Below are 144,179 nucleotides of genomic sequence, written 5' to 3'. Positions count from 1 at the left end.
TACAAATATGTGCAGTCATGCAAAACAGATTCCTACATTCCCCATCCTTCCCTGGCCCCTCCCAAAAAAGGCAGAAAAGAAAATATGCTTCAGTCTGCAATCTGAGACTATCAGTTTTCTATTTGGACATGGATAGCCAGTTTCAACGTGAGTCCTTTGATATTGTGGTTGGTCATTGTGAAAGTTACTGAGCCTTTCACAGTTAATTATCTTTTTAATTAATTATTTTATTTTGGTGATATATTATTTTTCCAATTACAATAAAAGATGATTTTCAACATTCATTTGGAATTTGAGTTTCAATTTTTTTCTTCCTCCCTTCCTTACTTCTCCCCTCTCCAAGATATCAACTAAACTGATATAGGTTATAAACGTACAATCGATTTTTAACACTTCCATATGAGTCATATTGAGAAAGAAAAATTAGAACAAAAGGGAAAAACCATGAGAAAAAAAACAACAACAAAAAGGTGAAAATAGTATACTTTGATCTGTATGCAGTCTCCATAGTTCTATCTCTGGATGCAGATGACATTGTCTATCCTAAGTCTATTAGAATTGCCTTGGGTCATAACTAAGCCTATTGTAGTTGATCATCATATAATCTTGCTCTTTCTGTATACACTGTTTTCCTGGTTCTGCTCACTTCACTCAGCAATACTTGATGTAATTTTTTCCAGGCTTTTCTGAAATTAGCCTGCTCATTGTTTCTTATAGAACAATAATATATCTCACTACATTCATATACCATAACTTATTCAACTATTTTCCAATTGATGGGTATCCACTTAATCTCCAATTCCTTGCCACCACAAAAAAAAGGTTGCTACAAATATTCTTGTACATGTGGCTTTTTTCCCCCCCTTTTATGTTCTGTTTGGGATATAGATCCAGCAGTGACATTGATGGATCAAAGTGATGCACAGATTTATAGCCCTTTGGACATAGTTCCAAATTGCTCTCCAGAATGATTGGATCAATTCACAGCTTCACCAACAATATGTTAGTGTCCCAGTTTTCCCACATCCCCTCCAACATTTATCATTGCCTTTTCCTGTCATCTTAGCCAATCTGATATGTGTGAAGTGGTACCCGTCAAAGTTATTTTAATTTATAGTTCTTTTATCAATAATGATTTAGAGCATTTTCTCAGATGACTAAATATGGATTTACTTTCTTCATCTGAAAATTGTCTCATCATATCCTTTGACCATTTATCAATTGGGGAATGACTTGTATTTTTGTGTATTTGACTCAGTTCTCTATATATTTTAGAAATTAGACCTTTATCCGAAACACTGGCAGTAAAAATTGTTTTTCATCTTTCTGCTTCCCTTCTAATCTTGCTGCATTGGTTTTGTTCATACAAAAACGTTTTATTTCATGTAATCAAAGTTATCCATTTTGTATTTCATCATGTTGTTAATTTCTTGTTTAGTCATAAATCCCTCCCTTCTCCAAAGATCTGACAGGTAGACTATCCCTTGTTGTCCTTATTTGCTTACAGTATCATTTTTTATGTCTAATCATGAACCCACTTCGATCTTATCTTGGTATAGGCTGTGAGATGTTGGTCTATGCCTAATTTCTGTTGTCATCTTTTCCAGTTTTCCTAGAAGTTTCTGTCAAATAGCAAATTCTTATCCCAGAAACTAGAGTCATTGGGTTTGTCAAATAGTAGATTACTATAGTCAATGATTATTTTGTTTTATATACCCAATCTATTCCAGTTATTCATCACTCTATTTCTTAGCCAGTACCAAATGGTTTTGATGATTGCCACTTTATAATACAGGTCTTGATGTCTTATAATTGATTATCTTTATAATACTGCTATTACTTAGTAGATTTTTCTTCTGATTTTGCTTATTTAATTTTGTACCAATTAACTTAAGTCTATCCAAGTTTTCATGAAACCATTTTCTTTATTGTTGCTTACAGTACAATAGTATTCCATCACATTTATATGCCATAAATTATTCAGCCATTATTTAATTGATAGCATCCTCTTAGTTTTTAATTTTTTGTGTCAAGAAAATAGCTGCTGTACATATAGCTCTTTTTTCTCTCTTTAAAAATCTTTTTTTTGAGTATGGACCTAGTATTATGCTTTTTTAAAAATTAGGATACAAGAATTTTATACATTCATTACTATTTTAACGAAACCTGTTTTATGCTTAATCACCTATTATTTATGAATCTGAATGGTATTTGGGAAAATAAGGAACTATTGAGAGTTACAAACCAGATTCTGATATTTTCAGGATACATACATTTATCTGTAATAATATTGGGTTTGTTAGAGTTAAACCAGATTCTGATATTTTCATTTGCATGTATATAATCAAATAAATTTTATCAGTTCTTAAGGGAAAGTGATCTAACCTGACTATGGCTTTGAGAGAAATCCATTCTATGTAGTATAAGGAGTAAAGAACTGGACTTGACTTTGTATACCAGCTAAGTGACCATGGGCAAAATCACTTATCTCTTAATTCAATTAAGTTCTACAAGCAACTGTCTAAGAGTAAACATCGTAGATGACTTTCCAGTCTGTAATGATGGTTTTCCATATTTGTTTCCTTCTCTGATGAAATCCCAAAACTGGACAATGCTATTTTATATTCATATGTCTTGTTAGCATGGGTTCTTAGAGGGCCCTTGGATCTTCTTGAGAGCCTATTTAGAAGGACAAAGAAGGGTTTTCCTAAGGGAATTTTTTGTTCTTGTTCCTTTCTGGAATCTTCTTGACCCTATTTGGGGTTTTCTTGGCAAATATATTGATCTTCTCCAAATCAATCGTCAGATGAGGAAATGAAGACAAATAGAATGAATTAATTTGTCCAGGGTCACACAGTATCTAAGGCCAGATTTGAATTCATAAAGATGAATCTTTCTGACTCCTGACTCTACCCTGTGTCTCCTAGCTGCCCCTGTTAGGGGAATATTTGTGAGACATCTCTTAAATTTTGTCCAGGTCAATCAAGCCAGGGACCAGGATCCAAGTGACATCTAGGTTACATTCTATTTTATCTTTAATTTTTTCTTTAAATTAAATTTAAATTTTGTTTTTAAAAAATATTATCTGTATACATATATTTTGTTATTTTTTTTAAAAGCCTCTCCCTGCCTCTCAGGGAGGTAGAGACTTTTAGACTCTACATAATATTATTATTGTTGCCAGGTAAGAAATGCAGTTGTTTCGGTACTTAGGCCAGGATTAAATTTATCTTTATGAACCCAGACTGAGACCTTGACTCTAACCTCTGGCAGATCAGCAGATAGTAAGTACACAGTTCAGTGAGGGCTGGGATGATTGATTTTTCTGCTACTGTCCTGGGCAGCTGTTTTCCAACTGTTGCAACAGATCAGTTTCAAAGGAAGCATTCTAGCGTGGGCAGGCTCAGGGAGACAAAGCCTTGGATGAATTGGGTGAACTTTGGGGATGAAACAAAGATAGTAATTCTTATTCCAAAATACTATCACGGGGCAGATCCCAAACATCTCTAAAGATGCTTGGTCCTGTGTTTTTGACAGCAACTGTTCTCAGAGCAAGCATACATGTAACCTCAACTCTAAAGGATATCTGCGTCCTCCCACTCACAAGTGTCAGCTTTGGATGAAGTGAACTTTGAGTTAAGTTTTAACTATTACTCACTTCCTCAGTGAAATAGGAAAATCAATCTGAGCAATCTGATAAAAAGAGTATAGAGTTCAACATATCAGTGAAAATTCAATTTTGTGATTTACTTATAAGTTTTACCTTCTTCCCATTCCCACTCAAACTTGGGGAGAAGGAGAGGAAAAAAGGAAGAGAGATAGACAGACAGAGGCAAAAACAGAGACAGACACACACACATAGAGAAAGGGAGAGACAGAAACACACATACAGGGAGAGAGATAGGGAAAGGAAGAAAGAAAGAGAGAGAGAGAGAAAAGGAGAATGATACAGAGACAAGAGAGACAGAAACAGAGAGAGACACACAGAGAAACAGAATACAGAGAGAAAGGGAGAGATAGAGATAGAGACACACAGAGACAGATGGAAGAAAGAAGAAGAAGAAGAAGAAGAAGAAGAAGAAGAAGAAGAAGAAGAAGAAGAAGAAGAAGAAGAAGAAGAAGAAGAAGAAGAAGAAGAAGAAGAAGAAGAAGAAGAAGAAGAAGAAGAAGAAGAAGAAGAAGGTGACAAAGAGTTTAGACAAAAAGATGGAGACAGAGAATCACAATTTGACATCATGATTACTGGTACTTACCTCAAAGTCAGGAAGACCTGAATTCAAATTCTATTTCTGACCCAGTGCAGCTTTCAATGTTTTAGGCAACTCTAAGATAAGAGGTCTCAAAAAAGGTGCTACCTTGTCTGAGTATGAGACTTCCCTATAATAGCAAATAACAGGTCCAGTCTCTATCCCCTTAGATGGCACCGTGGATAAAGTGCTGGGTCTGGAGTCAGGCAGACTCATCTTCCTGAGTTCAAATCTGGCCTTAGATATTTAGTAGCTGTGTATGTATCCTTAAGCAAGTCACTTTACACTGTTTGCTACAGTTTCCTCATCTGTAAAATGACCTAGAGAAGGAAATGGCTTTATCTCTACCAAGAATACTTCAAATAGGGTCACAAAGAGTCAGACACCGCTGATTAACAACTCTAACTCTATCTATCCCCAAGATTTTGTCATTGAAGACAACTAACTCCTGGTCTGTCCTCTCACCAATGCAGCTCCCAATTCTAAATATGGCTGTATATCTGTAATTTATAGTCTTAGAGAGTAGCCTAGGTTAACTGAGAAGTTTCCTGGCTTGCTTTGGTCATATGTGTGTGTGACAAAGACAACCCCGGGTTCTTGACTCCAATGTAAATCCTACATGCACTAGCTATGACATATCATTATAAATGATTTGATTAAATGTAGGAAAGATCAATTATGTGTTTCTCTTACCATGAACTCTCTTTTTTTTTTTTTTATGACATTAGCCAATGGACCAGGAGAACAGATGTTTGAACTTGGCTTGCTTTCTATTATTGCTATTTCTCATAGGGTGTAATAACATCACCAAGAGATAAACAAAACTGAATACAACACCCTTCCTTGACCTCATCTCAGATTTATGACTTCTCACTGTGACCTTGGGGTATTTAAAGAGTGAGGTGTCGAAAATATGGTTTGAATTTTAACAGCTTTTTTCATTGGCCACTTTCCTTGTTAAAGCAGATTGGTTTTGTTAAATTGGCAGACTCAATCATAATTATTTTATAAATAAGCAGTCAGAAAACAAGGAAGGCAGGGAGGGAATTACCCTTCTGCAGGCATATTTTGTCAGTCTTCCCTTCCTCTCTATCTCACACACAAGGCCCACAAAAGTAATTGTAAGCTTTAGAATTTCTAAATATTATCATTGCTTAGAGAACTTAGTCTACATTTATTTCTTTTTTCCCTTTTTTTCTTTTTTTTTATTAAAGCTTTTTAGTTACAAGATATATGCATGGGTAATTTTTCAACATTGACCCTTACAAAGCCTTCTGTTCCAAATTATCCCCTCCTTCCCCCTATCCTCTCCCCTAGATGGCAGGTAGTCCAATACATATTAAACTACATTTACTTCTGAATTATGAGTGGTCAGTGAGTTCCCAGCTGGCTTTTCTCCTGTGGCCATTTGATCATATAAAGAAAAGCCATCAGGTTTCCTAAGGGAAAATTATACTCCCCTCCATGAGACCGTTGCTGCTACAGGCTCTTAGGAGCCAGCAACCCCCCAAGAAATCATAGGAACAACTGCTGTGGACCTGAACCAAAGAAAGCAACTATGATATTTAGTTTTAAAATAAAAGGAAATATTATTTGTAAAGTATTTAACATAGTACCTGTCACTCAGGAGGTACAATATATATGCTTATTCTCTTCCTCCCCCACTTCCCCATTTCTTCTCCTAGATGGAAACCAAGGTGAATGCTTGTTTAATGAGATTTGTTGGGAGGTCTGGGGGTCTGGGCTGAGGCTTCATTTTGGCAGAGATATGTCTTGATCATTCAGCATTCTCCCTGCTTTGTCCCCTTTCATTTCTTTGAGACACCTGTGTTTTTTGGCTGTTACCAGAGGGAAAAAAAGCAGAAGTCTTGGCAACCCGCCTCTCATTTAATTCTCATGACTTCATTCCAGCTATTGACAACAATTATGTCCTTGTCATACAAAATCTGAAGAGAGATTTGTGTAGATCTTCCTTTGTTTGGTTCAAAGACTTCTATTTAAATCAGGAAATCCATTCTCTTCCAACAGCCCCTTCCCTCCTTCCTCTCCAACTGCTTTGATTGCATTTGGCTTTGGTGGCCATATCCACAAATAAAGACAGGTTGCCACCTAAAACATAAAAGATCTGACTGAGCAGGTGGCAGAATCTGGGTTTCTTCCCCAGAGACGGTAGGCAATAGTGCTTGGCCCCATTTCACAGATTCCAAAGCACTGGAATACTACTCCTAGAAAGGAACCTCAAAAGATCATTCAGCCAGCTCATCTTCCACAGTTTACAGGTAAGATGTTAAGGTATCTTTCTTAAATGTAGCATATTTTATTTATTTATTTATTTATTATTTATAATTTTTTTCACAGTATATATGCATGAGTATTTTTTTATAATATTATCCCTTGTATTCATTTTTCCAAATTATCCCCCCCTCCCTCCACACTCTCCCCCGGATGACAGACAATCCCATACATTTTACATATGTTACAATATAACCCAGATACAATATATGTGTGTAAATACTTCTTATTGCACATTAAGTATTAGATTCCGAAGGTATAAGTAACCTGGGTAGATAGACATAGTGCTACCAATTTACATTCACTTCCCAGTGTTCCTTCTCTGGGTGTAGTTGTTTCTGTCCATCATTGATCAACTGGAAGTGAGTTGGATCTTCTTTATGTTGAAGATTTCCACTTCCATCAGAATATATCTTCATATAGCATTGAAGTGTACAGAGATCTTCTGGTTCTGCTCATTTCACTCAGCATCAGTTGATGTAAGTCTCTCCAAGCCTCTCTGTATTCCTCCTGCTGGTCATTTCTTACAGAGCAATAATATTCCATAACCTTCATATATCATAATTTACAACCATTCTCCAATTGATGGACATCATTCATCTTCCAGTTTCTAGCCACTATGAAAAGGGCTGCCACAAACATTTTGGCACATACAGATCCCTTTCCGCTCTTTAGTATTTCTTTGGGATATAAGCCCAATAGCAGCAATGCTGGGTCAAAGGGTATGCACAGTTTGATAACTTTTTGGGCATAGTTCCAAATTGCTCTCCAGAATGGCTGGATTCTTTCACAACTCCACCAACAATGTATCAGTGTCCCAGTTTTCCCACATCCCCTCCAACATTCATCGTTATTTGTTCCTGTCATCTTAGCCAATCTGACAGCTGTGTAGTAGTATCTCAGAGTTGTCTTAATTTGCATTTCTCTGATCAGTAGTGATTTGGAACACTTTCATATGAGTGGATACAGTTTTAATTTCATTATCTGAGAATTGTCTGTTCATATCCTTTGACCATTTATCAATTGGAGAATGGTTTGATTTCTTATAAATTAGGGTCAGTTCTCTATATATTTTGGAAATGAGACCTTTATCAGAACCTTTAACTTTAAAAATGTTTTCCCAATTTGTTACTTCCCTTCTAATCTTGTTTGCATTAGTATTGTTTATGCGGAAACTTTTTAGTTTGATGTAATCAAAATCTTCTATTTTGTGATCAATAATGATCTCTAGTTCTCCTCTGGTCATAAATTCCTTCCTCCTCCACAGGTCTGAGAGGTAGACTATTCTCTGTTCCTCTAATCTATTTATGATCTCATTCTTTATGCCTAAGCCATGGACCCATTTTGATCTTATCTTGGTATATGGTGTTAAGTGTGGATCCATATCTAATTTCTGCCATACTAATTTCCAGTTTTCCCAACAGTTTTTTCCAAATAATGAATTTTTATCCCAAATATTGGTATCTTTGGGTTTGTCAAACACTAGATTGCTATAGTTGTATTCTTTTTTTTCCTTTGTATCTAATCTGTTCCACTGATCTACCGGTCTATTTCTTAGCCAATACCCAATGGTTTTGGTGACTGCTGCTATATAATATAGCTTTAGATCAGGTACACTTAGACCACCTTCATCTGACTTTTTTTTCATTAGTTCCCTTGAAATTCTCGACCTTTTATTCTTCCATATGAATTTTGTTGTTATTTTTTCTAGGTCATTAAAATAGTTTCTTGGAGTCTGATTGGTATAGCACTAAATAAAAAGATTAGTTTGGGGAGTATTGTCATCTTTATTATATTCACTCGGCCTATCCAAGAGCACTGAATGTCTTTCCAATTATTTAAATCTGATTTTATTTTTGTGGTAAGTGTTTTGTAATTTTTCTCATATAATTCCTGACTATTCTTTGGTAGATGGATTCCCAAATACTTTATACTCTCAACCTTTGTTTGGAATGGAATTTCTCTTTGTATCTCTTGCTGTTGCATTTTGTTGGTGATATATAAAAATGCTGAGGATGTATGTGGATTTATTTTGTATCCTGCAACTTTGCTAAAATTCTGAATTATTTCTAATAGCTTTTTAGCAGAGTCTTTGGGGTTCTCTAAGTATACCATCATGTCATCTGCAAAGAGTGATAGTTTGATTTCCTCATTTCCTACTCTAATTCCTTGAATCTCTTTCTCTGCTCTTATTGCCGAGGCTAGCGTTTCTAGTACTATATTGAATAGTAATGGTGATAGTGGGCAACCTTGTTTCACTCCTGATCTTACTGGGAAAGGTTGCAGTTTATTTCTATTGCATATTATAGCATATTTTATTTTATCAATAATTTGGGAAAAGGGGATTTGCCTAAGACCACAAAATTCATGTGTTTGCTTTTAACTAGGGGACAATATAGCCTAAAGTTATTCATTGGACTACAAATATTCTATGACACATCATACCTAAGGAGTACAGGGGCCTAAAAAAGTATCTATATTTTCCCCTTCTGAAACCATCTGTTTATATCTCTAACTACTTTCTTTGGGGTCAGACTTTCCAGAGAATGAAGGTATTTATTTATTTTTGTTAAAGCACATGTGCTTGACTTTACAAATAGCCACGGATTAAATATTCTAAATGGGCTGTGAGGCTTAATTTAATTGATTTTACTTCCTATGAAAGGGAAGGAAATAAGCATGTATTAAGCACCTACTACATGTTCTAAGTGTTTTAGCAGTGTTATCTGATTGGATCAATATGTAATGGGTAGTAGTATGGTGGAGGAAGAGCTAGAAAACCTGGACTCAATCTTGCTTTAAATATAATAGTTGCGTGATTCTGGCCAAGACACTTTATGTTTCAATGTCCCAGGCGATTAATCACCTAAGACTATAAACTGCAGAAAAGATGCTAACTTATATAGGCAGAGGGAGTTCCCTCATGTGGTAGTTCTCTATATCCACCAAATCACTGGTCCTATTCCTAACCTGCTTCCTGGGTACATCTTGAGAAAGAAGCCCAGACTAGGGAACACTTGGTAATTTGGTAAATATTGTTTTTGCCATTATAGTTTTTTTCTCACACTGCTACCTTGTTGCATAGATGGTGGAAAGAAAGATAAAACGCATCTGAGTGGTTGGAAGCTGTACAGGCTGTTGCCAGAGTCAGCTTGAACTGACTCATTAGAGCTGATTGTTAAATTTTCAATGTGAGCATTTACGCCTTAGACTTAACTAAACATTTTGTGGATTGTGTAGGCTTAAGAAAGTAATGGAGAAAAGGTTAATATTGCAGGTTGAGTGTTTTTAAAAGTGTGTCATGTGCACTTTTTTTTGGAAAGCTTGTTATTAAACATATACCATATACTGGATGAGGGTTAAATTAATGTTCAGAAAGAAAAGGGTATTGGGACCAGTTGTCCCAACTCAACTACTTGTTTAGTTGACAACTACTTGTCCACTCACCTTGTTCTACTATTACCTACCTAAGGCCAGAAGTGGGAAACCATCCCAGCTAGTGACCAGAGAGTCCAGCTTGAGGAAGCATCAATGCTTTGGCATTCTAATTTATACCATATCCCAAGATCTACAACAAAGTCCATCTGTATCTCAAGTCAATTCCCTACTTGAGAGTCTCAAGTCCACCCCAGAATTTCTGTTTCTTTATCCAGTAAGTGCAGTATCAACTTTTGTTGCTGGAATGGGAACATTTGTGGGTAGTTGAACAAACTAAAATTGTTCATTTCCTAAAACTCCTGATGTCTAAGGGACTTTTGGAGTTTAGAAGGTAAGGATGTTTTGTCATTTTGTTCATGCCTTGTATAATAATTTTATTCCATTTATTTGTTTATTGCCTCTAAGATAAGATTTAAAAATTCCACATGCAGTATCTACACATTTCTGTCTACTTCAGCATGGGTACAATGCCAATATGCCAAGGTCACTTGACTGGTGCTCACTGATACACAAGTGTAAGAGAGGGTGTCATCAAAGGGTGGGGCTCAGAATTAGCTTCCAATTGGGTAGATCCATAAACCCATATGCTTTTTGAAAACAATTTAAAGGGAAAGAAAGAATCAAAACTGAGGGAAAGAAAGTCAATGACTTTCTGGTCCACCATAGAGAGAACAATGCTGACTTGACACATGTACAGAACCCATTATTCACAAACTTGTAGAGTAAGCATGGGACTCCCCAGTGAGAGACCATTGATCTTAAATTTCAGGTTAGTCTTTGTTCTTTGAAGGGGGATAATATTCAGTCCCAGCCATGTTAGGACATGAATCTCTCAGACTGAAAGCTTGTAAGAAAACATGCCTAATTTTATGAAAAGACAAGCAATCATCTCAGAGACACACATCTATTCACCATGTCTAATACAGAACTTATCTTTCCACTTCAGCCTGCCTTTTTTCCAAACATCCCAACTGCTGTTGGGAACACCAAGCTTCTAACCACCCAAGTCTTCTCCTTCCTTCTTCCCTTTCCCTCATCCCCATATCCAATCAATTGCCAAGTCTTGCTAATTCTACCCTCACAATATCTCTCACCTTTCTATTCCCTACATGAAACCAACCCTAGATCAGGTCTGCATTATCTTTCACTTAAACTGTTAAAATGGTTCTCCTGATTCTAGTTTATTGCCTCTCTGCACAGACATTTGCCAAGGTAAATCTTCTCAAGGCACACATCTGACAAAGTTACTCCCTTGTTCAGAAATCTTTTGTAGTTCCTTATGTTTCCAGGATTAAATACAAGTGCCTCATTTTCTACTTATATTTTTAACAATGTCAAATACTAAAACTTATTTGCAATCTGGCTACCACCTACCTTTCCAGATTTATTTCAAGTTACTTCCCTTCATATATTTAGTTTTCCAGCCAAATAAGCCTCCTGACTGTTCCCTAAACTTGACATTTATCTACTTTCATAATACCTTCATAGAATGTGCCCTCTAGACCTGAACTTCTTCTTGGTAACCTGTGCCCCTAACACATAGTAAGTGCTTCATAAGTAATTGTTGACTGGAAGAATTGAATTAAACCCATTCCCCAACTCAGGCCTCTTAGCAGGAGCCATTGACATTAATTATGAATTCTGATTCATATTCCCATCGTTCCTCACAAGAAGAATGTTGTGACTTTGGGTCAGTCATTTGAAAGCTTCTCTTCATCTATAAAAACTTTCACATTCCAAGGAGAATCAATTGAAATGGCACAAGATTATTTATGATTTCAGATAAGACAACTGAAAATATAAATAATGTCAGGAGAGAAAAACAAGAAAGGTAACATATGCTTAAAGCACTTATTTTTAAAGTACTTTAAAACACAGACACATGTACACACACACAAATGTGTAATATTGTCTAAGTTCAAAGAAAATCTAGATTTCTGGATAAGTTAGTAAGGTGAATGATCCTTGTCTCTTCATATACCCCTGCAAAAATATAACAAGGGTACCATATTGAGAAGTTAAATGATGTATATAACTTCTCATGACAGTGAATTGCATAACCCATTTACTTCCATTCTTCTCATGCCAAATCTTTTGCTACACCATACTTCTCTGGCATATTAATTTAGTAAACCTTACAATTGAGCTCTAATCTCTGTTTAATTTTCCTAGATTGTTGAATCTCTTAACCAAAATACAAAATAGGAAACTCCACTACCTAATCAGCTCCAAGGGAGTAGAGAAAAAAAAGGCTAATTTTTTAACTATTGGGCATGGGTTTGCAAAGGGACATCTCTATGAAATTGCAAGTTGCAGCATATGGAAGGAAATGGGACTCCAGATTGGCTGAGAGAATATTGAGCTTACATACCTGCATAAAGGGGAATCAGGAAATTAGCCCATCAGCAATCATTTCTTTTCATATCAAAAGACCAGCTTCACCAATAAGTGTAAGGGGATAAACAGCCATGTTCACACTAAGGCAATGTAGTATAAAAGAAAGGATGCTGAAGTAGGGAGAGACCTGAATACAGCTTCTATCTGACACTCTTTAGCTGGGTGATTATAAGCAAGGAATATTTCTTTGGGCTTCAGTTTCCTCTTTTTTTTTTTGGTCAATGAAGCAAAAAATGTTCATAACATCTACTTTACAGAGCATTCTGAGGATCAAAAGGCATAATATCTGTTAAAAGTTTTGTAAACCTTAAGTATGAAATATTATTATTATAATAATAGAGCTGTTGTTATAATATTATTAAAGTAATATAAGATATCTGTCTGGAAGAGCAAAATTATCATCAATTTCCTGAAATTACATGAGCTTCTTAATTGCTTTCCAAAGATTTTCTGATTTTCCTTTTGTTAGTTTAGTATTAAATTACTTTATTTGCCATTGTCTTTTTCTAGTATCACTAGGAAGTTTACCTATTATGGTATCCTGTGTGCTGATACCCAAATGTGTTAAGATTAGGAGTAAAACTTCTAGATATGTCCATATCTTAATTTGGACAAAATAGTGGTTCTTCTGGAGCAGGTCAGATTATGACTTGAGGGAATTGGTTCTTCTCTCATAAATAGCTTTAAGGATATTAATTCTAATGTTGTACCAGTAAAGTAGTAAAACTGCTTAACTCTTTATTAGAATAATTCAGAATGACATGCTAGCAAGTAATGTCATTTATCACTTTTATACCTCAAGGAGACATTTACATACCTGAGACAAGGTTGGAAAATTGGGTCCTCTGTACAGAAATGTCCCTAGAAGATTGTGAGCTCTACTCTGAATTTTAGGCATATCTGCCAGAAATAATTTTATTTGTCATTATTCTAAATGCAAACATTCTTAGCCTAGAGAGAAAAATATCCAAATAGGTGTAGTCATCCCATGTTTTTGGATTTCTCTACCCTAAGACTAAATGAGGTAGCATTTTACTAAATATCTTGGGCAAGGAAAAGATCATAGTTTGGGGTTCAGAATCTTCAATGCTCAGTTCCTTTCTTTGATTCTCCTCTCAAGGACTAAAACCTCACAGTGATTGATATAAATATCCTTTGTTAGTGGAGAGGGTGGGTCTGGCTATGAGAAAGGAAATATTGTTATTCAAAAGATACTTTTCATGTTTCAGTCAGTCAACAAGCATTTATTTGACACTTTTGATGCACCAGGCACTGTGTTGAGGGCTAAGAAATATAAAAAAAGTCAAAAGACTATATACACACACATACATTCTCTGTCTCTTATCTCTCCCTGTTTCTGTCTTTCTATCTCGCTATCTCTCTCTGTTTCTCTGTCTCTGTCTCTCTCAGCCTTTCTGTCTGTCTGTCTGTCTCTGTCTCTGCATTTATAAAAAGATAATTATATTAGTCTTTTTCATAATTGAATATTTTTGTTTATATTATTTCTTTTGATTGGTATAACAACCTTGTCATTTTATAGATGAAGAAAATGAGGCTCAGAGAGTGCAGTGACTTTATTTGGTCATAAAAGTAGTTTCAGAAACAAAATCCAAACCTAAGAGTTCTGACTCCAAGTCTTTAATTTTAGCCCATTTATACACTGTTTCCTTGAAAAAAATGGTGTTGAGTAAAAAAAAAGTGTTATTGGATCTATAGTTCCTTGGGAACCATGTTCTACACCATATAATAATGCCCCATAACTTTATTATGGATTTTGTAATAGGATATTAATAATGCTATTGGGAAATGGTATTGGTTGAGGTGCTCTAAAATGGACTTTTCTATATTAAAATGGTCCCTCACACTACTTCTTGTTGGATTGTTTGTAGCTGTCTGATTATTACATCTACAATGCTAAGGAGATTTTAAAGATATAGGGTTAAAGATCAACATTTTAAATTTAGCTATAAGGAAGCAGGGAGGATGATTAAATCTTGAAATATTTTTAATAATAGCTTTTCATTTTCAAAATATATACAGAAAATAGTTTTCAACATTCATCCTTTCAAAGCCTTATGTTCCAAATTTTTCTCCCTTCTTTCCCTTACCTCCTCCCCTAGAAAGCAAGTAATTGGAATCGGTTATTGAAGAAGATTGTTAAGTGTTTTGCTCTCAGGAATCTTTGATATAGGACTTAAATGTGACTGTTTTGTGTTTGATTCTACTTGAGAGGTGAGCCTAGATTAGGAATCACCAACTAGTGGATCAATAGAGAACAATAGACCTATCAATAAATTTATCTATCAATTGATCTCAAAGATTTATCTGGTAGATTTCAAATCTAGTAGCTACTACTATACTTTCTTTTCTATAGATTGCCAGAATTTTCAATGGCATTACCAGGATATTAAGTTAAAAATAAAGACTGGTACACATACACACACACACACACACACACACACACACACACACACACACACACACACCCTCATGCATCTATATACCTCTCTTCTGCTCAGAGAATTTAAGAGTGGTCTCCTTGTCTATCCTAGTGATCTATAGGCTCTGAATAAACTGAAAGTATCTTGTCTTCTGATAAAAGATGGAAGTTCTCACACTAAATAACCTCTTAGGCTAATTCCAGATCCATGGGTTTGTTTTTTAATTATAAAGCTTTATACTTACTCACTGAAGAAAAGAATTTTAAAACTTATAGCACTTTTGTACTTAGAATCATAAAAGTTTAGAACTAGAAGATTAGAAATGATCTCGTATAACTGTTCATTTTACAGATAAGAAAACTGAAGTCCAACATGGTCAAAGATATAGAGCTAGTTAGCCGGATCTAGGACTGGGTAACAGGTTGCCTGCTGTCAGTATTAGGTTTCTTATTAAAATGAAATGGCTAGTGTGTTGATTTTTAATTTTATCTTATTTTGGCTTGACTATATTTTCAATACAAGAGAGGATTCTACTATCAGGATAGAGAAGAGGGGAAGTCATGGAAGGGATAGCAATGTCAAAAAAAGTACATCAGTAAAACATTTATTTTACTTTTATTTATTTTATTATTATTTTATTTATTTATTTATATTTATTTTATTATTTTATTATTATTTATTTTAAACATTTATCATAATAGTAAGAAAGTAACTAGGATTTGGGAATTGGGTTAAGTTCTAATATTGATATTAAAAACTGATTTTTCTATGAAATCCTAGCTAGGATATATTTGCATATCTTTTTCATATTTTTCAGATCTGGAAAATATAACTTTTTCTATGAAGCCTAAATAATTTTAAGATGCTTCCATAATAATAATAATAATAATAATCTATAGTAACATAAAATTAAATTCCAAGTCCCGTGAAAACATTTCATAAAATGCCTACTTAACTTTTACTCATTGCAAGATAAGCAGATATCTAATGAAAAGGATACATTCTTTTTAATAAAGATTTCTCTGCCTTTGCCCCTTAATATCTCACAATCTGTTTGGGAAATATCTACATATTCTGTAACAAGAGCAATGAAGATTATGTTGTTACAGAGGTGGAACAACATAATCTTCATTGCTCCTGTGTACATAGCAGTTGCCTAAGATACACAATCACAATAATTCTTAATTACTTGTCTACAAGAAGTGACAAAGTGATTGCATAGTTAAGGTTGGAGGAAATAGGTATCTGTGTAGCCTTTGTACCATACAGCCTTTGCAAGTTTATTTGGTTGAAACTGAAAACAGAAGGGAAGGGGACTCACTTCCTCCTCTGGTTCCCACCCATGAAATGGAAGTTTCTGTCATGATCCAGATACCCCTTTCTCCTCCCCTTGTAGATAATCTATTCTTTAGTCGATGTCCTTTATTCTACCCCTATAGAATTCACTGTGAATGGCTAAGATTAAAGTGGAAGCAAAGGAAAAGAGATGAGTTAAACATCATTATCCAACAACCATCTACTATCAGACAGCAATAGCAACTGATACATTTTGATATAAAGGTAATACCTCTGGATCCAGATTTATATATTTTGAGATGATGGTATCAAAATAATTTTTTTTCATATAAGTCTCAAGCCTTCAGTAAAAATACACATTTACCAATGACCCATTTTATTCCACATATAAAGACTAATCATTGTTTCTGTCTTTTGTAACTTTATTTACAGATAATGAATTAAAAATAAAAATAGTTATGTGAATATTGTGAAATTATAAAGTGTAACATAGACTGTATCTAAGATATAATTTTACATGTTTAACATATATAAGATTGCCTGCCATCTAGGGGAGAGGGTGGAGAGAGGGGAAAAGTTGGAACAGAAGTGAGTGCAAGGGTCAATATTGAAAAATTACCCATGCGTATTTTCTGTCAATAAAAAGCTATAATAATAACAATAAAGAAATTATAAAGTACAATTTTCTTGTTCTTCCAAAGAAGATATAGCTCTTACTTATTTGTAAAAGTCAAGGTCCACCCATGGCTATGGAATAGTACATGAGTTTTCTCAAATTTGTGGATTAGTTTAACTGAATTTTTTCTTTATTCTTTTCAAAAATAATAATTTTTTAATTTTTTTAATTTTTATTTTTTAAAATAGTTTTTATTTACCAGATATATGCATCGGTAATTCTACAACATTGACAATTGCCAAACCTTTTGTTCTAATTTCCCCCCCCCCCCAGATGGAAGGTTGACCAATACATGTTCAATATGTTAAAGCATAAATCAAATACAATATATGTATACATGTCCAAACAGTTGTTTTGCTGTACAAAAAGAATCGGACTTTGAAATAGTGTACAATTAGCCTGTGAAGGAAATCCAAAATGCAAGTAGACAAAATTAGAGGCATTGGAAATTCTATGTAGTGGTTCATAGTCATCTTCCAGAGCTCTTTTGCTGGGTGTAGCTGGTTCAATATATAGTATTGTTGTTGAAGTAGATAATGATCTCCTGGTCCTGCTCATTTCACTCAGCATCAGTTCATGCAAATCTCTCCAGGCCTTTCTGAAATCATCCTGCTGGTCATTTCTTACAGAACAATAATATTCCATAACATTTACATACCACAATTTATTCAACCATTCTCTAATTAATGGGCATCCACTTAATTTTCAGTTTTTGGCCACCAAAGAGGGCTACCACAAACATTTTTGCACATACAGGTCCCTTTCCCTTCTTTAAGATCTCTTTGGGATATAAGCCCAGTAGTAACACTGCTGGGTCAAAGGGTATGCACAGTTCAAAAATAATTCTTTTTCTGTAGCCTTTGCACTGACAGGGTTTAGAAGTTTGTTTGAAACTGAAAATGAAGGGAAAGATACTCACTTCCTCCTCTGACCCCTACTCTTTGAATGTAAATGGGGTCTATATTGCAAAGATGGCTTTCTAGCTGAGTAGAGAGAAAGGACATAGGAGAAAATACAGGTGATGTAAAAAAAAAGATAACAAATCTATTAAAAATAAAATAATTATGATTGTCATATTTTCACCTAGAATAAATCAATGTTAAAGTACTAATTAAACCAAGAATTATGAATAGACTTAAAGAACAGAAAAACTTCAGAGTAAATGTCTGCCACCTTGGGCAGCAAGAAAGGGCAGGAACAGACAATTTCAATATGTTGTACCTAATCTCTCAAGTGGAAAATTAGCAGCTTGGCTACTTCTCTGGCATCTCTCTCATTCTGATTACTGAAAGTGGAATTTGCAGCCATACTTATAACTCTGCCAGAGGGTTCTTAGAATCTATACTGCCTTAAAATTTGGCACAAAAAGGCATACAAAAATGAATGTTGAAAACTATCTTTACTTATACTTGGAAAAATAAAATACGATTGAAAATCAAAAATAAATAAACAAATAAATGAAAACAACACTGCATTAACATCCAAATCCCCATTCTGTAGACTTGTAATTCAAACACCTGATGGAATCTCCACTTCCTAGCGCACTTAAATTATATGTTCATCATCTTCTCCCCTTCCTGTGTGTTCATGCTCATAGAGTCTCTCATGAGACACTTATCTTTCACAGGATGGGAGAGAATATGACAATTATTTGTTTGGGATATGTTCCAGAAATTCTCAGAAACATAGCTAGGCTCTGAGAATTTTCTCTCTGCCTATGGAGGAATCAATTATCTTCCCAAACCTTTACTATATTTGTATTATAAAAAAAAATAAAAATTTCAGCCATCCAGCTGATTTTCACAAACATCAGCAACACTTACTAATTCTTCTCTCTCTTCCTCATCATGGACAACTAGGTGGTAAATTGAGTAGAGTTCCGAACTGAATCAGGAAAACTTGAGTTCAAATTTAGCCTCAGACAGATCTCAGGTGTGTGGCACTGGGCAAGCCATTTTACCTATGTTTGCCTCAGTATTCTCAACTGTAAAATGGGAATAATAACAGCACTTACCTCCCTGGTGGGTTATAAGAATCAAATGAGATAATATTTGCACAGTGTTCAGTACAGTGCCTACCACATATTAGGCACTTAATGAATGTTTCTTTTCTTCCTTATTCCATATAGATTCACTCCCCTTCAATTACTACTTATATCATTAGATTTGGAGGAATTAAGTGTTCATTTCCAAAAAGGAGAGCAGAGTTTGTTTAGTGTCTATTAGGTTAACTTTTTATTTTCTTTAAAACTCCATCAGCATATGTTCATTATCATAATTTTTCTTTAGCAGATTTGTTCTGAAAAGTAATAAGGGAAATGAGAAAGAAAAGCCTCAGACTTGCGGGACCATCAATTTCTGACCTGCTCATACTGAAATTTCTGTCAAGCTTTCAACTAACTCCCAAGTGACTAACGTTGCTTAAATGCAGAAAAGATCTTTCCCATAAATGATGTCGTCAGAATGAAAATCACTTATTCAGACAGTTGATTACAGCCTTAGACACTGACCTTGAGCTGTGTTGCTGGCTTGTAATCCAAAACATCTGTACTTTACATCAATTAAAACAAGCTATGGTGCCTGCTTATTTTTTACAGTGCAGCTCCAGGCAGGAAAAAAAAAAAAAGTCCAAACCCCAAACCTCAAATCAAAAACTCTTCACTTTATGTACCAAGTAATTCCTCAGCTGTAATACAGGCATAAATTTTTTTCTGAGTTTTAAGATTCTACTTTTGTTCAGCAGAGCAAAGAGATGATTTGCTAATACAAATATGGAGTAAAATTTGTTTTTTTTTATTTTAAAATATTTCATAATAAATATGCACAGTCCACAAGACAAATTCCCACGTTGTTCATGTTCAAAGATGTAGATCTTATTCTGTGTTTTGAGATCCTCACTTTTCTAGCAGGAGGTGAGTACTGTGCTTCCTTGGGGCTGTTTTTCAACCAGTTTTTCATTGCAGTGATCTGCATTCTGGCATCTTCTGAAGTTGTTTTTCTTTATAATGTTATTGTCATAGTATACTTAGCTTTTGCTGACAATGCAAGAAAGAGTGAAATTGTAAAGTCAATGAGGTTTGGGGGGTCTATCTACCTCCTCTTTCTGAGGTATCCATTCTCACACATTTACCTCCTTGGCTTTCCCAGACCATGCAAAGAAACCTACTGCATTATCCCAGCCAGTTCTAACTTCCTAAAGACAGCAGTCTCAGATTTCAAAATTAATATTTTCTTCTCCTCCATTTCTTCAGTATGCTTATATTCCTTACTACTTGGATCTCAAAGAATCTTCCTGAGGAATTCTTTCTAATAAACAGCAGAGGAAACAAAATCAATGCTTTTTGAAGATTATAAGACAATTTTCTTAGTGAACTAGAGAGTCAACTAAAATTAAAGTAAGTAAGTAGCAGGTTATAAAATAAATCCACAGAAATTATCAGCATTTTTTGTACATTAACAACAAAACCCAGCAAGATACGATAATAATAATGATAGCTAGCATTTATTTAAGGTACTTTAAGTTTTACAAAGCACATCATAAATATTATGTCATATTGTCCTTCTAATAATCATGGAAGACTTATGGGACCAACAATTTCTGACCTTCTAATAATCATGGTAGGTCAGAAATTGTTGGTCCTATAAGTCTGAGGCTTTTCTTTCTCATTTCCTTTAATACTTTTCACACCAAATCTGCTAAAGAAAATTATGATAATGAGCAAATACTGATGGGGTTTTAAAGAAAATAAAAGGCTGATCTAATAGATACTAAACAATTTTATTTTATAAATGAAGAAACTGAAGCATAGTATTTAAATGACTTGTCAAGGATTAGTTAGGAATGTCTAAGGCCTAATTTAAATTCAGGGCTTTTTGAATGCAGGTCCAGTGTTCATTTAAAACCACTACAGCATGTATAAGATATTTGTGAATTCTTCTATTAAGACATACACAGGAATACAACTAAAAAACCTTATTTATAGAAATAAAAATAGGACCCACATTTAACACCACATACTAAGATTAGATCAAAATGGGTCCAAGATTTAGGCATAAAGAACGAAATCATAAATAAATTGGAGGAACATGGGATGGTTTACCTCTCAGACTTGTGGAGGAGGAAGGAGTTTGTGTCCAAGGGAGAACTAGAGACCATTATTGATCACAAAACAGAAAATTTTGATTACATCAAATTAAAAAGTTTCTGCACAAACAAAACTAATGCAAACAAGATTAGAAGGGAAGTAACAAATTGGGAAAATATTTTTACAGTTAAAGGTTCTGATAAAGGTCTCATTTCCAAAATATATAGAGAATTGATCCTAATTTATAAGAAATCAAGCCATTCTCCAATTGATAAATGGTCAAAGGATATGAACAGACAATTCTCAGATGAAGAAATTGAAACTATTTCCACTCATATGAAAGAGTGTTCCAAATCACTACTGATCAGAGAAATGCAAATTAAGACAACTCTGAGATACCACTACACACCTGTCAGATTGGCTAAGATGACAGGAACAAATAATGATGAATGTAGGAGGGGATGTGGGAAAACTGGGACACTGATACATTGTTGGTGGAGTTGTGAAAGAATCCAGCCATTCTGGAGAGCAATTTGGAACTATGCCCAAAAAGTTATCAAACTGTGCATACCCTTTGACCCAGCAGTGCTACTACTGGGCTTATATCCCAAAGAAATACTGAGGAGGGGAAAGGGACCTGTATGTGCCAAAATGTTTGTGGCAGCCCTTTTCATAGTGGCTAGAAGCTGGAAAATGAATGGATGTCCATCAATTGGAGAATGGTTGGGTAAATTATGGTATATGAATGTTATGGAATATTATTGTTCTGTAAGAAATGACCAACAGGAGAAATACAGAGAGGCTTGGAGAGACTTACATCAACTGATGCTAAGTGAAAAGAGTAGAACCAGAAGATTATTATACACTTCAACAATGATACTGTACGAGGATGTATTCTGATGGAAGTGGATATCTTCAACATAGAGAAGAGCTAATCCAATTCCAATTGATCAATGATGGACAGAATCAGTTACATCCAGAAAAGGAATACTGGGAAATGAGTATAAACTGTTATTTTTACCTTCTGAATCCAATTCTTCCTGTGCAACAAGAAATTCAGTTCTACACACATATATTGTATCTAGAATATATTGTAATATATTTAACATGTATAAGACTGCCTGCCATCTGGGGGAGGGGGTTGGGGGAGGAAGGGAAAAAATCTGAACAGAAGTAAGTGCAAGGGATAATGTTGTAAAAAATTACCCATGCATATGTACTGTCAAAAAAAAAGTTATAATTATAAAATTAAATAAAAATTAAATTAAAAAAAGAAAGAAAAATAGACCTAAATCATTGGTAAGATATTAATTGTACATATATTGTACAGTAGTGAAGATACACTAATTAAATAAAAATTTAATGTTAAGTTAACTTGCTTATTCAGTATAATACCAACCAAATTTCTAGACTTAGAAAAAATTAACAAAATTCATATGGAGAAATAAAAATTACCTCTGAAAAAATGACAAGGAATAGAGCCTAGCAGTTCTAGATCTCAAGCTATACTAAAAAGCTCTAAATATTATAACTATCTGGCAGTAGTTAAAAGAAAAAAAAAAAGTTGATCAATGGAGCAAATTCAGTGAAACACAAGATTCTGAAGTAAATTAACATAGTACCACAATGTCCCATAACCTATATCTCAGCTCCTGTTAAGATTAACTATTTGACAATAATGGCTAGGATAATTGGAAAGCCGTCTGGTTGAAATCAGGTTTATATCAAAATCTCAGAGCATTTATCAGACTAAATGCAAATGGATAAATGACCGGGATTTAAAGGTCACATCATAAACAAATTCGCAGGGAGGAGATACCTTTCAAAGTAAGAATTCTTGGCAAACCACAAACAGAGATGATTACAAAAGATAAAACATAATTTTGAATGCATAAACTTGAAAATATTCTCCACAAACAAACTCAATGAAGATAAAATTAGAAGGGAAACAGTTAAAACTGGGAAAATATTTGTAGAAAGTTTCTCTGATCAAGTTTTTATATCCAAAGTTTATATAGAACTGATTCAAAAAATATTTGAATATAAGAACAAGAACTATTCTTTAACAGATTAATAGTCAAAATATATAAATATGCAGTTCTCATGAGAAGAAATCCAAGCTGTTGATAGCCATATGAAAAAAGTACTCCAAATTACCACTAATAAGAGCAATAAAATCAAAACAACTCTAAGAATCCACCTCAAATCTATCATATTGGCAAAAATTACAAAAAAAAAAAAAAAAAAAAAAAAAGAAGAATTTCACAGGAATTGTAAGAAGTTGCACTAATGCACTTTTGATAAGAGTTGTGAATTGGTCAACAACCAGAACCACTAATAATAATAATAACTAGTACTTACATAGCACTTTATTGTTTAGAAAGCACTTTACAGATATTATCTCATTATATTCCTTAATAATATCCCTGTGAAGTGGGTGCTATAATTATTTCCATTTTAGACATGAATAGATTGAAACTAAAAGACTAGCCTCAGATAGCTAGATAGTATGTAGGACAGGATCCAAAGTTGGTCCTTCCTAACTCCGAGTCCTGTGCTCCTTTCTCTATACCACCCAGCTGTTCACTGGTCATATATTGTAAAGAAATTAAAGGAAGAGGAAAAAGACCCATGTGTACAAAAATATTTATAACTTTTCTTTTTGTGGTGGCTGAGAACTGGAAACTAAGTAAGATGCTTATCTAATGGGGAAAAGCTAAATTATGATATATGACTGCAATAAACAATATTATTTACTATTAGAAAATGACAAAAAGGATGGATCCAAAAAAATCTGGAAAAATTTATATGAAGATTAAGGTTGAACTTGGTTGAATCAGGTGAACAGTTCACTATAACGTAGTTAAGGAAAACATCCGTGAAAGGCTTAAGAATACTAGGACTCCATAAAACCAATGATGAGCATGTTGGCTACCCCTTGACAGAAAGGTGATAGATTGAGGTACAGAATTAGACATCAATTTTCAGGCACAGCCCAATGTGTGTGCTCATTTTGCTTAACTATTTTTATTTGTTGAAAGGGATGGTATTTGTTTTAAATTTAGGGGTGTGGAAATTGGGAGAGGAAGGAATCTAGTGATAGTGATGCTTCCCCCCCCCAAAAGAAAAGATAGTCATCAATATCACTAGTTTCCTTCTCCTCCCAGATCTAACACCCTACATTTTTTTAAATGAATTTAAAATGCATGATAGAAAATTGAAGGAACGTCAAAGAGAAACATGTACAAGTATAGCTTTGAAACTATTTTATTATATTCTTTAATAAAAATAAGCTATACATAATAGAAATTCACAGTTTCATATACGATCTTATTTGTCTGTTCTTTGTAAATGGAAATATTATGTTGGTTGTTAAATCTAGACTAATAAAAACTAAATATTAGTTTAAAATTAATAAACATAATCAAACAACAATTTTCAAAATAAAAAGGTAGGCTTGTATACAGGAAAGCAATGTAAGATTATTAAAAGTGTTATTCAGTTTCCCAAATTCAATCTCACCCACTCTCTTCTTCCTATTCCATTTTGGGCCCAAAATAAAGTCCATCTTTAATGCTTGTTCTAAATATATGTACAGTGGACTAATTTAGTGGACTAGTCATCCAACTGTATATCAGAGTTTGGACAAGCAGCATTTCTAGTCTGTTTGGACTTTCCTATCTGAATTATTAGAATGATCTCTTTAGAGCAATCATGATTGCCAAGGAGGAGTCCCTGAAATGTTCTTTTGTGGTTTGATGCACTAAGTGAAATATTTGTGAACAGGAGCATCTGGAGGACCTCCCTTTTTCATTTAGATCTTGTACAGGCTATTCTTCACAGACAGTGGTGAAAGCCTTTGGCAAAGATATATGTTTTATGCCTCCCTTGATATTAATAATCTGAAACTCAATGAACAGAGTTTTTACTATGATTGTATGTATGCATTAATCTTATTAATAATAATTAATATTAGCTAACATTTATGTTGCTCTTTAAGAGTTTTTAAAATTTTATTTTATTTTTAACTTATGGAATAAAACAGGCATTTCCATAACAGCACAATTAAAAAAAGATGAATGCACATGAAAAATCTACTATGCATAATTTTCTGTTCCTTTCAAATATACAACAAAATTATCTTGTAAATTTTTTTCTTCCTTACCTCCCTCAACAATCTTAGAGATGGCTACCATTAGACATAAATAGGCATATGTAAAATTATTCTACTCGTACTTCTATTTATCAATTCTTTCTCTGAATTTTAGATAGTGTCTTTCTTCATATGTCCTTTGTAGTTGATTGGGGTCTTTATAATAGTCAAAATAACTTATTTGCTCAAACTCATTTTAAAACAATCACTATTATTGTATACGATGTTCTTTTGGTTCTGATCATTTTATTATTTTGTAGAAGTTTTTCTAAGATCATTGAGCTTTAAGATTTGCAAAGCTATTCACCCATCTTCTTTCACTGAATTATCAAAATAACACATTGGAACAGGTGTTATTATTATGCTACAAAGGAGAAAACCAAGGCTGAAAAACTCAAGCTACTTGACTAGAGTCACAGAGGTAGTGAGTGTTAGAGGTAATGTCTTTGATTAATATTCTATTGTTATTATGAATGACTTGATAACTTGATCTCTTATGCCTCTACTCAGAAGCCCTATAGATCTGATCTATAGGCTGCCAAGTGGAGCATTACTCTTTGATCCTTCACACCATCCATGCTAGCCCATCCCTCCTGTGTTCCTATGCCATTCTACTCTTCCATAGTATACTCTGGAACTAATATATGTTGTGGACAAACCATCCCTTATATTATGCCTGTGCTTTCTTTTGGGAAAATAATTTGTATATATTTTACATTTAATTTTCTGTGTACATATTCTTTTCTCCAATAAAATGTAAGCTTCTTTAGGAATGTTTCATTTTTGTATCCCCTATTGGGCAGCTAGCTGGCCCAGTGAATAATAAAGTGCTGGTTCTGGAATCAAGAAGATTCGTCTTCCAAACTTCAAATCTGACTTCAGACTCTTGCTAGCTATGTGACCCTAGGCAAGTCTCTTAACTGTAGCTATCTCAATTTCTTCATCTGTAAAATTAGCTGGAGAAGGAAATGGTAAATCACTCTAGCATTTTTGCTAAGAAAACTTCAATGGGATCACTAAGAATTAGATTGAAACTACTGAACAAAGGAAGAAATTCTGGAAAAAAAGTAGATGCTTAATGAATTATTGTCAAAAGAAATTGCTGGCCAAGGAGTTTTCTGGGTGCTTTTGATGTCTTTATTGTGATTACCTCTTTATACTGACTAAACTCTTTTAAAAGATGGTAATAATCAAGGTTGATAGCTGTATCTTTATTGATTGATAGCTTTTTGTCATTAATGAATTTGAATTTGGTTGGATTTGAATTTGAATTTGGATTGAAGCCCTTATAATTATTCAGTATCCTCTTACTTTAACCTTTTTCTCATTTAACTGATTGATTGCTGGATTGTTGAGAGATAATTAATTCTGGCATGACTCTCATATCAGTAACTTCTCATTTCCTGTCTGGTAAAATACAATCCATTTAAATTTTTGTTTGTTGTTCAGTGCCCATTATCTCCAGTGCTTTTAAACTCTCTTCAGCAAGGAACATAGAATCATAAGGTTTTTGGGTACTCAATCTATAAGCCTTTGGCTACTTTCATTTGCCAAACCTGAGCCATATTTTCTAATATACTTTTCATCAACTTCTATGTCTGCCTTTACACTGTTATCAAGCACCAGAGTATTATGAGTAAAACAGTTTGTGCTAAAACAAATTAGAACCAAAACCAAAACCAAACCCAAATCCAAACTAAAAATTTAGGATCCAATGAGAATCTATTGGACAGTTGGGTGGCACAGTAGATAGAGTGCTGGGACTAGGGTCACACAGCTAATATCTGAGGCCAGAAAAGGAATCTTCTTGATTTCAAGCTCAGTCCTATATCTAATGAGGGAAAGGAAAGAGGGAACCCCATTTCTCGGCACATAGATAATAAGATAATCCCATGAGGTGCAGTGTCCCCTGTAAATGAATTTACAGGCCCAAAAACCTAGAATGAAAAATAAAAGGTTTATTGTAGAAATTTGGAAGTAAAGTTCAATTAGAAAGACTCCAGGGCCAGAGGTGGCCACTGGGTGGGCAGGAATCCTTACATGGCTGGAAGGATACCATATGTTGGCTGGGAGGGCTCCTGTAAAGAGGGCTCCAGCTTGGCCCTTTTTATACGTAGAAGATGATGGGCGGTACCCTTAAGTTCTTGGTGGGTTTTTCAGTTAGCTAAGATCAGGTGAGGGCTGGGGGAAGCTGAGCTGATAGTGGGGCTGGGCCCGGATATTCAAAGGGTGCCTTTGACTAGGATTTGTGAATCAAGGTCAGCCATGGATTGGGCAATTAGAAAGGAATCTTAAAGGGACCTCAACCCCCATCAGTTCCCCCCTTAAACAGTTGAGACTTAAATTCATTTAAGAAAAAAAGAAAATTTGGGGCAGTGTCCTTCATTTAAGGGAAGGTTGAAGATTTTCTCCAAAGATCTTCAGAGTAGCGGGGTCCCCTCATCTTGTTCCCCCCTCAAACCATCACCTCCAGATGCATGTGGGAAAAGGGGCTTCAACTAATTTCTCCTGGGATTAGGATTAAAGGGTGTAGACTCAGAAGTCAGGGGAGGCAAGAAGCCTTGATATCTAGTAGATTTCATGAACCACTGCTCTTTTGTAAGGCTGGGTCTAGGGATGGGTATATCCCCAGTTGTCAGAGCTGCAGATCAAGATAAGAATGCGGTTTAAGCTCTTGGAAATGTTGGAAAAAAACTGTGCTATTCTTGAAGAGAGTTGGTTATTCAATAAGCAAAGATCCTGAATCTTTTCCTTCCTGGTTTCCCCACTCTTTATGGAGGAGGGGTAAAAAGTATCACCATAGCCTACCCAGCTTACCGGCCCCTGAGGTGTTCGGGCTATCCTGAGATAAAAGGGAAACAGGGCCAGACCTCAAATTCCTACCAGGGAGCAGGATGCTGGGGGGCCAGGTCAACCCTTGTGGTGTTTGCTGTGGTGGTGAGAAGGCAGTTCTTCCTGCTTGGAATCAAGGCAGAGACTGGAGTCTTCTAAGGCTTAAGTCTAGAAGAGATTTGCATAAAAAGGGCATCTTTGCTTCTTTCTGAGTGTCTGGAGAAAGGAGTTGCCCTGAGAAGAGAACTGAGAATCTCAGGTTAACTAGATAAACCAACAGGTGTTAGAAGTCAGTTTTGTTCTTACAGATCTCTATTAGTTGTCCATTGTCCAGTAGCAGACAGATGACCAGGCTAAATACTTATTTGGCCAAGCTTTTAGGATACAATGATTACATATAATGAGGCTAGAAATGGCAAGGTATGACATAATTGAATTGCATTAACAATTTCTATTGACTATTGCTCTGATCTTAAAACCAGTTACATGAGGAAAAAATGCAAGAACATAAACAAATATTTATCATAACCTTATATTGATAACAATAAGGAATTTGTCCCCATAGGTTCATATCTAAGTAGATGATATTCATACAAATTATTCATACAAATCAGTTTGTTTTTAAAATACCCAATACAAATACAATCATATACAGAATGTCTAATTCCACATAAGAGAATTCAAGAAGTTAGCAGTTAAACTTTTAGAAATAAATCCTACTGAAGTATGGATGACATTCACAGAAGCCCAGGCTAAGTTTGAATATTGCTCTTTTCCCAACCTTTTTGCTTCAAAGGGGCTAGCTTTGCTGGGTGTCCTAACAGCAGGGAAGCCCTGTCAAGGTGGGTGGAGATAGATTAGTTAATCTGTTCAGTGGAGTTTATTGAGAGGCAGTAACTGGACCCCAACTCTATAGCTTTCATTCCCTTTAGGCGGCCCTAAAAGAGAGAGAGATATACGACAAAAAACTTTTATTTCACCAGAGCTGTGCCATGATGTCTCAATGAGCAATGCTTGGCTTGAGCATAGAGCTCCAGACAGCGTCAATCAAGTCCCGGGAAATTGAGCTGTCCCACCTCGCTGATAGAATGTGGGGTGTTTGTGTTATCTCATGAGCAGTAAATCAGGAAGACTGAAGAGAGCAATATTGGAGTAGGTCTCTAGAGAGATCACATAATCAGTGGAGACAGTATCTTGATAAGAGATTCCCATATCTTGGGATGGGAGAGACATTCTGCTATTCTGAAATATAAGATCTTATCAAGTATTCTGATAAAGAGGCAGGGGGAGGTTTTGCAGAACTAAGAAGCAGGGAAACTGAGGCAAGACTGAGTCAGGATAATTAGGGAAATTGAGTCAGGACAATGATAAACAAACAGACTAAAACTAGAAAATGCAAGGACTTGTGGCAAGGACCAGTTTCTCCCTGATAATCCCAGAATTATTAGCATAGAACAGCACTCCTTATTCAGAGAGGCACAAGTCTCCCTGTTCGAATCTCTGCAGTTGGGGGACATCTCAGCCAGAGATGGACAGTCTTTAGGTCTGTGGTCATTTGTGCATTTAACTCAGCCTCTGCTGTGTAGAAGTGCTCAAGGCAGTCCTAATGCCCTGAGAATGCACCCCAAGTCAGGGGCTCCAAGAGGGAGACAAAAAATGGAGTTTGAGAGCTTCATTTTCTCTCTCTCTCTAGGGAGGACAGATTTCTGAGTAAATTGTGCAATTAGACCAAGATAGGCCACCCCAAACCATTAGAGTCCTGGTGTCGAAATGCTGAAATAATAATTAAGGAATTGGGGTAACAGGGGTGGAGAAACACATCAGAGAGGCTGCCAGTCCTTGGACAGGTATCTGATTTTTTGGTTATTTCTAAAGAATAATCCTAAAGACTGAATAAGGGATTTCAAAGTTAAAACATAACTCGACAAATCATAGTCTAGCAAATTTTAAGCAAAGAGTAAAATAGTTTCCAATTCGGCCTGAACTTAAGAAGTCAGTTTTTCCCAATTTTCTGACCAGCTGAAATCTGTTTCCTTCCTCCCCTGTTTACAGAAATTATCAGATTATACATAACAGACTAGTAAATTTCCTGAAATAGCAATAGTCTTAAAAAAATAGATGGATTAATTTGAAAGCCGGCTTATCTCACTCAGAACCTTCTCTGCGGAAGGTGGGTGTAGAGAACTCCCACGTGGTCCCTCCCTACTCTGTTAGAAGAGGCAGAGGGAGGAGAAGGCAGCTAGCATTTACCTCAGGCTATGAGGTACTTAATGCAGAGAATAGTGGCTTAGTAGAAGACAAAAGATCCTATCCCCACCCATCTTCTAGTGAGTAGGATGTGGGGGCGTTTGGGGCATTTAGAAAGGTCAGACCCTAATTGGAGATAAGCGACTCCTGAAGCAAGTTGGGGGTTAGGCCAGTAGAGAGAGATTGGAACTCTACATAGAATTCAGGTGTTAATTTAGCCATTCTCTAAAAGGCAGCTTGAGGGAGAATCTATTCCTATTCTATATCCCTGGCTTCCTGGACTGAAGCCAGAGAAATTCAGGCAAGAAAGAGACAGTTTAAGGAAACTGAGGCAGTAAAAAAGAACTGTCGCACACCGGAACAGAGAAAGATTCTAGTGAGGCGCCAAATTAAAAGTAGTTAAGGAATGTTTAAATAGTTTCAATTTCTTTTTAATTCACCCCTGCCTGCCTGCAGTCAGGATGGAGGGGGGAAAAAAAGGAGAAATAAAAAGAAACTATTTTCACTCTCTTAACAATTAATTTGCCTGGATTCGGACTTGTTCCCCAATCAAAATTACAAAGATCTCCTTTCTGAAGCTCTAGGCTGGCCAGGACCAGAACTTAGAAAGGGTATCTTTTAATTGTCAGCATATGAGGGGGCATAGGATGCCAATCCTATGATATAGAGAAATAGAGAATGCACTAGGAGCTCCTGAGACAGAGAAAAGCTTGAGCTGTTTAAATTCTCTGTCTAGGCTTTAGAGAGCAGGTAAGTATGCCCTGAGGCTTAGAAAAAAAATGGGCAGTTCCTATATCCTATATCCAGCCTAGAGAGCATGGTCTAATGCAGGATGACTAAATCAGTCCCATTTTAAAAGGTATGGGACAAGCTAGTTCTCTGAGAGGGCTGGAAGCCTTGACTCCTTTAAGAGCCAGGTAGAAGCTATAGGAGGGGCGTTCAAAGTTGCAGTAGAGCACCTTTTAAAAGTGAATAGGAGACTTTTCTAGAGATCTTGAAGAGTCCCCAAATCTCCCCATTGCACCCCAAGAAGGGGACAGGATGGGAGCATTTAAATGGCAGGTGAAGCCACATGGGAGAGGTTGGAAAAGAGAGAGGATGGGGGAAGGGAGAGATGCTATCTTACCCAGTGCTTCTCGGGTGGTGAAGGTGAAGGCTCATGCAGTTGGGTAGAGACACATCTCCAAGTTCTCCCCGATCCATTGACCGTCTCCTCGTGGCTACAGCCTGACCACTACCGTGGAGTGTGAGAAGGGCTCAAACACAGATTTCTCCCCCAGAAGAGATCAAGGAGACTGCCGGCCTGGGACCTGAGAAGGATGGCCACGTGGTGGGGGGAGGGGTGAAGAGACACTCTCCTGTGGGTCGGAGTTGCAGCCTGAGGGCAGGCTTTTCTGGCCAGATAAAGGGATTAGAAATGTCTTAGAAAAGAAGGTCTTTTGTCTCTAGAGACTGATTTAGACAAAAGGAGAGCTTTTTTTTCTTGAAATGCAAGTAGTCTCCACGGGAGACTTTGCTTGCACCCCAAACCTGGTCTGGGTACCCTATGTTTTAGAGATAGAGTGAGACAAGGATAGGAACACAGGTGTTCTTCTTGGAAGCTGCTTGAAACTGCTAAGGATGAAAATTGGTTCTGAGAGACCTGAAAAGGTTAAGGTTAGTTTTCGGGGTAACAATTTTCGGGGTCCCCGTGAGGGCCACCAACTAATGAGGGAAAGGAAAGGGGGAACCCCATTTCTCAGCGCATAGATGATAAGATAATCTCATGAGGTACAGTGTCCCCTGTAAATGAATTTACAGGCCCAAAAACCTAGATTGATAAATAAAAGGTTTATTGTAGAAATTTGGAAGTAAAGTTCAGTTAGAAAGACTCCAGGGCCAGAGGTGGCCACTGGGTGGGCAGGAACCCTTACATGGCTGGAAGGATACCATATGTTGGCTGGGAGGGCTCCTGTGAAGAGAGCTCCAGCTTGGCCCTTTTTATACCTAGAAGATGATGGGCGGTACCTAAGTTCTCGGCAGGCTTTTCAGTTAGCTCAGAAGCTGAGCTGATATTGGGGCTGGGCCCGTATATTCAAAGGGTGCCTTTGACCAAGATTTATGAATCAAGGTCAGCCATGGATTGGGCAATTAGAAAGGAATCTTAAAGGGACCTCAACTCCCATCATATCCAATGGATCACCTATCTGCTTGTCCACAGTATACACTGAATTCATTTGGAAAATCCTGTCAATTATTTTATAGAATGTCTTTACTTATTCATCTTCTGCTAGAGATATTGGCATATATGCTATAAATTTTTTTTTTTGTGGTAGTCCCTCACCAATACTGTTCATGAGCACTGTAAAATGAATTAACTATGTGTCTTGTGAAGTAATGTTTCTTATTGCCTTTGATACCACAATGAAACCTCCTGTGCAAGATCCTGTTGGCCTCTCCAAGGAAAAACTGTGAGCCATCTTTCATTTGGCTGCAATTGCCATTTGTTTTCTAATTTTGTTCATTGAAATAATTACATTTTAACAATATTGATGAGTTCTTCCAATAGCATTAGATTCATTGATCATTGTACTAAGATCTCACAAGCAGAGTATCTATTGTTAAGGTAATTCTATTGAGGAGTCCAAAAAAGCCAGTGTTCTCTTACTGCCTTCTGTCATTGTTTCTGCTCATTAAACCACCATCATGGTGGAAGAAAAAGTGAATCATCCAGGAATGGAGACCACTTTAATACCTTTTCTTTGCATTCCCATTCAGTCAAAGAATTCATAATTGAGGATCCAATAGCAATCATTATATATCCTCCTATCTTAGCAAGATTCCTGGACAAAGCCATTTATAATCAATGCCTCCTTTTCTTTCAGTCACTTCCAAATCTTCTGCAATCCGACTCTGAACTCATGATTCTATAGAAATTGCTATCTCTAAAGTGATCAAAAGCCTTTTCTCAGTCTTCATTTTTCTTAACTATTCTACAATCTTTGGTAGTGCTGACCTTCTGGATATTTTCTTCACTGTAAGTGTTCATGACATTGCTCTCTTAGCCTACTCCTTTTCATCAGTGCAGGATTTCCCTGGAGGTAATGCCTACCTATGTGAGAATCCCCCAAGGGTTTGTCCTGAGTTTTTTTTCTCTACTATCTCAGTGATCTCATCAAGCTCCCATATTCAATTGTCATTTCTAGCCAGATGATTCCCAGATTTACTTATTTAGACTTAATCTCTCTCCTGGACTCCATTTCTGCATGACCAATTACCTTTTGAATATCTTGAATGGATGTCCTATAAACAGTTCAAACTCAACATGTCCAAAATAGAATTCATCATCTTTTCCCATAAACCCTTTCTCTTCTAAAATTCCATATAATTTTCAAAAGCACCACCCCTCTAGTCACTCATACAGGCAATCTCTGAGTCATCATAAATTCCTCACTCTCACTCATCCTACTTATTCAATCTTTTGCCAAATCTTGTTGTTTTAATCTTTACATTTTTCATATATGCTGTCTCCTGTCTACTCATGTAATGATGACTCTGATCTAGGTCTTCATTACCTTTCATCTGGACTACTGCAATAGCCTTCTAATTGGTCTTCCTGTCTTTTCTCACAGCGATTTGCCCTCCACTGAGCTGTTAATGTGATCTTCGTAAAGCACAGGTATGACCATGTCACCCCCATTTAACAAACTCCATTGGTTCCCTATTATTGTACCTCCAGGATCAAGTATAAAATCCTCCCTGTTTGATACTGAAAATCCTTCATAGGCTGACCTTTTCCTACTTTCCTAGTCATCTTACCTTTCAATTATTTCCATAGGGATCCAGATACATGTGCCCACTTGGTGTCCCTTACACACAACTCTCTAGCTCTTACTCTAAGCTTTTATACTGTCTTCTTGCTCGGAATTTTCTCCCTCCCTCTTTTCATATTCCAACTTCTCTGACTTCCTTTAAGAGTCAGTTCAAATCCCATTTTTACAGGAAGCCTTTCCCAGTTTTCCCTGACTTCCCCCTCTTACCTTCCTTCTGAGATTATTTACCATTTCATGATATATGTCTTAAAAGTACATACTTATTTGCATATTAAGTCTCCCTTTAGAACTAAGCCTCTTTGATACAATTAATTAAGAAACATTTGTGTATATTTAAAGAACCAACTGTTTCTTGGAAGCTTGTGTGTTCAAGAATAATTGATCTGCATAATTGTGATTGTAGGTTATCACATTAAAAAAAAAATGAGCTTCTTGAGGGCAGGGATTGTGCTTTTGTATTTCTTTGTATTTCCAGGGCTTAGTGCAGTGTTAGGTGTATTGTGAGAATTTAATAACTGCTTTTTGACTGGCTGGCTGTGCCTTTCTGGACTTACTTAAATTGATCCTCAGAAAATAGACTCAGGCTGTTGCTGGAACTGCATCGAGTTAATAAAATAAGCAAAATGAATCATATGAGCCAACCAAATTTTTAAAAGGGAGAAATACTGAGCATATTACAGAATGATTGAAGAGAATCTCCATATCTTTCATGAAGATGAAAGAGACCTAAGCTATCAGTTAATCCAACTAACCCCTTATTTTACAAATGTGGGAATTGAAAACTGGGACTTATCCAAGGTCTCATAGCAAATTATCCTGAGACCACACTCCAGACCACCAGACTCCAAGCTCAATTCTCTTTTCATTATGCCATCCTGTTTCACATAAGATAAAATCCAACTGTTCTTTTCACATGAGAAAACTGAAGTCTATGTCAGTGCGATCTGATTGTTAAAGACACTCCACAATTAAAAAATGAAGATAGCAATCCTTTAGTTAGAAATTTCACACAGGTCGGTATTGCTTCAACAAGCATGAGCAAGATGAGAAAACATTTTCAAACATGTTATTTTAAACCAACCATGCTTTTTCCATAGAAGAAAGGCTCTTCAAGAGAAGACTATGATGAGCTCTATAATTATGTCTAGCATACTGTGCATACTTGATAAATAGTAAATAATAAAGAACTAGTCACAAAGATGATAAAAGATGGAAAGAGTCAGTGTTGGGGTAATTACAGAGAGATACACACCCCTATACATTTTAAGAGAAGTCAGGAATTTGTTCAGCTATTAAAGAAACCAATTTGGAGATGTAAATTATTCTGTTCTCCATCTATCTTCCTGATATATTGCCAACATCCCTTTTCCTACTTTACTTTCTACCTCTGGCTTTAAGAATATTAATCAAATCAATACTATTCTTCCACTTACATGAACTTATGCTAAATGAAGTGAGTATAACCAAGCAGACATTGTACACAGCAACAAGATTATGTGATGATCAATTGTTATGAACTTGACTCTTTTCGACAATAAGGTGATTCAAGGCAATTCCAATACACGAGATGGAGAGAGTCATCTGCATCCAAAGAAAGAACTATGAAGACTGAATGAGGATCAAAGCATAGTATTTTCACCTTTGTTGTGGTGGTGGTTGTTTGTTGCCTTAATTTTTTTTTCTTTCTTGTGTTTTTTCCCTTTTGATCTGACTTTTCTTGCACAGCATGATGAATATGGAAATATGTTTAGAAGAATTGCACATGCTTAACCTATTTTGAATTTTTTTGCTGTCTAGCTAGGGGAGGAGGGAGAGAGGAGGAAGAGAGAAAAAATTGAAACATAAAGCTTTGCAAAGGTGAATGCTGAAAACTATCTTTGCATGTATTTGAAAAAATAAAAATATTACTCTTCCTAGAATAGGCAAGCCAATGAATTGCCCTGTGTACTCATCATCTCTGGGACGGACAAGTACAAACCATTCTGGACAATAAAGGATATTATTGTCTTCTCTTACTAGATTATAAACTCTCTGAAGATGAGGACTGTCTTTCTTTTTGTATTTGTGTGACTAGTACACTGAAACATCCTCAATGTTTAAAAATTGCTTTTCTAATTCATTTCATTTGTTCAATCGCTTAATATTTTTTCATTCATTTAATCAGCAAGCATTTATTAAATGCCTTCTATGTGCCAGACACTATGTGAGTCACTAAGGATACAAAACCAAACAAAAAAGAAACAATCTTTGATATCTATAGGTTTATATTATATTAGAAGAGGTAGTATGCATATATATATATACATATATATATGCATGTATGTATACACCAAAATACTAAATAAATAAAAAATAAATTAGCCATAATTAAATATTAGCAACAGAGGAGCAGGCAATCCAAAAAATCTTCCTATACTTGAATTGAGTGATTAAAAAAAAAAAAAAAGGTAAGGGATTCTATGAAGTAAAGAGGAGGAGGGAGTACATTCCAAGTAGGGAAATTCCACTGTAAAGGCACAGAGATAAAAGATGAATGGTCAGGTGTAAGAAACAGAGAGAAGCAATTGGGACTTAATGGACAATGGAGTTAATTGAGTAGAGGATTTACACAATTAGCTTTGTACCTGAGGAAAATCACGTTAGCTACAAAATTGAGGATGGACAAGAATAGGTAGAGATTTACGTCAAAGAGACAAGTTAAATAAGCAATACAGTAATCTAAGTGAGGAGGCCTAATCTAATGTGGTGGTAACTTTCTGTGTAGTAAGAAGGCAACAGATGGGAGAAATAATATGGATTAAAGGAGAATGAACACTCAAGGTTAAATGTGAAAGTTACAAATTTGGGAGATTCTTGGTTATCTTAAAAGAAATAAGGAAGTTTAGTAAAGAGCCTAGTTTGGGGGAAAATCTTGAATTTTATTTTAGCTATCTTGAATTTGAAATGTTTATGGAGGACTTCAAATTTAAAGTGTTCAATGGTAATGTGTAACCAGAAAACAGGAGAAAAACGAGCTGGATATATAGATTTGTCTGGCACATGCATGAAAATAGTGGCTGATGAAGCTAATTAAAAATGTTGAGAGAAAGGGAGAAAATTCATTTAACCATTTATACTTTAACCCATTGATTCTACTCTTGGATATATTCACTGTGGAACTCACCTAGACAGTCTCATGGTACAATGCATAAAGTACTGGATTTGGAGTTATACCTAAGTTCAACTCCAGCCTTAGAAGTTAACTAGTTATGTGACCCTGGACTCTGTCTGCCTCAGTTTCTCCAGTTGTAAAATAGGGATAGTAATAGCACTACCTCCCGGGGTTGTTGTAATTATCAACCTGTTGTAAGGATGTCAGATGAGATAATATTTGAAAAGTGCCTAGCACTTTGTCTGGCATATAGTAAGTACTTAATAAATGCTTGTTTCCTTCCTTTCTTCCTCTCTCCAAAGATCAAAAGAAAACTCCATATATATCAAAATGTTCATAGCAGCACTTTCTGATAAAATTAGAAACATGTCACGTGACATGGATGAACAGGATGCAGAAAGATTTTGAATAGCAATTCTCACATTGCTTTTCTCACATCCTTTGTGCAAAGTTTCTAAACTAGATGTGGAATCTCCTTGTGGATGTGGAAAGTATGAAGAAATCATTCAACACTGCTAGACATCAGAGCCTCATTAGGAGGTTTTAACCTCCGTAGGCTAGGAATGTCAACAATATTAATGTTAACTTTAATAATGTACAAGAAAGTACTTTGAGAAGCTTAGAAAATAGGCAGGCAAGAGATAAAGCTATTTCCTCTGAATTATTCAGTTTTTAAATCTAGAAATGTGTTTAATAACTGGCTTACCTCTCAATGATATTGTGAAGATTTATATTTAAGATTTGCATAGTGCTTTGAAGATCAAAGGCTGCAAAGTAGTTATTTGTTAGAGGCCTTAAATTGGATGTGAGTTCAGAATGACTATGCATTTCATAGAAAACTTATGGCACCATCTAAAAATGTGTGATAGCACAAGAGATTGAAAAATCCATGTGGTACAGGAATTGTCAGGAGAATATTGTGCTTCATTCGGTTATTAAAATCCTGATGAAGTGCAAACAGACTCTTATCAGAAAATACTTATAGACCCTTGTCGTTCTAGTGTAAACTAAAGCATAAAATGCTAAATAATATATTCCACTTGGAAAGAATTAGGCTTAATATGTTTCCAGTTGTATTGTAATAGAATGGAGAACTAATGAAGATTTTAAGGACTATGGGCAGACTCACTGTGGAAAATTTAGAAAAAGACATGGGCAAGTGTCTTAGATGATGAGCACAAGACTATGAGTTGGGGGAATTGCAGATCTGTTAGAATAATGTGTATTTGCTGTGATAAATACTCAACTTATGTGTTTAAAAGTCCTTTAGGAAAGGTGATGAGATCTGAGGATTTTTTTTTTTTTTTTTTTTTGTCTTTTAGGGAATTAGACTATGTAAGAAACCTGGACAGGATCTCAATAGTTGTTGGATCTTTCTGTAAAAAAGCCTCATGTACTATAATCATTTGGATCTTTCTGTATTAAAAAAGAACTCATTTATTATAGTCATTTGGGTAGCAAGTAATTTTTATTATGCTATTAAGATTCTATTAACCATGAGCATTAAAACAATTGTGAATTCTGTATGATACTATGACTCTCCTTTGATTGTGTTGATGCTACTTTGGGGATTGATCAAGTTCTAGGATCTTTAGTGAAATACTCTCAGTATTCTGAACAAGCACATGCACTCTATATCCTTTGCCATCCACAGAACCAGAAGGAGTTTCACCCCAAAATGGCCACAGGCTGTTTGATAAATGGATGAGGACATCTTGACACCAGACCCACAACTCTATCCATTCTATCCTGTGTCACCTAGCCACCCTGCCTAGCACATAGAAGATACTTAAATGGTAGTTAACTAATTGAGTGATTGAAGTGCCATCTCCTATGTGAAATCTTCCCTGATCTGTTCACATATTAAATTTCTCCTATAATTACTTTCTATTTACTTTGAATATATTTTGCATTTTCTTTTATGAGCATAAGTTTTTCCCACCATTTATGATGTAAGCTTCTTGAAGGCAGGAATTGTTTCCTTATTTGTTTTGTATTCCCAGGAGCTTCTGGAGTCTGGAATGTTGTATGTCACAGGAACTGAATATAAATGTTCATGGACTGATTCTTTTGTAACTTCCTTAGTCCCAAGGGTAGCAGTATGCACATAGGTCCAGGATATATTAACTATAGTTAATAATTTGTTCTGAGGCAGGAAGAAACATCTGCAGGAGAGGAATGCCAGAGTTAATGCTAAATTAAAGGGTGTCCTCTTCAAACAGGAAGCAGAAGGTTCAGACTGGGAAGTCAAGGTCACCATGCCAAAAAAACAGCCATCAGTGGGGTTCAAGTGTTCAAACTGGGTCATTGTATCCCTGGTGGAGAAGAGGAGATGGCAAAAACAGAAGTGGATTTAAGGTCAGGTGCTAAGCCTATTCAAGCTGAAAGATCAGGGATTAAAAGTATAGCAAACTACCCTGGACAGAATAATTTTCAGACCGACAATTTTCATGGTCATTCTATTGATGAAATGACAATTCTTTTATTGGAGGTCCAAGGGTATCAGCCATATCCTTCTTGTTATGATAAATATTTCTTTTGTTATTGTGGCTTAACAAAAATCAACAAACATTTCCATTTACAAAGGAGAGAAAAAATCATCTATAAGATTATGAATTTCTATTACATAGATTTTGGTTTTGAAAATATCTAAGATTTTAAAAAAGAAAGTATATAAGATGTGATGATCAACTGTGATGAAATGGATTCTTTTCAACAATGAGATGATTATGGCCAATTCCAATAGACTTGTGATGGAGAGTGCCACCTGCACCCAGAGAGAAGATTATGGGGACTGAATTGGATCACAAATAGTATTTTCACCTTTTTGTTGTTTGCTTACTTGTTCTTTTCTTTCTCATTTCTACTCCCCTTTTGATCTGATTTTTCTTGTGTAGCATGATAAATGTGAAAATATGTTTAGAAGAACTGCACATGTTTTACTATATTGGATTACTTGATGTCTAGAGAGGAGGGAAGGTGGAGAGAGGGAGAAAAATTTGGAACACAAGGTTTTGCAGGGTGAATGTTGAGAATTATCTTTGCATGTATTTTGTAAAACAAAAAGCTTTTATAAAAATTACATTAAATTAAAAGCAGAAAAAAGAAAGTATTTAAGAAATTCAACATGATTATTCCAAAGCTGTCCTGTCTGGGTCTCTCCCTCTGAACTTTTTGCTATTTTTTTTATATATTTAAAAAGATGTTTCATAGATGATCCTTTCTTCTTTTTTTGGCATCTTTGTCACAAATTCCATTCTCTTCTGATATTTTCCTTCTACTCTCCATTTCCCCAAAACAAACCCAAATACTTTCTTTTAATAAATAAGCATAATCAAAATAATTGTACTAATATGTTTACATATATTGGATTTAACATATGAATATCCATATATGGATATAATATCTTCATACATAAACATGTATAACATATATTGCATTATCTGCCATCTAGGGGAGAGGATGGGGGGAAGAAGAGGAAAATTTGGAACACAAAGGATCAGTGTTGAAAACTTATCTGTGCATATGTTTTGAAAATAAAAAGCTTTAATAAAAATAAATGAATAAGCAAAACAAATTAAAATCCTGCCCATATCTTGCCCTTAACAAGAGGACCCATAATAACATGAATTTGTAATTTCCAGTGAACCTTGTCCATTTGGTGATATGACCCCTTTCAATGGTCAAGATTAAGAACAGAGAAGTCGGCTAGTAGGATGACAAAGTGTTTAGAATTGACAGGATATGTTTATTAAAAGGGAACTTGGGGCACAGAATCAAGGATAAAGAACACACTAGACATAAACTGAATAAGTTTCTGATGAAGACTATGAAGGGAATAAAGTCAGAGAGCAGGGATAATGACTACAGAGAAGATGCAGAATGGACTTGAGACTATGGTAAGGACAACAAAAGGTGAAGGGGTAGTGAGGCAGTGGGAAAGACAGAAGGAAAGGAGATTTTGATCTGAGAGATGGATATTAGAGTTAAAAATCATGGTGATAACAAAACTGTGGATGATGGTAATATCCCAACTACAGAGACTGAAGAGAAGTACAGATGTGAGTCATGGGAATTTAGAAGTCTGATGAACTTGAAGGTCAGAATGTTTGATAGGACACCAGCCTTTTTATTGAAAACTCCAGATATAAAGACACATATTGGGGTGCAGAGGAAGGTCCTCAAGGAGATATTAATTAATCTCTAACTATATATCAAGAGGAAGAATGACCTAAAAGCTGGTAGATCACAACCAATCTGTAGGCCTATTTTCTTTATTTGCCTTGAGACCACTTAAGGTCATGCTTGTAGAATACCATCTTCAAAATGAGAAAATACAATGCAGTTGGCTCCAACTTGTATGTTACTTTGTAGAAATTCTTGCATTAGACATGAATAAACTAGTACTTTAATGAAGGGAAAATGTTTGTTTACAGAGGAAAGTCAGCCTCCTTAAAGAGAAATCCACCTAATTAGCATTTAGCTCTAAGTACCGCTTTTGAAAATGTTGGATAATTCTAGATCTTTGTCAGTATAATCTTAATGTTAACTCTGCCTTTTTTAAATGGAAATTTGGAATTCTTTGATCTCTTTTGCTGATACAGTTTATATTTTCATATGGATGTATATTCATTCTATTTATTTGTTTATATATGTGTGTGTGTGTGTGTGTGTGTGTGTGTGTGTGTGTGTGTGTGTGTGTGTGTGTGTATGGCAGTTAATTGGCTCAGTGGATAAAAGAATGAGTCTAGAATCAAAAAGACCCGAATTCAAATTTGGCCTCAGAAACTTACTGGCTATCTGGATGATTCACTTAACCCTGTTTGCTTTAATCTGCTTGAGAAGGAAAAGCAAATCACTCTATTATTTTTGCAAAGGAAACCCTATAGACAGAATGTTTAGCAGGGTCACAAACAGCTGGACAGACTAAATGACTCAACAATAACATATATAGTCCTCATTTTAGTTGTGCTTAAATTTTCATGTGGAAACTTCATCATGTGTATTTTTGCCTACAATTGTACTTTTACAATACATTTAGTATAACAGGACATATAAAGGACTACCCTGCCTGCTTCTAGCTAGCTAGCTTGGCACTTGGGCATGAGGAAGCTACCAGCTGCTTCTGGCCAGCCGGGGTGAAGAACTCAGGTATTGTGGAGATTATGAAGCAATTTTCTTATTGATCATTGAGTAGGAAAAGCTGATGACTCAATGGATCTCTAAAAAAGTGTGATTTTTGTCTCTTTTCTTCTTTTTCCTTTAACTTTCCATGTAACTCATGTGCTGTAACGCACCTTAAGTATTCAATCTCCTAGAAGGTTGCTGCTTAAAGCAACATCATTTTAGAGTTTTCAGGATTATTGAAGAGGCATTTTACATTTCCTCTAAGCTAAACTGTCTAAAGAGTTCCCTATCATTTCTAGTTAAACCAGGTCAGAAGCTAACCTTTCTCCTCTATTGGTGATAATCTGTCCAGTGTACCAACTGCTTGCCATTTAACTCAGATTCGGGATGAAATTCTAAATTCAAGATTGATTGGATCCATCCATCTCAAGATCACTGTTCAGTCACCTATTCTCAAACCACAACAAATGCAGCAGAGGCAGCCCCAAATACAGGTTCTTCCAGAGATATCATGTACTTCAGCTGCCATCTACTTATAGCTAGATGGTGCCACAGTGGTTGCCATGCCAGACTCATCTTCCTGAGTTCAAAGCTGGCCTCACACTTACTAGTGATGTGACCTTGGGCAAGTCACTTAATCCCAGGGCAACATTAATTGACATTTCTACTGGGTTGGTGGCCACTCGCCTTATTCCTGAAGGGAACACTACTTGCCATAAAAAGATTCAACATTTAGAAGAGATACAGGGATGGAATCATTCCTTTTTTAAAAGATACCCTCAGGTACATGTGGCCAGCCAGTGGCAGAGGGAAATAAGTGGGAAAGGTGGGATGGGTGGGATGGCAGTAAAGAAACTAAGTATTTATATACTTACTCTGTTCAAAATACATTAAATGTTTTACAAATATTACCTCATTTGATTCTTACATAGCCTTGAAGTTAAATAACAGCAGTTGAGGAAACTGAGGCAAACAGAAATTAAGTAACATTTTACATTTAGGGAAACTGAGGCAAACAGAAATTAAATAACATTTTAAAGTTGGGGAAACTGAGGTAAACAAGTTCAATAACATTTTACAGTTGAGGAAACTGAAGCAAAAAGAAGTTAAATAACTTTTTATAGTTGAGGAAACAAATTAATATTTTACAGTTGAGGAAACTGAGGCAAACAGAAGTTAAATAACATTTTAGAGTTGAGGAAACTGAGGAAACAAATTAACATTTTACAATTGAGGAAACTGAGGCAAACAAGTTAAATAACTTTTGACAGTTGGGGAAACAAATTAACATTTTACAGTTGAGGAAACTGGGGCAAACAGAAGTTCATTTTACAGTTGAAGAAACTGGGGCAAACAGAAGTTGAATAATATTTTAGAGTTGAAGAAACTGAGGAAACAAATTAACATTTTATAGTTGAGGAAACTGAGGCAAACAGAAGTCAAATAGCCCAGGGTCACACAGCTAGTAAGTATTTGAGATTATATTTGAACTCGGGTCTCTTTGGCTCCAGCACCAGACATCTATCCACCTAGCTGCTTTGTGCTTCAGCCTCCCTAAAGTGCCCAAGAACAGAGAAAGCATCTGTGGTTAACCAGAAGGCAAGATGACATATATACCCTATTATATATGAATACAATGACAGTTTTTTTTTAAACATCTGTCCTGTTCCCTTTGTAAAACTATAGGCTATTTAATCTGTATATATGTAACGACACACATAGAATTTTAAATTACTTGTATTGTTTTGCTCATCTTAAATTGATTCCTGTCCTGTAAGCTCCATTGTTGTATTTCTTCTTAGGTTTCCATGAGAAAAGGAATTGTAAAAGATCCATGTGTACTTTGCTAAGCTCACTATCCCTGCTGGTAGTGCTAGGGTAGCCCACTGGCATCTTATTGCTTCCTCTTGCCTTAAGAGAACCAGTTCTGGACCTTGGTCCTTGTTTGATCAAAGCCAGCTTCTCAGGGTACCGGCTCTTTTTCAGAACACAAGAGATTGTGCCTTTGAAGTCATTGCCTTTTTTTTTCTTTCACTCTTTTCTGAAGATAATGAATCTTCTACATTAAGGCAGCAAGCTTCCTGACTTCTCTTGTTCCCAAGCCTGCTTGGCAACCTGGATTCAGAAATCTGTCATATCTATTCCCTTAATTACCTTTCCCTATATATCCAGCCTCTGAGACTGTAACTGGATGCCTCGTTTTGACATCTGCTGCTCCTTCTGGGTTTTTTTGTTTTGTTTTTGTTTTTGTTTTTTTGTTACTGCTTATGTTTTATTTATGTCCTTAGTAGAATCCTTCCTTATCATAAAGGGAAAAAGTTAGGCAAAACAGATACTTTAAATGTGTCCGATAGTATAGACAATATTATAGCCTCTAGAAGGAAAGGAAAATGTCTAATTGGTCACTAGAATCAAGACTGGCTACTGTTTTCATTTGAATTCTGACATCTTTTTTTTTTTTCCTTTCCATTTGTGCAAACACTCATTATATTGTTTTTGCCTTGACCTTAGCTAATTTACTCTTTTTCAGTTTATACAAATCTTCCAAAGCTTTTTTAATTCTTCATGGTAAAATAATATTTCATTATGTTCATGTACCAACAATTTCTAATTTACTTTCCAATTTCTAATTTACTTTTCTATGAGTACCCACTCTACTTCCACTTTTTGTTATTGTTGACAGTAAACAAAAAGTGATACTATGAATATTTTAATATTTATGGGACTTTCATTCTAAAGGGAAAGATTTATGCCTAATAATCAAGTTAGGAAAGTTTTAGTCACATTTTGTATGTCATAATGCTTGGGAACTCCAAAATTCCTTTATCTAATCATATTCCATCATTCTAATTCTCCTGAAGCTTTAGGAATCACATTATTCTTTAATTTAATAATGATCTTTAATCCCATCATCCCTCATTACTTTCCCTGGCCATCAGTCATGCTCTAGCTATGTTCTCTCTCCTCCCTTCCCAGTCTTAAAATTTTGGAAAATCAATTCAATATTACAATATCCACTATTAACTAATCCTGTGTTTCTTTGTTGTATTATCTTGCCTTGGAACCATCCCAGTCCTGGATTATTACTGAATGGTAACTAGGTACACAGTAAGTAATATGGTAAACCCAGATTCAAAATAATAAATTCAAATCTCACCTCAGACTTTTTTTTAATTATAGCTTTTTATTTACAAGATATATACATGGGTAATTTTTCAGCATCGACAATTGCAAAACCTTTTGCTCCAACTTTTCCCCTCATTCCCCTCCACTCCCTCCCCCAGATGGAAGGCTGACCAATACATGTTAAATATGTCAAAGTATAAGTTAAATACAATATATGTATACATGTTCAGACAGTTATTTTGCTGTACAAAAAGAATCGGACTTTGAAATAGTGTACAATTAGCCTGTGAAGAAAATCCAAAATGCAGGCGGACAAAATTAGAGGGACTGGGAATTCTATGTAGTGGTTTATAGTCATCTCCCAGAGTTCTTTGGATGACACCTCAGACTCTTACTAGTTGTGTGACTTAGCTTTGATTTACTTTAGCTTCTTATCTATAAAATGGGGATAATAAGCCAACTCCTAGGGTTATTTCTAGAATAAAATAAGTTAGTATTTATAAAGTGCTTTACAAATCTTAAAGGGCTAAATAGATTTTAGTTCTTATCTCCATTATATCCCACCTTTGTATGTGTGGTGATTGGGCCTATTATACATTAGCTAATCTTAACCCTAATTTCCTTGTGGCTAGGCAATTCTTCTCCTCCCCAAGCAATTCTCTATCTCATTCAACACAATGTCTCCTCCAGACCTTCTCCTCTCTCCTCAAACCTCCCATAGCGCCTTTCATTCTCAACTAAGAATATCACTTCATACTTCACTAAGAAAATGGAGGCCATTTGTTGAGTTGCCTTTATTCTGGAGTCTTGCTCTAATTTCTCTTTGGTGGTGTTATCAGCTTCTAAGGATTAGTAATCATCTTTACACAGATGATTTTTAGATCTGCAAATATGATCCCAGTTTTTCCCTTAAGTGCTCTTATAATCAGCTGCCTGCTAGACATTTTGAATTGGATCCAAATACATCCAAAACAGAACTCATCTTTTTCCCCCAAAATCACTTTTTTTTTTTTTTTTTTTTTTTTTAGAATTTTTTTATTGCTTTTGAAGACACCACAATATTTCCAGTAGCTCAGGTTCACAACCTCTCTGACATCCATCCTCAATCATCAATCTCACTCTATACCCAAACGGATGGTAAATCTTGTCATTTCTATTTCCACATCCCTTGGAAATGTCTCTTCACCACTCACACAACTACTTCAGTGTCATCATTTCTTGCCCAAACTACTGCAATGGTCTCTAATTGGTCTCTCTGCCTCAAATCTCTCCCACTTCAATCTATCTTTCACTTAACAATCAAAGGGATTACCTTAAAGCTCTGATCTGAATTAACCTTCACCTACACAATTAAGACCAGTGGCTCCAAGAAGGATCAAATATAATCTCTCCTATTTGTCATTTAAAGCTTTTCACAATCTGATGTTTCCTAGCTTTCTAGCTTTAAGCTTTTCTAGTACTAACCTACCACACCACCACACTACTATTATTTCTTACAACTACTACTACAATTACTACCACTATTATCCTTTCCTTCCTCCTTTTCTTTTCTTTCCTTCCCTCCCTTCCCTTCTCCTTTCCTTTCTTTTCTCATTCCTTCCTTCACTCCCTTCTTTTTTCCTTCTCACTCTTCCTTCCTTCTTTTTCTCTCTTCCTCCCTCCTCCTCCTCCTCTGCCGCCTCAGCCTTATTGATTTCAATATCCATATTTTTGCATTGTCTATTTCCAGAGCTTGAAATGTTCTTCCTAACTTCTGCCTCATTCCTTTGAGACTATTCAAATACCATCTCTTGTAGGAGACCTTTTGGGGTACTCCCAGCTACTGGTGCCTTTCTACATTATATGTACTGATTTATATATACAGGCTGTCCTTGGTGCAGTTTTAAACTTTAATATCTTAATTATATTTAAGCTTTTAATAGCTTCAAACTGTACTAAAACTTTTGATGCTCCTTACATGCTGTTTTTCAATATTGTAAATTCCTTGAAGGATTTGATTTTGATTTTTCTTTCAATCTACTGCATTTAACACAGTTTCTGCTACACAATAATCACTTAATGGATTTTTGTTGATTAATTTATTGCTATTTGTCTTACCACCACTGGAACTTTCCATCTTCCTTACAGCTGAACCAGCCTATATATAGGGTGTTCCAAAAACGTTACTGCAGCTTTTAAGCTGCAGTTTTAATAGCTTAAAATAGCATCAAGACTTTGGGGATATTCTGAATGCTGTCTGTCTCCAAGGAATGTGAGTTCCATGATAATAAAGACTTGATTTACTTTTCTCAATTCTTAGAATAATATTTTACAACTTTTAAAAACTCATTCATCCATTGTCTAACTCTTTGTTATTTAATCATTTGAATCATGTCTAACTCTTTGTGAACCCCTTTTTGGGGTTTTCTTAGCAGATCCTTCTCCCGATCATTTTACTAATGAAGAAACTGAGGCAAACAAAGTTTAAATGACTTGCTCAGAGTCATGCAACTAGTAGATGAGGCTAGATTAGAATTTGAGAAAATGAATCCTCCTGATTCCAGGCCTGACATTCTATCCTCTGTGCCACCTAGTTGTCCTTGCCACTACATTATACTATTTAATTCTTTTCATTTTATATTTATTTTATATTTACTTATATTTGTATATGCTGTCTCCCTTGATAAGACACTAACATCTTCAAGAATAATTTTCATTTTTTTGTATTTGTTTTCCTAGGGTCTAATACAGTACCTGGCACATAATAGGTTTTTAATAAATTATTGATGTTCAATTAATTTAAAGGACCTAAGGAAAGTATCATACGGGGGAAGAATATTGGGTTTGGAAGACAGATCTAAATTCAAATTCTGAATCTATGGTGTAGTTCCTGTCTTTCACCTTAGGCAAGCCACTTTAATTTCATTGGGTCACTGGGTGCAAAGAGATCAGATTAGATCTCAGTCCCTTTTCTAATACAAAATCCTATGATTTGTCCAACAGTATAATTGAATCTGTGTTTTTAGAAAGCATTTAAAATGATCTAAAATTCACATGTGCATATTTCAATGCAAGTTTTAATACATTCTCTTATATGTACCAGCGGGTGGGCGAGCAGTGTCTATTAAAAAATCCAAAACACTACTGTCTTGTTTTATTGCTTGGAGCTTATAGAAAGAAGTGTGTCCCACTCATCATTCCTATCCTGTGGTTGACAATTACTCCTTTCAAAGCTGAACATGGTTGTATGAGTTTACTGCATTTATTCCACCACCCCAGTTACTGTACTTTGAATCATAAAAAGGTCTTGCTGATTATGTAATATTATATTTCAAATGATTATGTATATAATAACTTCATTAATGATATTAGATAAAAAGCTTTAATCTTGAAACTGTGAAGATTTAGATAGTATATTCTACAATATTAAAAAGTATGTTTTTATGGAACTTTGCTAGGAAAGAATAGCAGAAATAGGATATGTTATGATTTTTCTGGTAGACTTTTAAATCTTCCAATTTTTTGCCTTCCTTCTAAAATATATATATATATATACATATGTGTATATGTATATATATATATTTATGTCTGTGTTTATAAAAAATGAACATGAAAATTTGAATAGACTTCAAAAGTGACAACAGTATTGAACGACTGAACAATACAACAAAAAGAAATGTGTGTGTGTATTATGTATCTATCTACATATGTATATCTATCTATCTATAAATATATATAGAGAGGAAACAAAGAGAAAAAGAAAGGAAAGATGTCCCTAATTCAAAGAACTCTATTCTGCCTTTCTCTTTTAGTTGAAGCTCACTATGTTGACAGATGTAATTCAAGGAAAGGCCCATTTATTTATAGAATCAGATCTTTTAAAATGATTTTTGTTTGCTTAATCTCTTTTGACAAGTTCTCCTTGTCCTCTCCCTCCCCTCAAAAAAAGTATTCAGGATTTGTTTATTTAACAGATTTACTCTGGGTGGAGAAATTTCCTTCTTTTCATCCACAACAACAACAAAAAACCCCTCTAAATTACTATTTTAAAATGAAATGTACATAAAAGAAAGTTTTTAATAAGGATTACATTAATGAAGGAATGTAAAACAAATCTATAGAGGAATAGCTTATTTACTCCATCCTCTCCTTTCCTCTCCATGAAGGTTGAGACAGATTCAAAATAAGAGATTTGTAACTGGAAGAAAAAACAGGTGCTGGGTGGATGGTGGCAGGTTAAAGGTGGCTGGTGGTGGTCCAACCATGAGCAGTGTGGGGCCCTGGAATAGGGGTCACCTATCCCCCAAGTATTCCAGTAATTCCCAATAAAGATTAGAGAAGGTGGTCAGCGGGAGGAACCCAGGAGACAGTAGGCACAGGCCTGCCAAGGATGATGAAGCACAAAGCACACACATACTCCACCCCCCCCACATATATATATATCACCTATACACACATCTCTCTCCAGAGCCCCAACCAGGGCTGTTCTCCTCATCAGTGGAGAACGCTTCAAAATGAACCCAACTTTCTTCCTCCTTGTTTCCTCAAATGATTCCTTCTGAAGCTAATACCAGCTAGATGTTAAGAGGAAAAAAACATCAACATTTAGACACATATAGTCTAACCGAGTCATAGCAGAAATGAGGAAAATTTATTTATTTGTCTCAGGTCCTTCAGGTGTAAATAACTAAAGTCTTCTCTCTTAGGGTTAGGCTAGAAATTTATATCTTAAAAATGAACCTCTAATTATAAAATAAGGAGAGATTTTCTGAGAGCGGAAAGGGAACATTTCTCTCAGGCCTTAAGGTGATCCTGAGTAGACATTTAAAAATACTTTTATTATGACAAATGAGAGTTCAAAATAAATTAAACCTTGGATCTTGTTTTAAAACTGTCTTTCCCACTCTAGCCAAAATTATAGGCCAAGAATAGTAATTGCAATAATAATTTTTTTAGTTAGGAACTGAGCGGGGCCCAAGGCAAAAAAGTATCTTCATTTACACCAAAGAGATCAAAGAAAGAGGAAAAGGACCTGTATGTACAGAAACATAATGGCAAATTTTTATATTGTGAAAAAAACAAACAAACCCTGAAAACTAAGGAGATATCTGTCTTTGGGGAGATATCTCAGTAAATTGTGGAATATGAATGTGATGGGAATACTATGTGCTGTTAAGAAATGATTATAATAGTAGTAATAACTAATATTTACATAGCACCTACTATGTGCTAAGTACTTTAAAGTTGTTTCCTCATTTGATCCTCACAACCTGGGAAAGTAAGTGCTATTATTATTTCCATTTTACAGATGAGAAAAAGGAGACAAACCTCTGTTTTTAAGAGGCTCACAGCTAGTAAATGCTCATTTTGGACTCAAGTGTGCTTGACTATAGGCCCTGTCCTCCATTCACTGCCCCACCTACCTGCCCAAAGGAACAAAGAGGACAGCAGAGAAATATTGGCTTAAGTGAACAAATGCTGATGCATAACTACGTGCAGAGTGTGAATAGAATTGCGGAACACGTTATTTAGTTACAACAGCAAAGACAAACAACTTTGAAAGACTTAAGAGCTTTAATCAACACAGTGACCAGCCATGTTTCCAAAAGGCTCATGAGAATGAATGCTACTCACTCACAGAAAGAGAGGTGCACCAAAGTGCAGATTGAGAAATATTTTTTCTTACTGTGGCAATACAAAAATTTATTTTGCTTGACTATGTATATATGTTATGACTCTTTTTCAAAAAAAAATTCAGAGAGAGAAAGAGAAAAAATTAGAAAAATATTTTCATGGAAATTAAATGTATGTAAGAGATCTTTGGACCCATGTACAATGTATCCACAATAAACATTCTATTTTTTATTTGGGCAAATCTGACCCTAATTAACTGTCCTTATCACTTGTATCTGGGTAGCTTCTTCAAACTACTTATCTATCACCACTTAGATGAGGTAGAAGGTGGTATGGTGGCTAGAATGTTGGGCCTGAATTTGGAGAGAGTGGAGTTCAAATTGGACCACAGACACTAGCCATGTGAGTCTTGGCAAGTCACTTAACCTTTGTCCCAGTTTCTTCAACCTTAAAATGAGAATAATAATGACACTTACCTCCCAGAGATATTGATGAAAAGCACTAAGCACAACTCCTGCCTGGCACCTAGTAGGGGCTTTTTATAGATGCTTATTGCCTTCCCTCTCTTTTTAGAGATGTGACTGAAGAGGGATTGGGACTGAATCTGTGATTTCTTTGGTATAGGGAACTCCACAATGAGAAAACTTCCATAGGTTGGCAGCTCTTTGAAGCTAGTCCTGAGCATCGAGATGGGGCTTGAGGGCCCCTTGTATGTGTGAAAGGTGAACCTCTTGACACCAGTTTTTGCCGGCTTTTACTTCCTAGCTCAGAACTCAATAATACTATTACTAATAACAATAGTAATAATAATAGTGAGAATAGTCACAACTAACATTTGTGTAGGGCGGTACTTTAACTCAATTCTCACAACCACCCAGGGAGGTAAGTGCTATTATTATGTCCTTTTACAGATGAGTACACTGAGGCTGACAAATGTTTGTTAAAGCTACCTGCCTGGGAATCACACAGCTTGTATTTGTTTGAGGTAAACTTCCACTGTGCCAGCTCACAGTGTATTAAAAACAATAATAATTTGATATTTATTTTATTCATTTGATAAGATTCAGAAAAAAACAAATGGACACAAAAGTGAATTTAACAATTTTTTTCCTTGCAGAATCTAGCCTTTTCCCGATGTCACAATTGCTATTAAAAACAAAAACAAAAAAACAGACCATGCAAAACCTTTTGTTTCGATTGGTTTTATTTTATTATTTTAAAGCTTACTTTTGAGGTCCCCCCTCTCCCCTTTGAGCTTGAAGCTCAGATTAAAGGTCTTTTGGGATCTTCCTCTGACGGGGCCCATTCTCCTCCAACTCCTAAATCTCCCACTCCCTTGCCATCCCCGGCTTCAGGTCGGTCCCTTGGCCGAGGGTAAGAGACAGCTGCCTAGGTTCCGGATCTCGGGTGCTGTAGTTCTCACCCCCACCCCCTAAGGCTGGCTTCCAGCCAGTTACTGATGGAAGAGGAGGAAGTTCAGCCTGCAACAGATTCAGAAAGCAGGAAACTCTGGTCAAAGGAGGGGGGATGGGAAAGGGGTCGGGGACGGAATAAGAAAGCTGGAAAGGGGTTCGTAGCCTCGCTTCTGCAGAGAAGTTGAGGTTCGTTTCAAATCTCTCTAACAAGGGTTATCGACCTGGAATGCATGCCTTTAAAAATATTTTCATGACTATTTCACTACCTGGCTTTATACTAATAAATGTAAATAAGGAATAGCAACTAAACTGTTTTGCTAACTAGTCTCCATGGTTTACGCATTTTAAAAATGCATTTAGAGTAATAATTCCGAGAAATCACTGTTCATAGCCATCCCCAGTCTATCAAGACATAAGGAAAAGTTTAAAATTCCTATGATTTGAGACAAAAAGTTGTAGAATCTGCAGGTTTGCAATAGTAAAGGACGCCCCACACTAACAGTTACGGAAATAAGCATTTATTAAGCGCCTTCTGTAAGCTAATCGTTGTGGATACATCTAAAGCACTCTGATTTCCAGGAGCTCACAACCACACAGGGGAGACCACAGACAATTAAGTACAAAAATACAGACGGAATACTTTCGCGCGCATCCACGGGGGGAGGGAGTGTGCGGGGGCTCCCACTTTCCCCGTCCCGTGGAAGCCCATGGACTTGTGTGTTTGTGTCTAAAACGCCTGCAGGACCCTTCCCACGTGCAGCCCGTGGGGCTGTTCTCGAGCGGCTTCTGCTCCTAGGGTCGGGTTCGGGATTCTGCAGCACAGAGAGGGCCGGAGGGGCCGGGGGGGTGAGGGGGGAGCCGGCGCAGAGCCACCGGGAGACCGGACAGGTTATCCCCCGGTTTGCTCCGGGGAGTGGCCGGCCCAAATTCCCGAAGTGGCAGCAGAGAGACGGAGGAGGGAGGGCGGAAGGAGGGGGGAGGCCGCCTCGCTGGGGGCCGGGGCGGGGAGCCGGGGGAAAGGGGTGTGGCGAAGGGGCTCGGAAGAGCGTGGGGGAGGAGTGCAAGGAGGAAGGAGGGAGGGCGGGGAGGACTCTGCCGGACCGGGCTGGGAGGGAGGATGGGCTAGACTGGGAAGGGAGGGCGGGAGGCCAGCAGTGGCAGGAAGCCGGAGCGGGCCGGGGGCCAGCCGCGGGGAGGCGAGCGCGGGATCGAGCCCGGCCGGGGAGCTGCGCGGGGCGGGAGGCGGAGCCGGGGCTGCCTCCGCTGCTGTGCCGCCCCGTGTCGGGGTGAGCCGTGGCTATAGGGCGGCCGCCCCGGGTCTCCCTGCACTGCACCCCTGGGGCTGCGGCGGGCGAGGCTCCCTGCTCCCCGGCCGCGGCCGCCGGGTAGATGACGTGGACCAGCAGCATGAGCAGTGGTTACAGCAGCCTGGAGGAGGACACAGAGGACTTCTTCTTCACCGCCCGCACCTCCTTCTTCCGACGGCCTCCTCAGGGCAAGCTCCGCGCCGGCAAGCAAGTGAGTGGCGCGCGGGAGGGGTGTGGGGAGCGCCCGGGGGGCATCTCCTGCCCGGGCGGCTGCGCCGGGGTCCGTGAACTTGGAGGGGAGAGACACCTCAATTCTCACTAACCTTCCATTCCTCCGTAATGCTCCGCGGCTTTCTGAGGTGGTCCGGAGGCTTCTCCACATCGCCGAGGTTCTCGTGAGCCGCGGTGTGGAATCCCTGACCCAGCCCCCTTTTCTCCATTTTTTACAGCTAAGGAAACGGAGGCCCACCGATGAAAAAAGGGCCACGCTCCCCCTCCCCCCGCATTTCTTAGTAAAACCCCCAGTGCCTGGAGCGCTGTAAGCGAGTAATCCTCGACCAAAAATATCGTGGAACTCTGAAAATCTTAAAAACATATCACCATAAAAATGCGCCCCGGCTGGGAGTGGGGGATGCTTTCCCCCTGAGAGGGGAGGGGGAGGAGAGGGGCTCCGCTGGGACTCCCCGCCGTCCCCTCTTACCATATGGTAACTACCGCTCGTTGCCTGAGGGCAGTGGGCTGGGACTGCGGACGGCGCGGAAGTCCGGGCTAGCTCCCGCGGTGGGAAATGGGGGTGGGGGCGGCGGAGAACCCCTTAGGTCCGGAGGGGAGAGGAGGGCTGGGCGGGGAAGACTCCCTGGAGCTCCGTGAGCCCGGAATATTCAAACCAGTTCGGTTCGCCGGCGCGGAGAGCGCCCGGACTCTTGGGGGCTGAGAAACCTGTTACCTGTCCTTATAGGCAAACGTGCGCGGGCCCCGCCGCTGTGACGGGTCCGTACTGTGATGTCCCCGCTAGTCACAAACCCTGGCCTTAAGGGCCCCCCTGGAGTGTCGGTGACCCTCGTTCCCCGGGCTCCGCGGCAACTAAATGTACAGATCCGCATTCCCAGAAATTAACCCACTAATTAGAGTCACTTTAATTGGGAGGAAAAGTATTACCAGACCGCGCTAGTCTCGCTTCCAGGCAGAGCGTCAGGGGACCCATCACTTCTGTGAGGCAGGCAGAACGCATCCACCACAGATTGCACGGAGCGCCTTTTCCGTAATGAATTTGGGTTCGGTTCCCGAGTCCGGGCTCGGACTCCCGGGCCCTGGGAGGGGCTGGGAAAAGCCCTCGAGCTGAACCGCTCTCACAGCCGTCCCTTTTAAGAAGTTTGTCCAGGAACAAATTGTGGGTCCCCTTGGGAAAAAACAAAACAAAACACAACCCGGCTTAGTCCTGGAGGTTTGTAAGAGGGAGAGAATAAAAATAGTTCTGGGGGCGTGGGCGACGAGATAAAAATCACTTTTTTAGTGGCGGGCAATCTCTCTATCAGGGTTTGGTCTCCAGCGCTGGTTTTCCTCCCGGTGCCGCTTTCTAAACAGTTTCTTGGGAAGCACCCTGGTTTAGAACGGCCCTGTATAATCTATATGTGAGGTAGAGGGGACTTGGCTACTAAAGCTAGGCCCAAATCACTGACACTTTCTCTCTTTAAATTTTAAACTGTTTTTTCCGTCTTTGCATTTCCTCCTCTTTACACTGCACCCGCTACCTGGTGGGTGCTTAATGTTTATCAATGACTTTCCAAAACTTGTGGTCTGGGTGTTCTCAGGCCCTGGAGACATTCGTTATCTAAGTAAAACCTGTATTAATGGAATAAGAAGATTATGAAGATTGGCGTCAAGAATAAACATCTCCTTCACATTTTAATAGTTTCAAAAAAAAAAGCCACACAATAAATGTTTCATCACCTAGAAAGGGGGAAAAAAGCAGGGGTGGATCCCGTTAGTCTGTTTGATTTCTTCTGGGGTCACATGCACTGTTTTCTTGATAATATCTTCAGCTTTAGGGTCCACACTGGCTTGGCTCTTTTAGCCCCCAAAGGACACACTTGTGTCGGGAGGAATTTTTGAGTTTTTTCCCGTCTTGATTTTCTCTTCTCTTCCCCCTCCCCTCATTTTTTTTTTTTTTTACTTGACCAGTTTTTCTCCAGTATCTCTCTCCCTGCCTCTTCTTTCCCTTCTCTCCTACTTTCGGTATTTTTAATATCAGTGTACTACTGCTAAGAGTGGTTTTTGGTGCAATGATTTAAGGATGATTTAATTCCAGAAGTAGTCAGGAAATCCCTAGAGAACAAAGAGAAAGCAAGCATTTATGAAGTGCCTACTGTGTCAGGCCTTGTGCTAAGTGTTTTCCAAATAGCTTATTTGAGCTCACAAAAAACCTGGGTGGCAGGTGGGTGCTATTATGACCCTCACTTTACATTTGAGGAAACTGAGGCATGTGGAAATTAAATGATTTGCACAGGGTGCTGCAAGTAAGTGGACTAGGGTGGATTTGAACAACATTCTTTCTAATGCACCACCTTGATGTAAGGTAGTCTTGGGTCTTTGAGAGGAGAGATCCCCAAGGAGGCTATTGTCTTAGTTTGAACTTGTATGGCCATATCTCCTTCAAGCATTGAAAAGTCTTGTCATGAGAACCATATACCATAATCAGCCGGTAGGTATCTACAGAAGAGTGTCCTAACTGAAAAGCTATGCAATAAGACTAAGGAAGTAAACATGTTTGTTCTGAAATCTAATTGGCAGCTCTCTTTTGTTTGTTTCCCCTTTCAAAATTGAGACTAAAAGGGGAAGTTTCACTTGGTCATGTGTGACTGCTGATAGGGTTTCCCCCTTTTGCTTGGAGAATTACTCAACTCTGACCGGATATCTCAATTTCATCTACTCACAACTATCTGCTCTGTGCAAGGTACTGAATTAGATGCTGAGAATTAAATATACATATACACACACACACATATATATATATATATGTGTGTGTGTATATATATAATTTAATTATAATATTAAATACCAATATTATTTAAATGAGGTTGTTAACCTAAGTAATAATTACAATTTTTACTGAGGAGAGAGGGATATGATAAACCTATATCATTGCAATGACTTGGAATCTGGAAAACCTGGGTACGTAGCCTGCCCTGCCTCAATTTATCTTATTTGTACAATTAGGATTTTGAATTAAATAATCTTTTAAGACCTCTTACATGCTTTAGAGAGATGATACAGAATGATGTGGGTAAAGTGCTTTGGGAAAATTTGAGGGATTTTTTTTTTTTCATATTTAGGGGTAAGAGTAAAGTCTTGAAGGAAGAAGACTTTTATGTGTTGCTTTTGTACTGTTGTAGGAGCAGCTAAGTGATGTAGTGAACAGGATAGATAGATCATCTGAGACAGAAGAGGGGTCTTTCTCCATAAAGTGTTTTAAGTTTATTTCTTTAGGCTAGGTGAGTCATTTTTAAGCATATGGTAGACTGGGTCAAAATCCACTGGACTTGTTTCACACGCTTGGTTAGGTCTTATGAGATCACATGGCATCTTATTCCTTTAACCACATTTCTTGGAGAGAACAGTCACTGATCACATCAATGAATAATGGTTTTTATGTTGCCACTTCTCTTTGCAAATCACTGAATGCAGGAGGTGATGTGGGGTAGTGATGGAGGGCTGACCTTTGATGGAGTGAAATTCTGCTTCCAGTCTTAATCCCTGACAAATATTGGTTGGATGATCCTGGGCAAATCATTTAACCCTTAAGTGCCTAGTAACTCTCAAGGCACTTAGATTGTAAAAAAAAAAAAAAAAAAAAAAAAGTGCTCACTGATAGAGGAAGTCTCCTTACCTGGGCAATCCCAATCCCAGTGAAATCAGAGGTCCCATTTCTGTCTAAATCCAATAAGACTGAGATTTGTTTGGAAAGCAGTGACATGCAGAGCTTACAAAAATAAGAGCTAAAAATAGCATAGTTACTGGGTTTCTTTTTTAGACATTTTTAGTAAGTGTATGCCATACTATAAATATTGTTTTCTGGGAGAAAAAAATATGAAATTAACCAAATGCTTTTAGATTAGCATACCCTCTTGCACCAAGCTCCAACCATCTCCTTGGTTTTTTTTTTCCCCCTTAATATGGAGCATTTGCCTTTTTTTTTTTTTTTTTTTTTTTTTTTTAAAGAATCTCTTTCATTGTTGACTTGGCCAGAGGGCTGTTAGATAGATGCTTCCTCTTTAGAAGAACATGAAACAACAGCATGGATGATGGGAGAGCTATGAAAGCCATCTGCTCATGTATGGAGCATATCATTCACTGGGGTTAGCTTCAGTTTATATTTTCTTCTTATTGAGGGGAAAATATAAATAGCAAAGAACAATATTTTTATTCTTATCCGCTTGTCTAACACCTTAACCTTACATTAAGGCCCAGCTTATCTTTCATCTTCCCTTTTTAAAGCCCTAAACTTCTATATCACTCATGCTACTGATACTGATATTAAACTTAACCAGTAGAATAATTATAGCACAAATAACATACTTAAAGGTTGGGGGAAAATAACATAACATGACTTATCATTTGACTCCCACAAGCAACTTTGTGTGGTTTTATTATACCCATTTTACAGAAAACTGAAGATGGGAGGAGGTAAATAATGATAGCTGTTGTTCCAAAGGTGTTAGTGCAGTTTTAAGATTTGTAATTTTTGTATTTTAAGGATGGAATGTTAAGGAATGGAAATCTGTAGGAAAAAAGAGAACTGGAAAATTCTTAATGAGAAATGAAGTGGTTTGTCCAATCATACAGCTACACCAAATGTATCACTTGATACATTATTAGTTGCCATAGATTATATATATTTATGAGGGATGGAGAGAGAAAGAGAGAGAGAGGGAGAGAGAGAGAGAGAGAGAGAGAGAGAGAGAGAGAGAGAGAGAGAGAGAGAGAGAGAGAGAGAAAGAAAAGGTGGCCCAAAAGTCAGCCTAATTAACTATTGGAGTTCATTTCATTCTAACTCTTAGACTGTAAATCCCTCAAAAGATGGGGACCCCATCTTATATATTTTAATGCCCATTTTACTCTGTATGTTGCCCAGTTTGGAGTAAACATTCAGCAAATGTTTAATGAACCTAAGAAATTGCTTGGGCAAATACACTTTGCAAGCTTCCCTTGTTTTAAGGTAGCCTACCTTTAAAAAAAATTTTTTTTTTCTTTGCTTGCCAAACACAAATAAGGGTGTTACTTCTTACAAAAAGATAGCTTGCTTTTTCACAAAAGGATTCAACATAGGCTTCCTTTAAAGAGCTAGTTCTCATGTGCATTTATTTAAAGGATTTGATTTATCTCTTATTCTTTTATGTGTGCAAAGTGAAGTATCTCTGTGATGGATGTGTTTAATTGGAAAAGATGAGTCTAAGCTGAATTTATGTAAGCTAGATTTCATTTTTTCCCCTAGTGGCTTCCATTCTGAAATAGAGTATCCTAAAAGTTTAACTTCACTAGTACTTTTGTAGTACCTGTAGCAGTTATTCATCTCTTCTGTATGATTTTTTTTTTTTTGTCCAGTGCCTAGCATAGGTAGGTATTGAATATATGCCTGTTGAATTAAATTTAATTAGGAATATGGTGACCTTTTTTTTTTCACATCACAGTATTAAAAGGAAAAAATCTTTGAGATAAAATATCACTAATCCCTGAAGAGTTTGAAATTTCAAACTCCAGCTTGGAAAGTCCCTCATCCTTAGGGAGTTGAGTATAAGAAGCTAAAGGATCTTGACCTTCAAGAGAAAGGTAATAATTTTGAACCTTGATCTTCCTTCCTCCAAGCTCAGCAATCTATCCAATAAATACTATGCTAGCCAGGCTGCCTCAAAAATTCATTTCTCAAACTCAAAAAAAAGTATACACATCTTGCCTACACTTAAAAATTGAAACCAGAAAAGTTTATTCCTCTGGGTCTACATGCTCAGAGAGGAAGATTTCCCAGGTTTTTAAAATTAGGCTGTATCTCTGGCACTATATCAGGTTACACAGGAACCTGAAAATAATGCTGTTTCCCGATCATTACTTGGGAGTTTGTGTTAGAGAATGCAAACTTCTAGTATGTTGGGGATTGAACCCTTCCTCCCCAGTCCTTTTCTCTAGGAGACTTTAATGAAATCTCTTTAAAAATCAGAGCTCTCTCTTTAAAGATTAGAAGTATAGCTGTAGCATCCAAAGGGTTTATCTTGTGGTTTCTCTTAATTGTTTAGCACTTCTGATTAGAGCTGTTCTAGTGACTCTGAATATTTTGTAGTCTTAGTATTTTGTTTTATGACAAAAGTACTCTACACATTTATCCATATCAATTCCTTGAAAATTCAAGTATAGGATCGTTATTGCTGTAAAAATTTATATATCCCTGTGAGATAGGGAAGATATTAGCCCCATTTTACAAATGGAAAACTGAGGCTGGGACCTTGCTTATGGTGAATACTAAGAAGATCTACAGCTGTTGACATCCACTTCCTCCAATCTTAGGGAAATAGATTTAGAGCTGAAGTCATTTAGTTCCAACCCTCTGATTTTACAAATAAGGAAACTGATGATTGATTTAACAAATAAAGAAGTTGAAAGTCAGAATTGAAGTGACTTGAAAAAATCAGGATTTGAATGTGGGTCTCCTGCCTTCAGATCCAGTACTCTTTGCTATATACTTCCTTCTTTGCAGAATTTATTGAAAGAATCTAAGAACAATTGGGAGGTACCAGCACAAGGCATTTCTGAATTCTTTCAGAGTTGACTTCCAGGAAATAAGTCATATCCCCTTGTTTGCCCAGATAGCACTGAGCTGGCACCCAAACATCATCCCCACTGCTAAGGAGAACAAGATTTTTCCTATATTCTCGTGGGGGAGATCAGATAACGTGTAGCTATGGATTTTTCTGGCATTCTGCAGAATCTTCCTTTAGCAATAGGGAAAATCAGAGTTTTCCAATCTGTAACCAGTTTTTAAAAATTGTTCAGAAAGTGGTGAAACGTGGATCCTGGAGAAATTGAGGAGCTTTTGAAGACTTTTTTTTTTTAATTAAAGCTTTTTATTTTCAAAACATATGCATAGATAATTTTTCAACATTGACCCTCGCAAAAACTTTATGTTCCAGATTTTCCCCTCTTCCCCCTACCTCCTCCCCTAGATGTCAAGTAATCCAAGTAATTTTAAAAAATTTTGTGCTAAAAACAAAGATATTGCCTTAGCCTAGTTCCTGGGGAAGAAAAGGGGAGAGAATAAACATTATGCAGTGCCTACCATGTACTTAGGCACTACACTAAATGACTGGCAAATAGTAGGTATTTAATAAATGCTTATTGACTGACCTAGCTGGGATCAGTAAATGTGTGGGGTGCTGGTTGAAGGGGGGGAGGGAAGCTTTTTTTCTTTACTTGTCCAATTCCCTCTACCAGATGAGCCCTTACAATAGAAGGCATCCCTTGAGCCCCACCAACTGTCTCTTAATCCCTGTACTATATGAAAAGAATAAGGCTTATTATTTCTTAGAATATTGTCAAACTAATTCGTCTTTTGTGCACTTTTAACTGTGATCTTTTCCCTCCTGATGCAGTCAGCTAAGGGTCATTTAGTGGTTATTCATGCATCACTTTTGGTCTTTTTCCAGATGTTATGCAAAAGGAAATAATGAGTGGATTTGTGAACCATAGATTCAGAAGAATAGATTTAGCAAGCCAGACCTTAAGGAAATAATTGTGATTAATAATAATGATAGTTTACCATTGAAGTGTTAAAGTGAAAATAATTACTTACAGTTGTTTTTAAATATAGGGTTGTGAAAATCATTTTCTAAATGTATCTCAGTTTTTTATTTCCTGGGCATATGAAAACAAAGCCTCTGCTAAAGTGCTATTTCAGGAGCCTCAGTATAACATGTGAAGGATCTTGGGTAATCCAAACATAAACCTGACTGGTTGTTCACCAAGTAAGGAAGGCCATGAAAGTTAATGGGGGTGGGAGTGGGGGAATGGGGGGTGGGAGAATTTTTGCAGCAATAACAATCCTATACTTAAATTTTCAAGGAATTGATATGGATAACAAGCCAGAACCATTCCCCAGTATATAAATTGTCAAGGGAAATGTTATCTGTCAACAGGCTTTGAAAAGAATATTCGAAATCACCAAGAATAAGAGAAACAAATTAAAATAACTAAGGTTTTACATCTAGCCTTTCAGATTGACTAAGATGATTGAAGATGATAAAAATGTTAACTATTGGAGATCCCATGGCAAAATAGGTAAGCTAGTATGAAGTTGGACCAGTGAATAAATTTGGAGCACTTAAAAAGTTTGGGCAGACATTGAAGATGCTAAGGTCATCCACTGTACCCTGGGCCATCATCCCCAGTCATCCTGACTTTTCTCTTTTCACTGGCTTTCATTGACTGGAAGAGAGAATGAGGCTGACATTTGGGCAACTCTGCCTTTCCTAAATCTTAGTTCTCACAAGTCAAGACATCATCCTGTGATATTATTGGTCTTTGAAAAAGAACATGCAACAATAACAATATTGTACATATATGTAATACATGCATGGGTATACAATGTTTTAAAATATCTATGCCATACATCTAAAATATATTTATATGTATCCATTATAATGCTTTTAATATATAAAACATGCATGTCTCTGTGTACATGTGTCATAATACAATTCACATATTTGTATATCACATATGTAATAAATGCACAGTACATACAGTGCATGTGATATAAAATATACACTTTAATGCTTTAATATATAAAAATGCATGTCTATGTTTACACATCTCATAATACATATGTACCAAATACACCTAATACACATGTACATGTAATGCATTTAATATAAAATATATTTACATGTACATATTATAATGCTTTTAATATATAAATATCATGTCTTCGTGTATACATAATACATATTTGTATATCACCATATATGCATATAATACACACACATGTACTAAAGGCAGTTAATATAAAAATATTTACATGTATACATTATAATGCTTTTAATATATAAAATATGCATATAATACATATTTACATATTTGTATATCATATACACATGTATATAAAATAAAATATATTTATATGTATAGTATATATAATGCCCTTTACATAAACTATATTCATGTATACATGTGTATATAATATTTTTTACAGATAACATATTAGGTATTTAATGAGTGCTTATTCATTATGAAAATTATTGTACCATAAAAATGATAAATAAGAATAATTCAGAAAAACCTTGGGAAAATTTACATGACCAATATGGAACAAAGTAATCAGTCAGGATGAGAGTTTTACCCTGTGGCCATGAAAACAAAGGAGAAACAGCATCAGAAGACTAAAATTCTATGTTCAACATAAGACTTGATGTGAAGTAAGCTTTGAGTGAGTTAGTGCACAACAGATGGGGCATGAAGGATGAAAGGGGAAGTTAGTTATATTGGAGAATATAACTCAGAAGCTCACAGTTGGCAGTGGGAGAAGTATTGGGTTGAGGTTGTGACCCATTTTCCTATCCTTTGATCACATAACCTTGGGGGGGGCTGCTTCAGTGCTGGACCCTTTAAAATCATTCGGCGTCCCTTCCCCCCTGAGGCAATGGCCCCATTTGGGAAACCACTGTTGGATAATGTGTTGCAAGATGACTTTTCACAACTTGAAATGGGAAGACTTGAGTTGTTACCCTTCCAATTATCACATTAGAAATGAATTACTATGAAAAAAAAAAAAAAAAAACACTTTTCTAATTCCTAATAAACAATGAGGTAGGTCAGTAGGAGTGAGTAATTGCATTTTTTCCTCTTCTATGAATTTTGTAAAATTCTAGTCAGTTTTCTAATTAGCCTCCTAAAATTCTACGGGATTAATTCATAATCCCAATGGGGGATCGGTGAAATCAGAGCCTCTCGTACTATACCTACAAAGGTAACTTTCTTCATACAAGATAATGCAACAAAATCAAATTGTCTTTCGTTGAAAATTTGCCATGAGAATCAGATATTGGAATAAGTTGGTACTTCCATCTTAGCCCCTTATTTCAAATCTATTTATATTCTGACATCACAACTTGGTTTGATTTTTCTTTTCTTTTTCAAAAAACTTGCCCAATTTAAAATAAAATGGCATTTGAAGTATTCTCATGGCTTTAGGAAAGATTTTTTTTTTTTTTAAACTTCCTATGGCTTTAACGGGTACAAACACATTTACTGTGAAAATCTTTTTAAGAAGTTAGCCTTGTGATAGTTTCAGGCATGTGTGACATGTTTCCCAAAAACCGTTTAGGGATATGGGGTCTTGTAACTGAAGGAGGTTACAAAATTATGATTTATTATCAGTAAATTCTTGATTTGCATACTTGATTTATATAACTGTACCCCTGAGCACACATAAAAATTTCTTGGGCAAAAAGAATTTGTGAGTGGAAAAAGTTTAAGAAGGCCTGATTTAGGGGTTTAGAAAGTAAAGTGTACATCAGTCAAAGTTTTACTATTTCAGTAGATCTATGATCTCACTAATACAGGTACTTTGATATGATCACAATTCATACAGGTGTACTTAACTTTTCATGGGGAGCTATTCATTGGTCTAGGTTGGGGGTCATTGTTCTAGGGCTGGGGTACACTTCCTACTGCATTGAATCAGATCAAAAGATAAACACAAAACACAGTTGATTGACTTGTCTAGAAGTGGAACAGAACTAAGAGCCATTTTGTGTTTTTCTTTGTTTTATGGGTTGCCTTGGGCAGTAGGAGAGAGTATGAGTCTTAATCTGGTTTTAGGAAAGGAAACCCTAGTTAGTTATTGGGACTATTTGTAAAATCTTTCAAGCATGATAAATGTGCCTAGAAAGCTTTTGGTTCCACTGGTGGATATTCTTTTAGGGTCCAGGCTCATCTCCATGATCCAAAGTAGGAACTTGGCAGAGGGAGTCATACTTCTGACCCAACAAGGTAGTACTGTGGTTGGATTGCATGGGCCTGGATTTTGGAAGACCGGAGATCTCAGAATCTCAAGTCATTTAACCCTCTCTGCCTTAATTTGCCCATTTGCAAAATGAGTTGAAGGAAATGGCAAACCATTCCTGTGTTTTTGCCAAGGAAACCCCAAAAAGAGTCATGAAGAGTTACACATAACTGAAAAGCAACTAAACACTGAGTAACAAAATATACTAATGAAATTTTTTTTAACTTTTTTTTTTTTTTTCTGAAATTTAGGATGAAACAACGTATTTGGAATAATTGTTATTCAACCTTCATTCTCAAAGAGAACCAATAACACCAGGAGAGTGATGTTTTGTACCTGATCTTTTTCACTGATCAACTTTTCTAAATTTTTTTTTAACCAAATACTTTTGATTATTGCTGACACTTAGTAGGTGCCTAATAAACGTGTTCCCTTCTCTCTTCATTTTATAGATGAGAATTGATGGTAACAATACTTTGGAATTATTTGGAATAATAAAGAATGAAAATAAAGTTAAAATCTTTTTAAGGGAATTAGAATTTATATGGTGATAACTATCCTCAACATCCTACCTTGATGCATTCTAAGTTAGATGTAGCGATGTTACTCTTATCATCATTACAATCATTATTTACAATCTTTTTTTTTTTTTTTTTTTTTTTAATACTAGTTGTCTGCTTTATGTAAGGCACTAATAGGTGAGGTGTTCTTAAAGATGAAAATGAGTCAGGATAAAAATTTGACAGATCTGTTCCATTTTAACAGTCTTTATTATCCCTTCACTTTTAACTGCTGATGTGGTTTTGTTTTTCCATAATTGCTTTTAGACAAACTAATCTCCCATTCTTTTTTTCTTACTCCTCCTCTATAAAGTTTCACAAATGAGCTTGTATTCTAAGCCATTGTTGCCTTTGGCTACCATTCCAGTTAGAATGTTAATATTTATTCCTAAAAGGGGTATTTCTTTATGTGGCCACACAGCTGTGTGCCATATTGTTTGTTCCCCTTTTGTTTATTGGGATTTCAAATGGGGAATTGGATGTATTGAAGAAATTTATTAAACGAGAAACACAGTAGTCTCATCAAGTGGACACAATGCTTCTAATCTGGCCATAGTGCATGAAAAATGCCTGAAAATTAGATGTTTCTTCTAAGGCTCTTGTAGAAGGGAGTTAGTGATCCTTCTCCCTCTTCCTGTCATCATTAAATGACATCCCATTGACTGCTATAGCAAAGAAGAGCAAAATAACTGATCAATAGCCCCTGGGAGACTTGTCCTGCTTCTCTCTATGCTGCCATTGTTCTTATCTCAAGAGTTCTACAGAGTTTACCATCAGGTATCTATCACAAGTATTCAACTAACTTTTTAAAAGGAAAAGGGTTTTTTGATTTGGGAAAAAGAATTTGACCTGAGAGTATCCAGTACTTAAATACAAATATTTAGACAAAAGAAATATACTGTGCCATAGAAATTTCTTTTTTTGTTTCATTGCTTTCTTTTTTTCCCCTTTTGACTCAACTCATTGATCTTTCTATTCTTTCCTTAGGGCCTTTTACTCAGATTAAGTTATATGTTAATTATATATTAATGTTTTATATTATAATGTACTACAATAATAATTGTATATTAATATTTTATATTATAATGTATTATAATACTAATATGTAACTCTTATAATAGAACAATAATATAGTTTTATGTATTAATTATAAATTATTCAGATTAATTCCTGAAACTGTAGGCTCCATGTAGACATTCCAGTTGTGTTACTGTTTTCCTTAGAGTCCCCTCCAGAGTTGCTTTTTCCTGAGGGCCTGGCTTATGGGAACTGGCTTGCTCATTAAGAACTTAATGATAGTGATAGTTAATGATAGTCAGAGCCCAAGAGTTTAGAATTTAGGGCTCATCTAATCCAGCTCCTTTAGTTAGTTTAGAGGCGAGAATAAATATTGGGGCTGGAAGAAGTTAAATAGCTTGCTCACAGCCATAGAGGTAGTATAAAAACAATAATAATTTTACTGTTATTGTTGAGTTGTTTTCCGTCCTGTCCAACTCTTCATGACATCTTTTGGAGTTTTCTTGGCAAAGATGCTAGAATCATTTCATTCTCCTTTCTCTTCATTTTATAGATAAGAAACTGGCAAATAGGTTTAAGTGACTTAGTCAGGATCACTTAGTAAGTGCCTGAGGCCAGATTGAATTTATAGATGTCTTCCTCACCCCAGATCCCACACTCAATCCTTTGCACCACTTAACTATTCCTTTTTTCCTTTGTAGCCTGCTCTTTATAGCTTATTGCCATAATCTAATAAGGTGGCACTAAAACCCTTTATTGCCGAGATGTAGCCTAATGCCTAACCTACTACTTGGCACCTAGTAGGTATTTAATAAATGTGTATTGATTTAGCACTGGGAAGAGGGAATGGATTCTAGAGATGATAGAGTCAAATTGACAGGACAATTGGTCCTTTTAGATTGGATTTGAAAGAAATGAGAGAAAGGGAAGGAACTTAGTGGTATAGAATTTAGACTTGGGGAAAGAGGGGAGATCATTTAATCTAACCTATAGATTTTAAGATGGAAAAACTCACAAAGGTAAAGTAACTTGAATGATGATTATGTAGCAAACTCGAGATTGAAAGGAGGGGAGGATACTCTTTATTTCAAATTTAGTTCTCTTTCTACTCTGTCATGGCTCTGGAAAAGTAAGCCCAAGATTTAAACATGGGAGAACATGGTGTGACTGGAAGTTTAACAGAAAAAATAATAATAATAACAGGCAAAAAAAAAATTATAAACTTCTTTTGATACAGGTCCTGAATTGGAGTCCTGGTAGACAGTTGGGTATTTATGGGTTGCAGTTCAGAAGAGATTCATTGCTTGTTAAAATAGTGTCAGAATATTTTAGCTGACATTCAATTTGATGATGCTATTTTTATTTATTAAATGCTTACTATGTGTTTGACACTGTGCTAGGTGATTTGGATGTGAAAAGAGGCAAAAAACAATTCTTGCTCTTAAGGAGCTTAATCTTATGGGGGATGACCTTGAGCAAACAAATATTTACAAAGCCAGAAATCTCCTGAAAATATGGGAAATAATTAACATAAAGTAGATAATTGGAATTTAGAGGGATGGGGGAAGGAAGATCTTAGCTTAAAAAGGTCAAAGTCTCCCATTGCATCTGAGGCCATCTTCAGTTGTCCTGGTCCATATCTGGCCACTGGACCCAGATGGCTCTGGAGGGAAAAGTGAGACAGGTGACCTTGCCCATCCCTCCCTCACTTCAGTGAAATTAACTTGCATGTCATGGCTTCCACTCCCTGATATCATGGGCCTTTTTGAGGATGAAGGATCAACAATCTGTAGAAGGTGGGATTTGGAAACCAGGGAGGTCAGTAGTTGGAACATAGGAGAGAGAGATAGCGCAAAACTTTTTTTTTTCTTCTTTTTTTTAAATTTATTTTTTATTAAGCATTTTTAAAAAATAATTTTTATAATTATATAATTATAACATTTTCTTTAGCAGTACATATGCATAGGTTTTTTTTTTTTTTTTTTTTACAACATTATCCCTTGTACTCCCTTCTGTTCCGAGTTTTTCCCTTCCTTCCTTCCACCCCCTCCCCTGGATGGCGGGCATTTCCATACATATTAAATATCTTATAGTATATCTTAAGTACAATATATATGTGCAGAACGGAATTTTGTTGTTGTTGTTGTTGCAAAGGAAGGATTGTATTCGGAAGGTAAAAATAATCTGGGAAGAAAAACAAAACAAAAACAAAAACAAAAAAACAACGCTCACAGTTTACGCTCATTTCCCAGTGTTCCTTCTCTGGATGTAGCTGATTCTGTCCATCATTGATCAATTGGAATTGGATTAGCTCTTCTCTGTGTTGAAGATATCCACTTCCATCAGAATACATCCTCATACAGTATCATTGTTGAAGTGTATAATGATCCCCTAGTTCTGGAGAGTGCAAAACTTAACTCCCCAGTAAGACAAAGTTTCTTTAGGACCGGGAAGGGCATCATAACAAATTATTCCTTTGTATCCCTTATGGGAAAGGTGCCAGATGTGCTTACGGCCTGTAACATTCCCCAATCTGCCTGAATCAAATTAAAATGTAACGGCAGCCGTGGGAGAGAGCCAGAGAAAATGCCCAAAGCTGAGAGATGGAGTGTCTTAGTCATGGAGCAGCCAAAAGGCTAGATCATGGAGGGTTTGTTGGGGAATTAGGTCTAAGAAAGGTGGAATGGGGATGGGGGATTGAGGAAGCTGGGTTAGCGAAAAGCTTTCAAAACCAAACTTCTCACTGTGGATCCAACTAATTGTTGGATGAACTAACTGAATATTTTGTTGAAATTTACTCTTCCCCTTCCTCCTCCTATGAATTCTCCTCTATGACTCTTTTCTCAGGCAATCTTTGGAAGCTCTTTGCACCTTGCTCGGACTAGACTTGTTGACAATCCTAGGAGGTTTTGCTGAAATATTTCCTCTTTCATTTAGCCTTTTAAAATCTCCTTTTAAAATCTCCCTCATCTCTTCCCAAGGCAGGAGAAAGACCTTATTTGATATCACTTTGGACATTCACCTATCATAATCTAATCTTGATTATATCCCATTTTGTGTTCCTATCTTGTTACCCTAACTGGGCCATCCTCAGGGTTGAAGATTATTGCTTATTTATCTCTGAATCTTTCCAATTCCTAGCCCAATATCTGGGTAATATTGAAATTGTAATGTTTCTTTAGAATACCAGTATGACTAATAAGATGCCAGGAATTTAAGAATTAGTAAACCAATAATCTCCATTTCTCTGAGATAGAGTACTCTGAATGTTTGTCATAAATGGATATCAAGATCAGCCTGGGTCACATTACTTCCTTAAAAAGGTGACTTTGTATTTACTAAGTATTCATCTATGAGGGAGATCTCATTTCTGGGGAAGAATTTAGCTTCTTTTTCTTCACTTATTTGCTTCTTATCTTATTTGCTGTAACTCTTCTAAAGATTAATCTTTTCAGATCAAGGCTGGCCTCCTCACAAAAATTTACCTTAATGTCTATGTTGTACAAATCTGTTTATTACCAACCTCATGTGATTTAGCACATGCTTATAGAGTTTCTTGGTCTCTTTTAAAAAAAAATGTATATGTCTTTATTTTTCTTCTTTTACCTATATATTTCTTATTCTCTAATGTTTCACATATGCAAAACTAGTCTAAGTAAGACTTAAGTTTCTTGAGGACAGTGCAGAGTACCACATCAGATTATTCCTTTGTATCCTGTATAGTGTCAAACATGTTTGTGGCCTTTAACACTCCCAAGTGCTGCCCATACCAGATTAAAATGTAATTGAGAAATGTTTAACAAAATAAATAAAAATATACTAAAATGTAGATAATACTACAAACATACAAAGATTATTTTTTCCTTAGTAATTCAATCACTTTCTTTCTTATCCTAGACAATTCAGTTTTATGCAAAAGCTTTTATATTTAATTTCATCAGAATTAGCTATTTATTTTGTAATTGTCTCCATCCTTATTTGGTTAAGAATTTACCCCTGATCCTTATCTGTGCTTCTCTTCTAATTTTCTTATGATCTTTATTTAATATTTAGGTTTAATCCATTTTGAATTTATTGTTTAATATGATGTAAGATGATGGTCTAAGCTTAATTTCTTCCAGACTGCTTTCCATTTTTCCTTGCAGTTTTTCCTCAGATAGGAAGTTTTCCCCAGGTTATTGTACATTTCATTATTGCATTCAGTTGTTTGATTCTTCTTTGTCTAAGCTGTTCTTTTTTGAACTACTTTGCTGTTTTTTTTAAAACAGTACAAAATGGCTTTAATGATCATTATTTTATAATACAATTTAAAGTCTACCAACCAATGCTAATTCTTTTTTTACTACTTTTCCTCCCTTCCCCCCACTATCTTGGTATTCTGGAGTTTTGGTTTTTCCAAATGACTTTTATTTTGTCTAGCTTCAAAAAAGTGTACTTCTTTGGTAGTTTGGCAGAGCATTAAATTTATAAATTTGCTTGAGTAGTATTTTCACTTTTTTTTTTTTAATTAAATGGCAAGACCCAGCCATGAGCATTGGATATCCGTCAGGCTGTACTAGTTAAGGTTTACTTTATTTCTTTAAGGAGAGCTTTCTATTTGTATCTACACGTTGGTAGATTGGCTCCCAAATATTTTTACATATTTTGTAATTATTTTGTCCCATATTTCTAATTCTATTGCCTCTCCTACACATTGGTATTCCCGTGGGTTTATTTTGTAGCCCACAACTTTGCTGAAGCTATTAATGATTTCAATTAGTATCTACCAATTATTTTCTAAAAATTTCTGAGTAAACTTATATTTTAAAAAATTACAGTTTGTCTTTGGAATGGCTTGGATATAGTCTTGATATAGTTTTGCCTTAGGCCAGGGGAAAGTATTAAGTCCTTTCTACCTTAATATTTTGTTCATAGGATGGTAGATTTGTAGTTAAACAAGATAGGGAGGGTAAATTAAATTTTGCCTTTGGGAAATTCCAAAACTGATCTCAAACTTCCCCTGGAAGTAGAAGTCCATCTTTCCAGTGCTAACTTCTATCAGAGTTGCTATATGGTACTAAGATCCAAGACCTGGAATTACAGTATTCTCCAAAGAACAAATTAAGTGTATTGCATGTAGGTCAACAGGGTTTGATGTGAGCAGGCTGCAACCTGTAACCAATGACAAACTCATTAGAGTAGGGATGAAAGGCACCATCAAAGGCACTTAGTGAAAGAAAAGATGGGCTGTGGTTAAATGGCAAGAATGAGGAATGACTGGTAAAGAGGATTTCACTGATACCCTTGTAATGTTGAGAAAAAAAGGCAGGTCCATCAGATTGTTAAATGCCCCAGTCTACCATGGTAAAGTTATAGAAGAAAACAGACAAATTACACTGGATGGCAAGGCTTGAATGAGTTGTTGAGGTCCATTGAAGTTAAGTTCTTTCCATTTCACTTTTGTTACATTACTGTATTTCTAGTTTGAATAAAATATGGTCTTTAATAGAAAATAAATTACTTGGCCTAAGTGTTCCAGAGATTATGAAAAACCATTACTGATAGCTTCTTATTGTGCTTTTTATTTGCAGAAGAGACATGGATCTGATCACTGGAATGCTGTGGTATATTTTGAAATTATTAATAGCATTTATATTGATATTTACATAAAAACCAAATTAACAGCTTTTATATATTGTATAATAAAATTTAACATTTAATGTAATCAATTAAAAAAGGGAGAGGATGGATGAACTAAGTGATCCCTAATGTTAATGTTTAATTGAATATAATAAATTATAAAATAGAAATATATTTGTTATATAAATGTCATGTATTCATGTTACTTATACTTTTATACTTTTAAGATTTGCAAAGCATTTCCTGTGTTATCTTGCTTAATCCTCACACCAAATTAGGGAAGAAGGGGTATATATCTCGATGATTTGAAAGTGAGTCTGACTTGAATTGGTTGTATGGCCAGCTAAGTGAAGTTGGGGAGGAGAGGCAGGAAGACCTGATTCAAATTTGCCTTAAGACATATACGAGCTGTGTAACCCTGGTTTACTTCAGTTTCCTCATCTGTAAGATGGGAATAACAACAGCGTCTACCTCATAGGATTGTTGTGAGGCTCAAATGAAATAAAGTGTCATAAATAAAACTTAGCTTTAGCAAGGTGCTTGGTCAGTGTTACAACTCTACTTTGGACATGGCTCAGTGATTGTGAGATGACTTGAATTGGCTTAAACACCAGTTCCTGTAGAGATTCCCAGATTTCAAACCATTCTAGTACTCCGTTGAGTTTTTAATTTGGAGAATCCACCCACCTTAAATGAATTTTCAAGCCTACTCAGATGGCTTAGATTTCTAAATTTAAATTATCTTAGAGTGAACTAGCTATACTTGTCCTTGGCTTAAGTACTCTAAAGTAACACTGGGGGTGTGCCAGATTGCTTAGTTATTTAATCTCCTCGCCTAAGAAGCTAAATTGTTTTAACATGATCTAGTAGTGATTTTTTTTTTTTTTTAACTCCTAGGAATTTTAAAGTTCACTTTGGCACATCAGATGGATGAGTCCAGAAATGAGTTAGTGATTTTAACAATATGGTCATGGGGTTTGTTCCCAAAATAGCTTTTCATTGAGAAGGCAAGGATCCATTGGGGGAATGTATATATTCATGAAGATACAGTAATGCTTCTGTTTAAATTTGGCTCAGTTAACATTTTCCTGTCAATGTTCAAAATCAGTTTCTATAATCCTATTGTTTGCTTCATGAAATACCCCAGAATGCTTTAAAAAAATTAACTGGTTGCTCTTTTATAAAAGGCTTTGAAGAGAAAAAGCCCTCCCCAATTTTATACAAATACATTTATTCCACTTTGCTTTGGCATCCACATTGTTATCTAATAATTAGCCTTAGATGTTTGTCACTTCTCTCTTTTCATGTATCTTTTGAGGAGGAAATGGGTGGGTGACAACTGGTATTTAAGCTAAATATTGACTTACAGAGACTTGCTATAGATTACATGCTGTTTTGCTACTTTCCTTCTCCAGATATGTAACTCCCAAGGAGTTTTACTGTCATTTAAATGGTACCTTCGAATTAATTAGATCCCAACTCTTTAATTTAGTTGTCTGGATTTTCCAGGAAGGTGGATATTCTAGAGTTGTGGGCAAGGCTGTGAATGATGTGGTTTGTTCTGCTCACCCCGATGCCCCATTCCCCTACAACAATCAAGTGCACTGCACCTTAATTTTAATTTCATGCCAGAGAATTAGGATTTCTCAGGCTCTGTGTTTCGACATCAGGGTGGGTCCAGTTATATATTAACAGTTGGAAGTTGCGTAGCACCTTAATGTTTACAAAATGTTTTTTATTAGTCAGTCGTGGTGGTTGTTATTATTGCTAATTTTCATTCTTGAAGGAGAAACTATGACATCAGGGAGATGATGACATGACATTCGAGTGAATTGGATTGAAGTAAGGGAGGTCACCTGCCTCACTTTCCCCTCCAGAGCCGTCTGGGTCCAGGGGCAAGACATAGATCAGGATGACTGGAAATGGCTGTAGATGCAGTGGGAGACCTTGCCCCTTTTAAGCTAAAGTCTTTAACTGGTCTCAGTTTGACTAGGCAACACCCATTCAGTGATTAAGACTAGGTAAGAAATGAGGCAGAGAATGGCCTGTTTTGCTTAGGTCCTGGTTTCTGGCCCGAACAAAAACAATTAATATTTACATTCACTCTGAGCCAATCAGAGCTGAAACAGTGACCAAACTGGGCTTGGTCTGGGACCTGGTGTCCTTAAGAGCCAGAGAGGTTTGTATTTAAGACATGGTCCTAACCCATAAACCCTAAGATACCTTGGGAGAGTTCGGTGATCAGAATTGACACTTGTGGTCTGGTGATAGGAAGACAGGTTCAGGTGTTGGAAGGTAGTTTCAAATACCTCCTCGGATGTGTCCTGGTGTTGGGGAGTGCTATCTGACTCTTCATAACTCCATTTGGGGTTTTCTTGGCAAAGATACTGCGGTGGTTTGCCATTTCCTTCTCCAGCTCATTTACTTGCCCATGGTCACACAGCTAGCTAGTAAGTGTCTGAGACTGAGTTTGAACTCTGGAATGAGTTTCCTTGACTCCAAGCCCAGACCCTTCCCCTTTGGACATGTTCTTAGCATTTGTTTTGCTTCTCTCTAATACACGCCTTTAGATAGTAAAATTCCTGGCATGAATATAGTTATCTTGTGTGGGCTTCTTATCTTGCTATGAACTATGGCTCTTTGATAGGGATTATGTTTTATCTGCTTTCTTATCTCTAAACCCCCAACTTTTTAGCATAGTGCTCTGTACTGGGTAAATTCCTAATAGATATTATTTTATTTTGTTATGATCAATAAACTCATTTCAACTGAAAAATAAGCCACCCATTGGTAGAAGCCTTTGTGTTTATATTTGGGCATTTATTTTAGACATAAGTTCAGATGGCCTATTCTTGTAGCTTATTTCATATCATTTATTTTTATTTTTTGCTCTTTTAAATCAGGAGGGAGACCTAAAAAGCTGTAAGAAATATCAAACAATTAACACCCACACTAGCCTCTTAGGGATTGCTAAACATTTGTAGAAAGTTTTGTTGAGTGTTACTAATTGCCAACCATTTTACCTTGTAGTTCGATATTATAAAAGTCACAGGAGGCATTTGTAGGCCCAGCTCTGACAATGCTATTTGTTTGACCTTGAGCAAGTGAATTCACCACTCTGGGGTTCCGGTTTTCTTATCAGTAGTTGAGATTATAGAGGTGGATGACGCACTTGAAAAGATCCTTTCCAGATTTCATAGTTTTCCAGCTGTGATCTTTTTATATCTATCTGGAGCGCATACAAGTTCAGTTTGGGAAATTGAATATATATGATATAATACTATGTGTATGTATATGTGTATATATATATATATATATATATATATATATATATATATATATATAAAGATCACAGATGGAAAACTATGAAATATATATATATTTCATAGTTTTCCATCTGTGATCTTTTTATATCTATCTGGAGTGCATACAAGTTCAGTTTGGGAAATTGAATATATATGATGCTAGGAAGCAAACATAAATCCACATATCAAAAAGTTTAAAAGTGTAGCCCAATGATTAAAAACAAGTGCTGAGAGGAAGGACCTGGAAAATAAAAATACAGTCAGGGCAGAATCAGCTGCCAAAGATCAGGGAGGAAACTTGGAAGCAGCATCTCCAGAAAGAACAGAAACTGCTGAATATTTCCAGTTCCTCCCAACTTTGACCCTCTCAACTGCCCAAGCCAACAGCATTCTGCAGCATCATTTATCCAGGAGAAAAAGTCCATAAAAGCAAGTGAGACAGCTTGAAATTTTGCAGTAAGGGACAGACCTAAATTGTTTTTCCCAGTTATGGCCTCAGGACTTTCTGATATAAAAATCAGTTACCATAGAAATAAAACTCTTATACTTATTATAGATTATGCCAAAATTAGATGATTATATTTCAAAAACTATACTTGTTAAGTGCGTCAGGTACCTTTACTTTATTCAATCAATACCTTTTACCTTTTGAAGGAAGCTCAATAAATATTTGTTGAATTGTTATTTATTTGAACTGTAATCATGTTTCTTTATTAGTTTTTATTGCCTTCTAGCTTTAGTAGAAGCTTGACTAACTTGTGACTCAAGAGAAAGGAAATACAGGACAGGAAAGATCATATCTGTTATATGTTAATTGGTTTTAACTTTTTGAATGAAACTGTTCATTTATAATTCAGGCAAAACCATTTGAAGTTGTTTGCCCTTTGCTAGAAACTATACTACTTTTTGTTCAGCAGCAAATCTGAGAAAAGTGAAACCCTGTTTTTCTTTTTTTTTTTTTTTTTTTTAAATTATAGCTTTATTGACAAAACATATGCATGGGGTAATTTTTCAACACTGACCCTTGCAAAACCTTTCATTCCAAATTTTCCTCTCCTTCCCTCCATCCCTTCTCCTAGATGGCAGGTAGTCAAATTAAATATTAAATATGTTAAATGTTAAATCCAATATATGTATACATATTTATACAGTTATCTTGCTGCACAAGAAAAATCGGATTTAGAAAGAAAGAAAAAAAACCTGAGAAGGAAAACAAAAATATAAGCAAACAATAATAGAAAGAGTGAAAATACGGTGTTGTGGTCCAACGCTCATTTCTCATAGTTCTCTCTTCCTGTAGTTGATTCTCTTCATTACTAAACAATTAGAACTGGAAACCCTGTTTTTCAAAGGGTTATAGCTTTAGATCTGGAAAAGTCCCTAGAAAATTTGTCCTAATCTCCTTGTTTAATTTTAGTTTAATCTTCATATTTTACTTCTGGGGAAAAATCTCAGAGTGGTGAAATAGACTTGACCAATATGACTTAGACGTGGTCCTCAAACTTTTTAAAAAGGGGCCAGTTCACTATCCCTCAGACTGTGGGAGGGCCGGACTATAGTAAAAACAAAAACTCACACTTTGTCTCCACCCCTCAGCCCATTTGCCATAACCCAGTGGGCGCATAAACGTCCTCAGGGGGCTGCATCTGGCCTGTGGGCTGTAGTTTGAGAACCCCTGACTTAGAGTTTCATGAACTCCTATTGGAGTGAGTGTGGATCAGACATTAAAAAAAACAAACAAACAAACAACAAGGCCTTAATGCTTTCTGCAGTTCATTTGCAAATCTGTTTTAATGAAATTTTCTGTATAATCTGAGTGGTTAAGCAGAAGGGAACACGGGACTCAAGCAGTTAATTATTAACTACAAGTCCATTATTAAATTAACTTTTATTTTGGTAAAAGAATAGGTCATCATGGAAAATGCCCCTTTGCAAAGATCAAACTAGCAGATAGCAGAAATGCGCAAGACAGTATTGGACAGAAACAGTGCCTTTATCATTTCATCCCGCTCTGGTTGTTTTGGCTTAGCGTGTGGTTTATTTCTTGCCCAACAGACCTGCTGGACTGGTTTTATAAACTGATGATATCAGAGGTTTGATATTTTTGTCTTGTCTATTTTGACCTTCCTCCTGGTGCCCCTGTTATGCCCGTTGTCTCCACAGTTGGGACTGTGGCAAAACATGGAGTGGTATATTATGACCAGCCATTTGGAGGATGGAAAAAAATGGGTTGTATCCCACCCTCCTGGGGACAATAAATTCTGGGCTTGTCTCCAGCAGAGCCACCAATGCTACTCTTTGCATCCATTCTTGCTTAATACTCTCCAAGCCATCATCCTATGGCTGCAACAGATGTCAGCCCCTCAGGGCTTTTATAACCTAATTACAACCCAAGCACAGTTATAAATTTCATGCCCTGCCCCCATGATTACTTCCAGGCTGGGGAGGTCAGCCCTCCTTAAGGGATGGGGCCAGCCCTTGATGGGTTTCTTCCATCACATATTTCACTACCTTAAATTTATTCCTAAGGCCACCTGTCTTCCAAATTTACTTATGTTTGGGGCACTACCCATTTGAGTTGCTCATCCTTAAGTACACTCCCTGACTACTCACTATATCAAAAAATGAGTCACTTTTACATCAAAATTTTGGAGACCATTATATTAAAGGTCATTGAAGTGATCATTACAGTTAAGTTTCGGTCTTCCAGAGGGGAAACTCCTCCTTCCCCTTCTTTGTCTTTTATGTGCCCCATCCCCAGGTACTAGTTTAAAAAAAAATTATTTTACAACTATTTATTCTCTTTCCTTCCCCATGTTGAATAATAAAAGAAAATTCATAACAAAACTCATAGCAAAACAAACTCTGCCCCATGTATACCTCATTTTACATTTTAAAATCACCTTTCCGGGCAGGAGGTGAATGGTCATTTAAAGTCTTTTCAAATTGTTTTTCTTGACACCATTATTATTGCTCTATACAACATTCTTTTAGTTCTGATCATTTCACTGTACATCCCATTAAAGCGCTTCCATTCATTACATTCATATATTTTAACTTTTTTTAAAAAGTTATTTCCCTGGTAGTTGGACATCTCCTTAATTTCCAGTTCTTGGATCCTACAACAGAATTCTCTCTCTCTCTCTCTTTTTATACATACATATACACCATATAGATCCTTTTCATCTTTCTTTGATCTCCCCCTTTAGAATATTTATAGATTTACATTACTTTTATGGCATATATTTATGTATACTTGCATCTCCTCAGTGGTCCTTGAGGTCAGGGGACATTTTTTTTTTAAACCAGCATATCCCTAACACTTACCCTTGATATATGCGTACATAGTAGGGACTTAGTAAAGTGATATAAAAACAGGAGTGGTACATAGTGAGGGTTTGTAGGAAATAGCATTTATGCATCCTAATTAATGGCTGTGAAAAATGACAGTTCACATTCTAAATTCAATTCAACAGGCTTTTAAAGGATCATTTGGGGAAATGTTAAGTTCTTTTCTTCCCTCATCCAAATTTCAACAGGCTTTTTTATATGCAAGTGCCTGTTATAGGCCAGGCTCAGCTTTGGTTTAGTAGATAGAGTGCCAGGTGTAGAATCAGAAGAACTGAGTTCAAACCCAGTCTCAGATGCTTGCTAGCTGTGTAACCCTGGGCAAGTCACTTAACTGCCTCAGTTTCCTTCTCTGTAAAAGGAGCGGGAGAACGGAAATGGTCAACTATTCTAGGATCTTTGCCAAGAAAACCTCAAATGGGGACTTGACTGGACAACAACAAAATTATATGCCAGATACTGGGCTATCTGGGGATACAAAAACCAAAAAACCTCAGAGAGGTTAAATTCTATTTTTATTCTGTTCAGGAGAGACAATATTTAACTAGATAAAAAAAATTACCAAATATTTGCAAAGTTAATAAGGTGTTGATGTTGGGGAGGAAAAAGAGGGAGACTAGCAATTCGGGAATCCCAGAGGAGGCCTTTGTTCAGAAGCTGTTGCTTGGGCTGAGCTTTACCCTGAATAAAAGGGTACCCCAACAGTATAATGCCTTTTTCAAATATGGTCCTATTCCCAAGTAGTCTGACCCTGACTTGCATATTCTATTGGCTGGAATCCAGATGTAAGACACTTTTTGGGGAGGTGGAAGATGGTTTAAATTTCCGTAGAAAATTATTCATTGTGCTGTTATTGGCAAAAGTAGTTTGGGAAAATGCCAGGAGTTAAGATTTCATCATTTCCTATAAAACTGTAGTCTCCAAGGAGGCCCTGGCATGATCTCTAAGAAGGGGAGGATAGGGAGACGGGTACTATCTAGCTCTCCTCAACTCCAACCAATCAGAGACTTGGTCCCCAAAATTTCCTCCTCCCTCCCCCTGACTTCGGCTACCCATGCAAGCTAGTTCCCAAGCCCTCCTCTTCTGTCCTAGGCTTGGTATCCCACTTCCCTTTAACTAAAATTAGGTTGATTTGTACTTTAGCTTCACCATCACACAGCCCTTAATATTTTACCATTTAATTATCAGTGTGTATTATTCCCTTATTTGGTTATAATTGTAGTCTTATCTAAACTTTGTATTTTTTGCATCAATCATTAAAGATGCTTTTTTTTTAAAAGTGTTTTCTTCATAGCTGGGCAAGTAGCCAGCTGACCAGTGGATAGTACTGGATCTGGATTCTGGAAGACTCACATTCAAATTCTGTCCATGGCCCTTATTAGTGTGACTGAGTTTAAGCCACTTAATAATCATCCTTTCCTAAGAGTATTAAATAAAATACTTTTTATAAAGCACTTTGCAAACCTTTAAAAAGTGCTTATATAAATGCTATAATTTAGATCCTCCTTTCCAGCATTTTTTGTTTTGTTTGTTTTTTGGGGAAAGTAAAGTAGTTATGCTGTTAATTGGCTGAGCCTTGGATATATTGTGTTCTCAGTCATTTATCTTCTTTCCTGCAGATGTTTCTTTTTTAAAGTTACAGTTTAGGTGTTAAGTTTGGGGAAAGGTCATGGGTCAGGAAAGATCTAAAGCCTTGTATTTTGGTACTGTCTCTGTGCCTGGTAAAGGATGGGATGGGGCCAGAGGTGAAAGTCAGCTTCCTATTCCATTAACCGGCTCATAAACTTTGGATACAGCAGTGAATTCAGCAAACATTTATTGACACCTGAACTGTGCAACATGTCCTACACTGGGAACCTAAAAGTCCTCAAGGACCTTATACAAACTCATGTATTAGAACTTTAGCTACTCTGATTTAATCCCAAGCCAAAGCTGTCAAAACTGTTCTGTTTGGTAGCAATACGACTTCAGAAATAAGTAAAATGCATCTTTGTTGTGGGATGGGAAGAGGAGGAAAGGAAACAATGTAGAATATAAAATGTAGCCAAAAAGAAGAAGAAATAATATGATGATAATATCTGGTATTTATTATAATTCAATTGTTTCAATCATGTCTCTTTGTAATCCCTTTTTGGGGTTTTCTTAGAAGAGATACCAGAGCACTTTGCCATTTCCTTCTCCAGCTCATTTTACAGATGGGGAAACCAAAGCAAAAATAGTTATGTGACTTAGCTAGGGCACAGCTAATGAGTGTCTAAGGCTGTATTTGTACTTAGGATTTCTTAATGCCAGACCCAGTGCTCTACCATTTAGCTGTTTGGGATTCCTGGGATTGCTGCAGAATCCTTATAGAAATGAAGAAGTAGCTTCCCTGTTCCGCAGAATTTCTTCATGGAACAAAATTAAGAGAAGTCCATGGAAGGGAGAATACACACATACACACCCCAATATATACACAGATGTGTATATTTACACACATATATGTGTATATATCTATATCTCCCTATTTGATAAGTAGGGTTTTTTTCCTCAATAGGATTTTATTTTTCCAAATATATGTAAGGATAATTTTCAGCATTCCTTTCTGTAAGATTTTGTGTTCCAATTTTTTCTCCTTCACTTCCTTATCTCTCCCCTCTCTAAGACAGCAAACATTCCAATATAAGTTAAACATATGTAATCCTCCTAAACATACTTCCATATTTGTCATGTTGTGCAAGAGAAATCAGATTAAAAGGGAAAAAAACCACAAGAAAGAAAAGGCAAACAAAAAATGTGAAAATACCACGCTTCAATCCACATTCAGTCTCCATAGTTTTCTCTTTGGATGTGGATGGTATTTTCTCTCCCAGATTTATTGGAATTGTCTTGGATCACCACATTGCTGAGAAGAGCTAAGTCTATTATGGTTGATCATCACACAATCTTGCTGTTACTGTGTACAGTGTTCTCGATATTTCTAAAGGGCTTTGCAAACTTAAAGCACTAAATAAATGTTAGCTACTTATCATTGTTGTGTTTGGTCACCCAGGCACCTAAAAAATTATGCTTAAATGGTAACAAAAATCAGTTTGTGAGCAGCAAATGAGTGGGCTGTACTTATATGTATTCATCCTTAATAGATGTGTTCAACTAAAGGCTGCTGCTCTTATTAAGGTCTATTTGTGCAAGATTCTGTTGGGCCATTGCTGCTTTTGTTCCCAAATCTAATTGGCTTTTAAAGCATCTTTTTGGATATATGTTAAAATCTCCTCAAAACTCAGTTCAACAAATTGGTTATCTTTTACTTACAACACCTTGTACTGTGTGCACTGAGGAAGATGAACAGAGTTGAATGAGACAGAAATCTCTTTTAGAAAAAAACTTAAAATCTCTGAGATGAAACCTGTATGTAAATATAATGCAAATCAGATTCTATCTACTATACTATTTAGTTATCTCTCCTCCAAGACAGCCAGATTCTCTTCCCACTAAGTCACACTTTTACTGGGCAAAAATCTCACTGATTTTTTTCCAAGGACCAGATTAAATGCCACCTCCTCCATGTAGCCATCCCTGATCTTCAGACAAAAGCTGATCTCCCCTTAAACTTTGATTTCATTTTCTAACTGCTTATCCTAATTTGTGTCATATTTATATATAGGTTTCCCGTAAAACGGGAATGATGATACCTACAGTTTATATATCCTTGGGTTTTTGGGAGGAGCAAATAAGTTAATATGTTTCAATAAAGCATTTTGTGGGCCTTAAAGACTTAAAGTTCAAGTATCGTGATTATTCCTATAGACTAGGTGTGGGTATGTAACACGGAAATCATTAGGTTGAGAATAGCAGGACCAGTATGAGCTTGATTTTAGTGTCCAGATTGTTTGTGGATTTTGAGCTGTTTGTATTACTTATGGACTGTGCCCTTTCTGGCAAAAGAATCTCTCATATTTTTAGTTTCATCATCTCCTCTCCTTTTTAGTTTCACGTTTAGATTGTTTCCCTGGTATCATCCTAAAGGGCCTTCAGTATGGAGAGAACAAATACACACTTATCATTTATCATGAAATTCCAGTTAATTTTTCTCTCTTGGGTTGTGTGGAATAGGAGAGTAGGATACAGGGTGTTTGGCTTTTGCCTAGCTGGTCTGCACACCAGGGGCTCACTTTCTCTTCTCATTTCCCCATCCCCCTTTTAGGGATTGTTTTGTGTTTAAATAAACAACTTTCATTGCATGAATTCAGGACCACTCAGTATTATTCCAAAGAGAAGATAATAGTATTTGTGGCTCTCTATGTTCCATCCTCACCAGGCTCCTGCCTTTTGGAAAAGAGGGGAGGTCTGGAGAATGGAGAGAAGACAGAGAAATGATAATAATGCCTTAAGTGTGTATGGTACTTTACAATTTAGGGAGACTTTTGACCTCTCTTATCTTTGATTTCAGGCATGAAGGAAGTAAGCAAAGGAAAGATTTGCCCATGTGTCTGTCATAGGCTTTGAGAATTGGGGGTACAGGCAACCAATTCATTCTCTCATTCTGTCTGTCTCTGTCTCTAAAAAACACGCAGTTCTACATCTTGATTTTCGATATATTGTGGGTCAACATGAAATTTTTCCCCTTAATTTAAAAACATTTTTATTTAAAGTTTTGAATTCCAAATTCTATCCTTACCTTCCCTTTCTGAGATGGTCAGCAATCTGATATAGATTATACCTGTAACATATAAAACATTTCCATGTTTGTCATTTTGTACAAGAATACTTGAATTTAAGAAAAAGAATGATAGAAAAAAAGTGAAAAAAGCATGTTTCAGTCTGTATTCAATCAATAGCAGTTCTTTCTTTGAAAGCAGATAGTATGTTTCATCATTAGTCCTTTGGGATTGCCTTGGGTCATATTGCTGAGAGTAGCTAAGTCATTCACAGCTAGCCTTGCATAGGGAACTGGCCACAGAAAGGCCTTAACAAGGGCGGTCAGGAGTTATACGTGATACATTCCATGACTAGTATTTTGCTCAGTCTCTCCTAGGAGGTGACATAAAAGTTCCTTTTCATATTTTCTTAGTGAACCCTTAACCACCACTACTGATAAAATATGATTAAAGCATTCTAGTGAATGAGTCCTCATCCTGTTATGAAGAATAACATGCAGATAAAGCCTTCTGAGCCAAACTTAACTAAATAAGTGAATACAAACACATATGAAACTAAATTAAAATTTTATTGGTCCTTAGATAACTACAGTTAGCATCCGCTTCTCCCCTTATTTTCAAAGAGCCATATAGATGTAGCTTCGTATAGAAATGAATCTTGAATTTAAATCTCTTAATTTCACATCCATTTGGAGATGATTTCTCCCTGTTCAGCTGTAAGGATAATTGGTTCCTGGTTGTTGGCAACTCCTGGTTTAGAAATAATTTGTCTGAAGCAGCCTCAGAAGTTAATGAAAGTAATCAAAGAGAGAATGACGGGAGTCATTCATGTGGAAATGGGAGAGAGGAACATGGGCCTGTGAACTGCTGCCAAGTAGGAATTCTAGGTTTTAATGCCCATCCCTTTCCAAAACAGTTAAAAAAAAGATTAATTGTACACACGGACCAGTGAATTAAAGGTAGCTGAAAACATGGCCATAGCTAGAATTTTCCAAGTTTAAAAGCTGAATCTCAGAGCAAATGGAGCTGAAGTCTCTTTAAAAAAAATCTACTTAGGGTTTTGATGGGGAAGAAAGTACTAATTTGATCTGCTATTCTGAGACAAGTCTTTGTTTTTCAAATGCTTTATTGGGATTTTTTAAAAAAGTGACATTGTCACTTCTCAGTATTTCTTGTTTTTCTTTGTAGCAAAGAAAAACAAATAAGCAAAGTAAATAACCAATACAGTATTCCTCTCTGCTTATATGCTTCTTTTATGATTTATATAGTCCATCAACCACCCTCTCAAGGTCCATAGAATTATGAGTGCACCACAGTGGAAGGGGCCAATGTTGGCAGGAGCAGCCCCAAGATAATCAGTTGGCTTGATCCAGTTCTGAGATTGGCTGAGTATACCTGGGGCTCCAGTAATAGAGCATACCTTGGTCAACTGGATTGTGGAAAAGAATGAAAAAAATCACCTTCAGAATTCCATAGAAAAGCATAAGCAAAATGAATAAATAAATCTAAAGTTATAGACTTGGAAAAAATTTACAGGCCATTTAGTTCACCTCTTCCATTTTATATGTAAGGAAAACTGAGGTCAGACAAGTTAAGTGGTACATAGAATTTGGGGGGGGGGGAGAGAGGGAGGTGAGTTCATTTTTTGCAGAAAACTCTAAATGGGAGATTTCCATTTCTTATGTGCACTTATACCGTCTCTGAAATTTTAATATCTTAAATGTCTTGCCTGGACTCTCATGAGACTCAGCCAGAACCACTCAACCATCATTTGATGTGGAATTTGAATCCAGGTTTTCTTTGTCTCTGAGTTTAGCTCTCTAGCCTTCATGCATCACTACTTCACTGACAAGTGGAATTTGAACAAGGACTCAATGAGATATTATGTATACAAATTGTTACATCTCTGTCTAGCGGTTTTTATTATCATTAATTTTGAGATTCAAAATCACCTTCATGCAAAACAAGGTTTTCATCTGAGTAGAAAATATACCTTCCCAGTCCTTGTTTTTTGATTAAAAATTCTGAGATCCAATCTGATCATAATTTCCTTTCTTTCTGTTACTTTCCTAGCCCTTAATTTTCCTAAAAATTTTTTTTGGTACTCACTCAGACCACCAATCCCTATACCTAGCAGTACTTTCTCAGGCCTGATTTCTAAGCTGATGCTCATTGAGCACCTCCCAGGGTGTGGGAATCAATTTTCACCTTACCATCTGAACAGAGGACCTTGCCTCATGTCTGAGCAGATTTAGGTCTGAGCTGCCTCCAGAATCCCCCCCTTCCCCTTATTACAAATCCCTCTGTGCACCTACCCTTGAAACTGTCTTCTCATGTTTCCCCCTTGCACTGAGAGGAGAAATAGGTAACCAAGAAGGATAGTGATAGGGCCCTCCCAAAAAATAGAAAGAAAAGGTCATTCAAGCATCTTTTTGTTTCTTTTTTTTTTTTTTTTTTTTAAACAGAGAGAAAAAGAACAAGGAAGGCCAGACAAGAAGGACAGTTTTGAAAACTCTTAGTTAGTTATTCTAATTATATACTTAAAAAGAACGGAGAGAAAAGAACCAGAAGGTAGGCCTGCTCTGAAAGCTATCAGTTGTTCTTATATACTTAAAAAAGAAGAGGGAAAAGAACTAGAAGGAAGGCCAGACAGGAAGGATAGTTTTGAAAATTATTAGTTGTTCTTATATACTTAAAAAAAATGTGGTATGTACATACACAAGGACTTGAGATTTTATATGAAATCCTCTTTTTTGCATGCAAATACCCTTCAGACTTGGTTTGTTTAATTCAGAATAAAATTTAGAAAGAAAAAAAAATCCTTAATTGCTTCCTGTCTTCTCTAACAGTTTGCCTCCTCACTCATTTTCACCTTTCTCTAATCTTCAGTCTTTTATCTTTAATCTCTCCCTATCTACTTCTTCCTTCCCTTTTGGTAGGCAAGAAACCCGAGTCTTTACATCCTTAAAAGTAATTACCCTTACCCCCCTCTTCTTCATGGTCAAACTTCTAGAAAGAAATATCTCCTTTCTTTGTCTCTTCTTCCTTTCCTCAGCCCTTGGCCATCTGGTTTTTTACTTCATTTCTCAGCTGAAACTGCTTCTCTATAAGTTACCAGGGAATCTCTTTAATGATCAAATCTGATGGTTTTGTTCAAAAGTCCGTCCTCCTTGACCTTTCTGCCTCATTTGAAGAACATCTCCTGGATGCTCTTTCTTTCATGGATTTTTGAAATTTATTTATTCTTTTAGTTAACTTGCTGTTTTTTCTCAATCTTCTTTGCTAGTTCATTCGTCTAATGTGCCTTACTGTAGATGTCTCCAGGATTATATTCAGGACTGTTTTCTTTTTATTTTTCCCATTTAGTGACATTAACTCCCAATGGGAGCTATGTGATCATCCTTCTTCAGAAGACTCCCAGATCAAAATATCCAGCCTTGTCTCTAGTATCTGTTAGGTTGTGTCTTAGTCTTCATGACCCTGTGGACCATAACTGGCCAATATAGTCCGTGAAATTTTCTTGAAAAGATGCTAGAATTATTGACCATTTCCTTCTCCAGTGGATTAGTGCAGTCAGAAGTTAAATGACTTTCCCAGGGTCACATAGCTAGTAAGTGTCTGAGGCTGTATTTGAACTCAGGTCTTCCTGATTACAGGTCCATTACACTATCCACCAAGCCTCCCAACTGCTTGTAGGATATTTTTTTTAATTTAATTTTTATTTTATTTTATAACTTTTTTTTTGACAGTACATATGCATGGGTAATTTTTTATAACATTATCCCTTGCACTTACTTCTGTTCAAATTTTTTCCCTTCCTCCCCCAGATGGCAGGCAGTCTTATACATGTTAAATATATTACAATATATTCTAGATACAATATATGTGTGTAGAACCAAATTTCTTGTTGCACAGGAAGAATTGGATTCAGAAGGTAAAAATAACAGTTTACACTCATTTCCCAGTGTTCCTTTTCTGGATGTAGCTGATTTTGTCCATCATTGATCAATTGGAATTGGATTAGCTCTTCTCTATGTTGAAGAAATCCACTTCCATCAGAATACATCCTCGTACAGTATTGTTGTTGAAGTGTACAGCGATCTCCTGGTTCTGCTCATTTCACTCAGCATCAGTTGATGTAAGTCTCTCCAAGCCTCTCTGTATTTCTCCTGTTGGTCATTTCTTACAGAACAATAATATTCCATAACATTCATATACCAGCTTGTAGGATATTTTAAAACTGGATATACCATAGACATCTTTTTTTGGTGGTTATCCTTTATTTTTTTAATTAATACATACACACTTTTTGGAACAAAATAAGGATTTCCATTACATAGTATAATAAAAAAGATGATTGTACATGAAATGGAAAATCTTTTTTTCAAAAAGTATTTTTTTAAATACACATAAAGTTTTTAACATTCCGTTTTTTAAATAGTATTTTATTTTTTCCACATTCATGCAAAGATAGTTTTCAACATTTATCTTTGCAAAACCTTGTGTTCTAAATTTTTCTCACCCTTTCTTCCCCTTCTTCCCTCTCCCAGGATAGCAAGCAATCCAATAAAGGTTAAACATGTGCAATTCTTCTAAACAGATTTCCATATTCATCATGCTGTATAAGAAAAATCTGATCAAAAGGGGGGGGGACTTGAAAGAGGAAAAAAGAGCAAGAAAACAAACAAACAAAAAAGGTGAAAACACTATGCTTTGATCCACATTCAGTCTCCTTAGTTCTCTCTCTTTGAATGCAAATAGCTCTCTCCATCACAAGTCTTTTGGAATTCTCTTGGATCAGTCCATCACAGTGGATCATCACATAATCTTATTCAACATTCATTTTTGTAAGACTTTGTGTTCCAAATATTCTCCTTCCCTTCCTTACTTCCCCCTCTCCAAGAGAGCAAAGCAATCTGATATAGATTAAATATGGGCAATTCTTTTAAACTCATTTCCATATTTGTTATATTGTGAAAGAAAAGTCAAATCAAAAGGGAAAAAACCACAAGAAAAGCAAATAACCATTAAAAAAATATTATGCTGCGATCCATATTCAGTCCCTATAGTTTTCTTTCTTCTTCCAAATTGACTCCCTTTTTGGACTTAGCTGTTACCATGATTAACTATTTCTATTCCTTCCCTGCTGGATTCTTATTCTTTGTTTTCCCTATAATACAGCAATATAACATGACATTTATATACAACAATTATAAATTGTTGAGAAGCACCTGCTTTATTTCCAGTTTTTTCAATTAGAAAATGTTAGTATAGTTATTTCCTGCACACATGCGTATGTACACACATGCATCTACACATACATGTTATGTACATATATGGGTGTCTCTGTGTATATGTATTCCTGCATATGCATACAAGTATGCAGGATTTTTTTCATCTGTCCTCAACCTCTTTGATGTAGACCTAGTAGAGATATCAAAAGATTTACAATTATGTATGGTTAAATGTCTTTTCTGTTTTCTAGTATAATTCCAAATGTTTTCCAAAATGGTTGGACCAATTCACAATTGTACTCACAGTGTACTAGTATGCTTTTCATCTGGCAGCCCCATCCAGCATTTATCATTTTTGTTCTTAGTCGTCGTCAATCAAGACCTTACAGTTGTTTTAATTTAGATTTCTCTTTTTACTGATATTCTTTCATATTTATGAATTTTATAAATTGCCTTTATACATTTTTTGGTAAATTGCCTTTTTAAAAAATTGCCTTTTCCTTTTGCAGACTGTCCTCTTGTTCATATATATTTGCATTAATGAAGTATCTGTAAAATAAATTACTTTCTTATCTAATAAATTACTTACTATCTTTTCTTATCTTTAAAATGGGAATTAGAAAGCCTAATGAAGATAAGTAAGTGGTACAGCTTTACTTTAGGGATTTGTAACTTCATTAGGGAGGAGTAAAGTTGGATTTTGATGAATGAAGTACCTTAATAGATATATTATTAATTATGTAAATTATACTAATAATTCACATATAATATTTTCATTCTGGTAAAGTGCTTTCCTTACCACCTCATGGGGGTTATTATCCCCATTTTTCAGATTGATGAACTTGAGACTTAGAACATGACACGATTTGCTTCTGTTCAACAGTTAGTAAATTGTCAAAGGTAGCATTCAAATGCATGTCCCCTGACTCTAATGCTTTTTTCCTATTCCATGTTGAACTAGGTCTCAATATTGGGTTTGTTCTTCTAAGAGTAAAGGATTGAAGAAAGATTGTCTCTCTTTCTCTGTGCTAACCTTGCTTTTTCCTTCCTTGGAAGGTTTATCCCCTGATTAGAGCCAAAAAGAAATTTAAGCTAGAAAGATGGGCACAGAAACTGGATTGAGTTCAAAGATGGTAGCCCACAGCCCATTATAACACAACAGTGTTATACATGGGAGCCTTGTCTGATTAGAAGTACATTTTTCCAGACAATGTCAGCATCTACTGGGGTATCAGGCTCTCAGCTTCACACCTTCTGATGTTATCTTTGTGCATCTCTGACTATGGCAGTGGTGTTACCATATTCATTTAGGGATATAGGTGAAATCTGGCTAACTTTCCCAAAGAGTCCTTGAGACTTTATTTCTACTACTTTAAAATCTGACTTTTCATTTCTTTTCTTTTGAAGCTTTCCAGATTGTTGTGAAGAAAGTAGAACTAAAAAATGTAAACAAATATCTTTGAAATTCCTTTTTGGGAATTCCCTTTTGGACATAGTTTAACCTTTAACAAAAAATTAAAATTTGACTGTATTGGAAAATCCCCTGGTGGTGTTGGTGGAGTTGGGAATTACCTTGGTGTAGGGACCAGATTTTAGTTATGATTAATTTTCTGTGGATGATGTCAGTTGAGGTTTATTGACAGTTGTTATTTGAGATTGGAAAAATGACTGGTTTGGGAGAGGGAAAAAAAAAAAAACAGACATGTTTATCTTAACAAGCTTATAGTCCATAATGTGCCATGAAAAGAATAGCTGGGGGTGATGTGATAGCTATACTCAAGCATTTGAAGGGCTGTCATGTGAGAGAGAGAGAGAGAGAGAGAGAGAGAGAGAGAGAGAGAGAGAGAGAGAGAGAGAGAGAGAGAGAGAGAGAGAGAGAGAGATTTGTTCTGTTGGGCCTCAAAGAATAAAATCAGGAGCAGTGACTAGAAAAATTGGGTAGAGCCATATTCGGCTTTGATTGATATTAGGAAAAAACTTACTAATGATTACAGATGTCCAAGAGTTGAATGGATTATCTTAAAAAGTATAGGCCTACTCCTTCCTTAGAGGTCCTCAGACAGGATATTTGACTACATATCATGTATCTTATGATGCTCAGTGTTGATTCAGTTAGGGCTTCTTAAACTTTTTATACTTGCAACCTCTTTTTGCCCAAGAAATTTAAAAATAGATATGCAAATCAAGCATTTATTAGTAATGTCATAATTATGTAATCTCCCCCCCACAATCAGTTATGTGACCCTCAAATGGGATTGTGAACCACAGTTTAAGAAGCTGGGGGTTAAACCAGATAACCCAATGAGATCTCTTAAACGTCTGTGATTCTATGATAGCTCTTGTCTGTCCCAAAGTGGAATATATGTTGTTTCCAAAGGTAATACTTTCTCTTTTCCTGGAGATCTAAGCAGCGAATAGATGACTATTTATTGGGGCTTTTGCAGAGCGCTTTGCACAAATTGTTCCTGACCAGGGTTTCTTATACTTGCTTTGGGTCTTGGACTCTGTTGGCAGTCTGCTGAAACTTATAGATCTCTTTTCAGAATCATGCTTTTAAAATATACCCTTCCCCCTCAAAAAAAATTATATTTATTTAATTAATTTATATATATATATACATATATATATTTGTAATGTAATCATATATATTTTTATATGATTACAAAGGAAACCAAATGTTTGTGAAAATAAAGGTAGCATATTTTCCCTCATCCAAATTCATTGCCCTCTGAAATCTATCCATAGCCTCATGAGATTTCTCTGAGTTCTAGGTTAAGAATTCTTTGTCTTGGGGATCATTGAGGATCCCCTACTTCTCCAGAATATGGTGGCCTTGAGAATAGCTGCATATCTTGTGGACAAATATACAACATGGTGAGTTGAAATACAGTAGGTCTTGGAGTCAGGAAGACTACCAGTGAAGTCATGGGACATTTACTAGTTATTTACTAATAATTCCAGTCAAGTCATAGCTTTCAATGTCCTCAGGGGACTGGAGTGTTAAAGAGTTCTCCGTGCCACTGAAATTATAAACATGGACCAAAAAAATTATTTTCTGACTCCCATATTTGGATACTCAACGCATAGATGAAGGAGAATCCCTTTTTTAAAGCTTGTGTCCTTTTGGGACTGTTCCAAGATGTGTGGTTGGTATAAGTGCTTGAGGTCAGTGAATGAGAGCCTGCAAAGATGGAGTTTGAAAGAAGAAAATTTTCAGGCAGCTGTTAATGCTCTTCAAAGGGGATTGATTATTCCCGGAAACATTTTTTTGGTTAAACCTTTTTTGGGGGAGAAGGATGGAGGAAAAGGGATTAGATATAGGGAATCAAAGAGATAGTAGGTAAGGTTATGGCATCTGTAAAATAATTTAAGAGAAATAAAACTTTCCCCATTAGATTATTTATTATACAAGCTAAAAATGAATCATGGACATTTGCTCACTATGTAAATTCAGCAAGGTAAAGAAGGCTTGAAGTTGGATGATTTTAGTTGAATTATCTGGTCGTCTGAATTCATGCTTTTTAAATTTAAGCTTCATATGACCTTGAGTCTCTTACATACTTTAAAAAAAAAAAAAAAAGAAAAGTAAGAAACCGATTTAAGTACAGTAAAGTTGGTACTTCCTTCATTACCAGATGCTTTATGGACATTATACAATGAAAAGAAATCTAGGTTTTGCTATTTTCTGGTTTCATGGAAAGGAAGTTTTGGGAAATTAAATGTTAAGATTGACTAACTTACTGTAATTTACAGGATACATTTCTTTTTCTTTAAAGAGAAAAAAAAATGATGGTGGTGGTAAAACCAAAAATTAAACCACTGCTTGTTTCCATATGCTTTGTCTTTACTCGAAGCTCTTTTGAGTTATTTGTAATATGCACCTAAAAAAAAAAAAAAAAAAAAAAAAAAAAAAGGAAAAGCCTTGTTTTGTACTTGCTCAGAGAATGTATACAACGCTAAGGAATGCTGTTGCTTATTGATATGAGATAACCACCCAGGGAAATTGACAGTCTTAATCTGGTTTGGTTTTGTTATTCTGGTTTTTTTTTTTAAATCATGAGTAACTTTAAGCTTACATTCCATAAATACAGCTCATACTGCCTTTAATCTAATATTTTGAGCCCTTCTCCTGCTGGTACTGATTAAAAAATCAGGACTTAACTTTTACCTTGGAAAAATTCTTGGCAGTGTTTGAATCCTTTGGTCTTCAGAGAGGCATGTGAAGACAGAGGAAATAGTTTCCTGACTTCCTAAAATTCCAGAAGCATTCTGTTGTCTTCTCTCCCAACGGCTGAATCAGATACTAAGGGCAGTGATATGGAGTGACTGGAACACCAATATTTCCAGTTTCTTTTGCTTCAACGAAAAGTAATTTGATTCTATCTCCTGTCTCATCACGTAAACTTAAAAGAGATCTTGTGAGAGAATGGGCTTTTTGCAAATGTGGAAATGTCTGTTGTGAGGTATAATTGCTAAGAGAGCTGGCCCTGGAGTCAAAGGGACATGTTTTCCCACACTTCCCCTCTGACAGCTCCTTCTCCAGCTCATTTACAGATGAGGAAACTGAGGCAAACAAAATTAAAGCTGTGCGATTTTGCATGCCACTTAAACTTTCAGTATCCCAGATGACTTTTTAAGACAGAGAAGGTATCAACTTGAATGGAATGGTTGATGTGTGGCTCCTAACTTATATGATACTGCTGGCTCCAAAGAATTACAAACAAGTGTTTTACAACAAGCAATGGGAATTGTGTTTGGTGAATATGACATGGTAGTAACATATAATAAATAAGGAGCTATGAAGAAGATGTCAAGAATCTCATAAACTATATATGTTAGAAAAAAATGAGTGAACAGGCCTGGTACTCTATCCACTGTACCACCTAGCTGCCCATTTTAGTATATATATATATCTCATATAGTATATAGCAATATATAGTATTTAGGGAGATGCATGAGGTGGGAGAGGGCTGGACAAGGTGGGAGAAAGTCAGATGTGTGCACCAAGTACATGAAAGTAAAACCAGAGAGGTAAGTTGTCAAGAGCTTGGAACGTCAGGCTTTTGGAACCCCAGAGTTGGAAAGAATTGGAAGGAACTTCAGGGACCACATAGTTCCACCTTTTTCAGAGTGGGATTTTCCCAATTCCCAGCCAGTAATCATCCAGCCTTTGATTCAGACTTCTGGTGGTACGACATCTTTTGTTTTTTGAGAGAGGCTGTATTTGTTTGGGACCTCTCTAATGATTCAAAGATTTTAGATTGACCTGAAATTTGTCTCTTTGCACCTTCATAAGCTCACAGATCCAAGGCAGGAAAAATCTTTAGAGGCTTTCTAGTCCAGTTCCCTCATTTATGTAGATCCTAACTTTATTCTTAAACCCAGCTCTGTCCCAAACTTCCCTATTTCCTCTGAGAACATCATTCTTCTAATCAGCCACATTTGTCCATCAAATGAACCTAGCTCTAGAACTAGAACAAATCTTAAATCTTTCTACATGATTGCTTTTCTTTTCTTTTTTCTTTTTTTTTGTTTAAAGCTTTTTGTTTTCAAAACATATACATGGATAACTTTTCAACATTAACCCTTGCAAAATCTTGTGTTCCAATTTCTTCCCCCTTCCCTAGGTGGCAAGTAATCCAGTATATGTTAAACATGGTAGAAATATATATTAAATCCAATATTGCATGATTGCTTTTTAAATACTTGAATATGGAGGTTATGTGCCCCTAATGTTCTTTATTATAATGGATAATAATAATAATAGCTAACATTTATATGTCACTATGTGCCAGGCACTATATATAGTGCCAAGCACTTTACAATTATCCCATTTGATCCTCAAAATAATCTTGGGAGGTAAATGCCACAGAAAAATTAGTAGTATTTTATTTTTTCTAATTATATGTAAAGACAGTTTTTAACATTTTTAAAATAAAATTTTAAGTTCTAGTCTTCTCCCCTTTCAAAGAAGATAAAAAATTTGATATAGGTTATATATGTATGATTAAATAAAATACTTCCATATCAGTCATGTTGTGAACGAAGAGTTTGCGAAACAATTAGTTTACAAAATTACAATTATACCCACAAAAAAAAGAAAGTAAAAATAGTATATTTCAATCTGCTTTCAGACTCCCATTATAGTTGGTCATTGAACAATGTAAGTACAGTGTTTTCCTGGTTGTGCTCATTTTACTTTGCATCAGTTCATGTAAGTCTTTCCAGGTTTTTCTGAAATCTTCATTGTCATTTCTTACAGCACAGTAGTATTCCATCATATTCATTTACCACAACTTGTTCAGCCATTCTCCAATTGATGGCATCCCCTCAGGTTCCTCTATAAAAAGAACTGCTACAAATATTTAATTCTCGACAACTTAACCTCTTTACTGTTTTCTCATATTATTCTCCTTGATACACACATCTGACATTTTCCCATCTTGCCCAGTCTTCTTCCACCTCATGCATTCCTTCACATTGTATATACTAAAATGAGGGACCTTTTCCTTTTTATAATCTATTTGGGATATAAAGCTAGTACTGGTATTGCTGGATCAAAGGGTATGCACAATTTGATAGTAAATACTATTATCCCCATTTTACAGACGGAGAAACTGAGTTAAGGAAATACTTGTCCAGACTTACACAGCTAAGTGTCTGGGTCTGACTTCAGGTCTTCCTGACTCCAGACCTGGTCCTCTGTTCACTGTGTTACCTAGGTTTTACAAGTTGAAGGGCCATTTGAGGGAGAACCTTAGAGTTTTGTCCAACTCATTTGTCAATTGATGCTTATATGAATTAGTTTCTAGTCCTTTGGCCAACCTACTTGTCTTCTCTGGATGTATTTCATTTTGTCCGTGTTTTACCTAAGACATGATGAGCTTGTACTTTGTCTTGGAGTGTATTAGAGTCAGTAAAGGTCTTTTGGAGCAAGAGAATAAGTAGTAACATGATCATACCTGTGCTTAAGGTTATTTTTTAGATCTGCTATGTATGAAAGATGAATTAGAAAAGTGAGTGGAGTGGGTAGGGTGAGAATTGGAGCAGGAAGACCAATTAGGAAACTATAACAATATGCTAAGTGAGCAGGTGATAAGGATGCTAAAGATTAGTGGGGGCCCTCAAAGGGTGGGGGGAAAGATAAAAGGGATATTGTGGACTAGAAGCCCAGAGCTTGCCTGGGATAATTCCTGCTTCTTGTCTGGTATAAAATTGAAGCAATAGCTAATACTGGGAGAAGACTATTAGAGAATGAGAATATATTCCCAACGTAATCATGGGATCATATACCTGCCCATTCTCTTTTTAGAAACTTTTTTTTCTCCTTGTACTTTCACTCCTCTCAGTTCTACAGGAAAATGTGTATGTGTTCCTCAAAACAAGAATTTTTGATTGTCAAAACAAATGTGCATATATTTTGTTAACTGCATATCAGGTAGGAATATTGACTACATATATCTGATCTGTGAGACAAATATATATACACACATATAATATGCATAAATAATAAATACATATATAATACATATTATAGCATGTACATAACTATAGTATAATATATAATTATAAAATATACACATTCATATAATGTATATTAATATATATGTCCATTTGTTTTGAGCATTTTATATATATGTATATATAATCAATAACCCAATTCATTGCACACAAAGGCTTTCTTTGTGCTCTTATCTCTCATAGCCAACTAGAGGAAACAAATTCTTGAGAGAAGTATCAGGTTTCTAAGCAAATAGACTTGTAACAAAAAGCAGAGTACATGATGATAATACAACATGTCATATGCATAGGTGGTATGCTTGTTTGAACTGCTGATCATTTTGGACTTTAGGATGAGGAAGCTGGGAATGTGTTTAGGTATGTACTGTGGAAGGTGTTGTTACTTGTAATTACTGAGTGCTTTTTAAGGTATCTTACTGGTTTAGGGACCGTGGATACTGTTCTCTGAGACCTTATTTGGTGACTGTTGATGGCAATCTTATTACTCCCTATTTGTGATCTGTCCCTGTAGTTTTTTTAAGTATGCTTAATGTGGTGAGTCACTGGTATTGACTGAACTTAGATATTTTTTCTTTTCTTTAGTTCATATTTGTTTAGAGTTTAATGGATGCCATGGTGGTTGAGAGTGACGTTATCCTCTAAAATCTGAAAGAATGATCTTCAGGGTCCAAAAATAGTTGCTGTTTCACAACCTTAATCTTATTAAATCCAATTTGTTCATAGGGAACTCCAATCAGATTGCCTCATTGAGAGAGTAAATATCATATTCTTCAAGTAGCCATGTTGAAAAATCTGGAAGGTCATTTTATTTTTAATAGATGGCTTACTGTTGGTGGAAAGATATCAAGTTGCATAGGGAAATCTTTCTAGAAACTTGCTTTTTAGCCAGATTGCCACTGGATTTAAGTGACTGGAGGAAAAGAACGAGGCTGCCTCACTCAAATCCAATTAATTATTGGTCATCTTTGAAAATGAAGAATCACCAGCACTACCACTTTTTATTTACTTTTTATTAGGAACTTAAACATTAAAGAAAATAAGCATTTTTACTATACATTTTAGAACAGATGACAGGACATAAAACTGAATCTATTACATCAGGGCCTTTTGTTCTTTCACATTTTGAGATGGGAGTGGAACACTATCCCTATTGCTCATCTTTTCCCCATCCATCCCAATTGGGGGGAAAAAAAAAAGAAAGAAAAAGAAAAGTTTAACATACATAAGGGAAAGTGAAACGAATTCTCACATTGACCGCATCCAAAAATGTATACCAGAGGACTTTTCCTTTGGAAATTCTGGTCAGTTGCCTTCCCAGCATTTCAGTTATTTGTGACCAGTTGATCTGCTCACTTAATCAACAGCTGGATGATTTTAAACTTTCTGGTTCCCATAGGCCAGTGTGAAAATTCTTGAGAAGCTAAGGAAGCTTATTTGTGGAAACCAGAGATATTCTGCATAGGCCATGATAGCCTAGGGATTTGAGCTCTGTATCCTGCTTTCTTTGAGAAATTCTTGATGTTGCCAGGAAAGTGATAAACCCTAGAATGTGTAAGATTATTAATTTGCCTACATAAATCTCTTTCTGAACTGGCTTTCTCTTTCCCTGAATGTTGATATTTTAGTGAATACCCAAGTCACCTTATAGGATCATTGAGAGGTCATCTCTCACAGAGTTGGATAACTGTATTTCAGCATAATTGCTTTCTTTTTGTAATTAGATCAACTTAATTTTGTACATTTAAAAAATGTTGTTCTCATAATTTATATTTTTGGCAAGTTTTACCAGCGTGCCAAAAGGGTTCATATCACAGAAAAGGTTAAGAACTCTAGTTCTTTGCCAATTTTTAGTGGAAGGTCAATCAAGAATCATTTCAAATTCCTACAGTCACTTGAATTAACTGTGAACAAAATGCAAAAGCCCTGGACTTGAGAGTCAGACCAACAGTGTAATTACTATATCTAGTTCTTTGACCACTGGACCTTCCTTTTTGCCCGTGAAATTGTGCACTGAGTTCACTGTCATAGGATGTTAAATTTAGTTAGAGAGGACCTCGGAGATGATCTAGTTCTATTTTACAGTTGAGGAAACCAAAGGCCATAGAGGTTGATTGACCTGCCTATGGTCACATCAGACTGGGAGGGTCAGGATTTGAAGCCAGGACCTCAAATTTTAAGTCCATCACTCTCCTGACCTGGGTGATAGAATGTTCTCAAGCTCTTTTCCAGTTCTAAAAGGCTGTGATTCTTTCCAGTGCAGAAATTTTAGGATCATCCAGAAGCCAAGATAGTTTGTAGAGCAGTTATCAGGTCTATTTTTATGGGAGTTTAAATAATTTGCCTCCAGCATGTCAATTTGTTCCTGGCAATCTATTTATTGGCTTGCAAATAGGAGGGACTCCTAAAAGCAGTTTTCTTAAGTAGATTAAATACTTTGTCAGCAAATATGTCTATATTGAGTTGCACAATGTGGAAAGGCAGGTGTGAGTGAAATTGGGGATCTACCAACATCATCATTTGGTAAACAAATTTTTTTTTTCCATTGTGCATAAAGAAACTTCTGCCCAAATGAGATGAAATGATCAAGTAGGAAGCTGGGGTCAGAAAATTGACTTGGGGACTTAAATGTGTCATATGTATATATGTACATGTGAACATACATTCAATCTAGTTACACATATATATTCAAGCTTTAATGGGTAAAATGGCACTAAGTCTTTGGGTAAACTTGATGTATATATGTATGTGTGTGAATTTATATAAATATACAAGGAGGCAAAATTTCACATAGAATGCATATAATTATATATTTAGCATATTATTTATTTTGCCATTAATATTTTATATTATGTATAACATTCACATATTATTTAATATTAATATGCTTTATATATTTAATATAATACTTATATTATTTGATTATATAGATATCACACGCCTATGTTGCACACTTGTACTTGTATGCTTATGTACCCACACACACACACATATGTATACATGCATATAAGAAGTGACCAAGAGAATTTCCTTTATAGGTAATCAACTGTAGGTATGTGTGTGGGGTTTTTTAAGTACTCCATAAATGCTTGTTTGTTGATTGATTATTACTTTCTAAGAAGGGTGAGCATTTTCAGCCTCAGTAGACTAACTTACCTCACCAAGAACCCCAGCTTTTGGAACCGTGCATTGTTTTGTCTCTTAGGTTTTGTGTACAGATGGCAATCTTGTACTTCTTTTTTGGGAAGCTATCAGGATGATCTTAGATCAGGGTGGTCTTAGATCTTGCTCCTTAAAAAAGAAAGAAAGTAAAAGAGAAGTCTTCTCCCTGTAAGGTCTATAGTTGACTATCCTTGAAGGAAATACTCTCTGTCATTAATTAGTTTATCCTGGGCTTTCAAATCCTGTGATCATTTTTATGGAAGGAGAATGCGTTGGCTATCTCAATATCATGTTCACATTACAGAAACTGTGTTTATAAAGAGATTCTAATAATAGATTGCTCTCCCCTTTCCTTCCCCCCTTTTGGACTAACTCCCAGACAGACCAGGCTTATGTGGAATTTTGCTCCTTACCAAGTAGCAAGTCATTTATAGTGAGGGTCCCTCCAATGTATGTTTCTTTTTAATGGAACACTTGCTTTGACTTTGAGAACATGTGGAACCCTGATAGATATAAACATGAAACATGGACTTTCTCCCAGTTTAGAGCTGATTGAATCAAAGCCATTTCTCTATATTTTATTTTATTTTGTAATTCTCTGGTTTTATGGAACCTTTCTGTTTTTCCCTGTCCCTGGTGTCCCTCTTCTCTAGTCTAATTTTCTTTCCACCCCACTTCCCCCATCTTCTTTATTTTTAGTCTTCAGTCTTTTGAAGATTATGGATATCAGAGAGTAAACTCAGTGAGGACTCTATCAGCATTTCCAGTCCCTCTTTTTCTTGGTGATGGGAGCCCCTCGGGCTTTCTCTCTAGTCAGCTTTGCATTGCTGACTTTCAGGCTCACCTTCTTTCCTTTCTTTCATCCAGCTTGCATTTTTTTTTTTTTTTTTAAACTTCTGACTGAGCCAAAACTCAGTATTCTGCTTTTGTGGGTTGAAAGTGCAATTTCAAACTGAGCAACTGCCATGGGAGGACCAGGAATGAATCATAATCTAGTCCCCAAGAGCAAGCCTGGGAGGCTACTTCCATCGGAAGTGTCTGGTATACAGGGCGGATTGGGGTGGGGATGCTGCTGGTGGAAACACCACAGATTGCACTTGTTTCATATAATTTTAGATTTATCTTGGGTGCTGCCTTTTTCTTTTAATCTTGTGGATTCAGCTTTAATCAGTCATCCTGGCCTTGTACATGTATGTGTTTTGTACTGGTTTGTTGGAAATAATTGTCCTGCTATTTCGCCAATCCTGTAAGCTATTTCTTATATATATATATTTTTAACTTTATCCTGATAGAGATACTAATTACAAATATAGCTTCTTTGGGGATAACTAGCATCATTCAGTGAAGGAGGTGTTGAATTTGGAATCAAAAGAGAATTATTAAATAATTCCTCTAATACTTGGTAGCTCTGATTTCTGACCATTCAGTCAATTAGTCAGCAAGGATGTCTTATGAGTCTTGTTGTTTCCAGTCTTTTCCAAATGGGGTTGGCATTTGGATTTTCTTGGTGAGATACTGGAGTGATTTGCCCTTTCCTTGTCCAGCTCCTTTTACAGATGAGGAAACGGAGACAGAGTTAAGTGACTTGCCCAGGGTCCCAGAGCTGCTAAGTGTGAGCCTGGATTCAAACTCGGGTTTTCCTGACCTCAGGTCCAGCACATTGTCCCCAAAGAACAACAAGGAAGTCAGTGTTACTGGATTGCAGAGGCCCTTTGGAGGAGGAGTAAGGTATAAGAAGACAGAGGGGTAGGAAGGGGTATTGTTATGAAGGGCTTTTAAAACCCAGATTTTATATTTGATCCTAGAAATAATGGGGAGCCATGATGTTAATTAAAAGGGAGGATGACATGGTCTTATATTTCCTTAGAAAAGATTAATATACCGTGTTTCCCCGATAATAAGACCTATCCTGAAAATAAGACACCCACATACTCTTTAATATTCCGCTAAAATAAGCCCTCCCCCGAAAATAAGCCCTATCGAACTTACTATGAAAACGGTCATCATGGTGATCCCCTGCGCTATATGCTGCGTAGCGGTACCTTCAGTAAGCAGCACCGCCCTCCCCTCCCGGGTGAAACGCACGTCGTCGCTCCGAGCTGCATCCAATCAGAGCTGCAGCAGTGAGCGCGTCATCCTCTTCTTCCCTGGTGATTTGCTTGCTGGCGCTACTGAGAGCAGCGCCGCGGAGTAGAGCTGAGACAGGACCATCTAAAAACTCGGTAAGTTCAGTAAGCGATGGAGAATAAAATAAGCACTCAGGGGGCATGATGGAGGCTAAAAGGGGCATGATGGAGGCTAAAATGGGCATGATGGAGGATAAAAGGGGCATGATGGAGGATAAAAGGGGCATGATGGAGGATAAAAGGGGCATGATGGAGGATAAAATAAGCCCTCCCCTGAAAATAAGCCCTCTGGTGTTTTTTAGTCCCAAAAAAAATAATAAGACAGTGTCTTATTATCGGGGAAACACGGTATTAGCCAAGTGGAGGATGGGTTAGGGATGAGGAGAATGATTTGAAGTTCTACCATCATTATATTACAGAGAGAAAAGTTATATATTTTGACTGATGTACTTAAAAAAACCCAAAGTAATGATTTTTAAAAACAAAGAAAGAAGACTAGACTATAGGTTTATCTAGTTCACTTTTATCAATTAATTTTAATTTTAAAATTAATTTTAGTTAATAAAACTGTAGGGAAATTAGTAACTGCCATAAGTTAATACCATATGTGGGTACCTTTCAATTTTCCAAAGTTTTGCTTTGTGGGCTGTTTGTTTCAGATGCACTGCCCTGGAACTCAGGTGATATAGTTTACTCTTCCTGTGTACATTGTTTTCCTGATTTTGTTCACTTCACTTTGTGTCAGTTCATATCAGTTTTCCCAGGTTTTTCTGAAAGCATCCTGTTTATCATTTCCTGTAACATAGTAAGTTCAGTAATTTTTCAGTCTTGTTTGACTCTTTTTGACCCCATTCTACAAATAAGGAACTGAGGCAAACAGGATTACACAACTAGTGTTTGAAGCCAAATTTGAATTTAAGGAATCTTCTTCATTCTAGGTATAGTGTTCTATCCACAGTGCCACTTAGCCACCCACCTGAGATCATAATTATATACCACAATTTGTTTGGCTAATCTTCCATTGATGGGCATCCCCTTAATTTCTGATTCTTTGCCATGGGATTGGTTTTTGTTGTCAAGGTAACCCTAGTTTGTTTGAACCGCTGTCCTTCTGGTTCACTTGTGGTAGGAAAGTATGATTTTTTAATAGGTAACTCCTAGAGATGAGATGAACACTACCTGGAGTTTGTTAGTAAACAAAGTTTGAGATTCACCCCATTGGGGCAGATCAATCCAAACTTTGAGCTACAGTGTGCAAATTAGTTAATATGTAACTTACTTAAATAAAGCTAGATTTCTTTTAAAAGAGCATTTAGATAGACTATTTACAAAAGAGATAAACTTGTTGATACCATCAGGTGTTTTAGGGCAGGGAGTGTGTCTGTCTGACAGGTTATTCATGCTCCAGTGTTGTCAGTAAATGAGAAAGGCCAACTTAGAACATCTAAATAAGAAGTGACGTCACTTGATGTACTTTGGCCTAATCCTCAGAGGCATCATAATATTTTTGCTGAAAAGAATTGGGTGTAACAATGGTATGTTTAAAATAATTTGGATATTCTCACTGTTTAGGGATTCAGAATTTGATCCAGGCTCAGGCTTGCCCAATTAGGGGAGTTTGAGTAGACTTTGGACCTTTCCAAAGGGTTAACAGAACACTCCAGGATATTTAATGAGATACCCTGAAGGAAATAAACATTGTTTTTAAAAAAAATTGTCCATTGCTTGTCTGTCCCAACACTCTGCCTTCTCTCAGTCCCTAATTTTTATTGTTGTGAACATTGCCCACTATGAGTTAAAGGGATTCCTTTCCCCAGAGGAACATCTATTACATTTATTGTGTTGAGCATATGTTAAATACTTTATTAAAAATGGATTCAGGCCTATATAACTTCTTTTGGAAGACACTGTATTATAGTGTTAAGAAACATTGGCCTTGCAGTTAAGAGGCTCTGAATTCAAATTCTTGGATCCATGTGATGTTTGGCAAATCAATTGATCTCTTTAGGCTACAAAATTAGGGAATTGGATTAGAGAGATGTCTTGTCTTCTAATCCTACATGCATGACGTTATGATTTGGGTGCCTTATTAATAAATAAATGAAATTAGAAACATAATGAAAAATGTTGGCACCAGGAGCATTTGACTGATTCAAAAAATTTTGAAGCTGTCTTAATGTTTTAAAGCTCCTTTTTTTAGAGAGATTATTATAGACTTCAAAGGGTGACAACAGCAGGACGGTCTCAAAACCAATTCTAAAAATAGCTTCAGAGCAGCAGTCATTATAATGGACCTACATGGCTAAAATTAGTGGATTTGAATTTTCTTTGCTGGTTTTCTGAAGTCCTTAATTAGCTGGTCTAGCCTTTGGCCAGTCACTTCATATAGACTTAATAGAAAATCAAATAAATTGACCTGTGACATTTACAAAAGAATTTTGAGATGCATTTTAAAAAAAATAGTGGTCAGAAGCATTCTAGCTCCCTCACCACAGAGATCACCATGATATTTGAACTTTGATTGCCATACCCATTTAAAGTTAGTTGTTTAATAAGCTGTTGCTTTCCTGCCTCACATGAAGGTTGGTGGAAGTAATCCTGTCATCTGCCATGGTGAGAACCAAGTTTTTTTTAAACCTGATTTAAAGGTAATAGTCTTCCCAGAAGTTAGGATTTTTCCCACTTCAGTCCTGCCTTTGGACTCAGAAAGCCTAGAGTCTAACCTTAGTTGGCTGCTTGCTACTTGTATGATCTTGGGCAAGTTAATTCACATTTTCTATTTCTGTTTTCTCAGTTTTAAGAAGAACTTTGAGGAGATGGCCCCAAAGTCCTGTCTAAAATTTAAAACCAAAGCCCAATTATTTTCTGTTAGGGTCTTACTAAATGGTTTGAGACCCAATGAAATCTGGCAAATGGATGTGACCCACTATAAGTCTTTTGGTCATCTGTCTTTCATCCACATGGTAGTAGATACCTTTTCAGGATTCACTTTTGCAGTGCCAACGTCAAAAGAGACAGCCCGAGTGGTCACTGAATTCCTTATCCAAGCATTTGCAATTATGGGTGTGCCACAAGAAATAAAAACAGATAATGGACCTGCATATAGTTCTAAACATTTTGTGCACTTTTATGTGCAGTATAAGATTTTACACACCACTGGAATACCTTTTAATCCACAAGGTCAGGCAATAGTAGAGAGAAGAAACAGACACATTAAGACACTCCTCCAAAAACAAAAGAAAGGGGGAGCCACAGGTAACCCTAGAGAACTAAATTTAGAAGTTCTCTATACCATTACTTTTCTAATTTTTGACAAAGATGCACTGGCTCTGGCAGACAGGTTTTATAACCCACCAGAAGGACAGTGTCCAGTGCTAGCAGCTCCACTGTCCTTAGATAATCGCCAGGTGATGTGGAGAGACCCAGAAAGTGGTGAATGGAAGAGGCCAGATAGGTTAACTTCCTGGGGGAGAGGGTTTGCTTGTATTTCTTCAGATGGAGAAAGAATCAGATGGGTGCCAACGAGTTGTATTTGCCTTGTCCATTGGAGAGAGACAGAAAAAGAGAAAGACCTCAAAACAAAGGAGAAAATCTAAGAAACATCTGACACTGAAAGAGCATGGCTAATAAGAAGACTATTAAAGAACTTTAAAACCAGCAGGAATCATTGGATTTCCTAACACAAGATGAGACTAATGGACAATGGACTTCTGGACATTTATAAATTCTCAATTTATGATTATTTGATCATGTTATTTGTTACATACTTCTAGCATGTACTATGTTACTATGTGTTTATGTAATTATGTGTAATATCTCCCATATTGATGGATTTATGTTTCAAGGTCATGACCACCCTATGTTCTAAATCAAAAGAAAGGGGGAGATGTTAGGTTCTTACTAAGTGCTAATGAGACAATGAGATATTAGGTTCTTACTAAGTACAAAGTTGGTACTTAATAATTCTTTAGTTCCGGCCTTTTACCCCTTTGAACTTCTGGGGAGGAGCTTGCATGCTTAGGAGGAGCAAGTTCATTGGTTGAAGTATTTTTTCCCAGAAGCCCCTGAGTTATTCCACGTCCATTCTCTGGGAGGATAAAGGAGACAACATTGAGCAAGGGAAAGGAGTCTACTCTAGGTCAGAGATGGCGGCCAAGAGATTGAGTTGAGACAGCAGATCTCCTCCCAGAGAGCGATCGGCAGTTTCTGGAGACAACAGAACATTATAATTTCCCCTCATTTCTTGGTGTACATTCTTTTTCAGGAATGTTCAACTTTTCATGACTCCATTTGGGTTTTTCTTAGCAGAGATATTGGAGAGGTTTGTCATTTTCTTCTGCAGCTCATTTTACAGATGAGGAAACTAAGGCAAACAGGGTTAAGCAATTTGCCGAGGGTTACATAGCTAGTTAAGTGTCTGAGACTGCATTTGAATTCCCAAGGTTGCGTCTTCCTGAGACTATCGCGCCACCAAGCTGCCCCTTAAGCTTTCTCTCATTGTTCCATTGCAATCCAGTAACTTATAAATTCCTATTATATGCCAGGCACTGTGCTAATCTCTGGAGATAAGGACAACTTCTGCTCTCACAGAGCTTACAATGTAAAGAACTTGTAGTTTTTTTCTTTTCAGTTAACAGAAATTATTTTCTTTCCTTCCCACCCCAATTTCCATGGGAGGTAGTAGAGAGGAAATGTCTTTGAACAAATATGCATAGATAAGCAAAAAAAAAATTCCATAATCAACAAAGTATATCTCTAAAATATGAATCATTCTGTCAGGACTCTGGGTACCATGTTTCCTCAGGCCATCATAGTTGATCATTGCATCAACCAGACTTGCTAAGTTTTCCAAAGTTATTTATTTTTACCAAGTTGTTTTTCTGTAAGTGATTCTGTTTCTGCTCCCTTCTCTCTGAATTAATTTATACAAGTCTTCTCAGATTTCTCTGAAAGTTGGCCCTTTCAGCATTACTTACAGCACAATAGTTTTTGCATTATATTCATGTACCATAATTTCTTCCAGGAAATAGGCATCTCTTAAGAATTTCCATTATTCTACTACCACCAAAAACCTGATATAAACATTTTCATACATATGCAACCTTTCCTTTTTTCTTTAGTCTCTTTGGGGAAATAGGCTTAAAGTTAACTCTAGTATAAAAGATATGCTTAGTAATCTTTGGGGCATGTTTCCAAATTGCCTTCCATATTGGCAGGACCAATTCATAGTTTAATCAAAACTAGGTATTATTGTGCTTACTTTTAGGAGCAGTGACAAGAAAAACAATCCTGTTTTGTGGGTAAGGAGTGTTAGAAATTGTCTTTTTTAATCTTCTTATTTTACATTTGAAGAAAAACACACGCACAAAACCAAACAATTTCCAAAACATATTTTGGGGTTAGTAATGCTTTAATTGCCTGCATTGAATAGTCAAGGGCCATAACAGAAAAGGAAGTGCATAAGTGAATAAAGAAGGTGGATTTTGTTCAAGTTCTGACATTAACTGAAGCTATTATTATTTTCTGGAACAGATTTGGAGTCATTTATTATAGACAGAGAAGGTGATCACCCCTCCTGTTATTTGACTGGTTATAATAATTATTCGTCTCATCTTGAGTTCAATGCAGTGCTGGTAAATATTTAGCATTTGACTCAAAAATGTATACATCATACACTCTTATGTGTAATCTGTGTTATTACTATTTTTTCTTATCACTTTCTTACATCTAGACAATCACAAAACAATAAATCAAGTCCTAATTTTTGTAGTGTTTGCCAATTTCCTAGACACAAATGCTCATGTTAACATTTTAATAGTCAATTCTAGTTGGTTGAATCTGACTTGAGCATATACCTGATTCTAAAGTTATCCAACGGAATGCTTGGATATTTCCTTGTCACTCACTAAGATTGCCACATTTTATCATGAAATAAATAACTGGCTCTTAGCTAACAACACTATTTCTTAAATATTATTTATATAATAAACTGAAAGAATTGCTTTTCCCATAAGAAACCTCTTTTTATTTTTATGAATATCAACTTTTTTTTCTTTTTGGAGAAGTTGTTGAGTAAGAGTTCAGACTAACAGTAGCAAACTCTTGAAGTATACTCTAAAAATACCCTCACGACACCATTTGACAAAGATGGCCTAAGAAAATAAGTTACTTGATATAAAATGTGCTCACATTGTAACCAGTATATTAACACAGCAACAATTATGACAAATACCTTCAGAATTGTAGTTAGTTACTTCATTGAACAGATTCCTTAAGTCTTTCAAAATTGGATTGAAGTTTTTTGTGTTTTTTTTTTAACATTGTTGTTTTTTCTGTATATATTGTTTTTCTGTTTCTTCTCAATTCACTTTGGATCAGTTCATATAAATTTTACAGGTTTCTCTGAAACTGTGCCTTCCATCATTCCTTACAGTACAATTGTTTTTCTATTACATTCATATGTAATAATTTGTTCAATCATTCCTCATTTAATGAGAATCCCTTGAGTTTATAGTTCTTTGCTTTAACAAAGAGCTTCTATAAATATTTTTGCTTGATTGGATCCTTTTTTTTCTTTCTTTGATTATGTACAGTTTAATGGTTTTTTAGTGATTGCTCCAAGTTGATATCCTGAGTGTCCAGCCATCACTGTTAAGGCTCTCCAGATGAGTTAAATTTTGAGTCTTTTCAGATTCCATAGTTTTTGTCATAAGAGTACCACTATCTATAATGACGTTCCTGATGTAATATGGCCGTGCCATAGGAGTTAAGAGTTGAAATGGAAGACCTAACCATATAGAAGGAACTCAAGTGACTTTGGGCAAGTCACCTTACCTTTCCTTCTCCCTCACAGTTTTAGTTTCTTTTATCTGTAAAAATGGGGATGATGATTATATTGACTTAATGGGTTTGTTGTGAGAACTGTGTTGTTGTTCGAGTTTCCAGTTATGTACAACTCTTGGTGACCCTATTGGGGCTTTCTTAGCAAAGATACTAGGATGATTTGCCAATTCCTTCTTCAGTTCATTTTTCACATGAGGAAATTGAGGCAAACAGGGTAGAGTGATTTGCTCAAGTTCATATAATCAGTAAGACCAAATATGAATGAAGGGCTTCCTGACTCTGGACTTGGTGCTGCATCCACTGAGCCACTAGCTATCCTATACAGTTTGAAAAGCAATAGAAATAGTATTTGTTCTCAAGTCAAGGATCCTATGTTCAAAGTCCCACCTTCAAAATTTAATACTTGAGTCAAGTTCCCTAACTTAGTTTCTTTCTCTGCAAAATTAAAAATTTGGGCCAAATGGGTTTTGAGGTTCCTTCCAGCTCTAGGTATATGATCCCAGTCATCTTATTCAGTTCCCTTCATTTTTACAGTTGAAAAAGCGAGACCCTGAGGGGTTGAGTCACCTGCATGTGGTCAGCCAGATGGCCAATAATAAAGTTGACACCTTATCCAGGACTCTATCTTCTTGTGACTTGCAAATAGGGCCTTCTCTCCTAAATTCATGCTTTAGTCTTTTATTCACAATCCGTGCCTCTGCTTTTTCCTTTATTATCCAGCTGAAGGCCTGTATCTTGTCTTTCACAAAGTCTGGGCTGTTTATATTTTTGTTGCCTGATCAACAAGGAATTCTTCAATTGCAGGTATTTCTTTCTGGAACTTCAAAAATCTTAAGGCTTCAGAAGAGTGTGATTCAGCTATTGCCAAAATTTAGGAGAGATTTGAGGAGAGATGGCTTTCAAGAAAAAGGAATCAAAAGCATGTCTCAATTGAATTTACCCTGAAATAGCTACTTTTTTTAAGTCCTGAATTTATGGTCCTGTGAAGCCATCAGCAGAGAAGTAGACTGCTATGTGGTAATTTTAGGTAGGTAGGTAGGTATATAGGTAGGTAGATGAATGAATGCATGGATAGCTATACCTACGAGTATATTCAATGATGTATTGATTTTTATTTGTTATAAGTAAGGGTTTAATCTTAGTGTGGGTTGAATTAGAGAAAGCTGTGATGTAAAAAAACAAGTCATCAAATTTCTTTATTATTTTTTTAATTAGGAATTTGGACCAGCTAATCTTTTATAGAGACACAGTTGAGTGCTAGACCCAGTGAAGTTGAGAAGACCAGAGTTGAAATATGGCCACAGACACTTATCAGCTCCGTTTATTCTCCTGGGTTTACCTTGGGAGTAGCCAGGTGACTCAGTAGATTCAGTAGCATTGATTCTGGAGTTAGAAAAACCAAGACCTGAATTCAAATCCAGATTCAGACACTTACTAGCTGTGTGACTGTGGGCAAATTACTTTAATTGCTATCTGCCTCAGTTTCTTCAGCTGTAAAATGATGGTATTTATAGCATCTACCTTAGGGTTATTGTGAGGATCAAATGAGGCTTTGCTTTTAGCCCCTTTCTAGTTTGGAAATTACCTTTCCTAGGCATTTATGCCTTGTTCAGTGGTCCCTTCTGTCCTGGCCAGAGAATACCAATTTTTCCTGTGACATATGGTACCCAGAGCTGCTCTGCCCTCTAAACAGGAGTTGATCTAAGGAAAGGTGGAGTCCTAGCAACACTTCCTTGTGGCTGGCTCTTTCCTGTGTACATAGAGGAGGAAAAGGGCTGTTTTGAAAAGAACCCAAGAAATATTTGAACTTTCACTTCTAAAATGAACACTATTTTCCTAGTCAACTTTACATGATAAAGACATTTTAAATTAAAATTGATTTTAAAAGTAAATAAAAACCCTGTGATCTTAGTTTCCAGGGTTCTTGGAGAGCTTTCTATATTTATAAATTTGTCAACAGAATAGATGATTCAAAGTTGTTTGTTTTTCTTCCTTTTTTACATTTTAAATGATAATAATAAATGCCTTTTTTTATTTTTAGGAGTAAAGGGAAGAGAGATATCTTTTTTTAAAAAAATCATAGGATACTGTGCATATATAGATGTAGAGCTGAAAAAGACCTTAGAGGTCAACCCTTCTTTCATTTATTAGATGACAAAATTAAGATCCAAGGTAGCTGGGACTTGTCCAAAGTCACACAAATCTGCAAGTCTTTTTCTCTTGTAGCCTACTACCACTGACACTGGCTAAAAGAGCTTTCCTCTCATCTGCTAGCTGGAATAATGGAACCCTCCCAAACCACACCTGTGTGTCTGGCTGCAAGGTGGGACTTTCCCTGCTAGTACCTGCCCTTTCCCTTACCCCCACCCCTTCCTCTGGGCCTAGTCCTGGACTACTGGGCCCCTTTCTCCTTACAGCTTTTCTGTATCTGGAATCTGGACTGAGGAAGGTGCACATAGCCACACCCTGTTATAACAAGAGACTCATTAAAAAGGAACCCTCAAATTCAGCTAAAAATTCTGCCTGGTGAGGGATTTATCCAAATGTAGGAAATGTTAATAAAATCATAACAGCTCATTAATCTCCCAGATGGCCTTTTTCTTTCAGGCTGGAAAAGAGACTTCCCAGCTGTTTAAATTCTGCTTAATCAAAGAGGGACTAGTTTTCTCATTAACTCCCTCTACCCCCCAGCTGGGAAGGGAGAAAGTCACCACTGTATAAACAGACAAGACAGCATTCAGAATCTGCCATAGATTTTATACAAAGTATGGGGAACGATATAAAGGAAAAATAAACATAAAGGAATAACAGTGTAAAGGAAAAATAAAATCAAAGAAATCAATCCTAAATAGATGCCATAGAGCAGGGGTTCTTAAACTAAGGCCCGTGGGCCACATGTGGCCCAGTGAGGTCCTTTATGCGGCCTGCAGGATTATGGCAAACGGGCTGAGGGGCGGAGACAGAGTGTGAGCTTTTATTTTTACTGTAGTCCGGCCCTCCCACAGTCTGAGGGACAGTGAACTGGCCCCCTGTTTAAAAAGTTTGAGGACCACTGCCATAGAACTTCTACTCATCATGGAGGAGGAGAGAGAGGTGGAAAGGGGAAAAAACCAAAAGCTTCCCAAAATTTCCTCACTTATTTATGCTATTTATGCCTTATCTTTCCTGGTTAGCTTCAAATTTGCTTGTTGTCTCCCCCCCCCCCCCCCCCATTAGCTCTCTACAGGCAGGCACCATGTTTTTGCCTTTCTTTGTATCTCCATTACATGGGACATAGTAGGCACTTAAATGCTTGTTAACTTGAGTCTCTTAGAGCATTTTCTTTTTTTAGATTTCTCCCCTCTCTTTGCCAGTCATAGTTCTTCCAGATCCCTCCCTTCTTCCCCAGAGTAGCAAACTACAACTTGTTTGATGCCTTACTAAGAACAGCTCAAACCCTAAGGATACTTTAAAAAAAAATGATTACTGTCTCCCTGAACATACTACCTTATCTTCTTCCATGACCACTCCCTTTCCCTACGGGAATTGAAACCTTTCTACTACAAAAGAAAACAGTAAAGCAAAAAACACTGTGATTCTACCTGTCAACTTTCTTAGATGAGTGGGTTCTCCCCAGGTCCTCAACCTCCATTTTTTCCCCACCACTGTCCTCAGCTGCTTCTCTATTTTATTGGTTTTAGCTGAGGCTGATAAATTCTCTTTTCGTTAGGCACATTTTCTTCTCCCATTAGGGGATGTTAGCCTATCAGGAAAATATTGGATCCTTTAAATTGTCTTAGATTGAGTTTTGGTTTTTTTTGTCCTGAGATTTCTGTGGAGTGTGCTCGGGGGTATTAAGGTACCTTTTAGAAGTGCTAAAGAACATTTTGAGGCAGCAAGAGTAAACCAACTATTATTTAGCTAGACAACAGCAGTTAAATCAAAATAGTTGTATTCAAAATCTCATTACTAATCTTTGAAGGACCTTATTTCCTTGGGAATGGACTCTGACCTGACCAACATTCCTATTCATTTATCTAATTTATTTCTGGACCAATTAGGTGTTGCATAGAGTGCCTGAAGTCAGAAACACTCATCTTCCTGAGTTCAAATCCAGTCTCAGACACTTACTAGTTATGTGATTCTGGGCAAATCTTGTTTCCTTATTTGTAAAATGAGTAGTAGAAGGAAATGGCAAACCACTTCGGTATCCTTGCCAAGAAAATTCCAAATGGGATCACAAAGAATCAGATGTGACTAAAAGGACTGATTTAAACTGGATTACCCAGTTCATCTCTTCTGAATCTTCTTTCTCCACCATCAACCCTAGAAAAATAAAACGCAGTCATGGCTGAAAAACAACTGAACAACAATTTTATTTCTTGGTTCAAACTTCAGCATAAGGAATCCTCAGTGAAATGAATGAATAAAATTTTAAAAAGTATTTATTAAACAATATAATAAACATTAAAGATATAGATACAAAAGCTACTATACTCTACAAGAGAGAGATTATATATCAGTGGCCAAGGGTGGATATATAAAAATAGTTACAGTTAGTGGGGACATATTGACATACTCTAGGAATAATGAGTACATTAGTCAGATTATGGCCCTAGATCTAGAGGGTAGGAAAGACAAGTCCCAATAAACACAACAACAAGGCACCTGGTAAGATGACGACTGGAGCCAGTCTGAAATATTGGGTCCCAATGGCACTCACCAGTCAGATCTGTGGAGGCTTAGGATAGCTCTAGATAGTCAGTCTGTGATTTAAGGATAAGGAAATTGCCTGGAATTATTTGTTAAGCTCTTTGTCCCAGGTCACATAGCTAAAAGAGCTTAAATTAGGGTTATCTGATTCCAAGGCTGTTGAATTATACTCTGTTGTCTCTTACTCCTATTCATGATGTCATAAAAATCCACTTTTTTTTTTTTAAACTTGGATATCTAAGCAATCAACAAGCATTTATTTAGTACCTCACATGTGCAAGACCCTAAGTGGTTTTTTTTTTTTTTTTTTTTTAGCTTTTGAGAATGCATGTGAGTTTGTGTTTATGTTAGGCAAGTTGGTTTCTTTAAGCTGACAACCTTGTAAGCTGCAGGCCATTTTGGCAGTTCCTGTTTTGACCTTTAATTGTAAATAAAGATCAGGAAGATTAATGATTCAGTTTTTCCTCTGTAACTGCTTAAGCAGATTCCCTATGGGGAGGGAAGATAATTTGGTTGGATTCAAAAGTACCAGAAAGAAGAAGCTATTAATTTCTTCCATTAACATTTACTTAGTCATATTGCATCTTGAATTGTTATTTAACTATTTCATGTGTCTGCTTATTTCCCTGCTGGCTATAGAAAGTTCTTCATGTGAGAACAAGGGACAGATAGAGAAAGGTAGATGAACTGGTCAGTTCAATTCAAATCAATCTTTTCAGTCATGTTTGATTCATTATGATCTCTTTTGGGTTTGTTTGTTTGTTTTTTGGTAAAGATACTGGAGTAAATGTATACACATATATTACACATTCTTCATATTCATTTTTTCTTTTGCACAATAATATCCTATTACCTGAACACATTGCAATTTGGTCAACCATTTTTCCACTTTGTCTCCTTTTATGTTTGGCTATCACAAAACGCATTTCTGTTAAGTCTATACACCAAGCTTCTTAAACTGTAGCTCTCAATCCCATATGGAGTTTCATAATTGAATGTGGGGGGGGGGTTGTGAAATTAGGATTTATTATCAGAAAATGTCTGGTTTTTATTTTATGTTTTATATACCTGTATACCCAGCATCTAGTAAACATTTTTATATGCCTGTATATCCAGGGTCAAGTAAAAAGGGGTTGCAAGTGGGAAAAGTTTAAGAAGCCCTCTTTGTCTTTGATTTGGGGGTACTTGTCTACATAAATGGGATTACTGATCAGAGATTATGAGCAGCTTAATCACTTTTCTTAAGTACTTCCAAGTTGATTTCCAGAGGGGTTGCAATAATCCATCACTTCTCCAGAAGTAGCCTGATGACCTCCTCTCTTTTGTCTGTGATTTGCTTTGTTAGCCCTGCCCTTGTAGCAGTCTGTGAACTTGATTAACCTTCCATATTTTCCCAATTTGCCCTGCTTCAATTCTTAGATAGTCCCTTGCAAGGCAGACTGGAGATTCCTTTGTTTTCTGACCTCCATTTCTGTTTACTGCCCCCGTTTCACCCCTGATCCAGATCTCTGTGTTTCTGACCTGTCTAGTAACCTGATCATGAATCCTTTGCTTTTTGTTCAGGATGTTCTTGATTTGGCCTGGATTAACCCAGGCTGTACTTAAAATCAAAGAAGTAGAGATTTCTTAAGGAAAGGATACCCTGTAGTTTGGAAATTGTTTGCTTCAGATTTTTTGAAGTTCTAATCAGGAGTTTCTGTTTGAATTACTTATCTTTTTATTATCCTCAGAATGAGTTTAATCTCTTTTGGGGAGGGAAAGGTGATGCTTAAGGTAAAGTCAACACCTTGAGTTGCGCTTGAAAATAAGAATTCTGCCAAAATGAGATTTGTAATTCGCAGGTGTCCAAGGCTTGCTTCCATGTGTAATGGCTATCCAAGTTTCAAGTTCCTTGTGATGAAATTGTGTGTAATTTGACAGAAACAAAATTTTTATTTTTGCCTAACTGTTTGCTCTGGATTGTAGAGGAAAGTACTCTGACACTTTTTGTAACAGAGTAGTGCTTTTGGAGGGCAATATCATTGTGGAATGGGATCTATCATGGCACTGATATCATATATGTGGAAGCAATAAAAATTGCTTTTAAAATTATTATCAAAGTAGAAAACAAAAGGAGCATGGTATTGTTGAAAGACCCTTGTGATTTTTTTTTTAATTTATGGAATAAAACAAGCATTTCTATAATGTAGTATAATTTTTAAAAATGATTATACATAAAATCCATTATGTACAACTACTCAAACATAATTTTGTTTGCTCTCTGTCATTAACTTGCTATGTGACTTTGGACAAGTCACTTTAACTCTGTGATAACTACTTACCTATAAAATGTGAGGCTAGTAATCTATTTCTAAGCTACCTTTTTTTTCCCCCCTCTCTGACAGTCTATGTTCGATGTTCTTGGTTCCAGTTATCCAGTTTTTAACAGTTTTAACTCCCAAACCTTAGACATTGCATTGACCAAACTAGTCATGGTAGATTTGTGGTGCTGTTGGAAGGATGGACTGAACATTAAAAAATTGTTTTTCTTTCCTATGAAGAGCTTGCCTAATTTGGTATCACTACCTCCTAGATGTGTTTTGATGGTATCTTGGTTTTTTATTATCAGTCCCTTTGAGCTGTCATCCAAGCCATGTTTGACCAGAAACTCCTCCACTCCTTTTTTTTCCCTTTGTATTTTGGATGTATTTTAGATTTACAGAGTCCTGAAAATTGTGATCTCTGTTCAGTCACAGGGAAAGAGCCAGAACCTTATATTCCTACGACACAATTGGCTGCCAAGACATGGAGAATTGGGGTGGATGGTTGGGTGAATGCTAATTATTGGATGCTTGGTTTTATCTGCCTCTTGTTGGCACTGCAGAATATACCAGCTTTTTCCACACCTGGCTTTACCTCTAGGTGAATCAATAGATTTCCTTTCCTTTGGTTCTAACTTCACCCTTTGGGATTTAAAAGTCCCATAAAACATTTTAATGTCATTTTTTGATCTTTATCTTTATGAAATGATCTATTCCCACCCTCTCCATCCCCCCAACTCTCAATGGAGCAAAGGTCTAACTTTAAGTGAGTGTTACTGCGTTAGAGGCTCCTAAAATCCCATTTGTAAGCACCATTTACATAAAGAGCCAGATGGCTACTGTGTACCAGGATGACCTTTTAGAAAATACAGAAAGTAGAGGGTCAATCTCAAGTCTCTCCCCATTCCAGGCCATTTCCCATTTAGCTGTCAGACTGATTTTCTGAACATGTCACTCCCCTATTCAATAAACTTCAGTGGCTTCCTATCACTTCCAGGTTCAATGTAAAATCCCATCTGTCATTCAAAGCCCTTCATAACATGACCTCTAACTCTCCAGTCTTTCTATGGCTTCCAGATTCTCACTGTTGGGCTTCTTTGCTATTTCTCCAGGAGACACTCTGCCTGCAAACTCCTGCATTTCATGCCTGGAATTCAGCCCTTCTTCCTCTCCATCTTCTGGACTCCCTGGCTCTTTTCAAATCTGAGCTAAATCCCAGTTTATTTTGTTAGTCTGTTTTTGTAGATCATTATTTGCATGTTGTCTCTTTCAGTTAGACTTTGAACTCCCTGAGAGCAGGTAGTTTTTTTTCCCTCTTTTTAAAAATAAATCCCCAATGCTTAGCAAAATGCCTAGCACGTAGTAGGCACTTAATAAATGCTTGTTGACTTGAATAGCCAGAACACTTGTAAACATCGTAACAACTCTGTGACAGTGACACAGTATTATCCTCATTTTATAGATTTGTAAGTTGAGGCTCAGGTTTAGGAACTAGTTAGCTGGTAAATTAGGCACAAAAGCTCTGAACACCTTTTTTCTTAAACTTTGGACATTGATTGTAGGCACAACTTAGGCGCTTGCTGCATGCACAGTCTTAACCACCTTCATTTCAAGTAGTTAGCCCCGAATAATAGGATTATGGGAAAAATGCTGAGCTGGGTAGAGTTTGGGTTTAGAAACTTACAGAGCTACCCAAAGATATTACATTTCAGAAATGAATAGCAGATCCAGTTACAGCTTCAACAAACCTGTCAGAGTAAGCCAGGTCTCTGGACCCGAGTTATCTCCTGGGTCGGGTCCCTGAAGCTGTTCATCCACCAAGTTTGTTTTCTGGCTCTAAACCAATGAGAGTCTGCAGCACCCAGCCTGAACGACGGCCGTAGAGGGTCGGTCAGAATGGGTAATGAGAGGTTTTTTTGTTTTATTTTGTTTTTATGAGGTCATTGTAGACCCAGATGAAACTCTGTTTTAATGCCTGTTACAACTGCAGTTAATTAAATCAGTTGTTACCATTGTGGATCTCTTTCCCAGTGGCTTTCCAAGCTTAATAAACATGCTTTTATTGTGTTAAGAACAGCCCATCTTGGAGATAGACTGAGGGAGAGTACCGGTCCATGACCATGTACTCAGAGTGGGGTGATGAATATTACTTAGCGTAGATTTCCATAATGATAATACACCATTGCTTATCTATGTGAATTTTTGGAGAGCTTGGCAAACATAAGCACCTGCTTATAGGCAAGGCATTATGCTACATGCTGGGGATCCAAAGATAAAAAATGGAGGACATCCCCAACCCTTAAGGAGCTTGTATTCTATTGAAAGAATACAAAATATACACAAGTGTAGTAGTAATAATAATAATAGTAATTTATTAGGAATCTGTGTGGTCTCTCCAGCAAAGGCGATTGAGATAGGTCAGACCAATGGAAGGAATTAATCATAATAATAACTTATTATGGGTTTATATGTGTCTTCTCTAGCAAAGGAGAGGAAGAAGGAGAAGTCAGACCAGTAAATAGAAGGAATTAATAATAAAAATAATTTATTATGGGTTTATATGTGGTCTTTCTAGCAAAGGAGATGGAGAAAGAAAGGCCAAACCAGTAGAAGGATAAAGAAGAAGCTCCAGGAAGAAACAGTGTCGGGTCAAGCAAGATAGATCAAGAAGGATGCTGACCAAGATGAAAACCAAATTTTTTGTTGTTCTTTATCCAGACTGCTATTTTTATTGATTTTTTTTGTAAATCTAAATGCAATGATATTCAGAAAAGTAATGTAATTTAATTCTAGAGTGTCCTTGTCTATTAAAAAAAGGATACCTTTCCTCAAAGACTTTAAAATGGGCTATAATGGTAACTGAAGTCAAGTAACTTGCAAAGAGATTGCTTTCCTCCCTTCCCTACCTTTGCAGCTGCACAGGCACCATATGGCTTATGAGCCAAGAGCTACAAGCCTCATTCTCCATAGTCTACATTTCCTGGCACAATCAGGGTGCCATCTCCCACATGTGGGAGCCAAAAGACTCCCCTGGAGACCATCAGATTTAATAATTAGCAACTTTTTGGTAATTTTGGAGGAAGTAAGTTTGAGTTGGATAATAAAGTTGGAAGCTTGCCTACAAAAGAATAAGAAGAGAGGAAAGAAAATTGATCAGAAAGACAAGCAGCTTTTTTTTTAGCCTTTTCTGAAGTTGGGAAGAAGTATTAAGTGTCTGAGGCCAGATTTGAACTCGGGTCCTTCTGACTTCAGGGCTGGTGCTCTATCCACTGCACCACCTAACTGCCCCCAATTTTTTTTTAAAGGGAAAATGACAGTTGTTAGAAATAACTTGTAGGAGGACAGCAATAATAATTCATGATCATGGAATTGTAAAGTGGTTCAGCCATTCTTGAAAGCAATTTGGAATTCTTTCCAAAATCATTAAACTGTGCCTATCTTTTTACCCAGAAATATCACTTGTATACTTAATATATCTCAAAAAAAGATAAAAGAGAAAGAACCATGTATCTAAAATATTTATAGTTGTTTTTTAATTATAGGATAAAAGATGGAAACAAAGTGGTTGTTCATTAATGGGGAAATGGCTGGAACAAATTATAGTGTATAAATGTAATGGGATATTATTATATCATAAAAATGATAAAAAAGACTGATTTTTAAAAATCCCAGGAGACTTGTATGAACTGATGAAAAGAGAGGTGAGTAGAATGAAGAGGAAAACATATATAATGCCTATAACATTGTAATGAAAAACAGCAGTAAAAGGCTTTGATTGTCCCACTGTGATCAATTCCAGCAACATAAGACTGATAATAAATCATGCTGCCCATCTCTTGGCGATGAACTAGAGGTGCAGAATTAGATTACATTTTCAGATACTACCAGAATGTGGCTTTGTTTTGCATAATTGTATTGATCTATTATAAAGGAGGGCTTTTATTTTGCTGGTAGGGAAAAGAGTTGGGGTAGTTAGAAGTCATAGTATTTAGTTATTTTGTATGTCATTATGAACATATTAATTACTAATTAGTATATTGTTACATATTATTTAGTGGATACTTCAATAAGAAAACATTACTGAATCTTTTTTTTTTAAATAAAAAAGAGCAAAAGGCCATTTGGAAAGAAACATAAGGAGAAAAATGTGTTAAATTTGAATCATCCCCCCCCAAAAAAAAAAAAAATTCCAGACTATATATAATAGAAAGAAAAGACATTTGCTCAGTTGCTCAGTTTTTTGAAATGTTTATATTGTTTTTCTTACTAAATTTGTAGTTAAAAAGATATTTAGTATATTAAAAGGCATTTAACATATTAAAAACATTTTCCAAGGTGGTATTTGTAGAGATATCTGAATCAGACAAGAGGAAACATGGTAAAATAATCCATTTATAGACAGTGGAAATCTATCCTTTGCTTTTGCCGCTTTAGCCAGTGCTATTATGAATCTGCTTGCTAGGCTTTTGTAGTAAGGTAAGCGTTAATACCGGGCATGTATGACTCCCTGACATGACAACAGCTAGTTCACCAGGGGAAGATCTGGACCAAGGAGCATACTGTGCTTTTAAGGTCAGGAAGAGAGGTTTTGTAGACCCCAGAAACGGCCGCTCAGAAGCCTTCAGACTAAACAGAATTGGGTTTGTTTGTGTGTTTTGGAGTACTTTTTCTTTTAAATACTTTATTATTTTAAGAAATGTAGTTATAGGTTTTCCTTCTTTATTCGTAACCATGTGAATTACAGGCCAGATATCCTTATAAACTAAAAATGTCCTAGCTTCTAGTTTCCTTTGATTTGGGTCAGAAGGGGAAAGGTTCCAGGGATTGTTTCTCTAAGTAAAGGATGGTCTTTTCTACAGGTTCTGCTGACTTATTCTACTTTGAGTGTCTGCCAAGACATCTGGCAAAATAATATAATGTGAATAGCACTTTGTTTACTGTGTCATTTTTATGAAACAATTAATTCACTTAACTGGAAGGTATTGAAAAAGGTGAGAACAGTGTACTGACCATTAGACAATAATTGATTATAGCTAATGTAATAATAATTGCTAATACTCAGTACTTACTCATTGGATCTTCACTACAACCCTGCCAGGTAGATGTTTTTATTATCCTCATTTTGCAGATGGGGAAACTGAGGCAAAGAGGTTAAGCGACTTGCTGGGAAATCACACACCCAGAAGCATCTGCGGCTGAATTTAACCTCGAGTTTTCCTCCCATGAGGATCTGAGCTCTGTTCCTCACATTACCTTATAGAGTTGGTCAGGGAACAATCTGGATCCAGATTGCTGAATTTGATCCCCTATGCTGGCAGGCCATTTAGTCTTATTCTTTCAGCTGCAGATTTCATCATTTACACTGGCCAGCTGTTACAACAACTATGGGCTTTTGGCCCACATTGGAAGCATAATGCAAGAGAAGTCCAGAGGACCTGAGTTCAAGAACCAGTTCTGCTACTAGCTGTGTGATCTTGGGCAAATCATTTAACTTTTTTAGCCTCAGTTTGTCATCTGTGAAATGGATCTGATAGCATTCTATCTATATCCTTAGTGGCAGCTGCTTGGAAAGTGTTTTATACTCACACACACACACACACACACACACACATATAAATGTGGCTTTATTATTATTGTTCAGTCATATCCATCTGTATTTTCTTGGCAAAAATACTGGAGTGGTTTGTCATTCTCTTCCTCAGCTCATTTTACAGATGGAGAAACTGAGGCAAAAAGGGTCACACTGCTAGTAGATATCTGAAGCTGAATTTGAAGTCAGGTCTTTTTGACCCCAAGCCTGGTGCTCCACCACCTAGCTGCCCTTCTTGCTTTTAGATAAGAGCACATCCATCTAGAAAAATACTTTGCTCAATTCAGCAAGCATTTATGTTATGTTGGGCTTTGAGTATATAATGATGAAAACAGCCTCTGCTTTTGTGTTCAACTCAGATTCTGTTCTATTTATATTCTTCTGAGGAACTTTTAATTCTGAGGGGAAATGATAATTAGCCATTCTAACAGTAAGTGAGTAGTGTCATAGGTTCATTAATTTTACAGCTCTAAGGATTATTTTGTAGAAAAGTTCAGAGACTTGAATCCTAAGTCCTTCCATTTCAAAAGCAACAGTTTTTCTGCTAAGTGAAAGAGAGCATTGAAAATAAAAAGAATAAAGGGATAGAGGGATGATCACATTCTATGTGGTTTCCATAGAATGGACTAGTTATGACAATCTTGTGGCCACTGACTAGGTCCAGCTTCTAATCCCATCTTCTCTACAGAATAATGGGTGAAGACAATTGCATCTCTGTGGCACAGGGTGTGTTTCTCATGAGAAAATTCCTTTGAGACCAAAGGGAACCCCACCCATGAGCCAAGAGACCAGACTGACTGAAAAAACAGATTTTGCCGGGATTTTCTTCATGGAAATTTAAACTAGCCCTCACGGAAAGCACCCCCTGTGATAATGGCGAAAGCAGAGAATACAGGAAAGTGAATTGTTTTAAAAGGGATTTGTAAAAACTGGCCACATGTAGACAGACATTGAGGTGGGCACCTAAACTGGTGGACGCCATCACAAATCACTCATGTGGCATTCACAAATAGCTTTGCTTCCCTCCCTTCCACAGTTAAAGAACAATGTGCGTTTTCTTCCTATCTTTTTTCCTCTCACATCTTCTTCCTGTGGTACCCATTTTTCACACTGTTCATTTGTCATTTCCCATACATATTTTTTCATGAATGAAAGAATTGTTGTCTTTTATGTTTGAAAATGCTCATAGGCATTATTTCTTCCAAATACAAATTCTGTCCCTTCTTCTATTCAGATTGCACAAGTAAGTGGTCCAGTCAGCAATAGCATTTGGAGTATTGGGGGAAGATCCCTTTCTGATTTAGGGGGAACAAAGGTATTTAGCCTTTTGAGGTGGTTTACCCAAAAAACGGTTTCTTCAGGTCTAACGGAGACAATATCAAGAAAATTAATTAAAAACAACAACTACCACCAGTAATGGGAGGTAGCTGAGTGACATAGTGTGGATAGACACCAGCCCTGGAGTCCAGAGATTCTGAAATTCAAATTCTCCTCACTTATTAGCTTTGTGACCCTGGGCAAGTAAGTTACTTAACCCTGATTGCCTCCAAAACAAAACAGAAAACTAGGAATGAAAGATTTGTACTTTTCAGAACTCAAATTATAAGATAAAAATCACCAAAATTATTTTGAATTGGAAAAACCAACCATTAGAACAATTTTGTTAAGAAAGAATCAGAAATAATTGAATTCACTAATTAATCACTAATAAATACAAAAACATAAATGACCTATAGATGAGCTCCTTATTTGCTTTCTATACTTTTAATTTTTTATTTTTGCAAATAATTAAATTTCCTCTAAATTTTGAAATCTTAATATCTTTGTATGACTGAGGATACTTAAGCTGGAATGTATCTTTAAAAAACCTGGAAAACAGTCTGGTAAAAATTAGGCTTGATTAGAATCTTATGTCTTATAACACAATAAATTCAGAATGGATATATGATTTAAATATTAAAGATTATACCATTAAAAATAATTAGGGGCAGCTAGTTGGTATAGTGGATAGAGCACCAGCGCTGAAGTCAGAAAGACCTGAGTTCAAATCTTCACCTCAGACACTTAACACTTTCTGGCTGTGTGATCTTGGGCAAGTCATTTAATTGCCTCTGCAAAAATAAACTTTAAAAAAAATTAGAAAAAAGTCAGATCAGATACATTTCATAAAAGTGTCTAAGAGGGGAATTCTTTCCAAGATAGACAGATTCAATTACAAAAAATAAAGTAGTGGCTATTTGAATTTATTCTCTTTATATTTATTTTCTCTAGGCTTGCGTATGTACTTGTTTATCTTCTCTTTAACAATATAAGCTCCTTTTGAGTGGGGATTTTTCCATTCATTGTCTTTCTATTCCTGGGGCCTATCTCAGTGCCTGAGAATATAGTAGACACTCAGCAAATACCATTTCATTCATTAAAATTTGAACACTTTATAGTTTCTTTCACTCAAATACTTCCTTTTATAGTCAGTATATTTGGGTCTTTTTTTTAGATTTCATTTGCTTTTTAGTGAATGACCCCAACTTGGTTTCTTGATAAGGAGCAGTAGTAAGTAGAATGGGTTTTTGACACTTTATCTCCCTGTTTTGGCTTATATCCCCAGAGTCAAGCATAGTATGGGCTTCAGATTTTAGAGAGACTTTAGAGATTGTTGGTCCAGCCCTGATTCAATTTGTAGTGTTTTTGATCGGAAGACCTTTATTTATTTATTTATTTTTGATTTCTGGGAGAAGGAAGGACATTTCTAACCCGGTCAATTGATTTATCAATTATCTACTGCTGTCAGGAATACAAAGTAAAACATTACCTGCCTTCATAAATCTTACACTTTAATGTGGGAAATAATATGTATAATACATATGCGTATATATAGAATGTATACAAATCAAGCGCAAAGTAACCTGGGAAGAAAGATCTTAGAAGCTCTGGAGACCAGGAAAGGCATCCTGCAGTAAGTAGTACCTGGACTGGGTGAAGAAAACCAGGAATACCTAGAGGTACAGGTATGGAACAAGAGGGTAGACAGAGAAATGGGATGGGGTGTCTTGGAGAGACTACTAGTATGGTAGAATCATGAACATTTCAGAAAGGGGAAGTTGAAATATATATAGATGAGAAAGGTAGGTAGGAAGGGACCTATACTGTAAAGAGCTATAATTGCCAAATAAGGACTTTATATTTGGTTCAAGAAGTGATTAGAATTTGAATACATAGTTAGATCTTTGCTTGAGACTTTGGCCACTGTGTGGAGGATAGATTGGAGTAGGGAGAGACAAGTCAGGGAAGTAGTCTAGATTCAGAGATAATGAAGGCCTTAACAAGGATGCTGGCCATGAAAGCTTATCTGAGCATTCTGGGGCAACTTTTTGGTTATACTGGGTGAGTGAGAGTGGAGTCAAGGATGACAACAGTGTTGCAGAAATGGGTTCCTAGAAAGATGGAACCTTGAATGTAAATAGAAAAGATTGGAAGAGGGATGAGTTTGATAGGAAAACTCATGAGTTCTGTTTGGGGCTTGTTGCTTTGGAGATAGATGTCCACAGCATCAGTCCTGGTGTTAGAAGGAGCCGAGTTCAAATGTGGTCTCAGATACTTAGGGAGGGAGGGAGGGAGAGGAGGAAAGGAGGAAGGGAGGGAGGAAGGAGATGTCAGTTCGAAATATCTAATAGGCAGTTAGTGGTGTAGGACAAGAACTGTAAGATTTTTAGAATCTATCTAATTCTCTTTCAATTCACAGATTAGAATATTGGGATCCAGAACTGGGTCCCACAGAGTGATTTAGGAACAATTTATCAATAAACATTTATTAAGCGCTTATTATGTGCCAGGTGCTGTGCTAAACTCTGGGACAAGAAAGGAGGTAAAAGACAAGTCCTGCCCTCAAAGAGCTTATGGTCTAGGTGATAAGACTATATATAAACACATACATATACACGATTGGAAATAATTAACAGGAGTGTGAGTGATAGGGGAGAAGACATTGGAATTAAGAGGGGTGGGAAAAACTTCCAGGAGCACAGCAGGAATTAGAACCCTGGGCTCTTTTTCTTTAGTTACTCCCACCCTTTTCATTGATCCTCACCATCCTGGTAAGTTTCTCTTTGTTATTTCCTATAATTATCAGTTGACTTATGCGTGGGAATACCCAAGCCTGATGTTAACATCTAAACAAAAGTATCATTCAAAGGGATAAACAAGTTAGGAGGAATCATTATTAACACAGATAATTGAATATTAATTTGGATATATTTTAGATTTTAAATAGAAAAACAAAACATCAAATGAGAAAGGAATTAACCAGCTCCACCTTTATGAGCCCTACCTGGCCTGGGCCACCAAGGTAGACTATTTTGATAGTGCTAGTTATAAAAACCTTAAAAATACAGCCATAAATGGGAAACCCCAAAGAATTTCAAATGTATGCCCTTCTTTCCTTCTACTCCTCCCCTTGGGAGCAGAATTTATTCATTTTCAATCACATTCCTTTAGCACTGTTCGTTGCTACATGGTAAGCACTTAAAAAAAAAAAGTTAAATTGGATGGAATAATGGTTAGTCCCAACCCAGCCTATAAGGGGCATCTGATCCATCCCTGTGGTCTGCCCTTCTTTCAGCAGCAATGCCAGTTGGTGGTCATTGTTCCCCATCTTGGATTAAGTCACCTGTAGTTAGTGTGTGTGTGTGTGTGTGTGTGTGTGTGTGTGTGTGTGTGTGTGTGTGTATAGTCCAAGAAGTCTTAAGAAATGATGTAAGTAGAAACAAAGCCTTCTGTTCCCAGGAGGAAGGAGGAAAAAAGCCTTGCTTTCTGCTTCCTCTGTGACAGAGAATGAGTGTTGCTCAAAGGTGTTGTAGAAATCCTCACTAATAAGGAGACTGAGTTTTCTGACCTGGGCACTCTGGGCAGCTGTTTGAATCCGTAGCCTTTGTGCCTGACCAGAGACTCCTGAAAAGAAAGTTTGGGGGAGAGAGAATGGCTGCCAGAGATTGTTTATGGGCATTCCTGATGAAAGCCATGGAATGAACATATGCTTTGGAGTTGGTCTGATTTCCCCGGAGTTAATCCAAGGGCTGACCTTCCGTGCCTTAAGCAAGGTGGTTCCCACCCAGTCTTCCCTTCGCAGGGAATGGGCTGGCGCTCCCACTTGGTTCCCCTCTCCAAGTCTTAACCCCGAGCTTGAGAACCGAAGGACAATTTCAGACTATATATGGTGCTGGTGTGAGTATAGCACTGTAGTAGAAATCCTCGGTGTATTTATAACCCTAGTTGCTGCACGGAGAGGATTGAGAACAAATGCCAGCTTGGATAACATCCAGCTGTGAGGAGTGATTTGTACAAGCGTGATGAGTCTGGGTTGTAAGAAACAAGTGTTCAAAAGCTTCATGATGGGGCAGGTGGGGAAGAAACCAGTTTAATAAATCTAATTTTAATTGCTCTTTATACAATCAAACTGATTATTTTTAGATGGTCTCTGACCGCTTTTTTAATCTCTTCATTTTCTTTTATCCCAATTCTTTTTGTTTTTAAATTGGGAAATCTTTTCTCTTGAGTTTTAAAACCTTACCCCTGGCAGTCTGTGAGGGGTAGAGCGATTGTGATTACATTTGAATCATTATTTAATGCTTTGGGGATCTCTATAATCAGCACAAATAGTTCACATATATTAACTCCTTTTGTTTTCACTATGGTATAAACTGAATTCCACGAGTCATGAAGTCCTGAATCCTCTCTTAGATACTGAGTAGCTGTATGATCCTAAAACAAGTTATTTACCCTTTGCCCTCCTTATCTGTCTAATGAATAATAATAATAATTTTTTAATCTTCCCAGCTATGAAGTGTTAAGTGTCTGAGGCTAGATTTGAATTCTGATGCTCCTAACTCTACAGCCACTATTAAGTCCATTGCACCATCCAGCTGCCCCATGTTTTATAAATCTTAAATAAGTGTTACTTTGTTTACTGATTTAGTTCAGTGATTTTTTTAAAGAGATCTTTAATTTTAGTGATTTCCCATAATAATTGATTATAAGTTTACTGAGAATTGCCATTTTTGGGCTTGTTTTTATAACTCTAAGTCACAGTGGGGCGGCATAGTGGATAGTGTGATCTTTGGCAAGTCACTTAACACTTAACCTTATTTTCATCCGTTTCTTCATTTCTAAAGAAAGAACAGTAAAAACAACTGAACCTAGAGTCAGGAATACTTAGTTCAAATTCAGGCTCAGACACTTATTAGCTGTGTGACCCTGGCAAGTCACTTAACTCTGCCTCAGTTTCCCCATCTGTCAGATAAGGCAAAAGGGGAAATGGCAAACCACTCCAGTGTCTTTGTGAAGAAAACCCCAAATGAAGTCACAAAGAGTCAGACACGATTCAAATGACTGAACAACAGTAACAAAAACACATTTGGCCTTCAGCATAAAAATACGGTTTACTGGGAAAGGCACAAGACTCCAGTTTCAGTCCCAGCTCTGCTTCTAACTTGGTATACCCCTTGGATCAGGCTTTTACCTTCTCTGGGATTCATTTTATTTATTTGTGAAAGACAGGTTTATACTAGACCTTCTATAGGCCTGTAGCCTGTGATCTTGATTTCTGATTATATGACTTCCTTGTAACTTGCAATTCAAAAAAATTAAATTGCTGTCTGCACATATGATTAATCTTCAGTGGATGTTTATTTATTCCCCATCCTCCGATCTTGGAAGACAGGAGGAGGTCCAGATTCATGAATTCTTCTTGGGAGAGGGGGTTCTTTTGAAATATTGCCTTAAATATCCTATGGAATGGAAATTGTCGGTCTAGATCAGAGAAGGAAGCGATTTAGCGGCCTCCTTCTCCAGAGCTGATTCTCCTGCCAAGAAGTGACTCTTTTAGGCAGGAGGGATTTTGAAACAAATGCCACATGTGTCAGTGTGGTTTTAGGGTCTGTTTTTAAATATGCAGAGCAGGTTGACGGTCAGCCGATGAGAACTGCAGCTGGGTTGGGGTGGGTGGGTGGAGTGTGTTTCAAGGTTAAGTACACCAAGGTTGTTCTCCCTGGAATGCAAAGGGAACCCCAGCTTATCGTGTTTTCTCGCATTGCTAATGAGTGGCCCTGATTTGTTTCTCTTTTAGGATGTTGAGAAAGAAAAGGAAACCCACAATTATCTCAGCACTGAGGAAATCAAAGAGAAGGTTTACAACTACAATTTAGCTGTTACAGACAAACTGAGGATGACGTTGGTAAGAATCCCATTTTGACAGTTTTGGTTAATGTGAATAATCCGAACATTTTGGATCTCAGAACAAAAATGAGCAGTGGTCTAATGTTCAAAGCAGACGTGCCGTGGAGGTTGAGGCTTCACACTGGTTCGGTTTCATGGGTCCGCCTGTTGGCCTGCCCTAAAATTGGGGAAAAGACCTCTTTTGGGGTTCTCTTAAAAATCAACGCACTGAATTAAGACATGGACTTTTAAAGAATTTGCAGTTCATCAGAGAATCATTAACAACGAAACTGTTCAGTGGCTGGTGAATCAGTTTGTAACAAGACCTCCAGTAGTTTTATCTTGCAAAGATATACTTGAAAGTGTCAGGGAAAGAGATATTATGCCTGAAATTTGGAATGTGATCGAGTTGCAATTTCTATTATCTAAACGGGGCTTTTGGTGTGTGTGTGTGGAATATTTAATGCTCCGCTTTCAGTGCATTGCTTAATCATTCATTTTCACAGGAAGAGAATGAAGAAAGATTTCTTACTAGATGAAGAATGGAAAGCTTTCTGCAACATTCTGCCTCGTAATTGGGTTTAGAGTTGTTATAAGAACAAGGGGTGGAGATTGGGATGAGGGCTCTGGGTCACAATAAATTAACAATATTTAATCAGAGTATTTGTCTAGCACCTGCTATGTGCTTTGAGGCAGCTAAGTGACTCAGTGGAGGCAATGCTTCCGGAGTCAGGAAGACTAATCTTCATGGATTCAAATCTGGCCTCAGACTCTTAGCTGTGTCATTTGTCATTTGTCCTCAGTGACTCCTTCATATACTTGTTTGTTTTTCATATTTAAGGGTTTCCCTTGGTTTCTGTCTCTCCCCTCCCCCAAAAGGAACCTATATTGACCAGAGTAGGATCACTGTTTATATATATACATATATACACATTCACACACACACACACACACACACACACACACACACACACACACACACACATGTTTGTTTATAAACAAACAGGCAAAGTTTGATGGCCTAGCATACATATTTACCTCAGCTTCCTCATCCGTCAAGTGGACTGGAGAAGAAAATGGCAAATCATTTCAATGTCTTTTTGCTAAGAAAACCCCAAATGGGGTCACAAAGAGTCGAACATGACTGAGAATGACCAAACAACTATGTACTAAGCAAAGGGGATACAGAGTATAATAAAAAAAAAATAGAGTATCCCCTAATCTCAATGAGTTTATTTTTTATTGAGAGAGATTTGTAAATACATATATGAATATACATAAAATAAATATAGGGAAAGGGCCTGAACCCATGATTTCATTGGAAAAGGGAACTTCCAGGTGAAGAAAGTTCATCTATAAAGTTCAGCACCTTCTCTGCAGTTTAAAAAACTACTCCAAAGAGTTTTTGTTTATGTGAGTTACATCTATCAGTATTGAGTATTATTAAGAAAATAGTTTTGACTTCATGGATCTTGGAGACCTGGACCCCCTGAGGTCCCTGGATCTCAGTTGGAGACCACTGTTCTAGGCAACTTTCTAAACTTCTAGAAGTCAAAAGTTTGGAACCTCTGGTCTGGATTTGGTGGGGGCGGCTTTCTGGTTTCAAGGCCTTCTCTGTCCACATGCATCACTGCCTTTTGTATGTAACAAACTTTTAAAACAAAATACAAGGGCTTGGGAGGATCAAGAAAGTCTTCCTATAAAAGATGCTCCAGCTGCATCTTGAAGAAGGGAGGAGAATCTATGCAGCAGAGGTGAGTCAGGAGGAATGGCTTGTGTGAAGGCAAGAAGATAGTGAGAATGTCATGGAAGAACACAGAGAAGGACAAATGAGTTGCATTGCAGAGCCCTGGAAGGATGGTATAGTAAGTTCAAACAAAATCGGTCAGGGTCATGTTATGAAGAGCTTAAAAGCTAAATAGAGGAACTTACATTTGATTTGGGGTGGTGAGGATTCATTGGAGTTTATTGGCTATGGAGTAACACAGTAAGATCCATGATTAGGGCAAAGGACTCTAGAAGTTGAATGGAGGGATTTGAATGGATTTGAGTGGGGAGAAACTTGATTCAAGGAGGCTTAATTAGGAGACCATTGCAGTAGTCCCAGAGAGAGGTTATGGTAGCTTAAGGGAAGTAATAACGGTGTGAGTTGATTATAGGGGTAAGATACAAGAGATCCTATGACTTGGGATGGAAAATGCCATCCATATCCAGAGAGAACCATAGAGACAGAATGCAGATTCACTTTTTTTGGTCTGCTCTTTCTTTCTTGTGGTTTTTCCCATTTGTTCTATTTTTCTTTCACAACATGACTAATATGGAAATATGTTTAAAATGATTATACCCGTATAACCTATATCAGATTGCTTGCTGACTTGAGGAGGGAGGAAATGAGAAAGGGAGAAAGAAATTTGGAAAGCCAAGTTTTTAAAAAATGACTGTTAAAAACTATCTTTATATTTTGGGGGGAGTACAAGAGATGCTGTGGAAGTAGAACAGCAAAATTTGTCTATTAATTGGCAGAGAGAGAGAGAGAGAGAGAGAGAGAGAGAGAGAGAGTGTGTCTGTATAAGGCTGATCATTAAAACTATTGATACTGATGAGATGAGTAAGGGGAGGGTTTCAGGACATGGAGAACACCCAAAGTTAGGGGGCATGATAAGGATGATAAAGCAGCAGCAGAAATTGAGAGAAAGCAGGCAGTTATAGTTAACAGAAGAACCAGGAGAGAGCAGTGTCATGAAAACCCAGAAAGAGGAGAATGAGTAATTGAGGAGGGGGAGAAAAGCGGTCAGTTGCAGTGTAAGAAAGCTGAAGACTAACATTTGGCATTAAGAGCAGGATTAACCTTGGAAAGAGCAATTTCTGATAAGGGATGAGTTCAGGAGCTTGATTGCAAAAGTTTGAGGAGATAGTTTTTTTCTCTGGCATTGAGAGAGAAAAGAGAGGAAAGATTGAGGTCTGTAGCTTGCGGGGATAGTGAAATCTCCTATTTTTTATTTTTTTGTTATTGTTTGTGGGAAGTTCCAATAACAAAGCAAAACAACTCAGTCCAGCTTCTTCCCTTTCTCCTCCCTCCTCTTCTCCCCTGCCCCCCAAATCTCCTCCTCCTTTTGTTCACATGTGGGAGCTCTGTCCAAAGGAATATACATTTTGATCACCTATACTTTGCCAAGTTATCTTGGTGTTTGGAGACTATATTTTTTTCTCCATATTTATTTATTCTCTCATTATTTTTTGAAATACTAGGACAATTAACTCTTTTGTCTTATGTAGTGTTCATTTATAATATACCTCTGGAATATACCTTTGGAAAACAGGTTTTGTTTGATAAAGCCCATCATGATTTAAAGGGACAAACCTGACTGTGCCTTTACACCCTAATCCCTCTGGCTGTCACTGATTGGTCAATGATAGGCCCAGCCTAGGTCTCACTTGCTCATTGGGTTTTAATGGCTCTGAGTGAGTTGTAAATAGCAATTGTTTCTGACCGAGACCACTGGAAAGTCAAGTCATCACCCTCCTGATGTCATTGATCCTCTTATAGAACTAAGGATGAACAAAGGATGAACATCCTTTTCTTTTCCCCTCCTACCTTCTTTTGATAGTATAATAGGCCCCTGAAGCTGCCTTTTATCTAGCTACAAACTAGGGCTTAATTTTGGATTAGCCCATTTCAAGCTTGTGCTATCAAATTCATTGCCCTCTTTGATAAAACCTTTGGAACCATGGCTACTCTTCCAAGGACATGAACAAAAAGAATCCCAATTTTATTCTTTATTTTTATAGGCCTTATAAGTACCCAAAGGATCAGAAATCTACAGCTTGGAAAGACCCCAGCAGTCCTCTGAACCCCCTCCACCTTTCCAATCTCCTTAAACCTATCTTACCACCCTTACCATGTGCTCTAATTCAATGACACTAACTTCCTTGCTATTTCTTGAAAAAAATACTGGGTTCTTCTGTGCCTCCTGGTTTTTAATCCAGCTAAAATCCCATTCTCCTTCTCTCCCTCCCTACTTCCTTCCTTCACTCCTTCCTTCCTTCCTCCTTTCCTCCCTCCTTTTCTTCTTTCCTTCCTTCCATCCTTCCATCCTTTCCTTCTTTTCTCCCTCCCTCCCATTGTTAAAATTTTTCAGTTCATTTAATAAATAGTAATATTTTACCCCAATTATATATTAAAACAATTTAAACTTTTTTTTTTTAAGTTCTAAGTTCCAAATTCTGTCTTCCTTCTCCTCCTTCTCCCTGCCTGAGATGGTAAGTGATCTGAAATAGATTTTACATGTGCAATCCTGTAAAACATTTCCATATTAGTCATTTTGTATAAATAGACTCAAACAGAGAAAGAGTGAGGGAGAGAAAGAAAGTGGGAAAATAGCATGCTTCAATCTATATTCAGATAATATCAGTTCTTTCTCTGGAGACATAACATGTTTCATCATGAGTCCTTTGGGATTGTTCTTAGATCATTTTATTGCAGTGACTATCCAAGTCTTCACAGTTGATTATCATACAAGTATGGCTGTTATTGTGTACAGTGTTGTCCTTCTGCCCATTTCTCTGCATCAGTTCATGTAAGTCCAAGTTTTTTTTTTAAATAATTCTAATTGGCATTTCTTATAGTGCAGTAATATTTATCATATTCACATACCACAGCATTCCATAGCTTATTTGGCCATTCCCCAATTGAAGGGCATCACTTCAACAAAAAGACCTGCTATACATATTTCTGTACAAATAGATCTTTTTCTCTTTTTAAAAAATCTCACTTTCTACAAGAAACCTTCCTTGATTGATTCTAGTGCCTTCCCTCTGTTGCTTATCTCCAATTTATCCTGTAGATGGTTTGTTTGTATGTTGTCCCCCGTTGGGCTTTAATTTCCTGGAAAGCAAGCCATCTTTTGCTCTTTTGGGGTATATCTTTAGGGCTTAGCAAATACTTATGAACTGATTCTAAACCACATGAATTGGACCTGCAAATTTGTAGACAAACAATGAGCTGTAAAGGAGGGGTTAGTCAATTATCTTTCTGTTTTGTTCACCTTTAAGTGACTCACTCACTTGACAAAAATGAGTCATTATAAAATCAGTCTATTGCAATTATGAGATTCAGATGTCTTTATAAGATAATAGGGGGAAACATAGTGTTTGTTAAACCTAAAGATCCCAGTTATTGGGGCAAGAACTAACTTTTGGACAGTAGCTGCTGAGAAAACTGGAAAAATGGTCTGGCCAAAATTATAGACAAACATCTCATATTTGTATCAAATCAATCAAATTGGAGTCATGATTTAGACATAAATATCATAAGCTGATTAGAAGAACATGGGAGAAAATTACCTGTCAGAACTGTGGATAGTGGAATCTTGGACCCTGTTGGTACTTCTCTTTAACATGTGTTGGGCTGGATGAGTTTATGACAGCAACATCAGTGCCCTTAGGATATCCCTCCTGATCCCTCACGATGGTATTCCAGGCTTCTTACTCATTGGGACAGGGTCCTATTCTCCTTTCTGGCTTTCTGGATCTCTGTGCTTCCACTTGTCTCCTTGGGGATGGAGCCCCAGCTTTTTGCCTTTAAGGCTAGCCCATGGGTTGTATGTTAAAATGAAAAGATTTCCTTGGTGACCTTTATTTTACTTGATCCATGGGAGTCCTTATTCAGTGATTTCTGCACAAGAAAGGTAATAATGCTTTAAAATGAGAGATTCTTAACCATTTTGGTATATGATGAAAGCTGCCGATCCTTTCTTAGAATGTTTTTGAATGCATAAAATAAAATACTAGAATTGCCAAGGAAATCAATTCTATTGAAATCTGTTGTTTTTGAAGTTTTTTTTTGTTTTGTTGTTGTTTTGTTTTTAATTCATGAAATCCAGGTTTGAAATTCCTGTATCGAGGCCGCCAAGTGGCTGTAGGGAAAATCATGAAAAGGAGACATTGAGTAGTTGAGAACAAAATGCATGGATTCCATTTATTCTTTACTTTTTTTCCCCCTCTTGAGGATCATGGCCATATGTCCCCATAAGCCTTCTCCCTTTCAACATCTGCCTTCCATGTGCCTCCCGAAGTGCCTAATGGTTCTGTTTTCCTCCAGCCTGGCAGAAATTGCCGTAGGAAGAAGCCTCCCATTATCTCTCCTTTGCTGCTACTCTCTAAACCAGTAGGCTCTAACCCTTCCACCATACACTCAAAAGACCTTAACTTAATCCAGCTTACTAAATTTCTTTTTAGCAACCCGACAAATGAAATCGTAATTCCATTCGTAAATTATGAACAAATGTTTATTATGATTTCCAGAGGTTAACTTTTGCAGTCTTAAAAAAATGTTAATCTTGAAAGTTCATCATAACCTGTTTCATGTTGATGAAGGAAGAAATGATGTCTTAAGTAAAATGGTAATCCATCAAGTGATCTTTTCCAGCCTCTTGGGCTTTTACCCTTTTTGTTAGGATGTCACAAAATTTAAATTGTGGCTTTCTTTTTTTCTCCAAGGGATCATAATCTTTTATGATAGGGGTGCCTCCTTTGTGTACTGAGCCCAGATAGTTCTCATTAACCTTAGTAAATCTCATGGTTTGACTAACGGGGATTTGAAGGCAGGGATTACCTTAAAAATGGGTCCAGACTTCTTCCATGCGGCTCCAGCAGCATGAATCAGTAGGTCTTATAGACATAAGTATATCAAAGGCAACAGAGACTCTTCTACAATTTCCCCATCTGCCTAACAGACTTGGTTGATGGACTGTGTGCCCTTCACATGAAGGCCGCCCATTGAAGTCTCTTCTCTTTTTTAATCTTGAGCTAGAATTCCATTGATTTGGGGCAGTGGTCCGTAAACTTTTAAAATAGGGGCCAGTTCACTGTCCCTCAGACTGTGGGAGGACCTCACTATAGTAAAAACAAAAACTCTGTCTCCGCCCCTCAGCCCATTTGCCATAACCCGGCGGGCACATAAAAGTCCTCAGTGGGCCACATCTGGCCCGTGGGCCGTAGCTTGAGAACCCCTGATTTGGGGAACTTGCAGCATGGAAACTCATTTAGCAACTGATCTAAGACCGCAATCCTATAAAATTGCCAGGAGCAGTGAGATATTAAGTGACCTGTTGGCAGCAGTCATACAGCTAGGATGAACTGAAGGCTACCTGAGTCCATGGCCCACTCTCAACACCATCCCCACACTTAGGCCTTTTCACTTTAGGGGAAAATCTTTAGAGATCATCAACCACCAAAATACAAGAGCAGAAGTATTCTGCTTGATGCTAGCTCCATCTCCTATCTTATTTATTTTATTTTTTAGTCGTCCATTTATTTATTTATTTTGGATTGTTTTAATTGAAGCTTTTTATTTTTAAAACATATGCAAAGATAATTTTTCACCATTGACCCTTGTGTTCCAAGTCCCACCCCCTCCTTCCCCTAAATGGCAAGTAATCTAATGACTTCCAAACTCCAGGGCTTGACTGGACCATGTTCTTTGTCTTCCTGCTACAGAATTCCAATGGGATTTACACTGGCTTCATCAAAGTTCAGATGGAATTGTGCAGACCTCTCAGTGTGTGGACTTCTCGGAACCAAGAAAAGCATGCCTTCATTAATAATGGCTGCATGAATACACTTCACATCAGCAGCACCAACACTGTCCGGGAAGTTATTGAGGCCTTGCTCAAAAAGTTTCTAGTGTCTGAAAGCCCAGCCAAGTTTGCACTTTATAAACGTTGCTACAAGGAAGATCAAGGTATTCTGCTGTTTAAATTCTTGTTTCCTATTCTTGGGCCTTCTCATCATCATCATTCCTGCGCCTAGGGAACCTTCAATAGCTCCTCATTGCCTGTTAATATTTCTTGTCCATCCTTATCTCATGCAACTTTTTTCATTGATCAATAAGGACATATTAAGTACTGATGATGTGTCTGATAATGTACCAGGCACGGCAAAAAAGAACCATTTCTGCCCTAAGGAGTAGTCTTTCCATCTGACAAAATCACATATAAGATTCTAGAGCTAGAAGAGATTTCAGGGATTACTTTGACCCCTTCGTTTTACAGATGAGACAGCTGAGGGCCTGGAGAGTTTAAATCACTTGCCCAATCACAGAAAAAGGAAGTTTCAGGGATGGGAGGAAAATCCATGTCTTCTCACTGCAGTGTCAACACACTGAGTTCTGATGTGCTGGCTGTGTGCTCTTGGGAAGATCACATAACTTCTGTTTGGCTCAGTTTCCTTCATTGTAAAATGGGGATAATAACAACCCCCAACCCTCCCCAGGGTTGTTGTAAGGATCAACAGATATTTAATATTTCACATTAAATAAATATTACTTAAATACTTTATATATTTAATTTTAATATTTATAAAATTCTGACACATCATAGTGCTGTATAAATGCTAGCTAGCTGGGGATATCATCCAGCTAGTCATTGACTCAAACACACAATACACATACATACCCACAGAAAGAAAATACACCCCATATATTCAGCGCTTTCCCTATTGTTGTTCAGTCACGTCATTCTGATTTCTTTATGACCCCGTTTGGGATTTTCTTGAGGATATACTGGAATGGTTTCCTGTTTTCTTCTTCAGCTCATTTTACAGATAAGAAACTGGGCAAATAGGGTTAGGTGACTTACCTGGGGTCTGACAGCCAGAATCTGAGGCAGGATTTGAATTAAATAACGTTTTACCTGGATCCAGACCCAGCCCTCTTTCCACTAATTCACCTAGCTGCCCAACCCTTTCCCTTGTGACATGGGATAAAACAGCTCTGGAAACCAACAATTCAGTGCCCAGTTTGAGAATATATTGTTGGATATTCTGGACCAGAAATCCCAACAAACACAGCTTATCCCCACTGTTCAGTTTGACTGTAAGGTGTCTGTAGCTTCTCTCTTAGATTTTCTCTCTTTCTCTAACTTTCTTGGTTTTATTTGGAAATAGCTGTAGGAAATTGACTTCCACCTGATTGTTGCCCATTTAGGAAACTCTTTCTGTCCCAAGAACTCTACACTTGTCATTATTCCCCCTAGTGCTAGGAAGAAATAGTGGGCATCTCAGAAAGTGCCAAGAGATCACAGGTGGCTCAATTTTTTCTCATTTAGAACTCCACTGCTCAACCTAAGGGTGTTAGTTACCCAGTTAAAATAGTACATGGTTGTGGATGCATATGTGCTTTTAAAATGAAAGCTCAGACCTTGAATAGGGAAAGATTTGCTTGATGTTTTTCATACACAGGATCACATTCTTTTTAAAAATTTTCAGATTTTTTTTCCTGAAAATTACAAGAACAATATTAACTGTTCTTTGCATTATTTGTTTTTATCTGACTTGTTAATTTTCCCATGATATTGATCCATTTATTTAGTACTGGCCAGTTGTACTAAGGTAGAGAAAGGTGTAGGGGATAAATTTCTTTGGGAGTAGATTCTAGTAAAATGGATAAATAAGCATTCTATAAAATGGATCTATTGTTTCTAGTGTACACGTGCAAGCTGTCAGACCGAGAACACCCCCTTTACCTGCGTTTGGTAGCAGGCCCAAAGACAGAAACTCTGAGCTTTGTTCTACGTGAACGTGAAACCGGAGAGGTAAGTGGTATTCCTTATTATTGTTTTAGGATATGCCATCCCTATTTATTATTTCAGTGGTAGTTTACCTTTGTAATCAAGTGCAAGAAGTGGGATAAGAAGACAAGGATAAACCCATTGTCAATCTTTGATATTTTGGGGTAACTTTTTCTTTGCCTAATATTTGGGATGGGTGATGGGTGGGGAGAAACAGTATTTTTAAAAAGATCTTTGAAAAGCAGGCGACATAGTAATTTTGTTGCTCTCTCATTAAATTTAATGTTTTTACATATATACATATATATACATACATACATACATACATACATACATATATATATATATGTATTAAAACAAGTTCACACTTTCTTATACCCTCATCTTTCCTGTATTCACATATTGAAATGTTTGTATTTGTTAATTAAATCATGATTGAAAAAATACATTTTGGGGGGTTGGAGTTTTGTAGTCGGTCCCCAAAGATTTCTTACATACTTTTAATGTTAGCTTAATTTTGAAAGTTGACAGTTGCTGTATGTTCATTCCTAACAAAACATTTCCTTGCTAATTTATTGTAAACAGAGGAAAAAGTGTTTCCTGCGTCTTGGGCCCAGCAAGACCCAGAGTTAAACAATTTTTAAAAACATTTCATAGGTTAATAGATTTTGAGTTGGAAGAAGCCCTCAACTTCAACTTCAACCCTTCATTTTTATAGAGAAGGAAATTCAAGCTCAGAGAAGCATGATTTGAACTCTGGCCCAGCCAGTGTTCTTTCTGTAATACTGTATTGCCATGAATGATTAAATCATCATGCTTGTACCTGTGTACTTGGCACTTCCCTCCAGGGACAATGCCTTTTGGGCAGTGCAGTCTGAGTAGAAAAACTTTGCAATGATCTTTAGACTAGTTGCTAGATCCATAGTTAACAAATCTGTCTGTCCCTTAATCTCAGTCTCCCATCTGTAAATAGGAGTAATAATGTATTCTGGGCAGGATGATGAAGAGGAATGAGAGACAAAGATGAATGAAAGATGTGAGATGATCTATTCAGCAGTTTTGAGCTACCAAGAAGGAAAAACTGCTTTTATAAATTATTCATGTTACTTTTTACTTCTGTTTCTGCCACTATTGAGGCTTCATGAATATAAACTGCCATTGTTCAGAAAAGTACTATTTTGGAATTCTAATTTGGATTTTTAAAGACATTTTGACCATGTATTAACATTTCCCCTGAAAGCTCAGACTCTAAATACTTTGCATACTCTTTATAGAGTTTTAGAATTGGTATTGTTCTTTTAAGTGATCCCATATGTTAATTTAATTTATAAACTTCTAAGGAGGAATCCAGCTTTAGCTGGTTTCAGAATGTCACCTCACACGTTGTGAAGAATTTAGTAAATGTTTATACCATAAGTTTTTAAGTGAACAGTTATATCCTAACTGCTCTATTTGATTATTTTCTGACAGGGGAGGGGGCTTTCAGAAATGATTGAGAGAGATTATAGGCACTGATTCTGCAGTTTATAATAGTAAGGACCTGGGGTAATGAGAAGTGCCTTGGTTAGAGTCACATAGCTGGTTTACAATGTCACACTGTTTCTCTTAACTATACGGTATTTGAGATTTCTCTTCTTAATAATTCAAGATCAACTGAAAGTTGGACAGATGTGACAAGTTAGTAATATTGGCTTATTTGTTCATTATTTCCTTCTACATTTATTAAGTATAACATGCTTTTAAATCCCATTTGTTTTTTGTTTTTTTTTTTAGTCTTGTAATAAGATGAAATATTCCTTGTACCTGAAATCCTCTTCTCTTTGTCACTGCCTGGCCTCAGTTTCCCAAAAAGAACAGTATAACTCTCAACTTCAGGAAGCCTTTGATTAATTATTCCAGTGCCATCACAACTCTTAGGATCAGAGCTTTCCTAGAAAGGACCTTAGAGGTCATCTGATTATAATCCTCATTTTACATAGCTGAGGATACTGACTCCTAGAGAGATTAAATAGCATAGTCGGTATTTGAACCTTTCAGTCATGAGAATGAACCCCCAAATCTGAATTTATTAGGGTATTTGATAGAGGAGGGTGAACTATATATTCTGTAGGATTTAGCTCAGGGTACCTGCTCACATATTTAGTTAACCAATTTTACCTAGAGAGCTACGTGAAAGCTAGGTAGATTGAGATAGATTATCAGTGAATGTAAACATTTAATTAAAAATGGCAAAGGGAAAACACAAGGGGAACCCCAGAATACAAGCTTAGGCGGACCCAAACTTGGCTGTGGGTTTAGGTGGATCCAGGGCAGTTGAAGCTGAGTTTGAATTCATGAAAATGAATCTTGGGGATTTGGGGTCTGGCACTCTATTCCTTGTCATCTCCTGCATTTCTGGAAAATTATTGAGATCAGGGCTACATTCTGAGTTCAAACAATTCCTAGATATAATATTAGTATGATGATAGTAATAAAGGATGAAGAATAATCCACAAACCCAGGCCCTCCGATTCAAAATCTGGCTTCCTCTCCCTATTACACCATATCTTTAGAGGCAAGATTTTTTGTTGTTTGTTAATTTGTTGTAGGGGAAGGGGAATATCTTTATGTCTTCGGTGTTTATACACATGGTAGACATAATTAAGTTTGTTAAATTAAATTCAATTCCCTGCATTTAGCTCCTCTTAGCACATTTTTACTATCCTCTGCAAAAGGATTTCTGTCCTAATCGCAATCTTATCTACATTTTTAATGTAGATAATCAAAAATCCAGAGCATTGAAAATCCAAATGAACAATTCCTTTAATAAAAACATATTTCAGGGATAGCTAGGTAGCCCAGTAGATAGAATATCAGACCTGAGGACAGGAGAACTTGAATTCATATTTTACTTCAGACACTTAAACTAGTAATATGACACTAGGAAAGTCACTTAACCCCAATCAAGTAGTAAGCAGTAATTCAGGAAAAATTAAAGAAGATTAAATCTAAAAGGATGCTTCCTGAGGGTCTCAAGAGCTTATTGCCCACCCACCCCCAATCATAAAGTTTTAAAAAATCTTTCTTCCCAGAGGGCTCACAGCTGAGGTCACAGCTAATAAGTCCATCTGGAGGCAAAATAGCTCATACTGTCTTGCCATCCTTTCCATTGTTTCTTGGTTTATGACAGCCCAAATCGGTGTCGAGATTAATTCTGGCATTCTGACTTACAATATCTGTTAGATTTTGGGGAGGGGGCATTTTTTTAAACTGAATAATCAATTAGTAAGTATATAGTAAATGACATTGTATAAGGCATTATGATGAAGTGGACAGAAAGCCAGCCTTAAACCTTGTGTTCCAGTTTTTCCCCCTTTCCCCCCCCCACCTTCTCCCCTAGATTTGCCTCAGTTTTAAATGAATTGAAGAGGAAAATTGCAAACCATTCTAGTGTCTTGCTAAGAAAATCCCACACAGGGTCACAGACAGTCGGATGTGACAGAAACAGTTGGACAGCAACAAAATTGCTGACTCCCTAAAGTACCAAATGATGTGTTATTTACTGAGTGTGTTTTGTGTGTGTGCTTTCCCCTTGCAGTGGGAAGCCTTCAGTCTTCCTGAGCTACAGAACTTCTTGCGGATCCTGAACAAGGAAGAAGATGAACAGCTGCAGAACCTTAAACGGCGCTATGCAACTTACAGACACAAACTTGAAGAAGCCCTCCAAGGAACATGGAAGCTGGATTAAACATCAGCCCCAAAACACTCAGGAATAGTGCAGGCTACTTAAAAAAACAAAACAAAAATTAAAAAACCAACAAACTCAGACGTAGCATGCTCAGTACAATCAACAAGGCAGCCGCAGGTGTACTCTTTTATTAAGTGAGCTGGCTTACAGTTTTGTGATGAGACAGGGTACCTCTCTCCCCAACTTTTAGATTTGGTTCCATTCAGCACCCGGCATATTACCTGTTTAAGGGACCTGAAAGCTTATTAAGTTTTGATACCGCCTCAGAATCCTCTGTTGGTGGGTAGTATTGCCCCTCAGCAGGCTGTGACTCTGTGGTAGATCACTAACAGAACTCAAGGATGCTTTGAAATATGAAGGACATGGATGTGACTTTTCCATTTACCTTTTAAAAATGGCTTCTAGCCTAAGAATCTAGAGATTGGTTAATTTTTTTTAAGCTGAAAGAATATTCCAATCTGAATAGTTTTAAGCATATACTGTTTTTCCTGATGTTAAACAGTTTATAATTTTGCATGAAAATAACCATTTATAATGGAAGGCATAAGAAAGCTAGGAACTTTTGAGAAAATTTGAAAGGTTTTCAATGGTGTGTAGACCTAAGGAAAGAAAAAAGTAAGTTAGAAAGAAAGCATGAGCAGAGATGGAGATTTTTTTGGTAGCCAGCGATGGAATTGTGAATAGTTTGGTTATGATGGGTAAGAGGGATGTAGAATTTGCTTATAACTCACTTTTAAAATAATAGCTTTTTAAGGTGTAAGATGTTACATGTGGGGTGACTTGATTTTTTAGAGGAGGGGAGATTTGGGGAAACAGCTGATGCAAGGGAACCAAGAAAAGCCAGGTTAGTCCTGAGCTTGCCATGAAAATCAAGGGGGGCCAGCTACCTTAAATCTGGATCTTTGTCTAAGGAGAGCAGTACTTACTCCCTCAGGGAACTTGGGGTGACTGACTTCTCTGCATGAATCCAATAGCTGTGGAAATGATGGGTCTGTTTGGTGCAATATCGGTAAGGAAACAGACCTAAATCAAGAGAAGCACAGACCAGTTCCCACGGAATCGTGAATACTTTGGCGATTCCCAGTGACGTCCGCTTAGTATTTTAGAAACTTGTGTTGCCATTCTATGGCTTCTTTTATGTGAGGCTGTTTCCTAGGAAGGTCCTTAGCAGAAAAGACTAGAGGAAATGAGCTATTTCACCAAGGTGCATCTGATTCTTGTTTTCTAGGATGAGACAAAAGTATTCCAAGTCCTGTGGAGCATCCATGATCATTTCTCTTCCTTCTCTCCTTTTCTCCCTCTGTTTTTCCTTTTCCTCCCTTTGGCGTCTGCGATATTCCAACACTGAACCATGGGTGTTTGTTATGTTGCCAAGTTCTCCCCTCCCCACCCAAGCCTCAGAGCGTGGAAGGGAACCGGAGGGGAAAAGTTTGTATTTGACTGCTAAGGTAACCGGTATTCTTACAGAGACGTTTATTTAAACCACAGATGCTTGTTCCAACCGACCAAAGAAGGTGGATGGGTGTGCAATAGAAGCCTTCGTAGAACAGAACCAGACTCATCAAGTAACTAGAATGTATGGCTTATTCCAGTGGAAAACATGAGAAAATAAAATTTACTTAAATTCAAGAGGGCCTGTGCTGCCCATTTTTACTCTACATTTATTATAAATTCCCAAGGAATTGTTAACACGTTAGTGACACCTAATGGCTTCTTTGCGAAACTCCAAGGTGGTTCAGTCCTGTGCCTCTAATCTGCAACCTGTGCCTTCCTCTTCTCATCTCTGGATTTTCAGGCTGACTTGATGAAGAACAATCATTTTATCCTGTTTGTGGGTTATGCAGTACTAAACAAGTGACTGAGACAATCGTATCTTCTGAAACTGTTGAGTTTTTTTTTTTTCTTAAACGTAGAACGATATATAAAATATGTTTTCCACACCATGTCTGTTTAGTTTGCATGAAACTATGTAGTTGCATGTATGAGGTTTTAAGTGACATTATCAACAGACACTTTACTGTAATGATCAGGGAATATTATTATTTTCTTTTTATTATTCAGACCACAGCCTGGGTTTGAATTTTCTCTTAGCAGCCACCACCTGAGTTTTGAGTAACCTGTCCCTTGTAATGAGAAGTTTTTATTTCATAAAACTCCAGTTTTTCCTATTTGAATGCTATTAGGATCTAACAGTGGTAGCTGATGGGTATCTGTGAATTACCATTTTTTTTTTACTTGAAGTAGATTGTAAAATAGGAGTTCTCATTTTATATTATCCAGAAACCTCAGTGGTTGTTTTATATGCACTACAAGTCATGATTTGGAAAACTTACTGTATTGAAATTTGTAGATCTAGAAAGATGATTTTTTTGTGTGTGTCCCCCATTCCCCATTCCCCCCAACACTGGTTACTGCAGCAGCCTTTAAATATTAAAAAAAAAAAAAAAGAAAGAATGTTTTTAAAAAGGTCTAGCCAAAGAAATGTTTGTTTATTTTTTATCAATTGTTATATTAAATGGCCTATGCTTTGCTGTAGTGTTGTTAATATTCATGTATGATGGTACAAGAAAGAGGTTGAAATGAGGTGGTGGGTAACGCAGGGAAGCATTTTAAATTGTAAAACTAAAAAGTTTTTTTTTTAAAGTTATACTATTTATAATTTTGACGGTTAATTTTATTTTTATAGGGAAACTACTTTCCCCTAAAATTGTTTCTGAAATGGCAAATTGTGGTTCCACTTATTAAAGTTGCAGTTGTTGTTTGTTTAGTGTTTGTGTTTTTATTGAATGATGTTCTGGGCAGCTTGGGCAGTTTGGTGGTCCCCATCATCTGGACTTCATGCTATTGGGACTGGGCTCAGTAAAGATATGTGAAGGAGACAACACTGAAATTGAGCCTTGAGTCTTCTGAAAAGTTGTGAGTTGTGACATAGCTGGCAATACATAAAGTAAATTCTCTGTGCCTCAGTTTCCTTATGAGTTTGGTGACCTTTAAGGTCCCTTCTATCTCCCAATCTATCATCCTGTGGTTA

General features: G+C 36.7%; 1 protein-coding gene and 1 long non-coding RNA gene across 6 annotated transcripts; one reads left to right on the top strand and one right to left on the bottom strand.

Moving 5' to 3' along the window:
* The first annotated feature begins 53,531 nt into the window (after window positions 1-53,531).
* Window positions 53,532-143,915, top strand: RASSF3 (Ras association domain family member 3). 5 transcript variants are annotated; one of them, XM_074269737.1, is made up of 6 exons: window positions 65,653-66,035; window positions 71,846-71,878; window positions 127,767-127,874; window positions 135,353-135,596; window positions 137,336-137,445; window positions 140,999-143,915. In XM_074269737.1, the coding sequence occupies exons 1-6, from the start codon at window positions 65,988-65,990 to the stop codon at window positions 141,146-141,148; spliced, it is 693 nt and encodes a 230-aa protein (XP_074125838.1). In that variant the 5' UTR covers window positions 65,653-65,987; the 3' UTR covers window positions 141,149-143,915. The 5 variants fall into 5 exon arrangements, with proteins under 5 accessions (XP_074125837.1, XP_074125840.1, XP_074125841.1 ...); XM_074269736.1 differs by lacking the exons at window positions 65,653-66,035; window positions 71,846-71,878 and adding an exon at window positions 53,532-53,865; XM_074269739.1 differs by lacking the exons at window positions 65,653-66,035; window positions 71,846-71,878; window positions 140,999-143,915 and adding exons at window positions 53,532-53,865; window positions 139,104-139,198 and having other exon boundaries at window positions 137,336-137,517.
* On the bottom strand, window positions 54,770-56,042 carry LOC141544064 (uncharacterized). Its single transcript, XR_012482532.1, has 2 exons — window positions 55,605-56,042; window positions 54,770-55,053 (listed from the first exon to the last, which is right to left on the bottom strand). It is a non-coding gene; the product is annotated as an uncharacterized LOC141544064 (long non-coding RNA).
* Window positions 143,916-144,179: the final 264 nt, after the last annotated feature.

Source organism: Sminthopsis crassicaudata, chromosome 5 (assembly GCF_048593235.1).
Source record: "Sminthopsis crassicaudata isolate SCR6 chromosome 5, ASM4859323v1, whole genome shotgun sequence".
Classification (NCBI taxonomy): Eukaryota; Metazoa; Chordata; class Mammalia; order Dasyuromorphia; family Dasyuridae; genus Sminthopsis; species Sminthopsis crassicaudata.
The sequence above is the reverse complement of the archived record's forward strand: the minus strand, read 5'-3'. Positions and strand labels throughout refer to the sequence as shown.

What these genes read in the sequence shown, in the direction of transcription:
- RASSF3 (XM_074269736.1), top strand. Translation starts at nt 53,737, where the DNA reads ATGACGTGGACCAGCAGCATGAGCAGTGGTTACAGCAGCCTGGAGGAG. An exon ending in AGCTCCGCGCCGGCAAGCAA is followed by an intron (nt 53,866 to 127,766) that starts GTGAGTGGCGCG and finishes TTTCTCTTTTAG; the next exon opens with GATGTTGAGAAAGAAAAGGA. An exon ending in ACAAACTGAGGATGACGTTG is followed by an intron (nt 127,875 to 135,352) that starts GTAAGAATCCCA and finishes TTCCTGCTACAG; the next exon opens with AATTCCAATGGGATTTACAC.